The sequence below is a fragment of the Megalops cyprinoides genome, chromosome 8 (assembly GCF_013368585.1).
Source record: "Megalops cyprinoides isolate fMegCyp1 chromosome 8, fMegCyp1.pri, whole genome shotgun sequence".
NCBI lineage: Eukaryota > Metazoa > Chordata > Actinopteri > Elopiformes > Megalopidae > Megalops > Megalops cyprinoides.
Window position 1 is genome coordinate 24,664,947 of NC_050590.1, and position 144,179 is coordinate 24,809,125.

At 38.6% G+C, this 144,179-nt stretch overlaps 5 protein-coding genes across 5 annotated transcripts; 2 read left to right on the forward strand and 3 right to left on the reverse strand.

The window, feature by feature from the left end:
• Positions 1–8,724: 8,724 nt before the first annotated feature.
• LOC118781634 (zinc finger BED domain-containing protein 4-like) lies at positions 8,725–10,158 on the forward strand. Its single transcript, XM_036534645.1, has 3 exons — positions 8,725–8,863; positions 9,038–9,141; positions 9,827–10,158. The coding sequence occupies exons 1-3, from the start codon at positions 8,725–8,727 to the stop codon at positions 10,106–10,108; spliced, it is 525 nt and encodes a 174-aa protein (XP_036390538.1). The 3' UTR covers positions 10,109–10,158.
• A 22,706-nt stretch (positions 10,159–32,864) lies between these two features.
• On the reverse strand, positions 32,865–35,606 carry LOC118781635 (guanylyl cyclase-activating protein 2-like). Its single transcript, XM_036534646.1, has 4 exons — positions 35,394–35,606; positions 34,126–34,275; positions 33,277–33,388; positions 32,865–32,995 (listed from the first exon to the last, which is right to left on the reverse strand). The coding sequence occupies exons 1-4, from the start codon at positions 35,604–35,606 to the stop codon at positions 32,865–32,867; spliced, it is 606 nt and encodes a 201-aa protein (XP_036390539.1).
• Positions 35,607–37,732: 2,126 nt separating this feature from the next.
• LOC118781600 (guanylyl cyclase-activating protein 2-like) lies at positions 37,733–39,856 on the reverse strand. The gene is made up of 4 exons (XM_036534592.1): positions 39,656–39,856; positions 39,330–39,479; positions 38,343–38,451; positions 37,733–37,860 (listed from the first exon to the last, which is right to left on the reverse strand). Exons 1-4 carry the CDS (start codon positions 39,854–39,856, stop codon positions 37,733–37,735), a joined length of 588 nt encoding a protein of 195 aa, XP_036390485.1.
• Positions 39,857–43,590: 3,734 nt separating this feature from the next.
• LOC118781602 (transmembrane protein 263-B-like) lies at positions 43,591–109,003 on the forward strand. Its single transcript, XM_036534596.1, has 3 exons — positions 43,591–43,759; positions 47,302–47,404; positions 108,125–109,003. Exons 1-3 carry the CDS (start codon positions 43,754–43,756, stop codon positions 108,403–108,405), a joined length of 390 nt encoding a protein of 129 aa, XP_036390489.1. The 5' UTR covers positions 43,591–43,753; the 3' UTR covers positions 108,406–109,003.
• Positions 109,004–114,814: 5,811 nt separating this feature from the next.
• LOC118781599 (carbohydrate sulfotransferase 1-like) lies at positions 114,815–118,559 on the reverse strand. Its single transcript, XM_036534591.1, has 2 exons — positions 118,013–118,559; positions 114,815–116,462 (listed from the first exon to the last, which is right to left on the reverse strand). The coding sequence occupies exon 2, from the start codon at positions 116,415–116,417 to the stop codon at positions 115,155–115,157; it is 1,263 nt and encodes a 420-aa protein (XP_036390484.1). The 5' UTR covers positions 116,418–116,462; positions 118,013–118,559; the 3' UTR covers positions 114,815–115,154.
• Between the last annotated feature and the right edge of the window lie 25,620 nt (positions 118,560–144,179).

The window sequence follows — 144,179 nt, forward strand, 5'->3', positions numbered from 1 at the left end:
TGCATTATTCTTAGTTGGGAGAGTTTGCCACCCAGTGGTATGGCTGTTCACTGTAACACAAGTGTGATGTTCATTAAATTCATGTCAGAGAGTCTGTGTACAATAAGAAATATTGTATCACCAGAACAAGTCATCAGTCAGAAGGAGGCTGGAATTATTTTAAAGGAAATTCTGTGTTTTTATCACAACTTAAATACACTGGTGTGTAGTGTAGAAATATATCTATGCACATCCATGAAAATGTCACTAATCGGCTTTTAGTGTCTTTGGATCTGGTGTGAAAACTGTTGACTACACTGCTGGTGTGACATTGATTGTTGTGTTCTCTGTGCAGAGGCTACCTTATGTCATACCATTAACCACCATTAACATGCTGCAATATCTAACAGCACAAAATAATGGCCCTCTCTGGTAAAGTTTCTAATGCTATGAGATTTACTGATAATTATGTTACCTATGGATTCCTGATTGCATGATTGCTGAGTCTCTGAGGTCCTTTTAATAGGATGACCTGCATGAGAACTGCTGGCTAAGAATCTCTGATCTACTGCACTTCTGGCAATTTGCCACACATGCTGGTTTGCCAAGTGCCCTGATGTAATCTCTTGATTCATTGTTGTAACCTTATGTGTCATTACTCACAATTACAACAACAAAAATTCTAAAGCGTGTTTAAAGTAATAAACGCACTGCCCAGTGCACTCACAAAAACAGTATTAATAGGTTAATGAGGTGTTTAGACAGAATGTAAGCCCTTTCTTGACTAATTATCATTTCTTTAGCTTACTGTTCTATTTATACCCCATTACCCCCTCTCACCCCTCTGTTCTCTTTGCCTATTTACAGAACAGCTCCCACACCTACAACCTATTTTAGACCTGACCCCATCTCTTTTCTCCTGCATCTGCCTGTAATATTTAGGAAATACTTTAAATTGCTTTAATGCAGAGATTATATCAGTGTGCTTGCAGGGTTACAATGAATCATGTGTTCAATGTTAAATGTCACTATGGTGACATAGGATATATTTCATGTTTGTTGAAACAATTTCCTTGTGTGGATGACAAAATGATAAACACATTGATATCAGGTGTGAAAATGTGATTATTAGCATTATGTGAACAGTGGTGTGTGATAAATAGCAAAATATTCAAATGTTAATGAAGATGAAAATATAGAATTTTTGTACTTAATTGTACTTTATTGGTTTAATGTACTTTCTTGTACATTCCCTTTCCTCAACATTAACATGACTAACATGACATGTACTAGTGCAATTTACCAGGGTATACTAACACCACTTGCACCAGAAATGTTGTATAGACTGAAACTGGAAAACATCAGGTGAACACAAATGCATACAATACAAAGAAAATAGAAATCACAAGATCACACACTTTCCTGGATTTCAAAGTGGTCAAAAAGTGACAAGAGGATGGCCCTCTCTCTTTTTACTGTTGGTGTTCAGCTGCTGCCTCATCACATCTTGATAAATCTCTTGTTTTAATCTCCCCTTTCATGAGATGGTGGTCAGGAGAGGATGGGGTATTTCAGGAGTGGATTTAGGTGTAAGCCACGTAAGACTGGGGTGAGTAAACATACATGTACATGTACGCTATTGGGGTTAGGGAAAACATTGTTAAGAAGGTATTTGCCTGTAGGTCTGTAACAGCCTGTGTGTTTTGTTTATCTGTGCTATAATAGCACACTGCCACCATTTGAAATGCTCATCTAGGGTACCAAGCTGTCATGTTATTCAATTCCAATGCTAACAATACAGGCCCTTTACTTTCATGCCCTGAATAAATTAACTTAAAAATTATTAGTCGTGCCAACAAATTAGAAACTAAAAGTGGTAATTAACTTTCAATTTGCTTCAATGATAATTGCATTTATCCTTCATTTTACAAGCACAAGCAGCATCTACATTAGATTTATTATATAAGCTTGATAGTGTACAATTCTAGAAATCTGTAGAATTATAATAGTTTTAATACAAACTTACCACCCTGTTATTGGTTGCTCTTGGTTGCAGTAGTTTCCATCTTTGACAAGTGCATTCTAACCATCTGACTTGTGTCAAAATGGCATAGTCTAACCAAAATGGCATAGTGAGTTAAATAATTTAATTATGGTAATAGCTGCTGTAAAGAAATCACACAAACATCCCATAAAAGACAGTTAAAAATCAGACAAATTTCTGGAAAAAAATGTTGATTTTTACAGGTTAAAATGTAGTGTGTGGGGTGGGACAGAAGAGTTTTTCTTCAACTATGTTGTACTGTACGAAAAAGGGTCTTATTTATCTTTATTCTCATGCAGCTAAGTTTCCCTTGAAATTCCTTGAAAGAGAACAAATGGCACAAAATGAGCAAAGCTCCTGCATTTAAAAGTTAACAATGAAGCCATGGACAATGGGGGGTAAGACATTTATTGAATATATAGGTAGATAAGTATATTCTTTATGCTACTCTTTACATTCACATTGCACATCATTTAAAATGAAGACAGAGAAAGTGAGTGGATGGAGAAGTGACTTCCAACTACATCATGGCATTCTTTTCTCTCTGTAGAGAACTACAAGTTTAGTCAATGCAGAACACCTTCCACCAGCTCCACAAGATCTCACCCTTCTTTTGCTACACTGTCTGGTGACAGCTCCAAATAACAACACAGTTATAAAAACACAACAGAAGGAGAAGAAGGAGCAATGGGAAAAACAGAATACAATGAGGGAAGGGCAAACAAGAAATAACAACATAAAAATAAAGAGCATATTTTATGGTTTTGAATCTGGATGTATTTTAAAGATCTGAGCATGAAAAGAATATTTATGTGAATGGTGTGGAAATATATGTGTGAGGTAGGCTGTACATTTTATTTGTAACATTCATATCAATGTGCCAAAACAGGCTGAATTGATGAAAAAGGCTTCCTACTGACTCTCCCACAACTTAACCTCAGTTTTGGTACAATGTTTGACAATTTACACAAGCATGAGGCTGTATGGGCCAGTCTGACTGCACTATGTGTGGCAGATTCTTATAGAGAGTCCAGTGGGCACGGCATGGGGCTGTTAGACGATGCCAAACGCAGCCAGGTCGTTCATGTCTGCGTCTCCAAAGGCTTCCCAGGGACAGACCACATTAGCTGGCAGAGGAGAAGGACGAAGAGAGAGAGCAGGAGAGATTCAGAGCTAACATAAAGCCTCATATTCAAATTGTGGGTAAATGAATTCATACTGTAATTGAGATTAATAGTTTTTAGATATTAATTACAGTGAAGAGTTTTGATGCAAATATCACTAAGTGCTAAGAATAATAGTAGTAAGAAGAACATTTAGATTATTTGAGTATACCAATGATTATACAGCTGATAAAAATGTTAAAAAGTTCAGGAAAATAACAATTACTTCCGCCAAGACCTTCCATTCCAGGCATTCCACCTCTGCAATGAAAAGGAAAAGATTGGAAGACATTAAAAATAAAAATCAGTAGTCATTGTGAGACATTGTGTGTGTGTGTGTGTGTGTGTGTGTGTGTGTGTGTGTGAATGCGTCACAGATATGACAGCATGAGTATTTTTTTCTGGGTATGTGTTCATGCCAGTGAATACTTTGAATTAATGTTCATTATCAGACTTTGGTGTGATGAGACTTTTTGATGTGTTGAGTCATGCTTTAGAAATGTCACTCTCCCTCCCTCTATGTCTCACGTACCCCTTTCCAGCTGTGGGAAGGTTGCTCTTGAAGCTGCGGGTCTCCTTCTGTGCTCCCTTGGCGGGGGCCTTTGCGGATGCTGCACTAGCTCCACCTGCATTCATCTTTGCTAGATATCAGAGGACAGAAAAGGGGGTTCATTTACAATATGCCTACTGACTGAGTGACAAGAAACATTTTATTTCATGATGACATACTTCATTTCCACACCTCTATCATGCTGGAGTGCTGAAATATAATTAGTCTAACAGAACAGTAGCTAATAGTACTGTCATACACATACTGTAAATACCATGTCTGAATAATAATTGTCGTTCAGCAGCTTATTTTAGTTACATCCTATTATCCCCTCTCATCCCCCTCATCTCTCTGCCTTTTATAGAAGAGTGGTCCTTCATATCCTCTTGGCTTAACTGATCTCATCTAATCCCGCCCACCCCCACTTATAATTAAATATCTTAGTTAAGCTTGTTAAGTTCATTGAGAAAATGATAAGCAGGCATAGTAACTTCTTTACATAACATAATGAGGTAGACATGCTTTTAAAATAGCCCTGCTGAAGTAGGACAGGTTTTAGGTCTACATGAACTGCTGCTTCTGTAATGCAAATTAAAATTGCACGCAAATTTAGGATGCATTTTTAAAAATAATTTAATCTTTTAAGCCTTTAATTGTTTGTTTATTATAAGCTTTCCCATATCACAGAAATAGTTATGAGATTTTTTTGTATGTTACCTGCCACAATGAATCCATTAACTGGTTGTAACGGAGCACCATAAAAAGTTATTTTTTGTCACTCTAAATTGACAGTACCCCTAACAAACATTAACAATACAGTAATAAGAAAGAATTAAACTGATTATTGTGAACATGTTGCATAAAATCAATGTAAAATATTCCATAATTATGCACTGTATTTTTTGTATAGATTTATATGTCCTACTCTTTGCTGCATTTAAAAGGTAAACCTGAATACAGAGGTGCAATAATGAAGTCTTTTCTCCTCATTTTTTATGAGTACCATACACCAGATTTTACAATACAAAAGACCACTTAGTACAATCAGTTATTGTAATGATGAATTTACCACAGAACATTTAGTTATAAAGATACCAAGATACCTAGCAAGGAAAGCCACATGGCAGTAAAGCTGGTATTACTTTGAACTCAAACTCAGGCAATGTTTCATTCATTAAAGCCTAACTGAAACAAAAGTTTCAGAAGATCCAGTAAGAAAGCAGCACTGATTATGTACCATAGATTGCTAAAAACACCTCAAATACTGTTATGCACTGCATGTAGCTGTATTATGAAAAAAGATTCATGGGAATTAAATCGTTCTCTTACCCGATTTTCAGTGTACTGCTGATTTCAAAGCAGCAGGGTTTTTCTCCCGTTTGAGAGTCAGCGAAGAAGGAGATGCAAAACAAAGATGAGTGAATACTCTTCTTTCTTTTTGCAGTCTCTCTGTTCTGTGATGCCCCTCTGTTAGTCCTCTCTTTATATACCTGCATGTCTACATTATAATCCTGTTACTGATTGACTAGGGGGAGATTAGTATTTGAGGAGTATACTTGTAAATAATCCTTGTAAGTCTAAGGTGAATAAGCCCACATGTACTGAACCTTGGCAGGGGTGGCTAAAAATATGCATTATACAACATATAAAGCTTTGTTTACTGAACTGTGAGTTATAGTGTTTTGTTTATGCTTGTCCCTGTAAATTCATTTACATATACATGTGCTCTTGCCCCACTATAATACTAACAATCAATGGACTAAAAACCAGCTGTCATATGTATTTCCTTGTGCAGAATAAAATTCATTTTCTAACCCACACACTCAGTAGAAAGGTCCTTTCCATTCGACATGGAAAAACTTTCTCTCCTGGTTATGCTCCTGCATTTCTCCATAACCTTTGACACACTAGATTCCCAGACTCTGTTATCTATCCTTGTTGAGCAATGAAATTCAACCAATATCCTAACTTGGATCTGCTACTGGAGGACCAGTTCTATCAGGTCTCCTACAGAAGCTCAGTCTCTGTCTCCTCTCTTGCCAGATCAGTTAATACTCAGCACTGTTTCCCCCTACCTTAGACTAATTTGGCCAGTCATAGAGACCTTTCACATGACTCTATAAACAAAAATGGCCCTAAAATATTTCCTGTCATCTTCTGATGCATCCCTTTGGTACACTGGATATAGAAAGCCTTCACATCCTTTCAAAATTTCTTGTTTTCATTGCCTTGAGGCCTGAAATGAAAACTTAAATCAGATTTTTTCCACTGTCATTTAGATATGATAACCCACAACATTCAAGTAACATGAAAAGGCAACACATTTCTGAATATTAACTGAAAACAGAAAAAACTAAAACTGTTCAGATGTGTTTACACACCCTTTATAATGGGAGTGGTAATTGTGCTCAGGTCTAACCATTCACCATCCAAATCATGTCCAAAGTTAATTAACTTCACCCAAGTTCAATTTAAGTACACTATATGGACAAAAGTATGTGGCCACACCTGTTTTTCAGGGTTTGGGCTAGGCCCCAGTGTCTCCAGTGAAGGGCAATCTTAATGCTTCAGCATACCAAGACATTTTGGACAATGCTATGCTTCCAACTTTGTGGCAACAGTTTGGGGAAGGCCCTTTTCTATTCCAACATGACTGTGCCCCAGTGCACAAAGCAAGGACTAAAAAGACATGGTTTGATGAGTTCGGTGTGAAAGAACTTGACTGGCCTGCACAGAGCCCTGACCTCAACCCCATCGAGCACCTTTGGGATGAACTGGAACGGAGATTGCGAGCCAGGCCTTCTCATCCAACATCAGTGCCTGACCTCATAAATGCTCCACTGAATGAATGGGCACAAATTCCCACAGAAACACTTCAAAATCTTGTGGAAAGCCTTCCAAGAAGAGTAGAAGCTGTTACAGCTGCAAAAGGGGGACCAACTCCATATTAAAGTATATGTATTTGGATACAATGTCATTACAATGTAATGGTCAGGTGTCCGAATACTTTTGTCCATATAGTGTAATTCAGATTAGTTTAGGATAAAATTAGCTGCTCCTACAGGTTTTCTCAGCAGACGTCCTTGTTTTTTAGGGCATTCTTATGTAAGGAAATAACTGTGGGCAACAAGGAGCTACCAACATATCTCTGGGATTGAAGTGTTGAAAGGTACAGATCAGGAGAGGGTTATAAAAAGATATCAAAGGCCTTAAATACATCGTGAAATACAGCAAAACCTATAATGATGAAAACTGATCAAATATGGTACCACCAGGACCTTTCCTATATCAGGCCATCCCTCCGAGATGGATGAGTGTGCAAAGAGGAAACTCATCAGGAAGGCCACCAAGAGGCCAACAACAACATTAAAAGAGCTGTGTGACTACATGGCAAGGACTAGCCACTACGTGCACATGAATTTCATATGTTCTTGACAATTCTGAGCTGTGAAGTAGGGTGACAAGATGGAAGTCACTTCCCACAAAGAAGAACATGCAGTCTCATCTGAATTATGCTAAAAGACACTTTGGATCTCCTGTTGCCACATGGTAAAAGGTCTTGTAGTTTGATGTGACTAAGGTAGAACTTTAATTCCAAGTAATGTTTGGTGTCAATCCAACACAGCCCATCACCCTAAGAACATAGTACCCACTGTCAAGGGTGGTGGTGTCACGGGGGTTCGATGGTTTAGTTCGTTTGTGTGTGTATGTTTCTGTTCTTCCCCCCTTGCTCCTTGCGTCTGGCGAGCTGCTAATTGTTTCAGGCGTGAGAATGTGCCAAGGTGCCAGCCGATTGGAAGAACGGAACATAAAGCAGCAACCAACAATGTCAGGGCGTGGTGGAGACGTCAGACAGATACGGGTGATGGTGGTAGCTGCCTACTAGGGATGGGCAGATCGATACCAAAATATCGATATTTCGATCCTGATGGTTCAGTTTTAAGGATCGATCCTCATATTAAAAAATCGATAACAGGTAATACTTTAAACGTCTGATTTCATTAATTTAATTTCATAGTATGTTTGCTTATTTTTTGAATGGTTAGTTTGGATAGGAACTACTTTTCCTTCCGCTTTCTCACTCAGCTCCCAACAACATCTGTAATAAGGCACACACAGACACAGACTCAGTCACTCAGCCCCAGTGCTGGTTGTAGAATGGCAGAATGTAAACGGAGCCTCGTGTGGAGTTATTTTGATATGGTAAATAGCAATGATTCGACATGTAGAATATGTGACAAAACGGTCAGATATTGTGGCAATACCACAAATCTCACGAAACATCTAAAAAATTTCCACCCAAAAGAGCATGACCAGTTACAGGAGAAACGACGAGAGGTGGAGAAAATGCAGGCAGATACCCCCACTTCATTGAGGCAAAGTTCTTTAGCAGAGGTGTTTCAGAAAGGCAGGAATTATCCAGGTAACCGGTGATAATAGAATTGTTAACCATGTAAAATGTAAGCAGGATATTGATGTGCAGGATATTTATTGTATGAAACCCTAGTCATGGTATTGGTGTAGATTAGCTTAGGCCTACATATAAGCCCAAGGTTTGCAGTCAGTAGGCTTTAGGCTACTGTTAGATGTAGGCTATGTGAAGCTATAGGCCTATATAGGACACATTTTCAGAAAGAAAAACAAATATGTTTTAAAGCCACGTCTTGCTGATATCTGAAGAGAAAAGGCCATCTACAATGAATATACTCTTTTATAAGTCATCATTAGCACACTTTCATCAATTTTATCTAATGGTAGATATTAAGAGATTTTGGAATGGCTGTAGTTTCATTCAAGATGTGTCATTAAGTAGGCCTATTCTAACTGTCTGTGGCTACTTGGTGAAACTAGGCCTATGCCTATTTAAGCTTTTATGAAAGGTTTAGTGGCACATAAAGATTAAACTACATGTAGTGTAGCTAAAGAATTTTTCATTTTTTATAGATGACTCTCCGAGAGCCATACCTATTACAAGACGCCTTGGAGAGATGATATGCAAGGACCTCCAGCCTATTTCAGTTGTAGAGGACAGGGGTTTCATTGCATTTGTGAAGACTCTCAACCCATGCTATAAAATCCCAAGCCGCAGATGGCTAATGGAAGGGATCACAGACATGTACAAAAACTGTTAAAATGAAGTAAAGGCAGCTTTACAGCATGCAAACAGCGTGGTTCTGACCACAGATATGTGGACATCGAGGTCCACAGAGGCTTATTTGGCTGTAACATGTCATTTTGTTGACAACTGGCAAATGGAAGAATTTCTTTTTGAAACCTGTTGTTTCCATGAACAACACACAGCTGTCAACATTAGTTTAGAGCTAAAAAGAATCACAGATGAATGGGGCATAACTCAGAAGGTGCTAGCAGTTGTCACAGACAATGGTCCCAATGTTGTCTCTGCGGTACACAAGGCTGGGTGGACGCACTACCCCTGTTTCGCCCATACCTTGAAATTGGTAGCCAAAGATGCCATTAAAGCTGTCCCTGCAATTGTTCAGCTCTTGGAAAAATGCAGTAGCATTGTATCGTTTTTTCACCACAGCACGGAAACTACGCAGAAACTCACAGACATACAGAAGCAGCTGAACGTGGCAGAGCATAAACTGGTTCAGTCAGTAGAAACAAGGTGGAATTCTGCATTCTATATGTTGGACAGACTTCAGGAACAGAGGGAACTAGTCGTCACCGCACTTTGTGTACTTGAAAAGAATGCCCACTGCTTAAGCACTGAAGAGCTGGACTTGATCCAGCCAACCACTGAGGCCCTGAGACCGTTCGAAGAGGCAACACGAGAAACTTCTGTAGCAAAATATGTTTCACAGTCTTGCTGCTTGCACATTCCTAGACATCCATTTTAAAAACCTTGTGTTTTGCAGCCAAGACAATGTGGAAAATGTAAAAAGACAAATTCTGATAGAAATGCAAGAAATTCATGAGCCTATGTCGCAAGCACCATGCACTGCCTCCACGTCTGTGCCAAGTTCTGCCTCCCCAGTGTCTTCTGTACTTACACCAAGCTCTGCCACATCCACAGCAAAAAGAGGGTTATGGTCGCATTTTAACACTCAAGCTCTGTCAGCCCAACAGTACCGCTCAGAAGGCACTGATGCGCTCATTGAGATGCGTCGCTACTTAGAGGAAAGGGTAATTCTCCGGGACCAAGACCCGTTACACTGGTGGAAAGAGCATGAACAAACTTTCCCATCCCTAAGTAGATTTGCAGTGAAATACTTGGGCATCGTTGCTTCCTGTGTCCCCGCAGAGAGAGTTTTTTCCAAGACGGGAGAACTGATAAGCCAACGGAGAAGCCGACTGAAGGGGAAAAATGTAAACATGCTGCTGTTTCTAAACAAAAACCTAAAAATGTAGAAAAATGAATCAGAAGACCTGGATGTTTTTCTGATGTAAAGGAAGTCTTTGTTTTATTCTATTTTTTTTTTTTTTTTTGAACCTATGTGACGAATTTCACTGCTTGTGAAAATGGCAATTCTCTCACCTGGTTCTCACTCATTCTTTCCTTCTTTTTTGTCTTTATCTTTTTCTGTCTCTTTTCTCACTTTATCTCACTGTTGGTCTCTCTCTCTCTCTCTCACTCACTCATTAAGGAATAGGTGAGGCCTTAAGAGAAAAAAATGCCAAGTTTGAATAGGGAGGGGAAGAATTAAAGCAAATCTGAATAGCTCTCTATGTATTGTTCCTGTGAGTCACTTGCCCGTCACCAGTTTTCTCTCTCTTTCTCTCTGTGTCTCTGTTGTCTCTCTCTCTGTCTCGGTCTCTCTCTCTCTTGCTGCAAAGAAAGTCTTTGTTTTATTCAAAGTTTTTGTTTGAATGTTGAAGATTAAAATTCTATCACTGTTTTCTTAAATGAAAAACAAACGTGACGACGAAGAGCCGGAGTTTCGAACAACGCACGCTATTTTTAATTCAAGCAATTTTGTGAAACGTGTGCTACATGTGTAGTTAATGTGTGCAATTATTACCTGTACTTTTGTTTCTTTCAATCGTGTCAAGCTGCCCGGTGGCGGAGGTCTCTTGCCCTCCGAACCGACCGACGTTGGGTGTGCAGCAGATGTCATCTTCGCCGTGCTCCCGCCTTACATCTCCTAGAATTTTACGGATTCACAGACGACTGGCCAAGATTACGTCTGTGCCGTGAACTCAGGCGACCACGGGAAAAGTTTCCTTCCACGCTTTGTTCGATTAGGACAGTGGAAGTTTGTTCCATAGTCGCCTTGCATTCGAACACATTCTCCAGAGTCGTGTGCACCGTTGGTTTGGAACCGTGGATGCCAGCTGAAGCTCGGATCCACGAACGGCGGTGAGGTTATCTTGTTTTACTGCTGGCTAAACTTTTACGGGCAGTTCGCACCTGCGTGAAGTTGGCACCCCAAGTATTTAAAAAGTATGGTATTCGAAATGGTATTACTGTTCGTTTGTGCCGTAAAAATTTTCGTTTGTGCTGCTATGGTTTTTTAGATATAAACATTATGTTTTTAGGCGATGAGGTCACCCAGCACCCCAAGCTTCTCCGAATTGCTCCAAAATGGTCTCGTTCGTTTGTGCTACGTTTGTGCCGGTTTGTGCCGTAAAAATTTTCTTTTGTGCTGCTATGGATTTGTAGATATAAACATTGCATCTTTGGTTGATGACGTCACCCAGCACCCCAACCTCCTCCGAATTGCTCCTAAATGGTCACGTTAGTTTCTGCTACGTTTGTGCTGGTTTGTGCCATGATAATTTTCGTGTGTGCGGTCATGCTTTGGATAAACACTGTACTTCATGGCAAAAATTCTGTGACAACTTCCAGAACGCTGCTTTCTCCATAACGAACGTTTTGCTGGTCGGTGCCCTGAAAAAAACTTTGGCATTACATTATTTCCTGATAGGCCTACAAAGAGCGCTTCAATGCCAGGAGCAATAACATTACATGGGATCCCAGTAAACTTACGTTGCAGCGCTATTTGGAAATATCCAACACTTAAAAATGACAAGCACTTGTAGCTATTTTTTAAGCCAGCTAATTACTTACAAGGCCTGAGTTGCATTTGCTAATTAGCTGGTTAACGTTAGTTACATAGTAGCCCTCAAGGTAATTAATGTTGTGTCATTAACGTTAGGTAAAAATAATACATTAACGCTGGCAATAAAACACACAAAAGGGCTAAGTCGATATCATTAAATGTGACATTGCCCCAGCCTTTCCGTTTTAGACGGTGATCGCGGCACTACAGGTCAAGAGGGACCGCACGCAATCCAAACCTCCTATCCCCGAAAGAGAAGTTCCAAGTGCAGATGCAAGCTACATCATTCAACAACGTTAATTACCTTGACGGCTACTATGTAACTAACGTTAACCAGCTAATTGTAAAAAACTAATGGTATGGTCCATAAAAGCTTGTTAGCGATTGAAAAATAAACTATAATAAATAACTATATAATAAATAACTTAGAAACTGAAAAGACTGATTTAAAATGGTTTCTGCAGGTTTCACCAAGTCAAATTTAAGACTTAAGACCTCTTTAAGACTATTATTAATGAAATTTAAGACCTATATCACGACATTTAAAAAAAAAAGCTGAAGAAACCTAAAGAGACTCGCGCCAATAACGAAAGCTGATTATAAGTAGCATGTTGGGCTGGTGATTGTAGACGTAATACAGTGAGTTATAATTGGACTAGCGAAAGAAAGAACTACAACACGGAATCCAAAAAAAAAATTCTTAAGTGCTATGGGAGCATTTCAATGAGCATTTGAGGTAGCATTACATTGACGTAGGAAAATTAAGACCTGTTTAAAATTATTTAAGACCTAGAACACAATATTTCAGAAAATTTAAGACATTTTAAGGCCTAAAATTTGAAAATCAAATCAAAATTTTAGACTTTTTAAGACCCCGTGGAAACCCCTTTAAAAAAAAGAGCTGTTTACGTGGGGGAATCATCAGAGGAAACATGGTGAGTAAACATCTGCACAATATGGTATTCCAACTTACCAACTGTTTCTGGAGGTCAGGGCTGCTTTTCTGTTGTTCCTCCAAGTTGGTAAGAGAGCTCAGATCCTTCAGTGGCAACAAATTTGGATCGAGGCCAATCTCTGGGCTGAGAAGAAAAAAAAACACCTCAATTAGAAATGGAACAAAAACTAATTAAGCCAACTTCAAATGTAATGTTACAACCTGAACTATAATATGTAAGGTATATGTATATGACCATTTGAGGTTCTACTAGTGGTTTGGTACAGCCACAACTAGTGTTTGTTATTACTACAATTTCCATACAACCACCTTCTAAGAGGGTTGCAGGAACAGAAAACCCCAGCAAGTTAGCCAGGTCCATGGATGTTGGAGATGACTGGAGACACAAGTGAAAACTTAGCTCATCTATGGATGAACGAATATTTGTGATGGTGGATACTGGATACCAAAATTAAATTCAAAATTAAATTTATAATTATTACATTAATCATAAGCAAATACTCACAGGTTTCCATACTAGGCTGGTGTAGATCAGGGTGTCTAGGTGTCATCTGCACCTGTTTATGGGTATCGCTGGTGTGCCTCGGTGCACGGGTATTGCTGGTGTGCCTCAGTGCACGGGTATCGCTGGTGTGCCTCGGTGCACGGGTATTGCTGGTGTGCCTCAGTGCACGGGTATCGCTGGTGTGCCTCGGTGCACGGGTATCGCTGGTGTGCCTCGGTGCACAGGTATTGCTGGTGTGCCTCGGTGTACAGATATCGCTGGTGTGCCTCGGTGTACGAGTATCGCTGGTCTGCCTTGGTGTATGGGTATCACTGGTTTGCCATCCTGAAGAAAACTTGCCGGTGTGGATGGAGGTCAGGAGAGCTTTGCCTGTGTGGATGGAGGTCAGGAGAGCTCTGCCCATATGGATGGAGGTCAGGAGAGCTTTGCCCGTGTGGATGGAGGTCAGGAGAGCTGTGCTGGTGTGGGTGGAGGACAGGAGAGCTTTGCCCGCGTGGGTGGAGGTCAGGAGAGCTGTGCCGGCGTGGGTGGAGGTCAGGAGAGCTGTGCCGGCGTGGATGGAGGTCAGGAGAGCTTTGCCCGCGTGGATGGAGTATGGATGGAGGAGTGATCTTTGGTGCAGGAGGCAATGAATCTTGTCTGTCAAATATATACACATAACAAATAAATAATTAATAATTTGCACTGTATTTCTGTATCACTGTATAACATTACTGAAAAGGGTTGAGGCTTCTTACCCATTCCTTGACTTTTTTGAGGATACCTCAACATTCTCTTCACTATCCTCTTCCTCTCCAGGGAGAAGAATACTTCTGCGTCTAACAATATGTATCATAAATACATTTAATATTTTGCCATTTTTGTGCACCACACATGCATGAACCACACATAAGATACACAGCTACATCAAAAATAATAGAACTCACTAAATAATGGAACCAACTTAAAATGCTTACATTCTTTTTCTTTTAAATCTAATTGGGGAGTCCCCTCCATCACTCCCCAGGACTGTATGCAGGACAGTTTCTGGTAGCTTCTGCCGAGCTTCATTGTAGTCATCTAAAATGAAGAAAAAAATATATATGTATACACACAACAGGGAACGGCGCAGTATCATGGAACTGCAGGCTGAAATACCAAAAAAAATCCCAATCATGTTGGCTGAGAAGTAAGTGCATTCCTGTACATGACCATGCATCCCCCTTGTGATGTGTTCACGCCCCAGTCTGAGAACCACTGCTCTATGAGCAATGCAGCTGAGAATGGATCTGAATAATTTTCTATTCTAATACATTACATGTTGTTAGGTTGGATTGGTTAATTTTCGAAGTGGTGATTAACTTACCTGACGTGAAGATAATCCTGGCCTTATGGGGCTTCCATCCCTCACCAGGACATTCTTTTGATTTTACAGTTTTGCTACATCAATTTTACTTGAAGGCCACATGCACTCTCCATTTTTCATCCAAACTGAAGGCACAACTTCAACCTCATTTGTATTCTCAAAAACAACAATATGAAACATCAAACCATGTCAACACGAACATTTTCCTTTCTAAAGATAATTAATCAAAGAACAAAACACTAAAATATCTCATGGTAACTACAAATTTAACAAAACACTTATCCTTAAAAAAAAAATCTATTGTGACAGGGCGAAACAGAGGCGCAGAGACACCAGCTTATTTTCAGGCTTTAGGGCTCCTTCCTGCTGTACTATTTGAGTGTAGAAGGGGAACAAGAACGAATTTGTTTTGGAATGGTAACCTCACATATTTCTGCAGCTTCTGCAGAAACTGAATTGCCCCTGTCATTGTACATCCAAGTTTTTTCCATACCTCAACTCTGTCTTGTCTGTCAACCTGAAACAAAGAATATGAATAAATTAGGCATGTATTAAATATAAAATATAACCATTTAATTGCTCAAAATGATAATAAATGGCAATGACAAGATACCATTTTAGCTATTTGGCTGTTGATGAATCATTTATAATGCTAATAATTTCAGCATAGTGACACTAAATTGACACCGCTGTGACAAATGTTTCCTGTTTGGTTTATAAGTACATAAAAAAGATAACCTAGCAACTTGAAAGGCCGCCCTGGTTGACCTGTGTTAAGCAATGTAGCCTAGTTTGCCCATAGACAGTAGAAGAAGTTCGCCCAGTAGCTTGATGTCGTTGGCTGTAGCCAACATTGCGTGCCAAATTGCTCAGAATGTTGCCCTGTAACGGTCGCCTCTCCCATAAAGGATGCATTGCATTATGCATTTTGCGGGAGACATTACATGACAAATGCCTATATCTTACTTTTATGGTTACAGTAACTGATCCACATGCTGTTTGTCACATTAAGACCAGTGCCACCTCTGCCATATCTGGCCCATGTTAGGCTCACATGTCGTATGCCAGTGCCAAATAAGTGCTGCCTGTGCCAGGTTTGAGCCGGATGTGGGCCAAATGTATCTGCTATGTGGGTTGGGGTGCTGGGTGACGTCATCGCCCAAAAATGCAATGTTTATATCTAAAAAACCATAGCAGCACAAACAAACATTTTTATGGCACAAACCAGCACAAACGTAGCACAAACGAATGAGACCATTTTGGAGCAATTCGGAGAAGGTTGGGGTGCTGGGTGACGTCATCGCCCAAAAATATAATGTTTATATCTACAAATCCATAGCAGCACAAACGAAAATTTTTACGGTACAAACCGGCACAAACGTAGCACAAACGAACAGTAATACCATTTCGAACTTTTTAAATACTTGGGGTGCCAACTTCACGCAGGAGCAGTTTGCTGGTTTTTAATTGTCTCTAGAGAGGGGGGCTGATCGGGACGTTTAGTTGTAAACTCTGCTCCTCAGGATTTAGTGTGTACTGGGATTTCCACTTGCTGTGTAACACTTGCCTTTAGCTAGAAAGCCTTTACCAAAAGATTTTAGGGGAAAACCTGCTGAAAAGGCTGAAGGTGGACACAAATTATACATTCCAGCATGAGTGATTCAAAGCACGCAGCCAAATCCAAACTGGAATGGTTGAAAAAAGATCTATATCCTGGAATGGCACAGACCCCTAACCTAAACCCCACTGAGTGTGGAGACTTTCTAGATCCACTGTATAAAATGTCATGTGATAAATTTCTATTGTCTTGTGGTTAAATACTGTGTGCTTGCTGCCAAAGAAATGTCAGTTTCTGTATGTTACAGTTCTACACAGCCAATGCCAAACGTTTAGAACTGTAGGTCAGTCTAGTATTATGCAGGTATAAATATCCTTGTATGCTAACAAATATTTGAATATCATTATGTAATCAATAGTAACATGCAAGAATTGTAACATTAAAATCTCATCTCAAACAGCAACAAAACATTTCCAGCATCATAGCAGCCACAACAGTACTGTTGAAATAAATGTAAATAATTAGGGGCAATAGATACTTCCTGCTGAGAATTCATTTATCAACTCATGTCCTCTGGAGAGGGTTTGCAGGTGAGTACCTCTGGTATTCTTGGGTTTCAAATTGGTGTCAGTATCCATCTACTGAGCACGAACAGATGAGCATGCTTAGAAGTGAATGTACTGTTCTCTCTACGTGTTTAATTGTCTCTAGTGTTGAATGTAGATTAACAGCAAGCCAAACTGTATTCACAAGTAAGGAAGTGAGCCTCCTTGCTCCTTTAATGAGGTTTCCAAAACACATTGGAAGCAGATTAACAACATGAATAAGAGGGAAAACTATAAGAAAATACCACAATTAGACTTAAAACTAATCTAATCAGGCAAGTATAAATTTACATTTGTTCATTCTCTTAACATCAGTGTTCTAACCTTTTTTGGGATTGTAGAGGCTAAGACATCAGTTAGAATGTATGTGCTGTACTGAAATATTCCACCTAGTGTACTCAAATTGCAAACAGGCAAATTACTACAGTTACTACCCACTCTCAGTTATGGTAATAAGTCTTTGTGCCCCACTGACAGTCCTCATGTGAATACCTTCACTAGCTAAATGGGCCATAACCAATGCTAGCAAGCTAGCCAGCTCTGTAGCTAAATCAGGGTGATCTTGTTAGATTGTTATGGTCTATATTAATCCACATGGCATTTATATGCTTGGAATAAGTATTTCCCCTTTTACGTGAGTCATGCCTGTGCCAGTCCAGTCTCTGCATGGCAATGGGGCTCTTGATGTGCATGTGTTTCCCTCAGGGTGCTGACCCACAGTAAAATATAACAAAGGTTTTTATTCCGATGGATCAATCTGGGGTGAGCTAAGTGCATTTAATGACTGCTGTAAATTTAACTTGCTAGTTCATTAACTAGCTACATTGATGTACTGTATAATTTCTTGGTTGCACAAACAAAATTACGTGCTCATATGAGCGTTTCTTATATGAACTGTAACAGACACATCAATGTTGCTATTTTCAGGTCAAAAACTGACATGAAATGAATTAATTGGCTCCTCTGCTGGTGAGTTATCTGGCAAGTCATCTGACTACTTCATGAGATCAGTTTGTGCTTTTGATAGAGTGAATAGAAGGTGTTTTTTTCCTGTTGTGTCAAAACATGTGTGACCGGCAGAGTTACCCTTTTGCCTCTCAGCCACCGTAGCTCCTTCCCTTCTTGGCCACGCCCCCAAGTAGCACTCGGGTGGCTAACTACTAATTAGCCAAGGTCCCTTTTTGTGTATATATATGGCCGCTTTGTCAGGTATGGCAGTTCGAGTCCCTTGGTTCACTGCTTTCCGGTGCGTAACACTATCGATGCTGAAAGGTATTCGTGGTTCTACAAACGCGCCCTGTGGTGTGTGTGTATGTGCTTCACTGAAGGTCTGTGCTGGAGATGCCGAGTAGGCACCAGTCTCACTCACGTTAACCGGAAGGCACGTAGAGGAAGATTTGCCACTGCTGCTTTGCCTCCTGTAATTTTAGTTTAGTTTTTGCCTTGCGAGGTTTTTAGGTAAGTGGCCTGAGTTGGTGTCTTTGGCCACTTGTTGTGCGTGATTTTTATTGGTAGACGGATTTTAGGCGTACTGGCTGCCCCAGTGTTCTTTATTTTATTGCTTTTTTACTATTTGTGCTCAACATTTTTATATCAACTTTGTATTTACTCCTTAACCAACTGGTTGGGGCTCTAATCGTTCCCCCTTTCCCCTCCCCTATATAGTTATCAGGGAGTGTAGCTGCTGGTCTGCAGGGTGGGTCGCTGGACCTGGGTCCCCTCCTTCATGCACTGCATGCAGTGTTGTAGTGGTAAAGTGCACTTCACTATTTGCTGTGGTCACTATTTGCTGTGCGTGTGTATATGTGCGTGTGTGTGTTAGCAGGCACTAGGAACAAAGGCACGCGTGGTGTGTCGGTCTCTCTCCTTCCCAGAAAAGGTAACCTCCTCGGCGATCAGCCTACTTGTCCCCTCTCATTTTTCAACAGTTTGTCTCTGGTGGCAGCCATTACCCCGTCCTCTGGCAGCATTGTTTGCTCTTATTACCTTCCCACCTGTTTTTAAGAGTTTGTAGCAATAAGGGCAGGTTTATATTTTTTTTACTTAATTTATTTGTTAAATAAACTTTTGCATTCAACTGAAATACTACGTCTCTGTCTTTTCTGCTAGCTTACCTGCATGTGAGAACCCTCTTGTCTCCTTACTATATCTTAGGAATATAAGTCGTAAGCATTTCTTGGGGTGAAAGTCCCCAGGTGGCGTAGTCGAGTACCCTAGAGCCAAGACCTTTGACTGTTAGTTCTACCTGGTCACACATGCATTCTTATTTATTTAGTTTTTTGTGTGTTCAGGCTAGTAATACATTTTCACATAAATTACAATAGAACAGATATGCTCAGTATGCCCTAAATGGATATAAAAAATTGTGATGATGCAATTAAATTCAAAGATTACAAACAAACACTTTGATATCCATTACTTCACTTTGTAATTAGTTTGCTCATTTACAGGTTATTAATTCATGTTGAATTCATTAATTCAAATGTACTGTATTAACTCAAGCAACCACATGTTTAAAATATTAACACCTGTGGATCTTTTTACTCTCAAGCACACTATTGTATAAAACATTACTCAATCAAATGCAGTTATTACCTGAAAGCACTTGTCACTAATTACATGTATTGACTGCTGTCCTCATATTGGGCTTATCTCAGCTTCTACAAATGTATATGATAAAGACTTCAGTATTTCATATTTCATTTCACATGCCCCAGATTTCTTTTGCTAATGAAAGCTGATCACAATCTCTGTTAAGCTCTGTTGTCTCTATTGCAGCCATTACATCAGTACACTAACGAAAAAATGTCTTTTTGTCGTGTCCAGCAGCAAAGTAATCTATAAATCCACCCATAAGTTCAAGCAGTTCTTCCGAACATCATTATATTCTGCTAGGTCAGTCATGTGGCAAGGTGAGGCCAATAGAGGGCATGTCAGGAGGTGGTCCATGGTTTGTTTGTCTGTTCCACATTCATAGCTGGTGTCTCCATTTAAATGACCCCATTTTGCTCTGCTGACTTTACATCTTCCAGTGTGTGACCTCAGGTGATTAGGACACCTCCACTCTCTCCTTGAAGCATTAGCTCCCAGTGTTGGGTTTTCACTGGCTGGTAGCTCCATAGAGACATTGGGGGGCAGGCCCTGGAGTCTCTTCTGCCACATAGTTGTGCGCAAAGTGCTAGCTGGGATGGAATCTGCTGGCAGCACATGGTGGAGGAAGGCCTTCTTTGATGGAAGCCTTTGTTCTGCTGGTTGGTGGCTGAAGAGGGGGTGTCTGTGGTCGCTGGTTTGGCGGGATCTCTCTCTTCTGCTTGCAGTGGCTCTCCTCATACCTGGAGGTGCAATACCTGCTAGGATGCAAAGACTTGGTGGGTCTAAGGCATCCGGTGATCATTCTGCAAGTACTGTTGAGGGCAGAGTCATGCTTGGAGGCATGTGCTGATCTCTCCCATGCTGGACAGGCATACTCTGCAGTAGAGTAGCAAAGGGCTAGTGCAGTAGTCTTCAGTGTCTGAAGATGTAGTAGAAATCAGTTTGCTGATATTTTGAGCACACACTTTAGACTACAGCACTAGCCCTTTGCTACTCTATTGCACAGTATCAAAGGGCTAATGCAGTAGTCTTCGGTGTCTGAGGATGTAGAAGAAGTCAGTTTGCTGATGTTATTTTGAGCGCACACTTAAGACTTGGTTTTCTCAATGTGAATTCTATCCAGGGTGCCATGAGATACACAGGGAACTCACAGGACTCTAAAGGAACTCCATTCCAGCTGACTTGGTCTTGGCGGGGTTAGCATGTAGATGGTTGGCCTCGTAGTATGGGGTCAGCTCATTGAGAGCATTGGTGAGGTGCAGCTCCACCTCTTCAAACTCCTTATTTTGTGCAGCAAATACCTAGGTCATCTGCATAGATGAAACTTGCTGTATCATCATTTCTTGGTTGGTCATTTATGTAGATGTTGAATAAGATGGGTGCTAGGACATTCCCTTGAAGTAGACCGTTCTTGAGTCTTCACCATCTGCTCTTCTTACCACCTAACCCAAAAAAGAACATCCTGTTTTCCAGCACGTTCTCAATCAGTTCTGTTGGGCAGATGTCTCTCATTATGTCCAAGATCTTCTGAAGTAAGCACCTGTGGTTGACTGTATCGTAGGCTGCAGACAGGTAAACAAAGACTGTCACTGTCCCTGTCTTGTAGCCATCTTCAATGTGCTGTGTAAGGCTGAGAATTTGACTGGTGGTTGACTTTCCAGGTTGGAAACCTGCCTATTCAGGGATGAGGTGTACATCAATAGCTGGTGCAAAACGATTCAAGAGGAGGCACTCAAAGAGTTTGCAGTGTGACATAGCGGTGATATGGGTCTGTAGCCCTTGAGGCTAACAGAGTCCTTACCAGGCTTCAGTAAGGCAATCACGTGGGCTTTCTTCCAGATTTTAGGGAAATTCTTTGTTGACAGGCAGTTAGGGTTGGAAACCGAAACTCGGTTCCAAAATTAGAACCGAATCCAAGTACCGGGTAATTGAATTTTGGTTTCGAAATGTCTACATGTCCATTTGTTTAGCCCTTTCACGCGTACAGTCACACCAGTGTGATTAGCCATTTAGCACGTATGCTAAAACTGGTGCGATTAGAACCCTAGATTGGAAAAATTCTAGCTAATTTTAGCTTTGAGGAAACAATGATTTAACGTTAAAAATGTAGCAAATGCTAGCTGAAAACTATGAGAAGCTTAATAATACTGATGAAAACATAACAAACCACGCAACGTAACACACGTGCTACATAAAAATAAGTTACCTGAGAGGGTTAAATATGAGCTAGCATGCATGGCTAACGTCACAACAGTGTGAAAGATGGACCGCAGTAAACGTTCAAAAGTGTGGCTTCACTTTGGCAAACAAAATGACAAGGCAAAGTGCAATGCATGTGGGAAGCTGCAAGTCAGATTTGATGTGCAACCTGACCAAACATTTAAGGCAGCACGCTGTCAATCTGAAAGACTGTGTTTGATGTCTTGCAATAAGCAAGAATAAGCAGAATCGGAATTGGGCTCGATAAAATTCAAACGATACCCAACCCTACAGGCAGTGGTTGAACAGTTTTAGAAGCCATTTCTTTGCCTCTGGGCCAAGATGTTTGATTTTCTCAGTTGCAATCTTATCTAGACCCATGGCTTTCCCTGGTGTTAAGCTTGCTATTCCAGCTTCCAGCTCCTCCATGGCAAAGGGCTTTGTGAAACCAGGGTCATCAGGGCACTTCTTTCTGTCAAGCTTGGTCTTTTCTTTTCTGCCCTTTTTGCTTCTTTCCACACTTGGCATTCTGAAGCAGTTGATTGGCAACTTGGTTGGCCGTCACTTTAGGTTGCTGAGGCACTGCTGCAGGGTCACTATGGAACTTTCTGATTAAGTTCATGCCTTCTTGCTGTTTCTAAACATGTCAGTTGTCTCAACCAGATTAGCCTAGGTCTTCCGCTGCTCTTGGGAGATGTTCTTCATAACATTCTCACCCATTTTGACTGTTTCCTCAGAAAACAGATCAGCTTCAAACATGGCGACATATTTCTCGTAGAGCTCAGTGGTCACATGGGACAAGCCTGGGATGTGCTGAACTCTGCATCCTCTAGGGATGTGACTTCTATCTTCTAATGATATTAATAAATATGTGTAGCAGGTGAAAAAAATGTTAACCAATTTGATGGTCAAGTGTATTCAGGTGAGATTGAATAGAGGCCTTAGATGTTAGAGACATATTTTAGGACAACCAAAGAAGCCTGGGAAATATGCTTAGGGAAAAATAACTTTAATGGAATATATAGATAAATAAATATATGCTACATTTAATGACATTTAATATGGGATAGAGGAACAAGGGAAGAGTTCACTCAAAGAAATGATAATTTACTTTATAGAGTGTTGTTGAGTTGGTCACTTCAAAAAACCATCATTTACAAGATGTTATCCCCTCTTTTGTCGTCATATTCCCCAATGACAACATGAAAAACATATTGGCAGAATAAGTGTAATATTAAAAAACAAAAACAAAACAAAAAAATCAGGGAGAGTGGGGGGAGGGGTTATGGAAGAAAAGTAATTTATGGCATTTTATGTATCGGTATGCATTTAATAATATACATTTGTTATTTTAGAATGATGGAGGTAGTGTGGAAATATGTTGGTGAGGTGTACTAGATTTATTATTCTCAATATTTAAATAAGTAATAATGCCTTTCTCTAATTTGTTTCAATGACAGTGACATTATAATGACTTTCCCACAACTTAACCTCAGTTTTGGTACAATGTTTGACAATTTACACAAGCATGAGGCTGTATGGGCCAGTCTGACTGCACTATGTGTGGCAGATTCTTATAGAGAGTCCAGTGGGCACGGCATGGGGCTGTTAGACGATGCCAAACGCAGCCAGGTCGTTCATGTCTGCGTCTCCAAAGGCTTCCCAGGGACAGACCACATTAGCTGGCAGAGGAGAAGGACGAAGAGAGAGAGCAAGAGAGATTCAGAGCTAACATAAAGCCTCATATTCAAATTGTGGGTAAATGAATTCATACTGTAATTGAGATTAATAGTTTTTAGATATTAATTACAGTGAAGAGTTTTGATGCAAATATCACTAAGTGCTAAGAATAATAGTAGTAAGAAGAACATTTAGATTATTTGAGTATACCAATGATTATACAGCTGATAAAAATGTTAAAAAGTTCAGGAAAATAACAATTACTTCCGCCAAGACCTTCCATTCCAGGCATTCCACCTCTGCAATGAAAAGGAAAAGATTGGAAGACATTAAAAATAAAAATCAGTAGTCATTGTGAGATGTGTGTGTGTGTGTGTGTGTGTGTGTGTGTGTGTGTGTGTGTGTGAATGCGTCACAGATATGACAGCATGAGTATTTTTTTCTGGGTATGTGTTCATGCCAGTGAATACTTTGAATTAATGTTCATTATCAGACTTTGGTGTGATGAGACTTTTTGATGTGTTGAGTCATGCTTTAGAAATGTCACTCTCCCTCCCTCTATGTCTCACGTACCCCTTTCCAGCTGTGGGAAGGTTGCTCTTGAAGCTGCGGGTCTCCTTCTGTGCTCCCTTGGCGGGGGCCTTTGCGGATGCTGCACTAGCTCCACCTGCATTCATCTTTGCTAGATATCAGAGGACAGAAAAGGGGGTTCATTTGCAATATGCCTACTGACTGCATGATTAGGAGCCCTCCCACAGATCATGGATACAGAAAACAAAGTAGGTGACTAAATGTCTCAGTTCATGACCAAATATTTTATTTGCCCTCCAATTTCTAATTCCTTTTATGTCCATCTCCTTCTTGCTCTCTGTCATCAGGTTGGTACAATGAACAAAACATTATTACTGTAAACATGGTAATGGTTAATGTGTTATATAAATACCCTGAGACCTAAAAGAGTAACCGACACTCTTTGCCTCACTTTCTTTGTCTTTTTTCAGAAACCCTCACCACACTATTTTTGTAATGCTCTTTAATCCCTCTTTAAGTCCTAATTAGTAAACTTGTTGATCTTGTTAAGTTAATCCAGAAGTCTTAAATCCATGTGTTGTCTCAGTAAGAAGACAGCCTGGTTTTAAAATAGTTGTGGTGAATTAGGACACACTTGATGTGAGGTGAACTGCTGTTCTCAGTGGGGCTTGCAGCTGTAGGAGATCCCTGGTGTCTTTACTTAGCAACAGAAAACAGCAGGTCCAGTCAAGTTCCCAATGTAAGCAATTGTTTTACTATGCTGAAACAGCGTTACACCACTGATGTGCTGAGCAAGATGTGTGAAAATAACAAAAAAGGTAGTACTTGCATAGTCAAAGCTATGGACATCTGCAAAAGGTGACAGAATTTTTGGAGTGCAACAACCTGAGGACTTAATTTTCCTCAACATCAATTTTCAGGCAGAATTTCATGACATCCACTCAATCTAATTATAAAGCTCAAAAGCCATGAGTTGAAGTTGTAATATCACTGTTAGACAGATCTGAATTTTATTTTTTGTCGTGTTACTTTACCTATGACCTATAGTCAGAACATTTCCTTAAATTTCCCAGTCCAATGTGTTTTCCCAATCTTTGTTTTTATCCAAACAATTTTAGTGGAGGGGAAACAAAAGTAACACATTCATCAATTTTTGTTTACCTTCATTAATGCTTCAACCTCTTCTTTAGTAATTTTAAAGCACTAGAACTAGCATTCCCTAATGATTTATACTGAATGCATATTATTTGGACCCAACAGGTCATGAATAACAGCACTAATCAGCCATGAATGAGCAAAACAAATGTTGTGCCTATTATTTCTCTCAACATAGGTATAACAATAGCTGATACATATCTTTACTAAATGACTAACTTTACATTAAAAATAAATGTGAACAGATCACAAGTATATTAACATAATTGCAGGCTATATTAGTATATTATAATGAAGAAAAACAGGGCATATCATTTTGTACATGAGGTTTTGCCTTTCCCTTTGCCTCCCTTTTGTCATTATTTACCATTATAAGTTCACTAGGCATGTATTATAATGATATAACATACTAAAACACTTTGCCATAGTAATAAGAACAAAACATAAAATAATCACTCATGAACAGTATATTTACTACTTGTTTTAAGTTATTCAATATTACTAATGCCGTAGGTATTTACATGGCTAAACACTGGTTTATTTTTCTTCTCTGTTTGATTAAACAAAACAGAACAAAATTTTTTGCTTACATTTTATGCTGTAAATATATCATGCAACTATTGATAAAAGACTCATGAGTCAAATCATTCTCTTACCTGGATTTCAATGTATTGTTGATTTTCAAGCAACAAGTTTTTTTTTCTCTCAGTTGAGAGTCAGCGAAGAAGGAGATGCAAAACAAAGATGAGTGAATACTCTTCTTTCTTTTTGCAGTCTCTCTGTTCTGTGATCACTCTGACTCAGTCTTCCCCTTATATACCTGTACCTTATAATCCCTCTTGTAATATGAGCGGTCTCAAGAGAGCTTAGTATTTTAGGGAGAGATTTATGAGTAAGCCTCATATGTTTAGAATGTGTAAGCTCACATGTACTTGTTAGAAGCGGTTGAAAACATGTTAAGCTGGGGTTTTGTCTGTTGGTCTGTTAGTGTCTGTTTGTGTTATGTTCATGTGTACTTATATGTGCTACGGTATATGCTATTAAAGATCAGATATTTGTATTAATGAGGCCCTTCAAAATACAACACACAATAGGGTCACCTCACATCATCAGGACAGATATATTTTTGCTTGATATTTTCAGTCTTATTATTTTTTAATGAAAAATATTTTTAATATACATTTAATCCATCATATTGAAGAGAGGGCCTTAAGGCTAAGAAGAATGAGCCCATAAAGAGGAAAAAATTACCAGAATTTTTTTTCAGTGCATCATAGAAGCTAATGCTTCAATTGAAATGATCACAGCCAAACATATGTCTTTATATAGGTAAAATATACCATTAGGAAATCACCACATATTAGTTATATTAATTAATGGCAAGGAGTATTTCACAATGATACTATGAGAGCCAGGATTCATAGGTCTATACAAGGTGTAAAGTTCAGCTAAATAACACATTAATTAATTCATTCAACATAAATAGAACCATGATAATTCTCAGCTTTACAGAAAGGTACATAATCATCAAAAAGTACGTACACTTGCATATCAAAATTCACATTGCACAATAGATACTTTATCTACAAAGATTTATGAAGCCAAATGCAAGTGTACCACCACAGTAAAGACCCGTGACACAATTTTAACACAAGATAAGAAAACATTTTGGGAGCATATTGTAAAAACTGAATAAGGCCAATGTCTCTTGAGCTGACATGAGTAAACTTCATTCTTTTCCCCAATCATGTAAACGTATGTTTGTGTACGTGCCTGAATATTTTGATCCTTTAAATTGGATTGGGCTCTGTGACTGAGTGCAGGGATAATAGGGTTTGTGCATGTATGGCTTGTCTTTTGCCTCTAGCTGCCCTGTTTTTTTGTAACTGTTTAGTAAGTATAGCATGTCTCTGCATGGAACCACAGCTAAAAACTTCAGGGCACAGACAGCTATGCTTGTATATGTGTGTTCATGTGCAATGTGCTGTTCTAATCTTGGCAGATATGTGCTAAAAATTAGAATTTATGGATATGTTGCTTTTGCCTCCTAATTTTATGTTGTTTACTTAGGGGTAAATGAAATTAACGTGGTATTCATTGTTAAGGAAACAAGTACCTGATAAATGGTATAAAATGTGTCCAGCCAAGCCTATGCTGACGTTATAAAACATCTTAAAGTAATAAGAAAAATTTTAATTAAATGCACAAATGTTAAAATACATTTTAGGAAACACAGTGTCCATGAATCTTTATCCAATTGCTTGTAATAATTTTATGTGGTCTATTCAGGCATTCTATTAGCAGAGAGGTCTGTCTGCTGCAAAGATGTTTGACATGTAGTGACTCCTCAGCTGTCATTCGAAATACTCCTTGTACATGCCATGACAGCTTTACAGGTTGTTCACATATTACAGAAATTCAGATGTAGCAAGACCACATATCAGTTTAAAATAACTGAGGTAAGAATAATAAATAAAATTGTAAAAACTCAAAAGATTACAGTTCAGTAACAAAAACTACTTTCACTTTCAAGTTTAATGCTGGTAAAAGCCACAGCATAAAAGATCAATTTGATGTTGCAACTAATATCTAAGTACATACAGTAACCAAATACTTACATGGCTATATGCTTTTGAGGAATTTCCTATTCCTTGTGTTTTGGTGTATTAGATAAGTTTGAGTCTTCAGCAATCTGCCCAATGTTGAGCAAATGTGAGAAGTAACCCAATATAGCTAAAATACCATAGCATGTATGAAATAAGTGTGCTAGAAAGCGTCAGTAGTGTTTCATCCAGGTTTAATGCAAAGGCAATCTCCTGAACTTCCTATCTTTTGTGGTTTTGGCCACCATTAAACTTGTGCATAAATGTAGATTTTCTTCAGAGTTTTTTTTTTTTTTTTTTACCCAGATGGTGATTTGACCTTATACCAAAGTTAATAACCACAGTAATATAAGTTGCAATGAAAGCAGGCCCACAACAAGGTCGAGCTTATTTAGTAAAAGCGAAGGGAACTATTTTTAAGAAATCTGAAACATTTCACTCAAGCCAATCTGCCCAAAGCAAATTGAAATAAAACTTGGTTGAAATAACTGAAATAAATTGAAATAACTACCAAAAAGCCCCAAGTGAGACGGTGATTGGTTGGACTGATAGTGACACACATGCCAGTAGTGATGTGTCGGTCGCGAACGAGTCGGCTCTATAAACCGGCTGCTTTATGTGAACGATGGGATCAGGATCTCGTAATTATGAGAAAAGTTAAGGCAGCCTAGTTATCAATCATCGCTAATCACAGGCATCGTAAATCGTTGGGATTGTTCAGGCGGAAAGCCCAGTCTGAACTGCTGGAAGTCAATGTAACGGGTGTAGACTGCGTTGTGTATTTTAGCTAGATGTTACGTTGGTCAGCGAGCGAGGGAGTTTCTAACCTGGGTTTTCACTGCTCACCGCCAACCCTTTACGGCCAGCGTCGTTTCCAGTTGAGCTAAAGGCAAATTGCCCCAAGCCTATCGGCAACAATGCCAGTTCACCAGGTCTCAGGGAGTGACATAAGCAATGCAACCGCTCGGCTACCTGCTACCCGCTACCCCACACAGGCTTTACGCAGGGCTGACACGAGCAACTCACTTCAGCTCCGCCACACACTCTGACCTTTCCAGTTTCTTCATAATGACGAGATCTTTTCTCATAATTATGAGATAAGGTGTCTATTTTTTTTTAATTTTGTGGATGCAATGCGTTTCCGTACTTCCGTACGTCTGAGCGCCGATATCTTTTCTTTGTTTTTTTGTTAATTAATACAAGACAGAATAATAGGATGATCTTTTCGCCACACTGCTCGGCCACGGGCACTCCATGCACTCACTGTCACTACAATGTTTCACTGTTAAAACGGTTTGATGCTGCTGTTTTGCACATTGTAATATTTTTTTGGTTGCTATATGGCACACCGTGTTCCGTTTTGAGTGTGATTTGTTTGGAATGGTTTGTGTTTTGGATAGTTTATTCACAGATGCAAACTCCTCACCTTTCGGCGAAATTCAAAAAAGCAAAATAGGTTACCTATGAGATTCGTGCATATCCGAGGAGAAATTGTTTGGGGGTGGAGGTGGGGGCGGCGGGGTCGGTCGGGTGACCGTCAACAGCACACGTTCAGAAACACTTGTTTACCTTCTCTGTGGACTGAATTTCTTCCACCCGCATTCTGCAAAGACCCGCCCCTACTCTGCTTCTGACCCTGGTATTCTTATCTTACGCGAATGCAACGAGTACTAGCCAGGCCTGTGCGTTCCGTTCGGAAGGTAGGTGACTTGGTAGTCACTGCCTTCGGCAGCATCTTAATGATGTAGCCTGCTAGTAATGATTCTCCTACCAAAAATTAGTGGGATAATACACCATTGAATAATATATTAATATTATAATAGGCAATTTTTACATTTGAAAAGTAATTTGTTTGGTGCCTGTGAAGTTTAGTGTGAACGCGTAGTTTGCGCTTGTTTGATGAAGACGGTGATGTGGGAGTAAACGCAAGTCTCGTGTGACGCTTGCAAACTTCAAAGGGCATTCCAAAAACAATTTCTACTGTTGCCTTCTGAGATACCTTACAGGTTAATGCTAGCTAGCCGCGGAAGAAACCGCTAACCTTGATGACTACGGAGTCTGTCTTGCCAAACTTTTCTACCTGAGCCGTCCAGCTACGACGAAACGTTTTGCCTTGCAATGTTTAAAGAAATTTGGCAGGATTACTACTTAGCTAGCTAGCTACGCAATAAACAAATCAGACGTGCCACAGAATCACTGTGCATGTGAGCTAGATTTCTATTTGCATCATCTGGTCATTATTTTCAGATTAATTTACTATTTACACGTCGTTAATTTCACGATTACTACTAATAATGTAATTACACTACATTTCCTGTATCCCTCAGTATATGTGCAAACCCGGTATTTTATACGGGTAAACTGTATAGGTTGACACCTATGAGTTAGCTAGCCAATTCGCTTTTATGGCTGGGTTGAAATTGACAACCTAGCTATGTTTATGGCTTATTTGAGGAAAAATATAGCTCGTCATAAAAATATTACCAATTAACAAATGGATAAGACATGTTTGAACTTTTATAAACTAACTCTTCTGCCTCTCCTCTATTTTTTATATTATTATTATTGTATTTTTATTCTTATTATGAATTTTACCAATTACATGTTTGTGGAAGAGTGAATAGAGTGATTAAAGATGCTGATTTCCAACATACGTTTTTTTTTCTTGTTATCTTGCTTCTGTCTTGTTGATGTATTGAGCTCCCACATCTACTGCTTCCTTTTATATGTTTTATGTAGGGTTGTTTTACCCCATAATGGCTGTTAGAATTAATTTTCAGGCAGGAAATGAGCATTTCTCCCCGGGGGGCATGCCCCCGGATCCCTAGTTGTGGTAGGTTTTCTCTATCCATGCAAATCTCTCACCTTTTTTACTTCTTACCTGTTTGCATCCCTGTTTATTGTTTATTATTTTATTTTATTTGATATGGTCATCACATCAGTGTTAGAATTCTATCATACATTTATGCACAAGGACCAGATACACTGTGTTTAGTGTTTGTAGCGAAACATGCTGATTTACAATGTTCAATATAAAATGTTCAATACACATGTGTAATAGTGTTTGATGTTTTTACATTAATGTTTTTATACCAAAAATAATGTAAAATAATGGTATTCTGGAAATTATAAGGTTTAGTGTAGTTACATTTAATAATTTAAGTGATATACATGCACACATACCAATCATATGTCAAAACATTGCTAAATTTGGCTGAATTATAAAAGCCAGAAGTGGTACTAAATGAAGAGCTGTTTGGTAGCCGAAAGAGCCGGCTCTTATTGCTGACCTGTGCCAAATGATCTGGTTCATTAAAAAGAGCCAGAATTCCCATCACTACTTGTCAGCCATTCCTAACCTTGTAGCCTAAGTGTGTGGCTTCTCTTCTTTCTGTTTGATATGATTGTTTTAAGCAGAGAGTACGCATCTCATGTTTTGACGCAAATTCAGAGCAGTGAGTGACACATTATCATCAAGTGAGAGGTTTTATGTGCTCAACATGGCTATTTGCTTGCATGGGAAATTGTACAAATGTGACCTAGCTAGTCTACTGCTGTATTACCTGGGTACATGGGAGAATTCACAGGGAGGGGGTTTAATCGTGGGCTCAGGGGGAAGAGGTGATGGTTTGAGCAGGGCAATCAGGGCCCACTGAATCTGAGGCTGGTGCTGTGGATTACTGTGGGCGTGAAGTGGGATACTGCTGCCCAGTGAGAGGATGGGGAAAACTGGGGGTCAGCATCTTTCCTTTCACTCTGTCCTTTTTGCTATAATTTCTAGCTATTCCTCAGCAGATAATGCTACCAGTTTCTCCCTTATGCTGGAGGGGAAATGAATGAGTTCCGGTACACTCTTTGCCACAGTTTACACTGATGAAAATGGTAACATATTTCTGTTGTTTTATTGTCTAAAATTAGTACATGGATTTTTGCAACAGTAGTGGCAATTTATTGCTTGCCATGGCCAGAGTTGGACAGAGTTGGATATGACAAAACCTTTAACTATTTTTTGTACAGTTTAGATGGACTCTGTGTCACAGAATGCGAGTTTCCAAAATGTAAAGACTAAAAAGTAAAAGCATAGCCCATTCATGATATGGTCTACATATAAATGATAAACTTTACATTGTAAATCTCATTATGAGATTATCTAGGGCCTCAACCTCGTGATTCTGAGGTGAAGAGAAGGGCGTATGTCAGCTTACATAAACATATCCTTAAGGTGATATAAAGCCATACTGTAAAGGGATTAATCAAAGACAAACTCTGCTAATGAAACCACTCACAAGTTCACAAAAAGATTTGTTTTATTCAGGAGAGCCATATTCACCGACACCTTCATGTTTCAACATTCAGATGGCTCCGTGTGTACAGCAAAATATACCAGACAGTGTTTTCAGTGGCATTTGTGACAACAGCAGAAAAGCAATGACCTTTGCCATTTGGCCTTAATACTATAATAGGTGATAGTTAATCTCCTAAACAGAATGCAAAAAGGTGTAAATGAGTAGCAGGGTTTTGGCCCTGTAGGTTTGAAGGGTTGGGAGGTTGCTTATTCTTTTGTGGCAGGAAGCAACTAGATGTGAAAACATACCCCTTTCACCAGGATCTTAGTCCATAGTATGACCATTTTGCTCAACAGTCTCTATCACTATACAATGCTGTCTGCCAGGAAGAGGGACAGTGTTGTCATGTTAAGTCTTTGATGTGATTTCCTGGTGTGGAACTGTCTGAGGTGGTGAGTCACAAAATACAAGAATGCTGACCCAGAATGTGATTAACAGAGCAATACTCAAGCATGAGGGTTTCTGAGACTTTGGGATTAAATGTCCCATGATTATTATGTGATGACTTTGCTATGAGTGGATTTGATACTGTTTCATTTTCATTGAAAAATGAAAAAGGAAGAAGTGGGATTATCTATGCAGTAACATGAAAGGATCAAAAAATGTTTTGAGCAGTGTAACATGAACATTTGTGCACTGCAGTAGGTTAACAATAGTAAAACCACAGACTAGACCACTACAATAGTCATTGTGCAATACTATATTATAAGTGTCCAGAACATGTTTTGGGGCATCTTACTCCTGAAGGCACACAGCTTTAGCTGGTGGTCAAAGGATAAAATTGTAGTCATAGTAGCAACAACCCTAGAACACATTTGGGCCTAATGATTTCAGCAGAGTGCAGAGATGCAGGGGGGTCTCATTTCCATCAATGAGGACAAAGCTCAGTTGCATCAGGTGACTGCAGTATTTTTGTCCAGAATGCTGTGCCTTCCTTTTGACCAGGTAATCTCACAGCTGAATATGCAGTTGTTTTCTGGCAGATATGCTGCTCTCTAGAATTACTCTGCTAAAATCCTCCCAGTTCACTTTAATTCATTCCATTTTTCAGCTTCTGGCGTTCAATCACCCAGTTGCTGGGATTCACCTCCAAAGTGAGAAACTTTCTGACCCATTCATCCCTTTCAGCACCCTCAAGGAATTCCTCCAAAGTGATCTGACCTAAAAATAAAAGGCATAAAATTGTGTCTTTGTTTTTCTCATTCTTATTGTCATTTAAACCATTTCGTGGTCCTGACCATGTAACTGTGATCACCTGCAGACCACATCCAGTACATCCAAACCAGAGAATTTAGGATACCCTAAATTCCACATATTTACAGGTTTTTACTGGCTGGAAGTACAACAGGAAAACATTTATTTAAGAATCAAAGCCAAGTGTCCACTGGGACATTTTAAAAATATATTGTGAAAGGGATTGCATTTTTTTTTTCACAGCTTACCGTCTTTGTTAACATCAATGAGGTCAAAGATTCGATTACACACTTGTTCAGGTGTGAGGGTATTTTTCTCTCTCTCATCAGAGACAGTGCCCTGCTTAATTCTGTGGATGATCTACAAACAAGACATTTTGATTAAAAGCAATAGTATGATACATAAAAAGACAATGCTTAATTTTCATTTTCAATTTTAATTTCTGTTAGGAGTTAGTCAATGTCAGAAGTCATTGTCTAAAGAAGCTGTTCAGTTATTTCCCTTGGTCAATTGTCCTTAACTGTGAGTACATCTTCTGTTATGTACACTTTCTGCCTTCAGCTGCCAAGTTCATTATATTACATAAGAAGCAGAATAGCAACACTGGGCCAATTTGCACAACAAAGGTTTTGACAACTGCAAAGAGAATATATATGTGAGGCCTTTAAGTTAAATACTGTAGCCATCAACCAAAGGAAGGAAAATGACATAGTGCCACAGCTCCCCTGGATCAGGACACACTCAACAGCGTGAGCCCTGATTGAGCCCTAAATCAGGTGATAGCAAGATTAGGCTGGTATGTTAATGGAGAATGACATTTACCTGAGAACTCTTGACAGCCAGAAGCCAAATATTTAAAGATGTCAGAACTGCTTTTGTGTGAAGCAAGAAATACGTATTTCATATATTTAAGTAAATGTTTCTGCACTATGAAAATACCATATTTTAATTGTGTTTATTTTCTGTGGGGACTGGAATATGGCCATTCAACAATCAGTTCAACATAGATAGATTTGCTGTCTGTATAAGAAAACTGTATATTAAAACAATAGAGCTGTTTAGAATGAATACAGCATGGCACAAAAAATATTTCTTACCCTCACTATGCTCCTTACTTCACTTCTGTCAAGGCGACCATTTTCATCCTTGTCAAAAACCTTGAAAGACCATCTGAGCTTATCTTCCAGCTTTCCCCGAAATACCAGGTGCAGCATCGCCACATATTCAACAAAATCTAATGTGTTGTCCTGAGAAGCAGACATGAAGCACGCATCAATATATTGCCTTAGCTCAAACCTCCATTGCCTTAACCAGTTTCAGAAACAGTGTATTAGCACTCAGTTGGTACTTAGTCAATAAAAAAACAAACCAATGAATGCAAGCATAAATGCACAAATAAATGGTCTCACATTCTTCAAATAATTAAAAAACAAGGAACGTTTGTGATACCTGAAATGAATCCAAAATATTTAAATGGCAATGCTATTATGTAGAAGTATATGCATAATGTTATTAGAATTTAGTTCTGTATGCTCATGTCTCTCATGTTTGTCCAGACCAAAAAATTCTGATGATCATGTATTATATGTTCTGTTATCATAGAAATTAGATCTTGCATGGCACATTCATTATTACTGACAAATTTAAGATATGGCCTGAATAGGGGTAACACATTCATACACACATACATCCACACACACACACACACACACACACACACATACGCTTGGCACCCGAAGAAAATACAGAGAGATGAATTGCAATCCACCATAAATACTACGCAGACATTGGGATATAAAGAGACAACTGGGGGTGCACTGAGGTCCATCTGAGCCAGGCCTACATGCAAACACACACACGCACATGCATACACACATACACACACTCCCATAATGGCTACTTGCATTTATTTTTAATGTCTTTTAATCTTCAATCTTTCAATCACACATACATATGTATATACAACATTTTGTGTAATACTATGGGTGTATGTGCTATCTCGCATTCACCCTTTCTTCATATACTTTATCTGGGTAAGACCCTTGTGTGACTCTCCCAATTCTCATATCATTGTCTCCATTTCATTCATCTCCAGTTTTAGTTTAATGGTCAGCTGAACCTTATGGGAAAAGCAAAAAGCTGTTGCAAATATTAAGTATCATTTCTTTGGAAAAAAATATCATCATATATCGTTTGAGGTTATCCAAACTTTGCCAAGGATTTGGTCACTTTTCCCATCTTTTCTGGCCACAGGTTCCTCACCAGTGAAATGACCATCTCATAGACACACTGTATGGTTTTTGTTAATGTCTTCAGCTATGTGTTATTGTTTCTCCTAATGAAAATATCATTAAAAGCTACTTACCTGATTCAAATCAAATGACCTGAATATGTTATCCATGTATAATGATTCAGCAGATGAATCACTGGTAACACCAAAGATTTTCTTGAATTCATGTAGATGCAAAGATCCACTTGGGCACTCTTCTATAAATTTCTTATAGAGATTTTGAATTGCTGATAGTTCCAGCTCTTTTTCGTCATTTTCAGATTGGCCTGTATTTTGGACTTGACCCATGACATCATCTAATCTTAATCCACCAAAGAAAATGTATGTGCATTTTAACAGTTTGTTATTTTAATTTATCAAAGCAAATAAAGTCTGTTCTTGGTTCTTTCCCTGGTGTTTCTGTGCCACTACAGAGTCTGGTGAACACGCTCCGCCTGTGAAAGGATTAACTTCTAATGTAGCATATATTTAGAAGCACACGATCAAGAACTAAATGACTTCATCCAATCACCTAAATCTTTAATAGGCTCCCATCCTTTTATGTCTTTGTTAGACTGCCTTGTCCTTGCATTTGAGATTTTTGAAAGCATTTATTTTAGACCAACTGAAAATGTAGTGTTTGTTGATTCCATCTGATATATTTAGACACTGTGTTGATTTGAAAATGTAAAAATATGGCCATATCAAAACCAAAAATGCACAAATATTTACGCAGAAACATTTTTCCACAAAGTAAAATCTAAGGTATATATGCCCTAGTGCAACATACACAACACATACAACACACATTATTGACAAAAAATATCTTTTGATGCATGGAAGCTTTCAAAATATAAGTCTGAGGAAACCTATTAACTTACATTCAAACAGTGTATTTTTTCAGAGTGGCTGTGGCATTAGGCCCCATGTAATCATGGTATATTCTCAAAACAGAACTGTACCCCTGCACACTGTCAAATCATGGTAAACAGTTATAAAGCAAAGAGGCATTGTAGATGATCAGAGTTAAGCATTGCAAAGTTGGTCTTAAATATATGATCCTCCCCGGTCTTAGTACAACCTGGCATCCATCACCTAACACAACCCTTCTTTACACTCAAACACCAATCAGCACAAGCAGATTAGCTGACGTGTATATCTGAGGACTTCTGTGCTGAAACTAGGCGAGAGCAAGTTATCATGGAATTTGACTCATGTTCAAAATACAGTTCAGTATGTTGCTTCAGTCTGTGTAATTTCACCCTGCTGCCTTGTTTATTATTAACCTGTTTATGAAAACCATGAATAAATATTGACTTAATAAGCTATATATCTGATCCTACACTGCTACATTATGTGTATTAATGAAACGTATGTAAAAGTGATCATTTCAGAATTTATTGTTCAAAATAAGAACAAAGCTTTACGGAACAGATTGGAGCCTCATGGACATCCACCTGATGTCACCAACAGTATAATTCCAAAGTTTTAAACAGATGAGGGCATTTGTAGCAAAAAGTGAATGTGCTTACAAAAATGCACATAGATGAAATCACCTAATTTAGCTAATTATTATAGCATGCAACTTATCCAAATATACCCACATGGCAGCAATTGTGAAGCAATTAGCAAACATTGTAAAAGCAAAGCAGTGCTACCATTACATACATAAATAAACATTGTCTTATTTCTCAGATGTTTTGCTAGCATGTACCTCCATGCTCCTGCTTTGATTTTGTACTGCCACAAACATATCAACACAAGCACATAAAACAAACAAAAAAATGATAGCCTGCCTTAAGTAAATAACATAAGTCATTAACATATAAAAATGTCATATACAGTACCTTATTCACAAAATATTATTATCCAGTATAGTGATTACAATGATATTTTTAGCAAATATTAATACTTAGGCAAGTATTATTTTGATATCATGTCACATGTTATCAGAGATTTTACAACCTGTGACTGATGTCAGAGTTTTGGCTAGGTAAACGCTAGTGTTTATTTCTTTTACCATAAATAGGGTATATATAATATATACATCTATGTACAAAAATTTAGAGCAAATATAACAGCAAATGTTGAAAAAGTAACAAAATATTCATTATCATTCCTTATAATATTATCACAGATAATATTGTACAAGTTACTTTCTTCAATTCCTTATTTTCTGGGATTGGCAAATGTACATCTGCTTTTTAGACTAGTTAAGACAGATTGCAGCAACCTTCGGTAATTCAGACCTTGGATCAGAGTCAGGGTCCGAGGTAAGTTGGCTCCCTATACAGATAATCATTTCAATCAAGCAATCAAGAAATGAGGCAGAACAATGACACACAGGCACTGCTGTCCACTACAACTGAAATTGTCCATACTGGTCTACATCCATTTCTTTGTTTTTCTTCTTTGTGTCAATAAGGATTAACACTTCAAAAATGAGCACTCTTTCTCCTTTGTGCCAAAACCCAAGAGTAAGGGTTCATGTCCAACTGTAGCATTTTCATGACCCATTCATCCTTCTGTGCTCCATCAAGGAACTCCTCCAGAGTAATTTGACCTATGAAACACAAAATATCAGAGTGCATTACTATTCTAATGCAATAATGCTTTTTGGACCTATGTAGGAAGTAAATCACGGCACAGCCTTAAGGTCAATAATGTCATTTTTTTTCCTCTTAATGCTCGCAGTGGTTAGTGAACCCCTAAATCCACCCATATGATACATACATAAATAACACAGTTAATATTGACTCAATAATGACTGGTAGTCCAATACATAATGGTAAAACTGATGGAAAATAGGAGAAACATCCCTGCACATCATTGTTGTTTCCTCTGGGTTAGCAATATGATTATGAAATTGGAGTAAAATAATCCCCTGAATAGAAACAGTCTTTTTTTGGGCAGTCAACCCCTTTACTCCCCTAAGGGCCATATCAACCTCAAACATAAGTTAAAATCTGTTGCAACCAGGTAGAGCAGATTACAGTTTCTTCTGCTAGTGATTTTTAGGCATTAGTCTGCTTTAACTATACTTACCATCCCCATTCAAATCTACTACTTGAAATATTCTTTCACAAATTTCATCTGTTTTGAGCAATTCACAGTCAGAATCTCTTCTGCAGCTCCTTTTTAATCTACAAATAGACTGAAAAAGTAAGTGATGTTAATACACAGAAAATTGACTTGATATTGCACATCTGCTCATAATAAAGTACAAAAAAGTATTGTATATTCACTGTACATACTATATCTTCTTATGATGATAAGAATATTTCCATAAAATGACATCACTGCATAAAGAGTGAAATACCTCACACTGTCTGTCTGTCTATCTATCTATCTATCTATCTATCTGTGTATTTGTGCGCACGTGTATGTAAATATTATTTAAACGCTATGCCTACACCGTTTCATAAAACTGCATCCGATGTTGTTACTTCTTACACAAAACATATTTACATTTTAAAACACGAATGACAAAAGAAAGTGATATTCGTTTTGATTTTATGAAATATTTGATGCATACAGTTTTAGTTATCTGTAATCTGGTATGAAAACAAATAAAAATTAATAGGTAACTGTCCGTGATTATCAATCAACATAATCAACAGATAGGTCAGGATCTGGGATTACATTACTGCTCCACAATAACTGAAAGAGCCCATTGCCTGGGATAATATGGATTACTGAGAGTGGATTAGTCCACCTACGTTTACAGCAGACTACACTTTTAGAACAAGGGAACATGTCATCAATGGTGCAATGCAGCCTATTCTTTAGGATCACAAGTAGTACGAAATAGTAATAATTAAAACACTATTTTTATTCTTACCTTTCAGATGGCTGTTGATTATGCAGTTTAAGTATATACTTCCATAAGTATATACTTCCATAACGATTGTTGGTTTTGATGAGCAGCTGCTCTATTTTTACCACAACCGAAGATTCCTTCACTGCACGTACTGTATTTCAAAACATTTCTAACATTTGCAAACATTTTTCAACGAACCCCAGTATACTTACATCAATAATTTCCCGGAGCTCATTTCTGTCGACGTATCCATTGCCATCCTTATCATACACTTTAAATGACCACCTGAGTTTGTGTTCTAAATTTCCCCTGAAAACAAGATTCAAGGCTGCCACGTATTCCAAAAAATCGATGGTGTCATCCTGTGGGAGAAAATGAACGCTGTTCAAAGACAAATGGCAAAGCAGGTATTCTTTAATTTTACAGGAAATATAAAATGCTCATGGTGTTTGCCATTCATTGTACTATTTCTTGATCAAAAATTGCAATTAGGATAGATTTCGTGCGCTGTAATTTAAACGGATTTTTGCTCTCTTACCCCATTCTTGTCAAATGCTCGAAACATGCTTTCGGCGTACTCAGAGGCTTCCCCGGTTGGATCGATTCCAAAAAACTTTTTGAACTCGTGCAAAAACAAGACACCACTAGGACACTCCATTACAAACTTTTTGTACATTTCCTGAAGAGTTGCAACGTCCATCTCCTCATCATCTTGCCCGTTAGAGTTTGCCTGTCCCATTTGTTTTTTTTGCGAGTGTGCGCTCTCCTGGGTCCTGGACTCGCTGTATGACAGAGACCCGCTGTACACAAATACTTATGCTGTCAAAATCACTTTACGTATACGAGCTGCAAGTGATTAGCCTGCTTCTGAGATGCACCGGTAAGTGCCTTTCGATGCATGAATTACACTACGTGATACCACTTTACCTCACAATTCGCTTACAGACATTTGAAGATATTTTATTAAATATTCGCATTTTTAGTAATCCATGGAAGCAATCAGAAATCACGTTTTAGCAAGTGGGAGATTTTTCAGCTCAGTTTTTAACTAGAGAATGCCTGTAGCTGCCAGATTAAATTATTTTCAATCAGAGGGAAGCTAGAAAAACAGGCTGCTGAATGTTAATATTGAAGACACAAAATTCATTAAAACAAAAGAAGCATAATACACATCCATCTTATGTCTCCTCCAATAAAAACATGAAGAGGGCCTCTTTCTTTCTTTGAGGCACCTTACACATTTTCACACAAATAGTGAGGGTCTCTATGCACAGCAAATCATCCAATTGATCACAAGCCATTTTGTTCTAAAATATTTCAAAACACATGAAATATTATAAAAAATACACTTATGTGGCATCAACCGCTGCTGTAGAAATTGTTCCCACCCTCTTTTCATTTTCTCTTTCTAATAACATGTTTTTACATCATATTTTGTGAAGTTATACCCTGAACATGAATCTGCATTGGCATCTGCAATTTTAATGGCATCCACATATAAGTCCTCTATGTCTTTTTTTCAAATATGATTGTCACATTATAAATGTACAGACACTGGAGTTTCAATGGGGGAGGTCAGACACCTACACACAAAAAGTTTGTGTGCACCATCTGAAAACTGTTAACAAATATTCAAGAAACTGCCCCACATTCACACAATCCACAGAAATACTCTTGCAGGTCAGCTCATTTGAAAGCAGAGGATTGGAACATCTGACATATACAAGGGTGAATAATGATAGGTATCACATTAAGAGCACAATGAGAAGTTTAGATTTTATTGGATAAACGAACAGCAGCATACAAGCTCAGGGGTCAGACTGGGGACAGGGGTCAGGAGGCAGGGGCTATCTTAGATAATAAGGTTTTCAGGGGTCATCATAAACTAGCTAAGTGGGAGCTGGAGATTGGAGGAATGACCATAAGGAGCTCATTTCTTGGGCCATACTATATGACAGAATTACTCTGTGTAGCAACAGTAGTCAGAGTCAATGTGTTTTTTATCATGATTGTTTGCTTGTCAGGCACCTTCCGTTTATGACACATATAAATTTAAAATCTCATTCATTTTGTATACCATATTGGTTTAATATGAGAAACTGAGATTTTTCCAAAGGTAGAGACACAAATGTCATACTTGAGGCTGACACCATTTACCTCTGGTCCAGTATCCACTGCTATAATCCTGTGTTTCTCAATTATAGTGCTCTGTTTTGGTTGAGCTCTGAATCAGCAACTGACTGAGATCGGTCCTAATATCTGATACAAACACACATTCCACAATGTTGACCAATAACTGTATGCTTTCTGTTTTTGGGGACATCTGTCTGTGGAATTCAGTTGAGCTGTTAAAGCAATTATAATTTGTATACAGCATTTCTTCACAGGTTATCTGCTACAGGTCCTGTGTTACATAAATTTGTTGTTGAAAGTGCAATTGTTGTAGTGAATATAAATAAACAGATTTCGTTAACATATTTTAGTGTTCATTTTGTCTTCACTTTAAATAATGAAAAAGAACAGAACGGCCATCTGTCAAGTTCAATGAATTAGCCTAGCTGAAAATGAAAAACAAAATATATTTCTCATTCGTTCAAGAGCCAGTAAGTAAGTTTTCCTATACACAAACATTGTTCAAAATAGGTGTTACTTTTACAAAGTAAGAGGTGAGGCTCCGACTTTGAGATGTTAGAATGTGTTTGACAGGCTCTAGACCTCAGGTGCCATAAGCTTTGCTATTTGAACACAACACAGATGTCAATCTCCAGGTGACTGACTAGAGAGGTTACAAGGTAGACTGTCATATAGACTCTACTCTCAATGATTTCATGGACAGATTGATGAGTTTGGCAGCTATTTCACATTCACGCATGTAAACACAGCAGGTACTTTCACACAACGTCAAAGTGTCTGGTAAATTTTAAAAAACAAACAAACAAACAAACAAAAAAAAAAACAAAACAGAACAGTGGTCTCTCCGTGATAACATGAGCAGCAAACTACCTTGTCATGTACTTTCCAGGCAGGCATGCTATTTAACAAGTTTGTAACAAGTTGCTAAAATTGCATTGCAGGTGATTCTGAATGCTATGCTGACTGCCAGGAGTTTTTAAAGCATATTAATACCACCTTTGACATATTAGAGCCCAGTGCATACCACTGACCACAATGTCAGAACTGAAATATTTAAAATAACTGGTCTCTAGAAGTTATTGTAAGCCTGAGAGTAAAGTAAGTTTACATAAGTGTTCTAGCTAACAGTACAATATGCTGTGTGTTCAAATGATGCAATTGGGTGATCTCTGATATTCTGATAAGGGCAATCCAAATTAAAGTTTTATGAAAACATCATAAAATATAATTGGGAGACAGTTTCACCATAATTAAGATAATTGTTTTCAAATTCATCTGTACTTAATGTATGGTTGAAATGCATTGAAACACATTAGGGAAAAATTGCAGTGATGCTCCACTGCAAAAACTTTGGTTCCTAAAATGTTATTCACTTAAAATAAAAATATTTTGTCTTGGGCTCAGCAGTCTAAGAATTAATCACCAATTTGTATGGCCTAATATGCTGTGATGGTAAATGATTACCTGGAAACATAAATCTGTAGCTCTCAGTTCAATTCTCAGTTTGACAGAGATATCATATCATGTAAAGGTTTACAATGGCCTGTCTAAGTTTCAACCTGATTAGTCCTCAATGGTGAAAAAAAGAGAGGAAAGCATTGATGTTCATAAAGGGGAAGAGACCATTGGTTCACCCCCTACAGCACTGAGAATATTTATTGTTACTAGTCAACTTTATATTTAAGAAATAAAGGTTCCAGTTGAATAACTACAGGCACGATGCTGGATGTCTGGAGAAACAGTCCCAACTTACTGCATGCTTGTTTCAGTATGCAAATATGAAAATTACCTTCCCAGTTATATTTAATATACCTCTTTTAATATATAAGATATATACAACAAAATGAAGGAGTAAAGTATTTTCAGCATATGGATAACATGAAATATAATGTGAATGGACAACCCATTATTTTGATTGATTATCAATGTTATCTTTCTCTCACAACATAACTATAAAACATGGAAAACTATCATACAGTTATTATTTACATTTTATTTATTTACAAAAGTTTGAATTAAATTAATTCTAATACTATTTAACACAACACTAATCAATGGCAATCTCTCAAAGCTATCATTATCGATCATAAAACATTACATGAATGAAGATTGATGAATCTAAATTCATGTGTTGAATTTTTCAAAAACATATTGGAGTTGGCCTATCTCTTGTAAACAAGCCGTTTTAATCAGTTGTAAACGACACTCTCACACTGAAGCAGTGGCAACTTGCCTGTAAAGACAGGTATAGTTCACTGCTTCCCTCTGCCGACTGAAAGAGTGTAATACAGCAACACAAGCAAATATTCGGCATATAGTAAACATTGAAGACGTCACTTCCTGTTAAATTTAAACGTTGAAACATACCTGAGCTGTAAAATTGTGAAATACTATTTTTTATGAACAATTATAATTACCAATAGTAACAACGATCCTTGAAATTTTGATTGAACTATTATTTCAGCAAAACATATACAACAGCGCTGCTGTAATTGAAACAGCGATGAAGGTGAGTGGTGGGTGGATTTGTTTTTTGTTGAAATCGTAGGCTGTTGAATTTATGACAATGTCGTTAGCTATCGTTAGTCATTGATTTGCGTAATTATTTGACATTCAAAATGCACTGGATTTAGAAGCAGAAAGTGGTTTTAACAATGCTGTCCAAGTGAACAGCAAGTTGTGCTGCATTAAATACTGGCATCACTGTCATAAACATCCTCCCCCGCGCGGGACATTGTAGCTATAATGTAAATGCACAATACTAAACTAGCACGTGTAGTCTCGCTACAGATGAGACAATATCCTGCTGGTTGTATGGGCATTAAGAGTGTAAAATGTGCAAATGTTTGTTGAAGAAATTGGGATTCTGTTTATTAAGATTGACAACTTCACCTAAAACTAAACGGGCACGACCTCACACATCCTTTAGTAACTATTTTTGATCAGGAATAGTAAGCTCAGTTTCTGCAGGTCTGTATTTACTGTCAGTGTTATGTATTGGCCAATGCATATTTTGCAGGCAAGCGCTACATCACGTTTCCATTTTGTTAATTAGTTGATGCTCTTATCCAGAGCGACTCCCAAAGTCAGGCACAAATGCATCCAACAAAAGGATACGAAGCGTCACTTAAACAGGACCCCACCATCCACACACGCACAATCGCCAGTGCCAAACACTTGTATTACAACTGACATTAGTAATGACTTGCTTTGGGTTGTATTTCTGTTATTTGAAAAGCTATGTAATGCCCTTTTGGCTGTTTTGTTTTAATGTGATTCTGGATAGGAGAAAAAATACTCCTGGAAGTTGCAAGGTAGACAATTCATTGAAATTACAAATTGTAGAGGATAAAAAAAATAACAAAAACAAATATAAGTAATAGTAAGGCATTGTGGAGATTGTTTATTTTCCAGATAAAAAGAAAAAAAAAACATAGTCACATGAAAAAGTATTCTCTTGATATTCTCTATTATTTGGAGCACTGAATGGTTTCAGATTTTCAAACCTGTAATACTGCACAAAGGGAACCTGAGTAAACACAAAACACAGTATTTTAATGTTTATTTATTATATAGGATTATAATAATAATATTTATAATCTTGACCCACTCTTCTTTGCAGAACTGCTTTAACTCTGACAGATTGGTAGGTCTTCGAGTATGAACTGCTCTTTTCAGGTTCTGCCACATCAGCTCTATTGCATTCAAGTCAGGACTTTGACTAGGCCACTCCAAAACTTTAATTTTGCTTCTTTTTAGCCATTCAGATGTGGACTTGCTTCTGTATTTTGGATCATTGTCCTGCTGCATCATCCAATTATGCTTTAGCTTCAGCTCAGGTGCAGATGGTTGGACATTCTCCTTAAGAATTGTCTGTTACATAGCAAAATTCATGCTTCCTTCCAGTGACAGCAAGTTGTCCAGGTCCCGAGGCAGCAAAACATCCCCATACCATCAGACTGCCACCACCATGTTTCATTGTAGGTGTGATGTTCTTACAGTGGAATGCTGTATTCACTTTACGCCAGACATAGGACGACGTAGGAAGACTTGCTCCACTTTTGATTCATATGTCCATATAATATTATCCCAAAATTCTTGGGGATCATCCGGGTGCTTTTTAGCAAATGTGAGATGAGCTTTGATGTTTTTCTTGGTGAGCAGTGGTTTCTGCCTTGCTACTCTTCCATGAGGCCATTTTTGCACAGTCATTTTCATATTGTTGAGTCATGAACACTGACTATAGCTGATGTTAGAGAGGCCTGCAGTTCTTTGGAAGTTTTTCTGGGATCTTTCGAGATTTCCTGGATGAGGTGCCACTGTTCCCTGTGAGAAATGTTGGAAGGTGAGCCACTCCTGGCAATATTCAGCACTACTCCAAGTCTTCTCCGTTTGGAGATAATGGATTGCACTGTGGTTTGGTGGAGTTCAAGAACCTTAGAAATGGCTTTGTAACCCTTTCCAGAAATATCTCAGCAACTCTTTTCTCAGCTGTTTTGGAATTTCCTTTAATCATGGCATTGTGTGCCTGTAGAAGCTTTGTAGTGACTACTTCTCTTTGATGGTAAGGTTCAATATACACTCAGTGACCACTTTATTAGGCACACCTCTCTAATACTGGGTAGGACCCCCCCCTGAATTCTTCATGGCATGGATTCAGCAAGGTGCTGGAAACATTCCTTAGAGATTCTGCTCCATGCTGACATGATAGCATCATGCAGTTGCTGCACATTCATGCTGCAAATGTCCCGTTCCATCACATCCCAAAGGTGCTGTGTTGGATTGAGATCTGGTGACTGTGCAGACCATTGGAGTACACTGAACTCATTGTCATGTTCCTGGAACCAGTGTGAGATGACATGTGCTTTGTGGCATAGCTCGTTATACTGCTGGAAGTAGCCATTAGAAGATGGGTAGACTGTGGTCATAAAGGGATGCACATAGTCAGCAACAATACTCAGGTAGGCTGTAGCATTTAAACAATGCTCAATTGGTATTAAGGTGCCTAATATGTGCCAAGAAAATGTTCCCCACACCATTGCACCACCACCTCCAGCCTGAACTGTTGACACAAGGCAGGATGGATCTATGGATTCATGTTGTTTACTCCATATTCTGACCTTACCATCTGCATGTCGCAGCAGAAGTCGAGATTCTTCAGACCAAACAATGTTTTTCCCAATCATCTACTGTCCAGCTTTGGTGAGCCTGTGCCCACTGTAGCCTCAGTTTCCTGTTCTTAGCTGACAAGAGTGGGAGGTCTTCTCGGAGGGGTCTTCTGCTGCTGTAGCCCATCCACCTCAATGTTCAACGTGTTGTATGTTCAGAAATGCTTTTCTGCATAGCACTGTTGTAACGTGTGGTTATTTGGGTTACTGTCACCTTCCTGTCAGCTTGGACCAGTCTGGCCATTCTCCTCTGACCTCTGTCATTAACAAGGCATTTTCACCCACAGAACTGCTGCTCGCTGGATGTTTTTTGTTTTTCACACCTTTCTCTATACACTCTAGAGACTGTTGTGTGTGAAAATCCCAGGGGATCAGCAGTTTCTGAGATACTCAAACTGTCCCGCCTGGCACCAACAATCATCCCACAGTCAAAATCATTTAAATCAGATTTCCTACCTGTTCTGATGTTTGGTCTGAACAGCAACTGAACCTCTTGACTGTGTCTTTGTGAATTTCTGCATTGAGTTGCTGCAACGAGCAGGTGTACAGGTGTACCTAATAAAGTGGTCACTGAGTGTATATATGCCATTTAAACTCAACACGGCTATCAACTAAAATTTTATTGATTTCTTTGTTTCAAAACTATGGGCAATATGGGTATTTGGTTACCTTTCCATTAAATGAATGAAATAATGATCTAAAAACTATGTTTTGTGTTTTCTCAGGTTAGGTTCTCTTGTCTAATATGAAACTTTATTTGATGATATGAAACTATTCAGTGAGAGAAACATGCAATAAAAGAGGAAATCAGTCTACACCTGTTTAATTACACACACACACACACACACACATATATTTTTGTTTGTGTTTCTTTTTGTTCAAGGGACCCAGCACAGAAACAGAACAAGTGGAAGTAGCCAGTTTATCACCAGACGACACAAGCCAGGAAGAGATACCACCATACCTGCGAGAGGACCCTCCAGAAGGTAGGGCACAGTGTTTTGGACTGGGTCTGTTTCGCCTGCTTGGAGGAGGAAATGGTGCACTTGGGCAGCTCCTGTCAGGCATGGTCATCAGTGATTAGACTGAGACATTTCCATTAACATGTTCTATAGTCTGTGGTTCCAACCTCTACATTTCATAGAGGTTTACTGGATAAAAAGGAAATTTAGTCATGCATTATCTTTCATCTCTGAGTGACTTCTTTGGTTCTATGAGTAGGCCTAATGTCCTCTGGAAAATCACATGAATTCATCATATGTATTAAAGAGGTCTATTACACTGGTCAGTGCATGTCATTTTTTGGTTCTGAATAGCTCTCACCATTTGCATGGCAAAGTGAGGCAATGGCCTTCTGAAACTGCAGTGCAATGGATGCTTGTTATTTCAAGGAATAGACAAGAGTCTGTGACTTCAATGTGAATCGTGTTGGTGCTCAATCCTTTTTGGAGCACATTCTGTTTCAACGGAGGATAAATACTATCTGAGGATATCTGAAGATGTGACTCACCTGAAGAGGGCACTATTGACTAATTTATGACCAGACTATGCACTCCACATTAAATAAAATCATGTGTTCCTCTGAAATTTCTTGGCCTAGTTTCAACCTAACCACAATATTCTTTGTCCATATCTTTCAATGATGAATTTCAGAGAGTGCTATTAATGCTTACACCATTACATACATAAAACTATACCTTGGGTGGTTTCTGAATTGCACTAAATATATTCTCTTATATTTTAGTCAAACTTTAAATTAAGGACAAGATGCATTGTGGTTACATTATGTGCTGTGTATGGTTCACTAAACTTAAAATTGTCTCTTGATTCATCCCCAAAACAGTTGTTGGCTGGTATTCTAGCAAATGTCTTAGTATCAGATATGCCTACTGATCTCATTCAGCTGCAGGATTCAGAGCTCAAGCAAAACTGAAGTGCAGTGCTGTTGTTTCACTGACTTACAGGTGCCTGTATGTCAAATGCATAATTCTTGGGATTGGGGTTGTGTAACAAATATATTTCCCACCTGTTGTTGACAATTGTTCAAGTGGTTCTTTTTGAGTAGCTGCATACATATGAGCTGAAAATATATTGAAATGACCCAAAACTGAGAGATGACTTTAAGCATGATTAAGACAAGTATTCTCATTATGGCATATGCATGTAGGATAAGAGAGTCCTAGTGAAAAGAGTATTCTCTTCCTTAAATGGTGTCTTTCTTAATGTGATGTGCTACAACGTTCTGCTATCAGGTGGTATTTCCACCACGCACCAGTAGAGGGGGAATAAAGCATTGCCTGGAATGACAGTGCTTTTAAATAGCACAAAAAAATATTTAATGCGGACAAAAAGGATATTTGACATCTCTTTGTCTGTTCTGTCAGTTGACTCTCCATTGACAATCCTGTTTCCTCTTTTGTGTTGGCTAATTTAGCTTTAAATAACATGACTTCAGTGTCTTGAGGGTGTATTCTTGCTGATATCATTGCTATAGTTTTTTTAAGTTAATGCTTATTGATGCTCAATCCATTATAAAATAAAAACGTAAATAATATTCTACACAAAAATTAAAACCAGCATCCATCTTCACATTACCAAAATTCTAAATTCTGTTTTAAGTTTCAATAATACATCTTGCAAAATCCCCATATTTTGTTTGTCAAAACATTAAATAGGTTGTGCAATACCATTAGAACATTCACTTCATTACTGAAACACGAGAATCACTCTTGTGATTCATTTAATTCCCTGAATTACAAGGAACATAAAGAAATGATATAGAAATAAAATATTCTGTGAAGTGTATGCATGAAGCATAATACATAAACCAGATTGTTCATGTGCATCGAGTCTCTTAGTTATACATACATATGTATAGCCACAAGTTTTCATTTATATCACAGCCATTACCCGTCCTCATTTGTGACACACCACATGGAAGAAAATCTCTTTGCATAAAGAAGTCATGCTTACCATCGCTCTAGTAGAAAATGAGTGGATCTTTCCTTTGCTTGAAGAAGGAGGGCAGTGAGGATGCCAGTAGTAAACTTTACACAATGAAATGGCCATGTTCCCATACTCTCCATAGAGGACTTTTTTATATATTATATTTTATATTACCTACAAAGGTCCATCACTGCTTCACTTCAGAATTATTTTGTATACATGTAACCACACAATTTAGTTGATTATGCTTTACAGTTATTTTACTGTTATATCAGTACCATTTGCTGTACTGTAATTTTATTTATTATTTTTACTGTTTACAGATGTAAAACTATGATGTCATGATTTTGTTGTTTTTGTATATAAAATGAGTTGAGTTTTGCAAAGTGAATCATATTAGAAGTCAGTTTTATTTTGTGTTAAGAGTCTAGAAAATAAGATGTTAAAAAGTGTTTAAAATGGTAAAAAAAAACACGTTTGTTATTATTATTACATAATAAATGATCACTAATAATATCACATATTAGAATTAAAATGTTTATCAATTAATTCATTTGTTCAAAGTGACAGGGAAAGGGTTGAAATGTAGTTCAAATGCACTCTTTTCTAAAAATATCCCACTTTTCTGAATGGCCTGAATGCAATAAATTGCATAGCTTCCTAATCTTAATTTTCTTTAAAAAAAAAAGCTCCTCTAGAGGGACTCAGTTATCTCATTATGGGGAAGTGTAAAATTTTGTAGTTGCCAGTCCTTGGTGTAAATGAAACGTGTATCTGTCAACACATTTAGAATACATAAAAAAGAATATGAAAATAAACCCTGCTTTCCTCTTTGCTTTAAAGTCTACAGTTATTTTTGGCTCCTTCTTTTTGATGCCATATTTTGGACACTACAAAGCAACTAGGCTATGCTAATGCAGTAGATGGAAAGAAACATGTTCTCTAATTTGGGCTTTAATCAGCTGTGTTGTATTAAAATGTATCATTTCGCTTTAAATCATTACACTGTCAGAATATATGACCTTTCCTGAATCAGCCTGAATTCTTGAATTCCAGTATTTCAGTGCCTTTAAATCATTACAAAAATGGCATATTTACATATGCATTTTACATAAACACATACCACATAAACACACATGGGCGCACACACACACACACACACACGTGCACATAGTATATAAGTGTTCAGTTGCATTAATTAATCATGGACTGGATGACAGTGACCTCAAATTCCACTTATTAATAGGTTACTAAAACATGTGTGTAGCGTTGAGCATGTAATGGCAACCTGTGAGGCGCTGCAAGGGAGCAGGAGTGACTCTGCAGGCTAGATGGAAAGGAGCGCTTCATTGCTCCTCTGTGGCGCGACCTGGATGCCGGGATCCTCGAGCTGGAAGAAGCCATCACTGGCTCTAATAGGGCTGTCAGTGACTGACAGGAGAGGCTATGTGCCATGCAGCTTCAAAAAAAAAAAACATTCGACCTGTCAGGGGGCATTAGCCAAACTGTTATATTCTTGATTAGGGACCATCTCTACGGCTTCTTTAGAATTTGGATTTATGTAACCCCTTTTGCATTAGCATGAATGGGAGGATATAAGTTGTGGATGAACCAAAGGGGTCATAGGCTGCAATTAACAATATTTGTATAAGCATTTGATGTTAACTTTCAACACGTAAGTCATGCTGTTTTCTCTCACAACATCCATTTTGTGTGTGTGTGTGTCTGTGTGTGTGTCTGTGTGTGTGTGTAGTAGCCAGATGGAAAGCTATAGCTCCAAGCTGCAGTCAGATGAAGCCTGTTAGTGTGTGTGTTTGTAGTTAGTGGAGTGCTCAGTCTTCTGCCTCAGAAGTGTATTATAACTTCTGCTCCCAGAGCAAGCATTACAGCAGCCTGTGCATCTTGGTTGCAAAAATCACGTCTTCATTTTAAATGCCTCTGTCAATCGTTCTGCTCACTACCTTAAAAGTTTGAAGCTTCCCTTCAGTGTAATTACTGCTCAGAATTTTCATTAGAACGCTGTGCTCTAAAAGCGCTCCCAGAGTCTTTGCAACTAAAGGTTATCTCTGTTCCCTGCTTTAACAGAGATAGGGAGTGTAGATTAGTGGAGTTTATTTTCCTCGTCATGGGGATATTCTTTCCCTCAGACCCTGAACTAGATCGATATCAGTCCTTGTCCGCAACCCCTGTGAGTCTGCCAGACCCCACCCCCTCCATGCGCACCCACACACACACACACACACACACACACACACATAGTGATGGGAGGATGCTGCTGTCCTCCTGCATTGCTATGGGTGGTTAATCTTTAGGTTTCTCATAAAGCTGTTCTGCCAGGTGCCTGAGAGTGACACAAGAGGCTACTGCAGGGTCCCACTATTGCTCATGAGAATTGCACACCCTCAGTCTGACCTGGTGGAGGGGTGGGGGAGGGGCAAACACCAGAAAACTGAAGAGGGGTTTTTTAAAAGGAGACAACTTTAAGGACAGGTTGGGGTGGGTGAAAGCTCAGTCTCATGTTCAGTGGAGGCTGTATGGATTGGGGATAGGGGATGAGCCAGATGCATCTGAGAGGAGGCTGGGAGGATTTGGAGTGGTTATATGTGTTGTACCACATCTTCTTACCATTTTTAAAAGCCCCTTCCTGAATGTGAGTGTATTCCCAGCCCAAGCTCAGACCGTTTCAGATCATCATGAATAACTGATAGCTGTGGATGAGTTGCACTCTCCTAAGATGTGAGTAGTGGTTAGGCTATACTGCATGGAATAGACTTGCGGCTTAATCACAGTTTGGCTGAGAGTGATGTTTTACTCTGTATGTTTGGAAGGAGAAAGAGGTGCTGAATAATTGATTGTGATTGATTTCAGTTCTGGACCGCATGTGAATGCAGCAATCAGGAGGGTACATGCATAATATCAGACTTTGCAACAGAAAAATACTCTTCAGTAAAGAAAGCCACTGCGCAAACACACTTCATGCAAGTGTTGTTTTGTATTGATATGTTTTTGTGACTTGTCCCCCAAATAACTACAACGCTTATCTTTCCTGTAACTGTTTTTTTTAAATATTCAATCACAGAATAGCAATCAATAAACAAACATTGGTGTCATAGAATGTCCATACAAGTAATATCTATGGAAGTTTCTATTGATATTTGCTTAGAGGCCTTTCTGTTTGGTGGGTTTTACACCTACAAAGTCGAATGGTTGCTTTCATGTTCCCAGCTATCAATTCTAGGAGGAGCGCAGAGGAAGCCTGACAGCAAAATGTAAGTCTTTGTTGGAAGACTACTGAGTAGAAATGATTTTCTGCTTTAGTTACTCCTCATTTACTAGACTGTAAAGAGGATTAAAGGTATAAGAACCAGTGCAAATCTGCTTTCTCTGGACCCCGGGTTATTAAAATAGAAAACGCTCAGCAGGACATTCAGTTCTGTGCTCAGACATCGCCTCCGCTCATGGGCTCCCAGACTAAACCCTGTTTCTGTTTTTATTTTTCCCGTTCATGCTTCAATTTGAAAAAAAAAAAAAAAAAATACATATGCTGAAGCAATTCACCATGCAATATATCCCCCCAAGACCAAGCTGGGGTTATTTTTCTCATTTATTTCTGTATTTCTGATCATATTTTATTTTGTTGTGCAGTCAGAAGAGAATAGTGATTTTAAAATCCCTGTGTTCATTCTGAATATTAATGCTCTAATATTTTGTACACTAGAGGATCTCTTAAAGAGAAGATCTCTTATTGGATCTGGAAATGGTGTGAAAACCATTGTGATGAAATAAACATCTATGATGGTGAATGATTTTTTTTTGCATGTAGTTTATCTTGGAATGTTTTTTTCCACCTTTCCATTTGAAAAAAAAAAAAATCAGATTAAACTTTAATGGGCTTTAGTTGGCTTTTTCAGCTCAATACCAAGATTAGTTCTACTGAATCTCTGAAATGAAATTCAACACTTAAGCTCTGCCATTACCCTATAGATTTGTGCTGTGATATTGCACCTGAAAATGTTTTAACATGATGCTAAATGTGTTGCAACCTGTTGTCGCACATGTAAAATGAGGCTAATGACATGTCTGACTTCAGCATGTCTGCAGTGTTATAAAGACCAGGGAAATAGCAATACCCAAATTACCTGTAACCAGGTTTCCATAGTTGTTGAGAAGGGAATATTGAAGAGAATGAAAAAGAGTGTGTGGTGATAAGTTATTAATACCAGAAATGAGGTTTTATTGACTTTTCTGACTTGTACTTGCTGGTGACACTGTGCCTGCTCCATCATACTGACAGATCCAGTCCACGTCAGGGGGGAGTTTGAAGTGGTGTGCAGCTGTGATGGATGGACTGTCATCCCCTGACCCTCAGTGGGGATGCTCTGGCAACATGCTGTTCACCTTTGTGCCCACCCTCACCCCTGCTTTTTTCATTTAATCTTGCCTTGCCAAAAATGTAACCGTGGATGCTATCTGTGAGGCCTCCAATGATAGGTCAGGTATAGCCTTATTTTTTATTTTATTTTTATATTTGAGAGCATTATCACAATGGTTATCTGTAGTGTTGTTAGTAACCTTAGTCAAAAATTTCACATGAATAATTGTAAACCCACCATAGTCTGTTTAAATTAACTCAGGTTGTTTTCCATTTGAGGATCCTTACAGATTCTGCATCATTTTAAGAAGTGGACCAATGTCCTTGCCTGGCACAATCATCAGATAAACCCCGTCTACACCTGAGACTCCTTACTCAGTTAGTGAGGCATGCTGGGAAAATGCTCTCCTGAAGAAGCACTTGGTTTAATGGAAGGGTGCACAAAGCCAAGGTGGTCTGCCTGCAGCAGGAATTGGTAAGGCCCCACAGAGCAAGCACTGCAATCACTGCGTCTCCCACAGAGGCTCAACATACGCCTTACAGGAGCTCTTAGTCAGGGCAGCCAGCTGGATGGCAGCTAGAGTCAGAAAGGCCTGGATGGTGTGCTGTGAAGTATAATAGTTTATGGCCTCCCCTTCCTTAAAAAACAGGTTTTGTGTCTGAATATGTCTTGGGTAATAGACTGCTGGGTGCATTTTCTTTTCCATGAAAACTGAGTCTCTGTGTAAATGTGGCACATGCAAATTTGGACCTGCACCTAAAAGCTGAAATCTTTCTGAAAATGGAACAGTTGGGCATGTGTTTCTCTACAAGTCAATAAATTGATCTTAACAATGGTAAGTACAGATTAAATAAACAGGAACTCCTGGAAAGTGTCTTAGGCAACAGCAAAATTTAATTAATTGTTTTGGTTATGGTCAAGTACATAAAAGTAATTTGCTGAATATGTGTCTGCAATTAAGAACAAAAACTTGTGCAAAACCTGCAACACTCCCACACAAATCCACTCTATTATCACACTCTCTGTCCCTAGAAATCTCTTCTGTAATTACTTTCCCTTTCCTCCTTAAGCTAACTGAAAGATTACATTCTCAAACTAAAACACAAAGATATGATATAAATTTAATTAACCTTTAATGATGAGAGGTCAAACATACATCAATAAAAGAAGATCAATGTGTAGTACTTAACAACGACATTCAGTGGTACAAAACTGACATTTTTCTTATGCAATGCCGTATATGCCATGTTGTACAATAAGAATGTATAGGCTTGTACAATAACTTTCATCTGAGTTTTACTTTACGAATACTAGATTCATGATCCCTAGTTTCCTGCTAGATTTTCCAGCATTACCAGAGATATTTAACCTAAGATAGAATCACTAACTGACACATAGGCAATTCACATCTTAGCTGGTTGTCTTTTATTTTACAGTGAAGCCAAGCAGTGCTGCTGGAAAAAAAAAAAATGTTTGTTTGAAATTATTAGGAACACTACATTTTATCATTTTGGAATGTCTTGATATTATATAGGTAGTTTATAATCCCAGTCAACAGGCTGTCATTTTATGTTGGCTTCTTATCAATATATGTGATTGTCACTCCAGCTGTTTTTCCTGTTCATTGTACTGAGGGCTGACTGTCCATCCTGATGTTGGCTTATTTAGTCCTTCCCCCTTGACTTGGGTCAAAACGTGAGCCTTTGGCAGCTGTAAACACAAGTCAATATATATGGCATAATCACTTTAAAGAATTCCTTGTAGGAAAATGGAAGCAGGCTGCAAATCTTTAATATCTTCAGACAATGACTTTTAGGATCCTACATCATGCAGCCTCAAAGTGTCCTACATTTTACATGTCAGGCCAATAACACTTATATCTACAATCACTCTGATGGTGAGTAAATGGAGCGTTTTTCCCCCATAATGCATGGCTTGCATGTCACGTGGATGGCATCAGAGAAGATCATGTTGGCTAGGGTCCCTGACCATGTTATTTCCTTGTAAATGGACTCCATGCAAACGTAATGAGTACATCAATGCATAGGGTGACCATTTAGTGCCCTACTGAAATGAAACACCTGAACATTAGATGACACCCCTGATGTGAATATTTCTACAGTAAAAATCATCTAAAATAAAATCACTACAAGCTCTTTAAAGTGGCTGTGACCTGAGAATGTCCATAAGCACATGTAAATAATATATTTTGGTCATATATTAGCCTTTGATAGTTAATTCAGTATTCACATAGTTCCATACCTGCTGACAGTCACAGTGCAGAGCTGTCTATTGAGGAATGAGGCACATCCTTGATTTTTTATCGAGGGTATTCAGTTTGTTAATCCTTTCCATTATCCAGGACAGTCAGTGCCTTATCTTTTTTGACCAGAGGCATTTGGGATCTGAAAACATTTTCCCCCTAATTGCTTAAACATAAATGGAGTATTCATTGTCAGGGGTTTTCTGGTGAAGTTCACAGTATCGGGAATGTTTCCTATGATGGAAAGCTGAGTCACCCCCCTGGTGCAACCTGTAGGTTGAGGCCACAGACTTAATTACATCTACGTACTAGTTCTACTTAAACTCTTTCCAGCTCTTAAGGTTAGATATGAGTGAGTGCAGCAAAGCTTCAAGGTCCAAACACTCATCTGAATGTGGTGGAGAGTTGGGGTCTTTTGGTTATTGGGTGTTTTTCTCCTAAATAAGAAATGCTTTCCTCCAGTTGATTGATATATGGTCGGCTTTTTAGATGTGTTTTTGGCATTGATTCTGTCTATATGGTTGTATCATTCCAAATCTTTCTCTGCAATGTCAGCCTTGGGTGCCAAGACTGAGAACGTAGGCTGCGGACAGTCATATTTAATGGGGGGAGGTGATCTGTCAACATCCATAAAACGTACTTTGACAAATATGGAAGTATAATGGGACACTCAAGACAGACATAAATATGTAATATTGCCTTTGGCTCCCCAAATTTATGTATCCCTGATCACTGTGTCTGTGGTTCACCTCAACAGCCTTAGTCTTAGCCACATTTTACTACAGCCATGCTCTTGGGATTCATTTTGCTGGCGCACCCCTGCTAGTTATTCCTCGATTCTCAACAGTGTTTCGTCTTTAACTGTGATTACAGTTATGCAATATGACTGTTATCTTTAACTTGCTGGATATTTGCTATCCCATTGCCATATCCAGTGTTTGAATACATAAAATCAAAATATGGTTGTGCTCAGTCACCTATTTCTGGTGATTTGCTTCAGAATTATGATATCTTGTGGTCTTTCTTGGGTACCATTACCTTTGTGGAATTACCACATTTAGATTATAACTCAGCAAGATGAACAAAAATAACAGCATTCATTACGGTGTGATGAAACCCTCAGGTCTCAAAGTTCCCTTCTGGAATAAGATAAAATCATATTTAAGCGGTAAAGTACAGTGCTACATGCATTAGTTGTGCAGCAGAGCTCCAGTATCATAAAACAATGCATCTGGTGTCCATCAGGTGAGACAGTCTAATTATTTAAGTGCATCATACCTACTGGGAACTGTACTACAGTAATTTGACACAAAGTGTACCCGAATTAGAACCATTAACAAGGGGATGGCAGCAGAGTGCATAGTGATGAGAGTGAAAAATCCCTGTCTCTTAACCAGTGTGTGCTGTGTGCTGCACTGTTAGGATGGCCATGAGAAATCCCATGTAGAATCTTAAGTAGGAACTAAATTACAAAGAGGAATAGAGAGGAACAGGGAACGAGAGAAAGGGGGTAGATAGTTTGAGGTGATAGTGAGGGGAAAAAAACAGTAAAGTAAAAGTTGGAACTTGTGAGTAAACAAGAAATTTAAGGTTGAGATGAGGACAGGCATGATTTCATATAGAATCCAATGTAAAGAAAGTAGTGTTAACATAGTGTTGAAATTACTTCTACCAACAGAAGTAAACATTCTGGGCAAAATGCTGCTTGAAATTTTTGTAAATTGTAAATTGCACCTAAGTCATCCTTCTTTACCCTTCTTTTGGGGTGTCTCTGGCCTGTGTAACAAACATGCAGTATATAGATTGTACCAAACAATTTACAGCACAGTCACATCAACTTTCATGTATCAAATTCCAAATGCTTCCAAATGACTAATGCTGCGCTCACACCGGCAGCAACGACGAGCGACAAAGCGGCTGGAAGTCATTCATCTCCAATGGTCGCTGGGTGATGCTGAGCAACATGGCGAATCTCGTTGCCTGGCGATGCGATCGCTGCGACCTGGAGACTAAAAAAAGTTAAGCAAAGTTCAACGGTTTGAAGCAAGATTACACTCTTTATAGGAAAATAAATTCCCTCCAAAACATATTTTTCAGCGGGAATGCACCTGATTTATGGGTTCACGCATATATTGGGCGATATATTAATATACCTGCCTTTACGAAAATACGAACATACAACTCTACGATGAATATAGCAAAGACGATGTAAATATAACATATAAATAAATATAAAATATATTTATATATAATATTTATTAGTATACACAGTTTTTAGAAAATTGATATATCCTGTCAATATATTCGTAGCCCACTTCCTCAAAACTACGTTAGCAACGCCCACAAGCTGGCTGCAGCAAGCGACAGCGAAACAGCCGCTAGTTGCAGCTAGTTACAGCGACAGAGCGACTTGGCGATGTACAGTGATAAAGTCGCTGTTGGTGTGAGCGCAGAATTACACATTAGAAAGATAATCTGTTGCAGGAAAGATCCGTGTCTGACGCTCTTCTAATCTCTCTTTTGGTTAGCTCAATACCTCATACTGTCAAAGAATTAGAATTGCAGCTGTGAACAATTTGGATTTTTTTTAACTGTGTGGTCATTTATGTTTCATCTCTTCATGACATATTTATGCTCAGTCACCCTTTCAATTTAATCGTGGTTACCCAAACATGAAAAAAGGCATGACGAAGACAGTAATGAAACTCTTGTGATCACCAGTCACCTTTATTTTAAAGTTGCAGGTACAAAGTTCTTGCTTACATTGTTTTATGTTTTTGTAGTGGTTAGCCTATAATGGCCACATGGCCCTGTCAATGGCTAATATAACTATTCAATATGATTATCAAAGAGACTCTTGCACTAAAACTCACTCTTTGAGGTTCAGAGAAGACCTAAGGGGGATTTTTTTCAAAATTTACTTCCATTAAGACCCAGTAAGATAAATAAATTTCCTAATTTCTTAAACTTCATTCCATTGATGTCATTTACACATTCAATCAATAGACAGGATCAATTTGACAACTGTGCTTTGTGTGTATACCATAGGGACTGTACGATAGTGAGATGATGTTCTTATAGAAGAAACCAGTTTCCCAAGTCTAAGGAATGGTTTTAAGTTAACTGGTTACATGTAAATCAAAATCATTACCAAACCAATGATGCAGGAGGATATTCAGTTCTATCAAGGTGGACAATTTTTCCACGTCTTGCCACATTCAAGTAAGTGACCATGTGCTAGTTTTTTTTTTTTTTTGCTAGCTACAGTAGGTAGAAATTGCACTTGTTGTTAGTTATTTACTACTGAGGGTATTTACTACTGGCACATTTTTGCCAGGGCCATTGACCCAGGTCAATGGGGCTAATGGAAACGAATCTTAATATTTCAGATGGTGCTGTTTAAATCATGACAGGATAGCAGTCCATCTCTTCCTACAGTGACTCCTATTTGTCTGTTCAATTTATCTTTCATCTTGTAAGTATCTAAACACATTAGGATCCATTCTCTTGGTCAAAGGAGGAATTTCATGACTGGAAAAGTATCAGCTGGTCTAACCTATAAAAAAGGTCTACAGCTTTTGAACCTTAATGACCATATCAAAATTGACCGTGTAACATATCCCACCATTTTCCTTTTTTAGTTCAGTGGAGAAGTATCTTCAATGTATCGTTGCAAATTCTGGCTTATGGGCTCAATGAAAAAGTGCAGAAATTATGAGGCTAACCCACAAGGTAGGGCTTTGTTATATATAATGATCAGAGATTATTTTAATCTGTTTGTGAATTTAAGGTTTGTATAGCAATATGGAACTCTAGTGTTGGAACATTGCATAAAGTAATACTCTCTATCATTAATTTAGCTTGCTTTAGCTTTAGCTGATGTAAGCCATTCCTTTAGTTCTCTTTGTCTATAACACAAGGGATTCAAAGAATGATTTTCAGTGCAAGTGGTGAGGTGGTTTAATCAGTGGTGGGCTTCTTTGATGTAATTGCTTTGTCCATTATATTTACTTCTCTGCTGGCTTTATAATGATATTGTCATTCCAAAGTAAAATCTCTTAGGCCTCTTGTTGACTTTCATGATTATCATTCATTGTCAATGAGGTATTGAACAAACTCTCAACATCCAACATGTTTTTTTTTTTAATGATCAGAAAATAAAATGAGATTATGGATAGATTATGGCCAACTTGTTACCAGAAAATTGCTGGTATTCTGGTGTCTTATTTGGTAGTTTTATAGGTTCATTCTGCTCTTTTCGGTTTTGATCAATAGTGACTGATGAAAGACTGCAGTATAATGATGATATAGCTGTCTGTACTGGAATAGAACCCCCACACACACCCCAATAGAAGGAACTGACTGCCTCTCATAAATTGAAAGGGTTTTTGTTTTATGAAACCCCAGATCACTCTTATAATTACAGCAATGCAGTTCTGGCTGACAAGAGGCAAGAGACTTCTGTGTTGTCCCAAAAAACAAGAGCAAAAAATAAAACAAGAAATTATTGGACAACACTCATCAGTGAAAAGAATGACTATCTAAAAATGCTATTGGTAGAATAGTTATGTGTTCAGAGGTTGACTGAGATCTTTCCATGGCTTGTGTTTTTCAGCAACTCTCCCTCTAAAGACCTATTGTTGCATGTAATGAATACCTCCAAGCCCACAGAGCTGCCATGTTTTGGATGAATTAAATAAGGGCCAGCTTTAATGGTAGGCTGATGAATCACATTAGTAAGAATTGCCACACTTGTGTTGTTTGTACTTACATCAAGGTCCAACTTCATTGCCTACAACATATTGTGTCCAAGGTGCGATAAATGGAGCCACTCAATGAGCATATTGAAATGAGAACATTTGGACGCAAGGTAAGAAGTTATAGATTAATGCTTTGTGGCCCAAAGGTAGGTAATGGCATGCCAGCCTGAACATTGCATTTCTGTGGCTTTTATTAATAGAAATCATCAGAGTTGGGGTCTGTTCCATTTCAACTCAATTCAAGAAATTAACAAATGCAATCCGTAAATTGAAACTTGGTCAACATTGTCTATGAAGATTTTTCAATTAAGTCTCTAGAATTGACTGAATTGAAATGACCCCACGTCTGGAAATCATGTTTTTGGATTCTTGGATTGGATGTTTTTTTTTTTTTAATCCCCAAGCGAATGCAGACTGCCTGTGATGGTATTCTGCCATGTTGTTGCATACCATAGAGCAGGGACCAGAAAATGCTTCATTGGACAATTCACAATGTTGTTGACTGCAAAGAACCAAAGAAGGCAATCAGAAAAGGATCTTATTTCCTATTGCAAAATCACATGACCTAAAATATCTGTTCTTTGCACTTAATAAGCAACGAAATTAATTATATTGATTTGCTAATATCTGTTTCATTACTTATTAAACATCTTTGTATTCAATCACAGCCTGGTGTTAAATAGTCAGTGAAAAGGAAAACAAACATTTGTTTATTACAAAATAAATGCAGATGACCTGCATTTATCTAGTTACAAACACATTTTAGAATTATCTGTCTTTCTGATAGAGAGAAAGCAGCAGCCATGGCTGCATTTTACTGGTGAGAAAACAAATGTCAAAATAATGTAACTATGATAAGATGCTTGCTTTGACTTTAAAATAATATTCTTTACATGATGTTAGCCCACCTGGTAATACTTTTTATTTCTGTATGCTTTTTCTTCTTTCTCACCCTTTTGGATGTGGCAGTTGTTGATTAAGCTTACCTCTCTCATGCAGGAGCATAATGAATGGAATCCTCTGATACTCTCACACACTTCCAAGGGTTTTTTTCTCTCAAGTCCCACAGTGCACCACAGTGAAGCAAATTCTGAAACTAATTGTTTGAGTCAATCCATTGGATATTATGTCAAATTCTTAGGTTCTTTAAAAAGAACCTTTAGATATATGTACATAGGAAATACAGTATATCATATGATGTAGTGAGGGCTAAGATACAGGGCTGTGGGTAATTTCAAAACTTGTTTGGGCATCAGATCCACAGCATGCAGAAAGAAGATTTATCTAATGCAAGGTTATGTTTACAGCTGGTCTTGCACATCATGTTTTCACTATATAGCAAGTTCTATTGACCTTGCAAATTTAGTATTTCATGCTTGCTATCAACAGGCAGGTTATGAGTGGATTTTTCAAAATGTGTATAATGTTTGAGGAACGATTGTGAGGAACCAGAGTAGTATCATTACTTCTTATATGTTAAGCAAAAATATGCATGTAGGTGAAAAAGTCACCCAGGCTAAATGTCATGGCAAGCTATGTGATTATCATTCAGAAATGGCTGCACGGAGTTTTAATTACTACGAGAATCTTTTGGACACGCTTTACAATAAAATTCTACAGAAGGAGCACTATGACTAATTAACTCATCCTCAATAATTACTGTTCCTCATTAATTAAGAGGCAAGCCTTGGTTGTCATTTATAATAGATCTTTCGCAAAAGCAGAGCTAGACCAAGAAGTACATTCTGAACGTGTTTGCAGGAAGGTGCAGCTTCGTTTAACATGTGGTTGGTATGACAGTAATTTGCTTGAACTGATTGCTTTTGCCTGCAGACACTAGTTTGTCAGGTCCGATTTAGGTCCAGATTAGGAGTCCTGATGAAGGGTATTCTAGGACCAGTTTATTAAATATAGATAAGGCTAGGTTTGATGATTTAATGATTAAATTATTAAAATCAATCCCTGGAGAATGCGAATGCACCACCTGCGCCACCTCGGCTTCAGGAGATGCCCCCAACCTCCTTTAAAACTCCGCCTCAGTTGCCACCCAGAGCTGTCACTTTTCCATGTCTGTTAGCCTCATGAATCTCATGTACAGATTTTGCCACTTCACTTCCACCTGAAAATCAGTGGAGATGATTAGCCAAACATAACAGCCCAGTTACTTTCTGATGCTTTATTGAATTGCACATTGAAGAAGAACAGAAGCTAGTTGTCTTGTAAATTTGGGAGACCATTGCATGTTTAGAACAGTGTGAATTAATTAGGCAAATTTAATGACTTTTACAGCTACACAATGTAGTCTGTTATATTATGTATCAATAATATTATGGTCCACATTCAGTCAAGACATTTTTCTGTAGGTAGTGAATGAGTCAAGGTAAGAAGGAAATGCTTTTCACTTTAATTTTACTTAATCAGCCCCATTAGTGCTGGGTGATTTGACATTCATTTCCACAGATATCTGTGGAGATGAAAATGTCAATGCAGAGGAATAGTTTTCCAAATAATTAATTCATCATTTGTACTATTTGCCTATATTTAAAGACTGTACTGGTTAAAAGACAGAAAATACTCTGAATACACTGAATCACCTTTGATGTGATTCAGTGTATACTCTGAATACACTGAATCACCTTTGATGTGATTCAACTGCAAAAATATGTTCATTGTCCATATATTGACATATACCTGGCAAACAGGATTTTTTTATATATACATACCTGTATGAAATCTATTATCAAAAAGTGAATTACCATAGAAGCAAGTAGGCATTTAGTCACACGCAGGCAGAGGAGACCTGAGGAAGTAATGGGAATGTCAGCATCTGCCAGGGAAATGGAGGGAAGGAAGGGTTCTGCGTCTTGAATTAGTTGAGTGAGTAGTTCCGAATAAGAAAATGAAGGTGTTCTGAAGCTAACCTGGCTGTGATTTTCACATCTAATTGTGGTGTCTGCAGAAAATTGCAGAACAACCACATCTTCTATCAAGAAGGATAAATAACGGGCAAAAAAATGACAGGTTGAAAAGACTCCCCTCTCACTGGTGGTGTTTGTGAGGCAGTGACAGTCTATCTCTATTGGTTTTCTGCAAGAACAATGATGGATCAGCAAGGGGGCCTGGCTGCCATCTGGATAAATTGGTAAATTATGACACTTCATTACTCTGTGCTCTGTTGTAGTTTTGCATGGGATTGGGTGGTGGGGAAGGGGCATGCAAGTTGACGGCTAAAAGCAAAATGATCTTGAAAATAAACAAATTGCGGGTGGTGTAGGAGGGGCAGAGATTGTGGCGCATCAGCTGTCGGATGTGGGAAAAAACCAGAAGAGTGAATTAAAAGCCAGAGGTCCCAAGCCGAGCTCCATTACCTGGAGATTAACATCTAGGACAACTCCTGTGGAGAAGGAAGCTTCCGAGACGTGTATTGATTGTCTAACAGAGAGGGAAAGGTTGGTGGATGGAGTAAACAGGAAAAATGCAGGAGATGCAGGTTGCTGGAGGTGCCAGGTGTCTTACGCAGGGCTTAATTGGCGAGTTGCAAGGAAGGTAGGCTCCTTTGGATGGGGGCCTTTTTATTCAAATGCAATTTTTCTTTCCAGTGAATTTTTCTTTCGAGCTAGTAATAGCAGGCCCCATACCTTCAGATGCAGACAGCTATGCATCTGAACATTCAGAACAGACAGTTGCTCACTGAGTGAAGCTGTGAGGATGTGACCTTTCCTTATGGACTTTTTCTGGCCCGTCAAAAAAATGTATATTTTATCAAACTCCGTCATAAGATGCAACTAATAAATGAACTAATCTTTTATAGCTTGGTTGTGCTCAGTGATGTCAATCCAAAATAACCACACTTTGCTGTCTGTCTGGATGTGAGTATGTCAGCACATGCTCTGATAGAGCTGCATACTGTTATTGCACTCCCTTCCCCCTGCTGCACAATGTATGCTGTCATTTGTGCTTCAGGACATTGCTTTTTAATGAACCACAGGGTGTAGCAAACCATCCATCCTGATGACCATAAGGCACTGCACACCTCGGTGAAGTGAGAAGTCTCTACATCGAAAGCCCAGTCAATAGCAAGGCTCTGGTTAATGCAGCATTTAATAAAGCATCATTCACCAGTGACAGAATGGTGCTACCACTCAAATAAAGTAAACATACATCTGCATACAGGCCACATGTTTCGTTTGGATGGTTCCTTGTCCTTGAATAAACCTATTGGCAAGTGAACTTTCTGTATATGGATATGGTATTGTCAGTACTGAACACTGCATACTGCAATTCCCTTCATTGTCCTTGTGAGGGTCTACATCTATAGTATTGGTGTAGAGTCGATAGAACTCATTGAGCTTCAGCAGAGCCCTGTGTTTATGAGAGAAAATGTAAAAACCATCGACAGCTTTTCTTACTGAGTAAGAGTTCTGAATTGAATGGAGCGTTTATTCTTGTGAAGCCATGTTGTGTCGAAAAACACATAAAAGGAGGCAGGCATACCCCGCACTCAAGTAACATTAAGAAGAGCAGTCCTAGAGAAAAAGGCATAGATGCTGACTCTCTCATTCATTCAATTAATCATTACAGGTAGCTTCACGTAATATATAACTTTCCTGAGCGATTAGCAGATGCATCAGTCAGAATCACTTTCTCTAATCTTGTTAACAGGAAAAATGTTTCTATGCAGATTGTTCTCCAACACTGTTGTGCAACCTAAAATATGTTGATGATTAATAAATTGGTCCTTCAGTTAACCATGAGTGATCAATTACAAGGTCTATGCAAAATTCGCAAATTATAAAGACAGTGCTCTGCAGTGGTACAACATCTTTTTGCAGTGCTATGCCTTTATTGTCATGCAATGATTGTGGAATGAGGAAAAATTACTTCAGCTCATCTGAATAACACTGTATATACACCTATATACTGTACGCTGGCATCTCAGCATTTCCTCAACTCACCTTTCCTTGCCTCATACGAAACATCCATGCTTACATCAGCTTTCCTACGTCTCATAAACTACAGTGAAGCTGTTACAGATCCAGGCCCACTCCAACCAAGGTTTGCAGTGCTAAGCTAAGGGGTAATTTGTAACATTGTTAAGTGTTTTGTATGTTTGTATGTATTGGGAGTCCATATTTGTATCCAAATGGCTGGCAGGCACCACAAATGATAAAAAATGCAAAGGTTTCTCATTTGCGTGACCCCTTATGTACTCATTCCTATCATTGAAGTTTGTCTTGCAGATCATAGTGAAAAGTACAGGGTTGTCTGCACAGCACTAAGACATTCCTTATGGTTTCCATGGCAACTAAGCTCCCAAAGCCGTGTTGTCAGAACATCAGGGAAGATGCAGCTCCCAGTTTGGTATCTCCATTCCTGGTTACTGCATCCTGAAATATTTAGCCTCAAAGAGAAGTCAAAGTCAACACCAGCTAACAGTTTTGGTTTCCCTGGGGCTACCATAAAATGGATGAGCCCAAGGCATCTTCTGCTAGAGGTCAAAGCAATTACTGAAATTAACCTTCTGGGGTTTTGTGTGTGTGTGTGTGTTCAGTTTGTGTGAGCATGCTGATATTATGCAATATCACTTCATTAGTTAGTGCTATCAATTTAACTGATAAACCTCTCTTCCAGAATCAGTTTGTATCAGTAAAGGGCTATGCTGTTTCAGAGAGCTCTGTTATAACATCTGTGAAAATTATATTATGTTATTTGAAGAAGGAGGGCAATCAGCTCAACGTGTGTATGAAACTACCCTGACTTCAAATGACAACTACAGATAGGATTACAAAAAGTATAGAGTTGATGTTGAGAGACAGATATGAGTAGATGTTGAAGGATATTATGTTTTCTATTCATGTAGCATGCAATGTACTACAGTATTTCCTGTTTTGTATAATGTGTCCATACAATGTACAGAGGGGATTCACCTCCATTCATCCCCATCACTGCTCTCTGAATGAGAGTGGTGCAGATGACAATTCACTAACATAGCTACAGTTCCTTCTGAAAGTGATATGCTTGTTATGAGGAACTGTTGGAACATCCCAATATAAATGTCCCCTCAGTGACCAGTGAAACACAATATCGTCAGAAAAAGAAGTTGCCATGGAAAGACACCACTGTGTTTTTGTCTACTGTTGTGAAATAGGATAAATCAAGATACATTTTACCAAACATAACATGACCCATATGTGGTGGAAAAAGGAGAAGAATGGAATTGCTGAATCCAGCACAAAATCAGCTAAAAAAGACATCACACTGTATTTTGAATCACATTGAAAGTGGCTGATTTAGTACAGTAAAGGCCTGAAGTACTGTAAACAGTTATGCAGTGTATTTTAGCTCTTCTTGCCCCGTCTGTCACATTGTAGCCTCTTTGCAAGTGAACCCTTACCAGTCAGTAGTTGTTACCAAGCTAGCTCATTAGCTGTTATAGCTACCACCATGCTGTCAAAATAACCTCAGTGGTTAGCAGCAAAGCTTATGAAAAATCTTTGAAATCAATGTCACGACTCTATAGGACAAGGTAGTGTCCAGGCAACTTACATGAATCAGAGGTTTGTTATTTTGTCAAATTTGTCAGAACTCTGTTGACTGGACATGAAAGGAGTTACAACATGTGGTCAAAACCATTAAAAAATTGTGAAAATAGGAACACTGCGAACTGAAATCAACGGATGCAATATGGTAGGAGAGTAGTTGGTATATTATTGTTGGTAGACTTATTACAATGGTTTGAAATGATTTGCTTTTTTGATTCTGAATGTCATGTTTCTTTATGAAGGCTGGAGTGAGCATGATAAGATTGTTTGTATCGTAACAAAAGTTACGATACAACATTATGAAAAACAAAAGATATACTCATGAAAGACACCTGGATCAGGACTGCCATGACATCTATTTTGGCAGAAATTAAAGTAAGGATGTCTGAAGTGAATTTTCAAGCAGGAAAAAACCTTAAAATTAAGCAGGTCAGGCTTCACAAGATCCCTAATTGCACTGCAATCAGCCACTTCACTACTGAGCATTGTGGATATAGGTGTACCTAACTGTAGACAAGGTGCCGAACACTTCTCCCATAAATTAGCCTAAAAGGACAAAAAGTTAAAAGAAACAATCGATTATTTTTAAAACCAAACAACAAAACAAAGAAACCAGCCTATGAAAACCACCTGCAGGGACAAAGTGAGTCTCCCCTCTTGCTCTCCAGCCACACCTGCATTTAATCCACCTTCAATTACTCAGTTGTGACTCGTTAGCCAATAGGCAGGTTCCCTTACAAATCAAAACAGGTGAGCACAATTAACAAATTATTGACGACAATTGACAATTAGAGTCTCTAGGAAGAGGTGGTGAAGGCTCTCCTTCACCCTAACATTACTCATTCCAGCATGGGACGTGAAAGTAATGTTCAGTACAAAGACTCTTGATTGATAGTTAAAACAAAATGTCTTCAGGCTGTTGTATGTTTTAACAACAGTGAAATCATGTCAGTTAGTGTTTTTGCTCATTTCGTGAAAAGGATTTAGCTGTAGTTTGATTTTTATATCAGTTGGAGAACTGCAGAGAATGAGAAGAACTTACAAATTTTGTGCCTGTTCAGAAATTGTAGTCTTGACAGTGGTTACAGTTTGCATGAGCAAGAGTGGTGTAATGGACCGTAGTTGATCCGTGATTCGTACGAACACCCCCCATCCCAACAACAACTGGTTCAGCACGGATGTGAACCATGGATTAATTGCAAAGTTTAACCATAATAGTGTGAAATACAGTTTTGCTGCCACTGTTACTTTTTAAGGTAATACTTCCCCTAAATCTTCCCTAAAGCAGAGTTGCAGTGAGAAGATACAAGTGCCATTTTAAAAACCAGCAACCTTAATTAGCAGAAGCATTGCAAAGACGAAGGCTGCATCTGAAATCACTCACTCGTTCACTCACTCACTGTTCACAGTCATACAATAAATCAATAATTTTCTGGATATAGTTTTTTTGTTTGCAAGTTTATTCAACCATTTGTATGAACATCTTTGTGTCTAACTGTGCCAGCAAGCCAGCTAAGTGACTAGCTAGTTGCAACCGACATTAACATGCTAGCTAGATAAGACGCTACCTATCTAACTATCACTAGCTAATTTAATGAAAGAACTAGCACCCAGCTTCATCTATTCAAATTAGCTGAAACTAACGTTAGCTAGCTAGCTAGCAGTTAAGTCCAACGATCAAGTGTAAAATGTATATATATGCACTATATAGTGAATAGGGAGCAATTTTGGACACAGCTGAAGTACTGCAGAACAAGCCCTCATATTGCACTTTAATTTAACAATTGAGAATTGAATATTTATTTAAACATTGGACATCTTGAATGTTGCTTTCATTTAAAACCATGGGCAAGAGTTCCTTGCTTTAAGTGTTCTTTAAGGTCTTTAAGTAATAAATGGAAAGCAAAGTTATATTTGTCTCCCTTTTTTTTTGCTGATCCGACAAATGATCCGATCCGTGACTCAAAAACCATGATACAATCCGAACTGTGAGTTTCGTGATCCGTTGCACCCCTAATGAGCAAACATAACAAGGGGGCTTAGCTTTAATTTTATGTGCATTGCTTCTGATTTTACAATGCCAAAGAGTTGTCAAAACTGCCTCACAAAATAATTCCAAGTCATTTTTCAGGTCTGTCATGGCATAGATGAGATCATAGGCCTGAGAATTAGATAATACTGCACAGCGCATTTTTATGTCCAATTTTTTATAACCAGCAGAGAAATACTTAATTTTCTAGGCCATTTGTCTGTAAATTAGGCAAATTTATTTGTTCAGACATGCTCTATATCAGCCTCTGGAAAGTTCACTGAAAGATTGGGAAAATATCCATAGTTAGGGATGGTTAAACATTTTGTCCCAAGTTTGTATTACCGATAAAAAATGAGTGATATGAATATTCCAGGTAGCTAATTGGCTTGCTACCAAGCTGCTTTTCGAAGGAGCAGAAAATTAACTGCATCAATGGAAAAGTATGCAGACCTGAACTTAGTTTTGCTTCCCTTGAATAAATTTTCAGATCTCACTTTTTTCAGTTCACTCTATGGTAAAATATGTTTTATTTGTCATGGAAAAACAGCAAATTAGATATGTAATGTTACACAAGGCTACACAAATCAAAAGCCAATTAACCAGCAAAGCAAATCAACAGTAGATCAAGTATACCAAAGTAGAGAAGAAACTAATGGTTGTGATTCCTGAATCATGAGCCATCAAAAGAAAAAAAGGCTGGAGAATTTACACAGCATGTGCAATAAACTGCTACACTTCTTTTTGTTCACGCATTTTTTATTGATTTAGACATTAACAATAGCTACTTACATGGCTAGTCTTCAAAGGGCATTTTTAATGCTTTTTCCTTTCATACAACCCTGTTTTAGGAATCACCTGTTATATTTGGATCATTTCACTGTGAAAACCTCTGCAGTCATGTGGTAGCACTGAAATGACACAAATGCAATCCTCCAATATATGTGCACACAACCACTGACTGTTTTTCACACCACATTTCCACAGTGCACCATATTGAAGAAGGTGGCAAGTGGAGGATAGGGGCTGCTCCGCTGACCTAATCCAAGAAGTTTGAATCACCTTATGAATTGCAGGGTGCATGAGGGCATCAAGATGAGGAAACTCTACCGACATCCTTGTCCCTCACCCTACCCTGATGGAACAAAGTGAATTTGTTCTGCCACTGTGGGCTCCCAGCCATTGTCAGGTAGCGACATGGCTGGAATTGAACCTGAGCTGTTGGGCTCAGTCTGCACTCAAGATGTTGTGGACAGTGTGGTGTAGTGGTATGGAGCAGGGCTCATAACCAAATTGGTGCGGGTTTGATTCTTGGTGTTGTACCCTTGGGTTATTTTTACTGAGGTATTTTTAAATATATAAAATTTAAATATCCCACTGTAATATGGATAATATTATAACCTGCTGTATGTATGTAAGTTGCTCGCATAAATGTGTGTTCATTCCAGGCATCTCATACGAGATCAAGTGTGAAGGTAGCAAAATCAGATCTAGTAGCCCTTTGCCAACAGAAAGGAAAATGTACATTACACTGCTAGGTTAAAACAAATCTGCTCAAAGCCTATTTACTATGATGCTATACATCCTGAAATAAAAAACATGTTTTGACCACCACTTTAATTTCCTCAATCATTCATTAAGCAGGCAGAAATAAGAACAACATGGGAAGAATTTCATTTGAAGCAGCCTATTTTTGGTTGACTGACAGACCTTTCTCTTTTAAATGGGACAGGCAGGCAATCTTTTTCTGAACCAGTGCTAGCTGATTCTGCCTCATAAATGTACTGCAGCAGGAAAAAGCACGTTGATTGTGTGAGTAAGGTCAAATAAATGAGGGCTTGGAAGCCAATTGAGGAATACTATAGCAGAACAAAGTACAGAAGTGACTAATCTTGTGCAGTAGGGAAGACTGAACAAGTGCCTTTTTAAAAAGCTTTTGTCGCTATTGCATCTGGACATGTTATTTGAACTTGACACAGGATTGATACAGCAGCAGCGTTGTTGATCTCAAACTATCCCCGGTCAAAAGAAATCAGCACGTTTTTATGGTGAACAAATGGAACAGGTTACACCCAAACTCAATTCTATCCAAATTTGACTTGCAGAAACAGCATTATGGCAGCCAAGACGATGTCATGAGGGCTTTTTGCAGGATGAGAAAGCACTGAATGTCCTGAGGCATTCCAGTTGTTTCTGAACTTTCTCACATTTATCTTCTCTCTTTTGAGAATCCTGCTTTCACTGCAGGCCTGAGGGGCTGAGTCTTCAACACCCTCTGTAAAAATTCCCCATTTTTCTATAATGAATTAAAAAATATATATTATACATTTCCCCTCATTGAAATTGGTTTCTGCTATGTATACTTCAGCCCAGATTATAGGAAAAAAAATGAAGTATCCAGGCTCCAGCTAGGAGGGAATCATATAGCCATCTCCGTGTTACATACTGTACCTCTACAGTGATGCAGTATTGTGGCTCTGTGTGGCTGGAGAGAAGACAATGAATGTACCCGGATGTGGTGATTTCAAAGATTGTCAAAAGTGGGAGTCAGATCATTGCAGCATCATTGACTTATGACTACTCAGGTCTTCCTGCAAAGAGAGGGGTATATTTCTGAAGACAAGAGGAAAAAAAAGACATGAAATGCATGGCATATGTAATAAGGTTGGTTTAATCATCTACATCTACAGAGTTCCTACACTCTGTAGGAACCATTAGAATATGTCCTGAATGGGTTCATGTGCCACTTTAAAGCTGACTATTACACTCTGTATATGCTGTAATGATTTAGCTGGGTAGGTGGTTACAGAGCTAAGATTTGTAGTTTTATAGTCCTCTCCTTGAGATATTGCTGCAGATGTCCCTGAATTTCCTAGAGCAGGGACCCTGAAGAGAGATTTTGACAGAAGTTAAAAGAGGTCACAGGGGACACATGAAAATGTGGGGCTGACAACATCTTTGTGTTTTGAGGCAATGGAGGGGACACTCCTGCAATCATATTTGGTGGAGGATTGAATGGTAAACGTCTCGATACCAAAGCAACAGATGATGTGAACAGTTATGTGTTTTACACAAAAGATAAATTTGAATCAAGGCCAGCTGTTTTCAGCTCATTTGTCATTTGAGTATCGTTAGGCAGCCAAGGATGAACAGTTTTGTCAACTCTCAATGGCTAAAATAACTAAACTCAAAAAGCAGAAGGTGGAACAGTTACTGCCTTTTATGCACACCTATGTATGCTTTTAATTAGACACCATTCATGCCTGGTTGTTTTATTATTATTAGTCATTATTTTTCATTATTATGCTTATGATTATTAATACTTACTATCTAGTCATCATTTCCCTTTTAATTAATTTAATCTGAAAAAGTATGTCAGAAAAAAAAACATTTAGCTATCATATTAACATATCTTACTATTATATTATCTCATACATGTATATTATCTTATACATCTCATGTACATGGTAACGTTCCAAAACAGAAATGATCACAGTGCTTTCCTTAAAGACAGGAAATAACAAGTAGGAGCATCAATACAGAAACACAGAAATATTGGAATTATCTTGTTCCTTTTGTGGCACTGTTGAAATATCACATGTGTCTGTGTGTCTGAATTTTATAATATGAGTGCAACTATAAGGTATCCCATGTGACCATTTTTGATCCCTCAAAGTTGTGCACCAATAAATGTTATTTCTTGGTTAAATTAGGCATGCTCCTCTGTGTTTTACCTCCATCACAAAAATAGTTTACTGAATGGAACTCTAAAGTAAAAAACAAACTAAATAAATACCCTATGAAGTCCATGGGGCACTCAGTACATAGTGTGTGCATTGCAGCGTTGTTAATATTTTCCTGTTTGTTCTGTGCTTTGGAGTTCAGTGTTGTGAACATTTTTTGCTCCTATGGAATATAGTATTTAGTAAGCATGGTAATGTATCGCTTATCTCCATGTTTTTGTGATAACACTTGAAGCTTTGCCAAATTTCCTGTTGGAGAGTTGATAATAATGTATTTATTTATGTAATTGTCAGGCATTCTTCATCCAGAGTGGGAGTGATAACTGTAGGATTTAATAATAATGCATGCAAAGTCGCTAACCTCCCCCGGGGGGGCTAGAGTGTACATGAACAAATAGCATTCCATTAACCTCCAAAGTATCAGAGAGCTTGGTGACTGTATATGTCCAATCAGGTTCAAAAACTGGCCTTAATCAGAACTGTATCATGTATAATAGTGTAGTGGGGAACAGTATATAAAAAAGCTCATTTAATTCCTGTCTTTTCTGATTTTGAAATGGAATGCAAATGGGGACAAGAAGGTCAAGTACCACTTCCCCATCAGGGTTCTGCCCACAGTAAGCTGCCAGCTAAGACCTGAAGGATTTTCAGAGCACAGCCCTGCAATGGGGAAACAGACGTGGGATGTGAGGACTGATTTGCGGTTGGTGGCCCTTCACTATCCTGCTCAATGACTGGAGGAAAGCTAGACAGTGCAAGGTACACATCCCTCAGGGTCAAATCCTTTTTTAAAGCAGAATCCTACAGCTGAAGAGTACTGGGACACAGAGCCCTGCCATCAGAAGGTCCTTCTGGCCCTGCCCTTCAGACCACTGCAACGAAGCTGATGCTCACTTCAACAAGAAAGGGGAAGCACTGGTGACAGGTGGGTAGGTGTGCACACACAAGGTTGGCCGTTAGTCTCTGTCTTTGTCCTGGCAGCAGGCCAGACTTAGCCAGAGAAATAACAGGAGCAGAGAGTGCAGTCCCTTCTGGAGATCTGAGGAGCGGTGGTGGGGCTTTTACTGGGGATAAAGCATGGTAAATGTCATGTTTGTGATTGGAGATCTGGGAGGACTCTCTGCTGAGTGTCTGCCTCCAGCTCGCTCTCTTGTCAACCTTACCATAACCTTTACCTAATTAGGCATTAAACAGAGAGTGCTTTTGTGACAAATAACTGCACAATTTTCCCAGCAATTACAGGGACATTACAGTACTGTACACAATTTCACAATTCACTGAAATGTCATTTTTTTGTTCTTAACATTTCCCAAAAATAAAAGACGTACAGTAATAGCTAGTAATAGCTTTTAAATGCAGTGCCACCACATACTGTATATTTAAAACCACAGGATTATGGATTATATCATTTCAATTTAATATTTTAAAGCCTGATCTAAAAGCCCACCATATTTAATTTCAAAATCAGGGCAGATTTAAATGAACAAGAAATATGAGCACTTAAATAGGCATTTACATATTAGTCCTGAATCAGGAGACACTTAATATTATTGAATCAGCTATTAATAACAAAATAATACCTTGCTTTGTGACCTTCATTAGAGTGGCTGAGAATTAAAGCATAAAATGGAATTAAAAAGGCAGAGTGACTTATATGAGTCTCCTGGAATTGTTTCACTGTTGGAAGCATGCGTGTTGATTGGATCACAAATAGGTCTTATCACAGTTTTCAATTTTTGTTACAGACAAAAAATGCTCACACTTTTTGCAAGAAATACATGTATATTACCATTTACTTAAAAGAAGAATGGAGGACAGTCCATTAGATCAGCGCTGTGTATGAATGTTGCACTTAAACTTGATGAAGAGGAAATATCTGAAAGCTAAATATTCTAGAAGATGTCATAGAAGGTCATGACATACAATTTGGAATGCATTATCTCTTGGCTATTTTTTCATTGTTTCATAATATCAGCAATACTAAACAGTTATAAATGGTGCTTGCTGAAAATGTGTGGTACACAACTGTCCTCATTGAATAATATTTACTCATTGGCCCCCTTTTCTCAGATGGATGTCATTCTTGTAACTTTTTGGAATAGACAGTATGAGTTATTCAGGCTCCCTTGTACTTCAACTTGATGTCTTGCTTGTTGTGTTTCTCTGTCTTCCTGTCTGTCAGTGTGGGTGTGTCTTTGTTTCTGGTGTGCATGTGCTTTTGTTTTTGTTTACAGCCCCATGTGCTCCGTCGTCCCACCTCCTGTCCTGCCTATGTGCCCTTCTGCCACACCCACCACCTGAAGCCCGTCCTGCTCACCTGTTCCCTGTTAACTCATTATTAGTCTTTATATAAATACCGCTCTGTTTTCTTTGTTCTCTGCCAGTTTGTCTCAGTTTGCTAGCCTGTTTTGGTCCTGTCTGGTGTAGCTATCTGTTCACGCTTGTGTTTGACTTTTGCTTTGCCCCTTGGACAGTCTTCCTACCTGCCGACTTGGATCAATTTTCTGCCTGGTTAGTTTGACTCTGCCTGTTTGGACCCTGATTTTGTCTGTGCCCCTATGTTCCTGCTTACCTCTTTGATCTCCTGTGAATGACCTCCGCTTGTATTTTTGGATTTGTCTTTGCCTCGTGTTTTTGGATATTCTGCCTGTTTTTGTGGATCTTCTGGTTTTGACACGGACTGTTTTTGGCTACTGTTTGCAGCTTTTGCCTACATTTGGCATTCTGGTCTGTGCCTGGGTCCTTCCGTCTGAAAGCCTGACACACACTTGGTACATGCAACAAAACCTTTTCCTAGGGTTAATGTTCAAATGTTTGACTTTTTTCCTAAAAACCCCAGATTATTTTCTTTCTCTGGTCTGAGACACACTAAAAATTACAATTTAAAATGTATCAACTTAAGTTTGGAGAATAGTCCTACGTTCACACTAAATTACAATACCAAATGCAGTGGGTGATTTCTGGGCCATCTACAAGCCATGCTGTGCTCAAGGGAAGAGTGGAATGGTTTAAGGAGGAGCAGGTTGATGTGTGACATTGGTAGAACCAGCCCTTAGTGTGGAGGCTGGCAGTCCTCAGCACCATATACCAGGCACCCCCTGAGGGGACAGCAATGTTCTTATCACCTCTTGAGTATGCTTCATGCTTTCCCATCATGCAGTGTCATTTTTTTCTGTATAATGTACATATGTGTGGATTTGTTTGGACACATGCTGTCAAATGTAGGAACATGTGTATATGCAGATGTGAAATGATGCACTATACAGCAAAACGGAAGTGTGAATGAGAAAACACATGCTCGGTTATGTGCAGTAACAGGTTGCTTAGCAAGGTATATCACTCACAAGCCAGATGGTTCTCAAAATTTTTATCCACACACTCCCTTTCTCATAGTACTTTTCAAAGTGCTCTGGATTCTCTAGAGGTCCAAGCTGTTAATTTGGCATGTAGAGTTTTGTGCGTAAACTCTGGTCATTGGCATCTGTGATAAAAATGGGGGATTATCTTTCATTGAGCACGGCAGACGTTGCTTTATTCAGCCGGCATGCTGGATAAGCGTCATTTCCATTTTAGTGAGCAGCTAATAGCTGAAGCCAATATCTCTGGCTTTAGAGAAAATAAAGATGCTAAATCACTTAAAATGGAGTATTTCCACAATCCTAATGTTTTGGGTTTACAGAATTACATAACAAACATACTGGTAAGATCTCTTGTGGTAAGAAGTGGTTTTAGATAACCCTGTTAGTTAGCACACCCTTTCTTTATTGTCAAAGACCATCTGTATATGAAGTTTAATTGTAAGTAGGCTGTGGCTTGGTTTTACATGGATATTTTTATCTGCTGAATTTATGCCTTATCTGCAGTATCTTTGTCCTAGCTAAATCTAATGGCATTTTAAAATGCATTTATTCAGCCCAATGTGCCTCTCATCACTGAAATGAAGTATGAATATACAAACTTACCCATTAATTTATGTATAAACTGGCACACACTTTCCCATGAACAAAGGGACCTACAGGGTGAAAGAAAAAGGCCCCTTTACAACTTTGCAATGTCAGAATCATATTATTGGCATCCTCATTAAAACAGTAGCCCTCTCAGCTCAGGTCTATAAAAAGGCAAGTGTTCCTCAAAGACAGAGTAAAAGATTGCAGATATAAAGAGATTTGACTAATTGATTGAATCATTTCTTGTTTGAGATTGGTGGACATGTTGTTTACTCTTCTGTCAGTATGTCTTGCATAACAGAATCAGACTACAGAACTGAGAAACTTTGGAATGAAAAAAATACCTACCAACACACACCCTGAAAAGCAGCAGGCTTGATCTTGTTTCTTAAATCCCCTTAGATAAGATGGGGAATAGCATCCCTTGAACATCATCAGCAGCAACCCCTACCCTACTCTGTTTGTCACTCAGTGTCAGGAGGTAGGACCTAGAATTAAGCCAGGCAACAGGAAATCAAACAATGCCAGACTCAACATTACGGTTCTAAACATGGGAGCTAGACATGTGAATTTTAAGAAGTGTCCTTAATCGATTGTTGTTAACCTTATCAAATAATAATCGATTAATTGTCTGGGTTTTTTCTTAGCCCACCCAATACCGTTTAGTAGGCTAGGCGTAAATTCTATGATCGTTTAAGTTTATTGTACTCTAGGCTATTGTTAGTTAGCTATAACTAACTAAAGTGATAGTTACCTTGTATATATACATAACACAAATGCATGTTATATTCCTCAGTTAAATGTTTATTGTAAATCAAAAATATAGGACGTTCATGTATAGCATCAAAAAATGTTGTGTAGTCCTAGGTTTCGTTTTCCTATTAAGGCCAACAGGAAAAAGGTGTAAAAAACTAAAACAACTTCGTTTCATTTGTCTGAAGTGAACCGATAGCCTAACAATATCCCTCTCGAATGATATAGACGACAGTAGCCTAAACTAAGCCTTCTGAACTGAAGGCATACACATTTCAGAGTCTGATCTCCTATGCTCACATAGACCTAAATAACCTAAAACCTAAGCATTTTTATTCAGGAAGATCAGCATATCTATATGGTCAGGGGTGAGTCTTGTGCACAGTCTGTTCACAGTAAGGCCAGCTGCTGAGAATATGTAACTTATTTGTTATGGTATGTAGCGTGCGTGTTACCTTATAAGGTTCGTTATGTTTTCATTTGCGTTAAGTTTCGTTTCGTTCGTTTGCGTCATAGATTTCAGTAAAAAATTAACGTGTTACAGTTTCCAGATTAATTGCGATCTAGCGTGTTAGCACGTTAACGCGTTAACGTTGACAGCCCTAATTACTAGAGAAACTTCTGGAAGTTTAAATCAATTAATTGTTTAATTAAATCTTAATCGATTAAATTATTATTAACAGTTAATTGATAGACGATTAATTGTTAACAGCCCTAATGGGAGGAAAGCTATAGATTTGGATGCAATCATAATGCAGATGTCACAAAAGTGATGTATTGATGAGACTCCCAGCTCTCACTTTATTGATTAATGATTGAAGGAGTTTTTATCCTTCCTGTTCGGAGCCTCTGGTGTGCTGCCTGCCATTGTTACTGCACTATCTTTTATTCTAGTATCTAGAAATATTCTAGTTTCAACACATGTTACTTACCAAGCACAGAGACTAGTGCAAGGCTGAGACCATTTTGTTTAGCACTGTCTGACCCTGGGCCCCCTCTGTCTTCTCACAACTTGCAAAAGGAAACTAAACTAAATTATAAATAAATAAATAAAAAACTTTTATTTAAACAGAATAGCTGTCAAAATGTTAAATATATTAAAAATTCCTCAAAATACTGTGAGTGCCAAAATATATCCCTCGTTATTGTAATTATTGGTCATTGATGTTGAGTTTATTTAATGTCTTTGTGACCCAGTAAAAACAAAAAAACAAAAAAAAAATAACAACTGACTATTCTGGGTCCCAATCCATAGTTTAAAAACCTGCAGTTTAGAGCAAAAATATTATTTTTGAAAGCAGTGCATTGGTTTTCTGCAGTCTATTTAAAAGACAGCAGACTATACTGCTACAGTTTCTTCTGATAGCATCTGTTTATTAGAAGCTGAATTCAAAGAGTCATGGTTTTTTTTTTTCAATGACTTATTTACTTTGCCAATTGAAATTTAACAAAGGAGAGAAATAGAATCTGGAGACAGTACCCCACTGGAAGAGGAAACACATGAAGGACTTGATTTGAAAATTTTATCTCCCAGTAGCTCTTCAGTTGAGCAACAAAGAGTGTTTAATGATGTGACAGCGGCTGGAATGCTGTCTGTCTCAGCCAGAATATAATTGAGGAGAGATTCCCAATACACACGGGGGAGCTATGACAGGCTAAGAAAGGCAGAACTCAGTTCAGCCACACGTGTGGTACTCTGTTGGCAAGCGGGTCAAATGACACCGTCTCATACCTGGAGACATGAGCTGAATGCTTGACCTGGAAAGGGCAGCCAATTATTTACTTGTCCCCAAATGATGATGCCATCAGTGTGCCCTCAGGTTCATTCTGTGGCATTGGATAGATGACAGAAATGGTGTCTGGAAGTTTCTTCATGATGGCTTTGGGATCATGATGCACTGTGGACAGATCGGGACTGATCAGTTCTCTTTAAAACTCAGAAATGTTTGAAGTGTAGTCTAGGGTAGTGCAGAGATTTGAAGTTTATCCAGGGACCCGAGTGTTGCACGCCTTTGTTTCCTCTGCCTTAAATGAGCCCTATTGAGGCATGTAACAGGCACCAAGCATCTTTATTTACTATCATTTGTAATGGAGACCTTTGCAAATGAAATGTCGGAGATCTGAGAAGTGACCCAGACTAATGCCCTGCATTTGGTTAAAACTAAAATTTCCTGTGAATACAATGGGTCTGCTTGAGACAGACAAAAGCTGCCTTGTTACCACTGTGTCCCTGTGGAATGATTGCAACAAAGCCATTATTTTAAACTTGGGTGTCAATAAGCAGTGCTAAGAAATAACAGTTTTTGTATTGGTGACTTATTTAGTGGAACCAGTTAAAGCCAGTGTCATTTCCCTGTCACACTCTAGGGTACCATCATTATATTACCATTTTTCATATATCCGTGGACTATAAGGCATGTTGCATATTTGTTTCTGGATTATTTGTAAAAATCAAGATGAACATGAGGACAGCCATCCTTTTTATCTAAATATATAAATCTAATATACATTTGATGTTGATAAATAAAGAGCACATGTAACCCTCAACTCTGTATCTACAGGACAAACTGAGTCTGGTTTTATCACATGTTGTATGTTGGTTTTCATTGAATCTTTTCTGTGTGGCAGGGTTTGTGTGAAGAAGCTGGCCAATAAAAAGTTTTTGTTTCAGAACACAGCAATCTGCACAATAAGTCAGTCAAAACGGGAACATCCAATAGTAAAAGGGTTAGGACAACAGAGTTAACAACCTTCCTTGGTTTTATTCTTGCTTTCTCACTCTCCTCCTTGTTACAGCCCACTTCCTTTATTACCTGCTCGGTGTGGCTCACAGATTATATAATTTACCAATTACCCAATTCCAAACCTGCAAACATCCAAACATTTAAAAACAAAACATTTACACCATTTAATTATATTCACACTGCCATATATAGTACTCGCATATAGTTTACACTGACATATATAGTATGTCAGTGTAAACAGAAAAAAACAACAAAAACAGAATGGGAGAAGAAAGAAAAGAGCTTTCCTAGAGATTCAGTTATTTAGGCAATAAGGACAAATAATTACCTGCATAATGATATATACGTCTGTTACAGATAGATCAGTTGTTGATACTGCGACACATTGCACACTGAGAAGACGTTAACTACTAACCAAGATTTTGTATCCAAAACAAATTGTGCTGTATAATCGCATTGTTGCCTCTTGCGCTGTAATGCTTTTTTTTGTATTTTACTTAATCCATATTGCAGACAGCAAAAAAGTCAATAACAGTATCTAGGTCTAGCCAAGGACATTGCCAAGGATATTTTTTTCTTCTCTTATGTAAATTGACCTTTGTGACTTACTGTCTGAAAAATGTTGGTCTTTACAAGGGGTGTGATTGTTGGAAGCTATTACCTGCACGATGTCCTGATTAAATATTATTTCAGGAAAGAAATACAAGCTTCTTTGTGTTTAGAAATGTGACACGGTGCTAATTCTATAATTTCATAAGATATTGTTGTAGAAGCTTCCTCAGTACCCTGCTCAATTTAGAAGCAGCTGCTGTTAATACAATAGCATGTAATAGGACACTATTATCTGTAAGGTCAACTGAGCTTGTTTTTTTAGAACAGACACTGAACATCATGAATTAAAGGATTGCCATACACAGTGATAATGGCATGGTTACACTACATGCATTGATGTTTTTACAATGACATTTATAAATGTGGAGTGGGAGGGATCACTTACTGCAATGAGGGTGACTGTGTTGGAAAAACCTTGAATTTAGAGTGTAACTGAAAGTGTAATTCATATGCAAAAGTATTTACTATATATGTTGTACCTCATCAATGCCAGTCTATGAATCTACATCAGCGCCTATTATTATTACTGTTGTTTTTGTTGTTGTTGTGTTATTGATCAATGTAGCAAATTAGTTTGAAATTCTTTCATGGTTTCATATCCTGACTCCAGTTTTACACAAACCCTAGAATGCCTTGTACCATTTCTCTTGATCGAAAGTTGAAGTGATCTTTGCTAATTTAAACTAATATTTTAAGAAATAATAGCTTCCTCAAAAAAACATAAATAGCTTACCTGAGCCAGGTCACAAGCTGAATAGACTTTGAGGGCTGATATTGAGATCTAATTGCATTGTTTTAGTACATCTAATTCCAACTATCCACTCAATTTGTATTCAGTAGATAGGAGAAATGTAACATAGAGCAAGACCTCAGAGCAAGTAAACTCTGAAAAATGATGATTTTTCACACTTCATTTAGACACCAGCAAAATTTTAAGGTAAGGAAAAATTTAGAAATCCATTTTTCATTTTTTGTTGCTTTACATGATCATATTAAATAGGATCTGACAGGTTTGTAAATCAAAAGCTCTGTCCATGACATGAATTGCAAGCCTACTTTAAGAACTGAACTGAAATGAGTCCAAAAACTGAGCAAAGGAAAGGGAAATCTCAACTATTACTCAGGAAACTGTCTCATTAATTATCATGCAGAAAATATTGCGGAGAACTTCTGAAATTCCCATAGCCAAAGATAATTCTGACCAATAATATAGATGAGTGAACACCTGTGCTCCAACTCTTTGGAGGATAACAAGTACTCTTGAAATGGTCACTGATCCATTATTCTCATTACTCTTAATTATAGTTGCAGTTCTCTAATTACAGACTAAAGTGTCTGTTCTGAATCCATCTTCCAAGGTGATGATTTTGCTGGGAGAGTGAATCATGGCATTGTATCCAGCTGCCCCTCAGCCACCTGTGCTCAATGTTGCCATAGCAACAACACCCATCTGTGACACCAATCCACACCTGTCACTCAGGACACAGAAGCACTTACAGTTCATCTGGTGTGGAAATATGGAAAACCATTTAGGATTCTCAATCTTTGATAAAAATCATTCCAACTTATTTTACCTGGTCTTAATCTTGTCATTTTTGGTCAGTGCTAAATATCTCTCACTAAACACTGCATGTAAATTGGAAATGTTTTCATATAATTCTTCAAAAATAATGTCAAGATATTGAAATCAGAATATTCTGAAGAAAAAAAATGTTCTGAAGAACAAATGTGAATAAGTGGTGATGATATTTGTGATCTGAAGATGTTCAGCTTCTCCCAAGATTTTGAAATTCCCCAGATTGTGAAATGTACTGTAACCACAGACTTGTAAATGAGTTTTTGTGGTGGACTCATGTAACCTGCATTTAACCAGAGTTTTCACCTGTTTTATTTTCACTGACCTTGAAGTTAACTTGTTTAGATATTGTCTTTAAGTGATGACAACAAATAAAACCTTGTAACAAATAGAAAACTAGAGCTGAATCCTATCAGCTAACGAGGGTATTTATGGAGGTGATGTCAGATTTAAGTCACTCTTCAGACTGGTTTACAGACTGAAATATGGTGCTTCCAGTGTTCCATATGATATCCTTTCAGTATTCATAGATTATTATTCTCATGCAGTTATGGCAAGTCTGTTAATGATGCCTGTACAGTCATGCTGAAGATACCAAGAGTCTTTGCCTCTGCAGTAGTTAATAGCAGACTGGCTGCCTTCAGAACCACCCCCCATAAAGAAGTCACCTGGGATATATCATATAGATCCATATTGTGAGGTAAGGAACATCTACATTTAGGTCTCTTACAAGTTATATAAGAAATACACAGTAGGATGGAAGTCCCCAACTGTGCAGTGCATTTATAAAATATTTGAACCATGAAGTGGCTTCATAATTCAGCTCTATCCCTTTGCCTCTCTGCAAGTTATTTATTTGCCATGGCTCTTAAAATCTTGCAATGCTTCAAACTGCTCCCGTACATCTCAGGAAATAAAAATAGATGGGAACATCAGCAGGAAACAGGCTGACATAGCTCCTTAGAGAGCAACTATTGCAGAGATGACCAAGAGACAAGGCAGCTTAGAGTATGGCTTCCTCTGAGGTCTCGACTGCTACTAATTCTGCTGTAGAAATTAAAACACTGTATGCCAAGGTCATGTTAGGCTTTTCTTTTGTATCTACACTGTAAACCCAGAGGGTAATGTGGGCCCCATTATTTTAACAATTACTTTTTGTAGACTATAAAGATACATAATTGGATTAAGAGTCAGGGACAGATTCATAAATTAAAATCATGGGACTGATTTATTGAAAAGAAGGCTGTCTCTCTCCACACACAAGCCACATTATTGATCCGTTATGGATGGCTTTCTGGAGCCAGATTCTGTTGCTGGCTGTGGACACCATCCAAGTCTGTCTCTGTCTGTTTTATTTCGCTTGGAGTCAAGTAGGTAAAACAGGTGCTTACTGAAATTAATTGAATATACCAGGTCTACTCCTAGCTATAGTCTGCAGTGCACATGAGAAGCACTGATTTCCAGTGCACCCTGGATTCTTCTTCTGTTCCTCCACGCACTTTGATCTTGGATAAGAGAATTAAGGTGAACCATTTTATCTCATCTGATTGTTTTAGCTGGAGGTTCAGATGATTCTAGGGGCTTCTCTGTCATGTTATACGAGAAGAGCAGAGGTCAGAATGGAGAGTGAGCTCTCTTTTTTGTTCTGTGGATAGCCTAGTCAGAGGTGTGTGCTATAATGGGGCTGTATACTCAGTCAACGAAACATCCATCTTGAGTGTAGGCTGAGCCCTAGGTTGAAAATGGTGTCATCTTCCCACAATGATTATGACAAAGTGTAACAAAATGGCCTTCATCCAACAGGAATGGGGTGTGATAATAACCCTACATGGTAGGAAATACCACTGCCTTCAAACTGTTTAGCTAAACACTTCAGTTCTTCCTTGAGGAGCCAAAATCAGCACACATTGGCACAATGTCATGCAGTACAAACCTGTGGCCATCCTGTAGTCTTACAGTTTCATGGCATGGTTTACTCTGGTAATACCCCAACTCAATAATGAACACACCTAACCATCTCTTCATTAAACCTGGCTCCAGACAGGAAGCTGACACAAGATCACAAGCCTTATAATGTCTCACTATTGATGAGGCAAAAAGGCAGAGGACAACTTGAAGGTGTACTACTTGTATTAATAAATATATTAATAAATAATCCTATTCTGTAATCACTATGACCTGGCACATTCTTGACCTCCTATGACACCTTTTCCAAGCCGCTACATATCCAGCAGTCATTAAACATTTAATGGTTACAGGTTACAATCGTTGCACAGTTAATGGTTACTGCCCTTTTTAGGCATACTGTATTCATTGATTTACTTCAACGGCTCTTAAATCTAGTGCATTGTTCTCTTCCTTCAAGGCTGAAAACATAATATAATCTCCTCTCATCTGTTTTTTTTTTTTTTTTTTCCAAAAAGGAGTGTGCACTGCCAAGGACTAAAGGGACTTCTGAGCAACAGAGCAGTTTTTGATACCCTCGTCATCTGGCTGTACCTCACCCTTTTTGAAGTAGGTTACCCTTTCTTAGAGAATTTATAACATAGTCAATTCTAAATAGCTACATATATATATATATATCACCCATGCCAATTAACATTACTTGTCAATGTAGAATTCCAGCACATCCTTGTTGTCATTAATCATTAATTCCAGACCTCAATCATCATCTTAGAGTGTGAAATGTATGTGTCTTGGCAGGAAGTTATAAGTGCCATCTGAATAATGTGTAATAGGTAAAATATAAATATCAATATGATTTTTCGGGTGCTGAAATGTTTCAGTGTGCAACATGGAGCCGCATGCTGCCTGGATCATTATGACACAATGTTGCCAATGATACTGGTAATAGATTTCAAACCACTGCCATTCAGGGTATTATATTAGCACAGAATAATTTAAAAACACAAAATGGAAAGCATTACAATTTTTGTACATAAGAACATGCTATTTAAAGAGGAAATAGCCTGATCTTTTAAGCATAATGTATCTTGTAGCTGATTCATTCATGTTTTGACTACATTTAACTTTTATAAATCTTCCAAAATTCACAAAGGTTCTGTTTTATTTAAGCACACATTTACCACATTTAAATGAACATTAAACTTCAGATGTCAGCCAGAAAATTCAAGTGTTCTGACTATGACATGAATCTTATACATACCTTATTCTGATAACTGTATCCCAAAGAAGCCAGTTATGAGAAGTACAAATAAAACATGTGGGATATTCCTCTATTAAACAGAATATTGAGTCATGTAAACACTTTATTTTTCCTCACTTATATATATATCCTCACTTTAAGTTTACTTTTGCACATGTGCAGTGCTTTGCAAAGAATCTTGGGTCATAATTCCCCTGCTAGCTAGATACAGCTAACAAAAAGGCTTGCATTCTTGAGCAATGAAAGATTGTCCACACTAAGCTATTGTGTAAGAGTGAAACATAACATAACACAATATAATACAAAAGTGAGTATCTTCAGAGCTGTTCTCCCAAATAAGATAATTTATGGGACAGTTCACACATGTTCTTTACAGGCCTTATTCGGAATCCTCTGACCACCACGTGTATGGGAATATTAATACATGTAAACCACTTATTCAGAATATGACTGTAATCAGGTTAAAAGCCATTATGTGGAATACTGTGTGAAGGTATCATTGATAGTCAAAGTCAGCAAGTACAGTAACAATGTAACCATACAAATATAGACATTTTCAAAGCTTCATCGCAATTACAATTTTTAAGAGATTTCAACAATGATTCAAAATGTATAAAGTTTGCATTTACCTAAGTATGCAAGGAAAAGCTTTATAATTGCAACTACATAGAATTTTATCCAATCCATAAGTAAAGCTTGAGAGTTCATGAAACACCAATCATGTCCACTGAGAGGGGTTGCAAAATTTAAATGCATTTTGTGAGTAGCAATTTGTAATGTCCTCCTTCACAAATAGAAAGGAAAACCAAAGCAATCAAATGCAGCAAAAATGAAATTCACAGGCAGCAGTTAACCATGCTACTAGACAGACTCATTAAATAATTAGCAGAATGACAGATTGTGAGTTCAGGCAATGAAGACAAGATGATGGAATTTTTTCTTCTCTGTAATTTGTTGCAGTTGACATAATTCTCCAGTTGTCTCTTTCTCTTGGTCAGCTGCCTGTCACCTTTGTTTTATGGACATAAACTCCATTACAGCTATGTTGCCTCAAATAACATCATATAGTGCCTACAGCCAAACTCAAAGGATTTTGTTGCCTGCTCTGATTTCAAGCCTGGTGTGTCCTGAGAAAGGGCCCAGAATGTTGACAGGAAGCCAAGGTGGTGGGTGATTAACTGGTGTTTGGGGAAACATTGGAGCCATGTGTCAAGCTGACGAATAAACACAACTGCCTTAAAATAGACTTTAGAGCACCAATGCGTCTGTACCAGGGAGGCAGAAATGAGCATACATTATGTGGCACCCTCCTTTGCATGCTGTCAGCGAGGCCACCATGTACTTGTTGATAGTTAAGATACATCCCTGCTGTCCTTGGATTCACACTGGTGTGTCCTGTAGATCCTCTGTGCCTAACAGTCCCTAAACACATATAAAATCAGGATAATTATATACCTGATAGCAAGGCAAGCTAACGTTGGGGGAGAGGCTGAAGCTGAGGGGGCTGTGAAGTGAAAAATTGAAACGATTTAAAATGCTGTTATAAGTATTTGTTTTAGTGTGTCCCCTCCTGCTTCCTTTGAACAGATTGCATTGTTTTGCTCTGCAGCCATTGGATTAGTTTTAGACTGCCATGTTGCGTAAGTTTCCCACAGGAGAATAAATGTTCCTGGAGAGGGAAAAAAGCAAATATCCCTGGGCAGTTGTTGGGGATAAATGGTCTGCTCTTTAACATTAATGAATGCTGCTATACTTACTTGTGTGGGCTCAACTGTAGTGTGGCTCTTGGTTGACTGCCATGCCCAATTTATTGATTGTGTGCATTGCTATCTACCTCATGCGCAAGGATCCCTTTAAACATTTATTAAGTGGCACACTGCTTCCATTCACAGGCAGACAATGTGACTCATCTGTAAGGTTTTATGTTTTATATATTTTGAGGGTTCTGGAGTGGCTCAGGTGGTGAAGGAGCTTTCTCTGAGCCCAGACTGCGCCCTACAGTTCAGACATCGCTAAGTCAAATCTGGGCTGTGTCATTACCTGACTGTGTGTGAGGTACGGGAGGTGAGGTGAACTTAGCACTCAGTTTTGGATTCCAAAGATTTGGTTCAGAGAGAAAAGGATTACAATTACAACACAGTTCCTACAAATTCTTAGTAATATATATATGTATGTATGTGTGTGTGTGTGTGTAACGGCATTTGATGTGTGGCACAAAAGCAACAGATTAAAGCAGTTCCTTTCCTATGGCCTGTTCATCTGCACCACAATAAGGATGCATACCCATAGAAACTGAAATATCCTACTGGATCTTTCTCTCCTTCACAGAATCTTTCCTGGGGCTATTTTACTATTATTTGAATTCTTCTGAGCAGCCATCTCAGAGGATGTGCACCTCTGAGCATCTTCAGAGGTGCTCCTCTGTGTCCTGCTGCCAGCTGATATTGGCAGAAGCTGTGGTCCACCATTGCATGTGAGCTCAGATTGTAAGTTATAGCAGTCAGCTAAATCCCTCTCATTGATCCTTTGTACTCATGGAAATACAGCCAAGAAAAACAACAGTGAGCTCAGCTGTGTTAATGCTATTGGATGTGTTGTGAAAGGCAGCTGTTGCTCAGTCTTTTTCAGCCTCACAATAAAGCCAAGTTTGTAGGAAACAAAAACAGTTTGCATTTTGAATGATTGAGGGAGTTGTATTGAATATGGTTACTGCTGTGAGGCTGTGTGTGTTCGTCAGAGCGTTGATATTGACAGGGACAGGGACAATGTGGAAGGGCTTTTATGGATACTCATCACCATCATCATTCATTGATCATTTCAAGTATCATAAAAGAAGGCGGTGAAGACTGGATTGCTTGCCCATTACGGGGCAGATTACTGTTTATAGGCTGAAGGCTTAAATCAATGTCTTTTTTGCCAAATCCATTCTGTCTTTTTGATGAGATTTTTATATAGAATAATAAAACACAGAAGAAAAGGGTTCAGTGTTTGAAGAAACAGTAGCTTCATCAACTTTAGATTTCATATTTTCTATAGTTTCCTCTGACAGTTGTTTTAATTAATATGTAAGGGTGCCTTGTTTCTGCAAAAGTAAAAATATAACCATAAAGCTGGACTAGCTGGAATTTTTGTGGCTTAGTAACAGAAGATGAACACACTGCACTTCTGCTGTTAGATAAATACAAACCACTCACAAACTATGAGGTAACCTGTTTCTTTGGACCAAAAAAGTATTTTCTTGTATTCTTTGTAGACATTGATAAGTAGGTATATTTAAAGGAGTAATATGTTGTGTTGCTTGTTCTGAATGTCCCTGTGGATGAGTTGAAACTGTATAGTACAATATAACAGTAAGTGTGCATTTTAAATGCAATCAAAGGCTGAGTATACTTAGAGTGCATGGTACAGTATATACAGCATTTAGCCAGAGTAATTAACTGGCACTCCGTTTAAATGTAGGTTGTTATAATTACAGTAGGAGGAAGCAAAGGCAGCTGCAAGCTGCACATTAAATATGGCTTTCGATGAGCTGAGCGTGGCATACTCTCTGTATATTCTGTTTTTTGTGTATGTGTGTAAGTTTTGCAGTGCATCAAACTATGTGTTGAATGTGTTGAATTTCCTTTCTTACCAAGGCTGCAGAAGATGAAGGATATATCAGACATTTGACTGCAGGAAAAGTATGATAAACTTGCCAGACAGAATCAGTGTCTACCCAAACACAGAAAATAATGTGTTAAGATAGCAAGGATCACATGCAGACTTGAATTGTGAATTCTCATGGTTCTCATGGTTGTTGTTGAAGGTTGGTTTTATTACAGAAGTTTCTTTTTACATAGAGGTATTTATTGTTCAATATGATTTGAAGTTCTTGCTTTCCCTTAAATGCAAGCATTGCCTTTAGCTATTGCAGCATTTGCAATTCCTACAGTTCTGTTTTACCAAATATGAATGCCCAGAGAGAACAATGATTTATTCCCAGTTCCACTCTCTCTCCTTTCTCTTTCTGTTTAAGAATGCATCTGTGCTGATAAAGTCAATGTTAGAGCTGTCATGCCAGGCAGAAATATGATGTATTCCATAAAGGTCTAAAAAACACTTTCAGAAGCAGAGGATGGTGGGGTTTGCAAATAATTTAATCTGTGGGGGTTCCATTCTTATGAGACTACTTGTTTCACCACAGGTGAAACCCTTTGGGACATTTCTGTGTATATATATATATTTGCCTCATTTTGACTGGCCTGACTGTCTGACAAGAACATTCACCTGTTATAATGGGACAATGCAGAGACTTTGGGCAGGATGCCAAGAGAATTGATTTCAAGAATTTTGTTTTTGTGATGAACAAACTACCATATTATTGAAAGCTTTTGGGTTATGCTGTCACCGATGTGAAATGGTTTTTGAAAGTTTTACATATTAGATATCAAAAAGGGTTTTAAATTATTCTGTGTGGTAAAGGTCTGTATGCAGCCTTTTAGATCATCTTACTCAACATCTTACTTTCAGTGCATTCAGCTGATCTTTGTAAACTAATACTTTAGTCTCATTTGTTTTCTCTCAGGAAAGCATTTCTCTGTCAGTTATATGCATATAGTATACACTACAAAATAAGGTCCTAATATAAGATGTGCACTTCTATGGCACATTAATGTTAATTCCCAGTGGGAAATGAAAAAAAAAAACAAATTCAGTCTTAGTTGTCTTGTAGGATGGTCAATGTCAAGGTGCATCTTGGTGCAGCAGAATAAAAACAGATTTTATTTACATTTTCAGAGCTTAAGATCTTGTCAGAATGTAATGTGTTAATATATGCCTTCCAAAAAAGATGCCATTTGTGACTGTGAAACACCAGAAAATTTGATTAAGGGGAACAGCTTACGGTGAGCTTGATGCCAGAGCCTCTCCAATTGGGATATAACCACCATTTCCTTTGAATATTTACATACCTGTTTTTATTAAGTGTTTCATCACTTCTTTACTTACTGTCAAAATGTCTAAATGGTGTAATATAATTATGTTCTTTGTGTACAAAGAGCCCATTGCAAGAATACCATCATCATAGAAATATGAAATATGAAGATCCTAAACATTTAACTTTCCTGTGAAATGCTAAAAAATAATAAATCAAAAGAATATCTTTCAGTTCCACTTGTTAAAACTGATACTTTTTCAGGTGAGAAACTGTTTCATGTGAACTATGGTGGTTAGTGGCTGGCAAGAAGAAGGCTTAAATATGCTTAGCATCCAAATTGTTTAGTAAGGTATGCAGATTTGGGATATTGATTAAATGTAATCAATACCACTGCCAATCATGGAATGGCAGTGTGAACACCCCATAGTCAGCATGATAGAGTTAAAGTGTTTTTCTCTGCCCCGATAAATTTGTAGTAGATTAAACTGTTTTATTTCAGCATCTGCCAAGTGTGTAATTTCAAGCATTTGTAAAACAGTATTTCATAGCAGTTTACAGCAGAACTGTAAAACTGTTACAACTGTATAGTGTCCTTCATCTGCACATTCAAATGGGACCTTGTAAGCAGTTGTTACACCTAGCATATTTATTTCAATTCTTTCTTCTTTAAGCATTTATGCAAACACACTTGAATTGCCATATACAATACCATCCACAATCTCCATCACTTTTCACTGTGCAGATGAATTAAAAAAATTGGAGTTTATTACTCTGTTATAACAAACAGCTTCACCAGCACTGGATCTGTAGAGACCTGCAGTCGTTATGTGATCTCACAAAGCCTTTCTCCCAGTTTGCAGCTCTCTCATCAGCTCATCTCCAGAAGCCACTTTTTGCCAGGAATCTAAGGACATTCTGCTCTGTGTTTCACTCTTCCATTTGTTTTTTATTCACAGAGCATTTGTTTATGTTTTCATCTTCAGTGAATTTCTGATCACTGATCTTTATCCTTTCTTCAGAGGATTGACCTATTTAGTTCTCCCACAGCATTTGTTTTTCACATTAAACCATTAACATGGAAACCCTTTTTATCTTTTAATAATCTGGTACTTTGATGTTCATTTCACATTAATAAATTAATACAGTTGCATTTAGTATTTCTGCCAGTAGGGCTGTGCTGTAGGGGAGGTAAAGCATTTTTTTAGTGACAGAAAACTTTAGTGAATCCCTTTGTTCTGATACCTGCATGCATCAAAAATAAAAGGGATACTTGCTTATGATTGTGGAGTAGGGTTGACTATCAGTGGTTCTTGGTGGATACTACAGAAATGACACATCCTCCATCCACAGAAAGAAAAGAAAACAAGAGGGAGAAGTAAAAATCCCGGTGTGGGTTTCCTCAAAAGATAAAAAGGAGAGATCTGTTAAAGTTCCTAAAAGGATAAATAATTAAAAGGCTCTAAAGCCTCTGACAGGAGTATTTTTTCTGCAAATGGAGGGACACTGTAAATCTGAAGTTGTATTCCTGTATACAGACTCAGACTCTAAAATGTAACCCCTCCAACAGGCCTAGTGCCAGTTAAAAAAAGTTGGAGGGCCCTTAATAAACACGATTGGGCTTAACTGAAAGAGTGCTCATTTATTTAAGGCTAGGTTCCCATTACAGATCGAAGTTGTGTTCGATATTCCCCTCAAACGCGTCTAGACGGGACCTAGTAGCTACATATGATTCTTACTTTGAATAACTGTCTGCCAGTATCTGATATACCCAAAAGAATGCACTAAAGCCCAAAATCCAGAAGGTAAACAGGGAGAGTATCCATGGTGGAAATACACAGAGCTGGAATGCTTACTTTCTCTGATTTAAGCTGTTGTTAGGGCTAAGGAAGATGAGTCTATTGGAAAATGTTGATGCTATGAATAAGCGGTTGTCTGCTTTCTCTCTCTCTCTCTCTCTCTCTCTCTCTCTCTCTCTCTCTCCCCCCCCCCCCACCCCCCCCCCCTCCCTTTCTCTGGCTGCTCCCTCTCACTGTTCTTCTTTCTCCTTTTCTCTCTCTCCCTCCATTTCTTGTATGTTCTTTCTCTTCAAGGCTTTTCTTGGTATGTGATTGCCTTTAATGTTTTATATTGAGTGTTTTTATTTTTTTTTTTTTGCTCTAAGGGTGTACTCACACTAGGCGATCCGTACCGTGCCCAAGCATGTTTGACCCCCAAAGTCCAGTTCGTTTGACTAGTGTGATCGCTCTGTACTAGTGGTGTTCAAAATGATTCTTTTTAGTGATTCAGATCCTTTCATTCAGTTCAATAAAATGATTTGAATCTTTGATTCACGGATTCGTTCATTTCCATATCCGGTCGGGCGGCATACACGGATCTGTAAATAGTTTTATTGCATTTTAAAAATTACTCTACATTGTTCCAAACATCATGTCCATTATTAGCCTGCTCTGCAGCAAAACAGCATGTGTGAAACCAAATGTCAATGAAATTAATAATAATTAAATCGTAATATTCATTACGTGAAACTGCACCATGCTATTCAAACACTCATGCAGCCGCAAAGTATACTTCATTTTTAAGAATGTAATAGAACCCCACATTTTAACGCACATAATAGCCTAAGTACATGTCATTTGCTAAAACTAAAAAAAGCACTGAGGAAAAAAGAGCCACGCTTATATCGGAAGCGAAAAATTTCATTTTACAAGTTCTACAAGTTTTGCATCATCACAGTCAATGGCGGATGTAGCCCAAGCCTGCTATACTGAGAACTAGCGATTCTGGCAACACGTAGTCACCAGATCTTCATAGTCAGTGACTCTTTTGAGGGGAACAGAACCGGTGTACTGGGAACTTGTCAGCATAGTCAGTGAATCTTTGGAGTCTGAAGGACCTGTTGTGCTGAGAAATTGTCAACAGTCATCAGGTCAGTAGGGGGAGTTTAGAGTCTTCGTAGTCACCAGGTCCTTTGAGTCTGAAGGAACTGTTGTACTGAGGAACTTGTCAACAGTTCATCAGGTTAGTAGGGGGAGTTTAGTTTTAATTATCATAAGTAACAAATGGTCTCCAAACTGAAGTTAGCTAGCATGGGGCACCTGGAAGGAAATTTAATGTTATGCCAAGCAGTGCTTCATAATGTTAAACCAGTACAGGATATTTTTCAGAAAAAAATTGGATTAGCTCCCCCTCAAATGAGCTTCATGCTTATGCAGCGTACTCATTGACCAATTTGCTGTTCAATCTACCATTGTAGTAATATAAGGAGGACCAAGGTACCTAAAATGCTGCCGAGCAGTGAGCTTGCCACTTAATTAACACTTGAATACTATATTTTTCCCATCATAATGTCTTGCTTCAGACTGTTGTGATATTATGAAATCATGTACTGCACAGAGTATTCAACAATTTTCAGTATTCAAACTGCCTGGGCAGAGAGGCCTATGTAGGCAGAAATTGCCAGGTCTGTTCAACTTGTAGCATTTGGCGTACCCTGTGCCCAACCATTTTCAGATTTTACCATGGTGAAAGTCAAGTGTTCACTTGTTCACAGTTGAGTCTGAGCTCTGACGCTGTACCTGCCTTTTTCTGCTTGTGAATTTGGTGCAGTATTTAAACTGGCTGCAGGAAGATAGTGGTAGAGGACTAATTGCTGCTGCTCCCATTGTGTTTCAAATACATTAACAAATGCATTACATGCGCCTGCTTCAGATGAGTGATGTTTCTTTTAGAGACTTGCTAAAATGAGCTTAACTATGCAAGTGTAAATATTTTTATTGTTTTTGTTGCTTGCTTCTGTTTGGCCCCAGTTATTTTAAGTTGTTTATGTCACAGTGCTAACTTAACAGATATTTGTCAAAATACATTTCAGTGGGACATTGTACATGGACAGCAATGTAGCATAGTGATTAAGCAGGAGGGCATATGACTGAAAGTTTGCTGGTTCCATTCGCTGTTGTAACCTTCGGCAAGGTACTTATCCCACAATTGTCTCAGTAAATATCCAACTGTACGAATGGATAAAACTCTAAACTAGGTAAGTTGCTCTGGATAAGAGCATCTGCTAAATGACAATTATGTAATGTTAATGTCGTTTATAACAAGCAACTAGAATTTTTTCATACTCTTCTACCCAGCAGCTGCTGAGGTTGCCCCCTCTCTCAGAGTAAAACTCTGCTCTGAGTTAACGAGCCCAGGACACAAGCAGGGCTCAACCCTCAGGGGAACCAAACCAGTGCTGTTCAGGCTTTTAGTCCTGCTAGAAGACTGGCTCAGTGACCAGGAGGCACTAATTATATTAATGATTTTTTTGGTATATTCTTGCTGCGATAAATGAGAAAAAAGAGGAAGAGAGATGAAGTCGCATGAATAGTGCCACTAGAGGTGTGGGGTTCAAATACTGTCAGGATGCTGCAGAAAGGAAAGGTGATGAGATCTGTGAAAATATTCATCAAAAACAGACTTTTGCAGGTGCACAATACACCATAGAACTCTCTCTCCCTCTCTACCTACACACACACATATATATTTATAGTATGGGGCGAGTCTGCAGTCAGCCTGGTGTGCAGTGCTCTGGGTCTCCTCTCACCTGTTAGCAGTGCATGCACGGAGAAGCCTTGTCAGGCCAGCTGTCACTGAGCCCCCAGTCAAGAGCTATTACAGTTGGCTTATGAACCGGGCCTACACCACAAACATTTGTTTGTGCTTCTTGCAATTACACTCTCTCAGGGGGCTGTGAGGAGCCTCTTCTCTCTTCAGCCAACCCCCCTTCAACAGCCACCTCCTCCCCCTCCCAACCCCCAACCCTCTTGCTGAAGAATAACAGAGCCATTGATGAATGTTGCTGCAGCCGGGCAGAAAATAATCTACTTCATGTTTTTATTTTGATATATTGCGAGAAAACTAGACAGTGATAGCCTTGGTAAAATTACACGCACAGTGCTGCAATCTTTTTTTACCTTTCACTGCTCTTTCTTTCTCCCTCTCTTTCTCTCACACTCTTCACAAAGCCTTCAGTTTTGGGAAGGAAGGCAATGGTCAAACATGAATCCTTTAAAAAAAATATATATAGAGGCACCAATAGGAATTTAGGTTACTCCTATAGTATATAGTATAGTATATAGTATATAGTATATATTGCATTGGAATGTGTCAATGTGAGCTTGTGGTGTTGCCGTCACTATAGTAGTTCAACATGGCTTCTCATCAACAGATAATCTATCTGCACCTATAGAACAGAATTCTTTTTTAGATGTTGTCATATTTAAACTTAATATTCCACTAAGACAGAAATAGAAAAAAATGCTTGAAATTGTGACATTTAATATAGAAGCTTATAATAAAATACCCTTGAAATATCATGTGATCCCATCCATATCAGTGTTTGTTGATTAGTATTTAGCACAGTCTTATGAAAACATAGCCTGGGTTAGGAGGAAGACCAAAAAAGAGAAATGGCTCCTTTGGAAACACAAGATACGGCATTGCCTTTGAGATACACTGTTATTATCTGAAAGCACAAGGCTTGTAAAAAAGAGACACCTTTTTGTGTAGCACCCTAGGAGGCTATCTAGTAAAAAATAGGTAATTACCACCTTCCTGGTTGAAATGCTCCCAGCTAGTTTTTAATTGTAGTGTTGAGATTGTGTGCGTTGTGATGCCACTCCGATTGGCAAGAGTCCTCACCTCAGCAGTACCCTCTTTTACTGATGACTTCACTAATTTAGGATGAAGGAGTGAGGCCTGCTTGGGCCTGGACTGCAGAGCGGAACTGCAGTGTAATTAAGAAAAGAGCGATGATGTTGTGTCTGGCTCAAAATTGTGCAGTAGCACCTGCAGGGTAAATAAGCCATGAGGAGTTAGGAGGTGAAGAACATGTTTGGGTGAGGACTTGCATTGCAAACATCAGAAACAGTGTTAAAATGAAGAAAAGAGCAGTCAGGTACTGTTGGAGCTGATTTATGAACCTAACCCTGTTGGGCAGCAAACCTGGAGCAGTTTATGGAGCAAATTTGTTCACTAAAATGAGTGAATTAGGCCTTTTAGTATGAAAAGAACATGCTGAAAACAGTGGCTTTGTGAATTACAACCAGTAGATGAACTGAGACAGAGTTGATGAACCAGCATTATTGTTAATTAGCCTGTTAAGTGAGGGGAAATGGGATCTGCATTGTAAATAACTAGATTGAGTAACTGAAGAGTAATGAAACTGGGGCCCTTGTTTTACTTTGCAGTGTGAATCAACAGGTATATCAAATGAGGATTCATGCACACATACACACACACACAAACACACACACACACACACACAACAGCTCTCAAACAGCTCTCTGTATGGTTTTCTGCTTGTTCATGCACATGTACACACTATAGGACAGTTTGCCTCTCATAGGTCCAAAGAACCAGACTCACTTGCGTTTCACTTTACCACAGTCAAGGCTTGTTTGAACAAGCATTGTGTTTAAGTTGGTGGAGAGCAAATAACCATGACCTGCTCTGTGTCCATGCTGAAGTATGTCCCTCTGATGTGTCCTTCTTTCTATGTTTCCCATCAGGCAGATAGATGAAGCTTGAGCCCAGGTGACAGATGGGGGCACCCATGGGTGTTGTCCAGATGATGCATTGTAAAGACAGATACAGAGGCTCCATATTAAATGCTCACAGAGAGAATGTTTATGAAATGTGCAGGACACTTAGTGGTAAAACAGCAGCTCAGTATAGAGACAGAGGCAGAGACACAGAAAAGCACTAAGAACATGTAAGATATACATTATCTTCCTTTCTTTCTCCTTTTCTCTTCCTCCTCTGATTTATATGCTAAGAAGCCTGTGCTCCACATTGTACCACATCATAGCACATTACACTGTACACCATGTACAATATTCTTACTGAACGTATACATGTAAAAAAGGATTGAACCCGTAAAGGTCGAGTTTTGTCTGAGTAATGTTATGAAAAAAAACCCTAAAACACTGAAGGATGAGCTCCATAATTTAGTCTACAATTTATTCATTTAAGAAATGAATGAACTTTGTGCAGACAAAAATAAGCATGAGCAGTCAGTAGGATGCTGTGCCCATGATCCTAAATATGCTTTCACAAGCATCTCACAGCACTTCCTCTCAGACCCGACCTATTTCCTAATCTACCTGTAATTTCACTGCACTCACTTCCATTACATTGCCTAGGTATGCTTTTTGCCCAGCTCTCATTGTAGTGCAGATCAAATGAGTAAAGCACCTTTCATCCCACAAGATAATGATGAGTATACTTAAAATATATTTCACCTAAAAGCAAAAAAATGTTATATTGCTTCTTACCAATAAGTCTGTGTCCTTTCTAAAATGTTGTGAATCAGTAGTTGCTTTTCTGGACTTGACAATTTAAGTCAAGATTTAAGAGAATTAAAGCAAGCATGTATCTATGTGTAATTTCATTCATCTTATCTTAAGAGCTACATGGAAGGCTCATTTAAATTTTCTCCCACCCTTGACAATATGTTGACAATGTGACAATTTTTTGTGGGTGGGTTTGCATCATCTTTGTAAAAATAACACTTACAGTTCAGTGGTAAAAACAAAATATTATTCAATCTGAAGAAAAAAAATAAAAAACGGGGGTTGCTGATTTATCAGTGCCTGGTCAGGTGCAAACTCATCCTGCTCAAGAGTAATACAGATTAGAACACAGGAAAGTGCCAGCCCTCAGGAAGGCATTCATTTATTGCCTCCACAAGGAAAAAGCATAATTCTGTTTACCTATGTTCAGGTTGACTTTCAGGCTTTTAGTTAAAATGAATTATGCATTCCTCAGATTTTGCAGACTGAGGTAGATTGGTATCAATATTTAATTTGCAAAGCCAAATTAGAAATGTACTCCGTTTCAGATTGAAATCTTTGGTTATCCTATCGCCTTACAGGAGTGTTGGGTTGTTTGTTCAAAAAAAGAAAAAAAAATTCAAGGGTATTAATGGAAAGAATCACTTTGTGAAAGGTGGTGCTCATGGTGCAGGAAGACCAACCTAAAAATCCACAATTAAATCTGTTTAGCCCCAGGCTCATTATCCCAGGATCACGGATAATGGATGAGAAATGATACTGTCTCCCTTTCACCTCATCAGAGCGCATTAAACTCGGTCTCCAAGTGTTTGCCCGAGGCCTACGAGAACCATGCCTCCTTTCTTTATTGCCTATTCTCTAGGAGTCAGCAGCAATGCCATGCTGGGTGGGATATTAGACCTGAGGTATCTCCAGCTTGATTGAAACTATCACCGAGTAATGATGACCCTGGTGGGCATATTTTGTTTTGTGATCTGTAATTAGAACCTATAGCATTCCCCGCAAAGCAATACGATGTACTCTTGAGGAGGGTAACTGACTGAGGCAAAGATAGTGAGATTTAAACAGTCATTATTTCCCCAGCTCTCTTATTTCCCCTTCTCTGATCCCAGGGTATCCATGATTTACTGTATACTGAAATATCTGCATGCAGTCAAACAGCTTCCTAGTATTTTTTGTTTCACATTTGGTGTACTTTTACAACACCACATCTTGATTTGTGGTGCCATAACAATGTGAATTCACAGTTTAAAGTGGGTTTTTTTGTGAGCCCTTGTAGCCCTATCACTGCATGTCTAGGCCACTTTAGTACAATCCTGGGAAAAATAAGAGAAACAGGCTTCCTTTTCAAACTGGTCATCAACTTAAAAATGTATTCTTTTAAAAATCTGGTGTGCCTAAAATGGTGTGCCACAAATGCATCACAAACTGTTTGATCAGCTTTTCAGTTCTTAAATCCTGCTGTTTGTGTGAAATGTTACAAGAGATACAGAATAGGGCTCAGAAGCAACCCCCTGCTGAGAGCCAAGAAGTGATGCAGGTACTGTACTCTATGCAAATGCTTTGTTAGAAAGAACAGCCAATTATGCTAAATTGTTTGTATTGTGATAAAATACTTTGAGGGAAACTGGATAGCCAAGACTGTGAAATGATATAAAAGTGATTCTAATGTAGAAAGTTCCTTTTAAATTGTTTTGTTTTATGAATATTTTGTATTAAAATGTCTGCTAGTGTGCTCCTGAGTGGCTCAGTCGATGTAACACTTGTCTTAAGGGTAGGCTGAGTTCAAACCCATGATCATCTTCTGAGAATGAACAAACTGACTTCCATCAGCTAGGGTCTCACTGCTCACTTCCTTGTCTCATTGCTCACAGGTACCCTGTAATTCGACAGGTGCCTGCAAAATGTAATGACATCAGCTGAGTAGTGCCTATGCTCCAGGTGGTACCCACTTCACTGTGGTGCACTGTGTGACTTGTGGTGTGTAAAGCTGCCATTCACTGTTTTCGCAAATGTATGGGAGGATTGCATTGGTCTTGCTTCAACAGTATAACAAGCCAAATATACAAATTTCAATTCTAAACAGAAAGGAGGGAAAGTATACAAAACATATTCTTGTGTCGATTAGCTACTCCTTCAAAAACGTAATTTAGAAAAAAAATCATCATGTGGGGAAAAGTACTCGTTCATGATGAAATACAAAATAATTTGTGCTCCCCTGTATTAATATTACTTATTTGTCCAGCAAATCAGCCCTTGGACTGTAGTCTGCACCACAAGAATTTCATTTGACAGGCATGCTTACCATTTTAGTGTTACTGTTTATACTGGAATTGTATTTTGGTCTTAATCACATAGCTGATATCTAAAATGTATATTAGACACAAATAATGCAATGCAATTGAGGAAATATTACCATAATATTCCAGCTTTCAGTTTCACACCAAAATGATCAATTTTGACCAATAAATTTCCAAAATGATGAAGAGACTGCAAGGGACAGTGTACGTGACATGTGACATGTGACATGTGTACGTAGAGGAGCTTGACTGCTTACAGAAAATTTCCTTTTGTCAGTGCGCTTACGATTCAGAATGCTGTAATCTCCTCTGTACAACAATGTAAAGACACAACAGCATCTGGAGCATGTGGCAAACCTCCAGAGTCCTGCCTTGATTTTAATCAAGGTGATGCAAATTATTTGTCCACGGGGTGTTCAGAGGAATGGAGACAGTGATGAAGAAATTATGCAAGGTTGTAATGGATTCCACATAATGTAGTATGTAGCTTTTCTACTCTGGTAAACAGAGCAGGGTGACCTATAATTAGTAAGTATCCCCCACTGTCTGTGGTTATGAAGCTATGGCCTGAGAGCACCAGTGATTTTCGTTCACCCTGTTCTCTTGCAGCTAGAAGCAAACAGCAAGCATGCTGAGAAATCTTACTTGGTTTACAGTCACAGATTTCGCCTCCAGGAAGAACACCTGTAAAATGCATCAAACACTCTGGGTGTTGCCTAGGTGTTGTCATTTGTCAGGTTTATCTGAAAAAGCTGCCGCTCTTTTTCTTTGTGTGTATGTGAATAAAACGACTTGAAAACATACATGTGTGTGTGTTTGTGTGCTTGTGTGTATATGTACAGTATATGTAAGTATAGATGCATGCTCATGTGTTGTGCCAATTCTGCAAATTTACTTACAATTTCAGTTTGTTGATAATGCTGATTTTTCATATAGGTCATTTTTGTTCTTTCACATGGAATTAAAGGCTGACATTTTTATTTAAATTTTGAGTATAATCAAGTCAATAGGTTTTCCTCTGTATTTTCTTTTAACCAGGGTGTAGGATCCTATTGAATCACAACTATTCAAGCGTACCACTGACTGGTCGTCAAAGCAACAAAGCCTCAGAAGACCATTTAAGGGCCCTGTACATTTGTGATACCATGACATTTCAGTAGAAAGGGCCTTTCTAGATCACTTCTCCCTCAAAACCGACAAGTCTAATCGAATCACATTGGTGTCATATGCCTCAGGGAGACAGTACTGGAATGGAGACATTGTCAGAGCGCTACCAAACTTTCACTTTTTTCAGGTGGAGTGGATTGCTTTTATCATTGTGAGTAGTATACCTCATCTATCAAAACAGTACAAGAATTAATCAGATTAATCAAGATTAATTGAATGTAAAAACATTTTAAAAATGTATTTCCATGTTTTATTTATTTAATTATTAATGTAGATTTTTTAATGTATCATGCATAAAATCCATTTATCAAAACTCTGTCATGCCTCCCTTATGTAACTAGGTACTACATATGAAAAGACTAAAGGCATGGCATGAAATATTTTATACTCAGTCATTAACTCAGTCTCATTTTTTAGAAGGGCTTTTTATGAAATACTGCTAAAACTATTGCCTTTTTAGATGATTATTCTGGCATAAAAGAGAATCATACATATTAGTTAGAATCGCTTGTGATTCCTTCCCTGCCACTAATCATATAATAAACCACAAAGAGCTATGTTGATTTCTGAAAATAGACCACAATGGATGGTGTGATGCAGCGCAGGTATAAATAAGCCATCTGACAAAAGTGCTTGGGTTCAGTATTCATTTCTGATTAGAGTGTTGATTTCAAGGAACTGTTGTAATGGTGACTATATGCTCTTTCAGTGGTGACTGTATGCTGTTTGTGCTAAAAAAAACTGATTATCTAATAATCAAGAGATAATGTGGAGTAGAGGCTTAGGGTTTTAGTGCCTTGTGAGGTTGTTTATCTTTGTTTACAATTGATATTGAGGGTAGTTTGTTAGCTAGCTAGTCAGATGATAGCTGCGTTTACCAGCTAAGATAATGTTAGTTACAGTAATATTGTGTAAGTCACATTGGTAGAGAGCAAGCAGAGATACATCATTATCAAGCTTTATTTCTTTTTATTATCTACTTTAAACTAAATTACATGTAAACTTGTTGGTTGGCTTCCATTCTACTCACTATGGCAGGATGTGTTGTCATAATGCATTTGTGTTTGGCATGACTTTTATCCCTCCATTTTTGCTTGCCAATTACTCTCACAGTGAAGAACTACATATACTTTTGTATTCAGAGTTATTTGCAGTGTATGTTCACGTGCACTCCAAGATTAATAATGGACAAAGTAATCAAAATACAATGTTTTCATGATTAGTAGACTACTACACCAGACATACCAAATTTCATGATAATTGATAATCATAATGATAATAATAAATCATGATAATTGAGTCAGATGTAAAGGATGACGTCCCACCTGTGTATCTGGAAGCAAGTCTTCCAAAAAGAAAATACAAATGATATTATACAGTAGTGGTTGTCTAGGAATAGAATATTTAAAGACAGGGTATTACACCGAACAGTATATTTGGCTTGCGTGGTTTGTGTAGTTTAAATGTCATTAAGACATTCTCACCCTGTACCAAAGCCTCTGCTCATATTGCTGTTAAGACAATATCAGTAAAAGCTTTAGAGAGATATATGGAGATTGTCTACTGAAAACATTGCTTCTAATATTTGTGTACAATGTTAAAGAAAACATAGAAGACTGGATATGGGTTGACAGTTTTGTTTACTGTAATTGTCTAAATATACTGATGTAAGGAACATTAAAATACAGTATCAATGAATCAACATATTAATTTTTAATTACCTGTCTGCCGTAATATGTTTAAACTGGCTAGTTATATTTGCCTTTTGAAATTTTCATTGTCACATTTTAGTGAGAAATCAGGAACTGTGTGTTGAAGACATGGCTTACAGGATTTAATCAATTACTTAGGAGGTTCTCATTATAATAAAATGCCTGTGTGAAAGGCTTGATGTCCACTGTAATTACGTAACTGAAGAGGCTCATGTACAGACTTAAACATAGCACCTTTGAGGAAACCACTTTATACACTGTTCCATGTGTTGAGGTTTGGCAGTTGGTGTCTGCCACAATAGTAAATTATGGACTCAGCCATGAGGTTTGATTCTAAGGAGGGACCACTGTTACTCTGAAGGGGCTCCTACCCAAAGACATGGGAGCTCCCAGAGTAGTGAAGACAGGAAGTTGGCAGAGTGCCTTTGAAACAACACTTTTCTCAGCTTGCGCTGATATTCTCAAGTACAGTATAACCATATGGTGTCAGCTGAACCACTGATACACTTGGCACAGTACAACATCAGAATAACATTTGGACTGGTTTGATAAGCATACCTGCATTAGAAACCATCTATTAATTATTCACAGGTTTGCTGAAACCCTCAATCTATAATATGTGGAATTAATTCTCATTTGGGTTATGCCTTTTTCTCAGGAGCAGTACATGTAGTTGACAGTGTCTACTTTCTCTACATTTGTCAATATTTCATTAAAACAGAAGTATTCTTGCAGTAAGCAATGCTCATTAAAACACTGCCTCCACAGATTAATCTGAAATCATTCATTAAGAACTATTCATGCAAAATGAAGAATTGCACTTGCTAATGCAATATTTACAGTGCCTTGGCTTGAAGAATATTGCAATATAGGTCTTAAATTATTTTGTTGAAATTACTTTAAAAAATAAAATGAGGAAGAAAACAAGCCTTTGAAATGCTGTGAGATGCCGATGCAAACATTATAAAGTGTTGAAGTATTGCTTTGATTTGAAAATATTGTGCCCAAGTATCATATCATAGTTGAATACTTTATGATGTAGATATTTTGGCTGCACATGTGATGTGTGCTCCATTCTCTTTGACACCAAATAAACACCAAACAAAGGACACTGACACGTCATGGCTTTAAGGCATATTTTTCGATCAAAAAGTAACCTTGAAATAGCAACAAGACTCTAATACTACAGAATGTTTTAAAATATGTCTTGGATCCCACATAGTATTATGCCCTAGATGGTTTATATTGTTACTTATTGTGTCATTATACCTTACATAAACACGATGTGTTCTGAAACACACAGTAGAGCCAGTTAATATGTGATCTTAACTTCCTGGGGTCATTAAAGCTATCCTGTTTGAATAAACTGAAATGAAAGTGGAAGAGACACTCCAATTCACCCCCATCCATTACTGAATTCCCATGTTTATCAAATCAAAGGGACTGGGTGGCAAAACAGGTAGACACACATGCTGTACTGTCACTACAATGTGATTCCAGGCCTGAGGGGAGAGAGCATGTATCATTGTGTCAAATTAGTGGTGCATGGTGGTGATGGGCAGCACTTTATCATCGAGATGGCACAAATATGCGGGGGGGGGGGGGGGGGGGGGGGTGTTACTATGGACTTTTACATCCTGGAATCAATAGGATAGATTCAGAAATGTTTTTACATGTACCATACAATAAATGGACTGAATTTTGGTGAGCCAGAACCAGCATTTTGGACCTGCTTATGGGGCTTTAGTGTATATGAGCTGTCAATGGAAGTTTTCTTTTGGTTGCTGGCCTCTTAAAAAATCTGTGATAAATGTTTCATCTGAATTTGAAGCTACTGAGTTTGGACTTCCATTCCTGCATAGACTGTTGGAAGAAATAATACTGTAGAAAAGCTTTTTCCAGTGGCTGAAAATTGAATCTCGTTCACTTTTTACAGGCAGTGACTCACACAAAATTATTTTTGGTCACTTGTGCAATAGCTTTGAAAGACAGCAGATGTTGACTGTGGCAAGAAATCTCAAGCAAAATCATGAATGTTATTTGTTCACCCTGGTTCCAGTCTGCTCATGCTCTAAAGTATTTCTAATTTAGGAATGTGAAATATTTTCAAATCTCTGTATTTTTACCCAGCTACACACTGGCAATCATCATGTATAATCCTATTACCCACATGTTATTTGATATTCTTTCTTTAAATTCAGCCCAGATATGCTCTGCAACACTTGAAATGCACAAAATTACAAAAGGTTATAGATACAACAAGTGACTCTGTACTGAGCTGTAACATAATAAGCAAGCCATTGAGGACCTGGATAATTTTACACTAGAGACTAGGCTTTGAACACTGAGGTATTTACTTTAATGTGCAGTAGATGCTGATAGGGTAAAGTCAACTTTACCTTAAGACTTTCATTCAAAAAGCATTCAGTACTTACAGGTGTGGAGAGGAGTAAAAATAGAAGTAGATATGTTCATTGAGGTAGTAGCTAATGTATGCAGTTAAGTTACCTCTCAAGACTTAGTTTCTGTTAGATGGTTGGGTGTAAACCTGTAAACCTTCACCCTAAATGTGACACCCATACAATAACACTGTTCAATACGAAAATAAAGGATGTAATTATACAAGTGGGCAGGTTGAATTTGTTCATCACTGTTACGTTGTCCCTGATAATAAAGCCCCCTTCAGACAAGCACTGAAAGCCGGAACGTATCCGGCCCCTACCCGGAGGAGCTGTATGCGAAAACGCAAATGTCCGAATCAGTTGGACCGGACATGAGACGGACTTCTTTCTTCCAGCTCCCTAGTACAAAGTCGTTTCATGTCAGAGTGAGCCCATGTGTGAATAGAGCTGGTAATGTTCCGGAGGATCCACCGCGAGCGAGTGGACGTGACGATGACCTTTCTATCATGCGACTGGCGCGAAACCGGAAGAATACAAACATCTGCCACGTAGTCTTTTCTGTATGCCTGTATATTGCTTTCCACTGTTTCACTGACATACATCCAAATACATGCTATTTTGAGTCCAATAATCGTTAAAGAGATAGTTAGCTATAGTTATACTGCCAAAACTTGTCTCTTACGATGATCAATAACGTTGGTTAGTAGTTTATTATCTGGTTAGTAGGTAGCTATGCTGTAGCTAAGTCATAGTGATAGGTATAGTGAGAGAGGTGAACTGGTGACCTAACATTACATAGCAAACAACAAAAACTTACCTTCCTGTTATAATAAATGTATAATTAATAATAAATTATGTGTACCAGTAGCACCATTTGGATGGCTATGTGTGATTTTTTTATAGGCTACCCAAAAGTACAATAGCTATGTTCATCTTCTCCTCTTCTGTGCCACATTATGTGCTCATACCACGGAAAGGTGAGATATTGAAAAGAAAACACTTCAACTCGCGAATGCTTTTCGTGAACTCGTCAACACTTTTCACTCATGAGAATGCAAGTGGCGTCTAACTGGAAAATACCACAATGAAATCTGGACATTTCTAAACTCGCAATGATTTCAAGCGACAATGTAACATACTACAAATGTAATTATTAATGGTTGCATACTGGGTCCTACACTGAAAAATAGCATGCAGTATACGGTATATACTTGTGTGGTACGCAGTACACGGTATGCAGTAGGCGGTTTCGAATACAGCCACTACGATTTCTGCAGCGTACTTTTTGCGTCATGTCCTGCCTCCTGCACGCTCTACCCACGCGCTGCCCCTCACCTAAACCAAACCGGAGTATTTGCAGTAGGTGTGAACGTGTCTGTCACGGACAATCTCCTATTGTGTGCTACATGTGTGAAAGGGCAATTCCGGCCAAGTTCTGGACCTGATTCTCCGGACCTTGTCCGGTGTTCATATGTGAAAACGACTTAAGATTAAATACAGTAGGTGGAATGTCACAGTCACCAACCTCCTGGCAATAAGTGTCTGCAAAGAGAAAATCAGTCCCATTGGCTATTAAAATCATTCAGTGGATAATTCCAGATTTTAACCATGGATTTAAATAAGGATACAGAGAGAAATCTATGAAAGTCTATGAGCTTTCCCAAGACTTGAGAAAAGGTAAAGGTGGGACAAAAAATGCAGGCTTCTACTTCATCGCCAACAATCATTAAAAAGCTAGCTGGCCAAATTTTAAACCTTATGGAAAGCTTGCTATCTCCTTAGCACACATGAAATCTAGTTAGTTGAATGAAATAACCACTGAAATAACCTTGTAATACTGGCTCTAGTGGACATAAGAAATATATTTAGGAATATATAATAAATATATTTAGGAAATGGTACCTAAAGATAATGATATTTATAGCTAGAGAGATAAACTTGTAATATTGGTGGTATGGAAAGGATGTTGAAACATGCTGCAAAAGCTAGCTAGTCTTCTCATAAAATTGGTATTACTTCTAACTTTTGGAAACAAACACAATTAAGGCTTTATTAAAGGGCAGCACAGTCAGTTAGATGTATAGCTGACCCCAAAGCCCATGGGTATACATTTCAATAGGGTGGCTAGCTTGGTCCAATCTAGGTTACACAAACCATATCACAAACCTGCCCATCTCAAAATGTAGATGGAAAAACATCATGCCACTTGTACACTAGGGACACTATCTCTCATAAACTATACTGAAGTCCCTTGTTAATTAGCTTGTTACCAGAAGGTGCTAGGGGGTGACAAACTTTCCTATCATATTGCAGTTGACTTACTGTACTGATTTTTCTACAAAACATTGTGTGTTTTAGCCTTTAGTCAGAATCTACATGCACCTGTACATGTACACCCTCACTCTGTTTTGTTCTCTCATAGATCTGGAGAAGGACCACCCCAAAGTGGAAGGGGGAGTGATATGGAGGGTGACAGGTGGCCTGTTAAACATGACAAGAGGTGCCATGGGTGCTACTCTGGGGGGCGTGGCCTGGGTGAGCAGTAAGAGCTTCGAGCTGACCAAGACAGCGGTGACGAGCGTACCAGCAGCAGGTGTAGGCCTAGTCAAAGGTAGTGTCTCTGTGGTGACCGGGGGACTTGAAGCAGTGGGATCTGCAGTGGCCAACAAAGTCACACCAAAGAAAAAGGACAAATCCGACTAGGCCCATTGTTGCTTTATGTTTGCTTTTACGTTTCTTTCATCTCAACAAGTTTCTTTACTTACTTGTTGAGATGAAAGAAAGTTACTTCTGCTCTGCAGGAACAATGATTAGCAAACGACTGTCTGGGTGGGTTGGAGAGAGATGGACATCATCCATAGGAAACACTGAAAAGGCATCCAAGATACCTTGAGTAATATCTACTATGGAATCTGATATAAAGTTACATACAATAAATACTATTTTCTCCCAGATAAATGTCATCAGACTGACCTTCGGCACTGTATCAATTTGTAATTCAAAGGCCTTTGGTAAGATCCTGTATGTTCTGTGTTGCTGTGTGAGTGGTTGTGGTATCAGTATGAGTGTTTCACAAACTGTCATCTCCTGACGATCTTGAGGACACATGCGTGTAATATTACCAATTAGTATGGCAAGTACCTACTACAGCTGTATATAATGGAAGGCATAGAGAAGTAAATATATAATATTGGATATCCTCTTTATTTTGAAGTTTTGGTTCAGATCAAAATATTGACTATTGTCATAAATTCTAATAAGATAAAAAACTAAAGTAGTGTCTTGTCTTTCCTTCCACTCCTCAGACACTCCAAAACGTAATACAATTCAATTCAGTGTAATGTGATATTTATAAATGAAACGGATAATACTTTACATGAACTGCACTTTCATGAAGCATGTGTAACATTTATGTATTGCATAGGATATGTATATCAACCATATAAATTATTGGAAGTTTTTCCATGCTTAACAGGTCACATTACTACACATATTGTAAATATTTTTTATCACTAATCATTATTTTTTAATGTTGTGTGGGGAATTACAAATAACAGATACTTTTGGGATGTCATATCACTCATATGCTGTGATTATGAATATGTTAACTATGCATTATGAAGATGCAACTATGTAATGCATTACCAAAAGATCAAAATGATTTGACGAAGCTGGGGACAAAAATGATCTGTGAAAGTATGTATTTAAAGATAAGGAAATTGACTTGAACAAGAAAATGCACAGGGACCGCAGCTGGCTAAATGTATGTTTCTTCTTGTGTAATTATAGGTTTCTGTACTCAACTACTCTTAGACTAATAGATGTCACTCACTTGATGCCTAGGGTTTAATACAGACCCATAATGTTTACTAATGAAACAAATCTCAAATGCTTTTCTCTCCTTTAAAGCATGGTCTACTCCAGTTGAAATCCACAGGACCTTATCTTGAAATTATGACTGACCCTGAATCCAGTAAACTTTTGTCTCAGCATTAAATACATGTTCTTTTTCTACTTTCAAAACAGTAGAGCAAGTTCAGCAGTCAGCAAATTTATGAAACAAGCCATTTTTTGCCAAAAAATAAAGCCTAAGGCATTTCTTTGTAAGTCAAGATAAGGACAAATGTTGATTGAATCCAAGGAACAGTGTATCCCTACAGTATTACCTGAAATATTTCTTGATGTGTGTACAAGTAAGAGTATTATATAATGCAGACTTGAAGTAAGGTAAACTGATGAGGGTGACCCAAACTTACAGGGCAGATGGTAGTTTTGGTTTGAGCCTTTATTTGCATGTTTCACATGAAATTCCAAATGTTTTACCTTGGATAGAGTGAATCAAGTGTAACAGAGCTGTTGTGGTTTGGTTAAGGAACAAGGTATATACCACAAGGTATATATTGTTATATATTATATATACTATAAAACACTGATTTTACAGACTGCCACAGTCTGTAAAATCCAGGCATCACTCCCTGCTGCCAGCCATGCATAAAACATGCACATGAATCCTATGTTCATTTGATTATTAAGTACTAATTACTTCTTTATTATTATCATTATTATTACATTCTTATCTATTGTGCTATATTAATGTATTATTAATATGTTTTCATGTGGTTATATTTGTGTTGGGAGGAAATCTACCTTTGTGCATACATTTTTAGTATTGGGACAATGTGGTGCAGTATTTTCCCTTTGCCTGGAATCACTAGAATGTATCTCCCACGAATGGCAAGAATCTCCTGTAATGTAGACATACTGCTTTTTTTATTTTGTTTCTGAGGACCATGAGCAGTAATGTCCAATCTGAACTTTAAATGAAATGTCTGGTTGGCAAGGTAGTTGTGTATATTAGCATATTGCATGCTTCAGGCAATACTTTCTTGTCCACTATGTGGTGTAGTTCTATTAACATGATTCTACTTTTGATTTGTTTGCATTTTCCTTGTATTTTTTTTATCTTTTTTCCCTGCATATTCATTTCTGGCACATATTTAATGTTTTGGAGACTCTGTTACTGTAAAATGGACTTTGACGACGTGTAGAATTTGTCTATTATTGAACTATTTTTGCACACTTGATGCTGTATTCTATAAATAAAGTAACCCCGTATTTTAATATAGAGTCTTGTACTTTATTATTGCTGTATTCATATTGACAGTTTATTCTAAGGCTGGAGTATTCTATGGATTGGAAATAATCAAGAGAAAAATGTTTGTTTACATTAAGGAAAACAGACCCATGCATTCTGTTTTGCTACTCTTGGCCCAGCTGGACCATTGACTAAGAAATACATGCCTCTCCAAAGCCACCCACTTCCCTCTCACTCACAACGCTCCTGTCCATCTACATTTCTCTTCCTTTATATCTACCTATCAGACTGCTTTATGTCCCTATGGTTTCTTCATTTCGTACCCTGCTCCCAGAGCAGCCCCACCCCCAACTCACTCACATCCATCTTCTTTGTTCCCACAACTCAGATGTATTCATAACCCCTCCTCAAAACATGTGCACACACACAGACACACATGCACACACACACACACACACGCACACACACACACACACGTCTATGTTACTAATAGGGGACTATCACCCTACTCCTGCCAATAGACGACCATGGTTTCTAAACATTTTTATGAAGCAAAAAAGAAACAGAAAATTACATTTAAGTTCACTGTTCACACACACACACACACACACACAATCCATGGCCCTTTTCTGTTTTCCTCTGCTCTGGGATTCCCGTCATGTTCACAGGCTCCCACCCCTTTTTCCATATAGCTTTGCAAAGCAGGCAGTCTGAAGGTCTGCAGCGCCAGGCCTCAGAAGCACTATAGCCATATAGAACACAGGACCTAATTCAGCTTTCATGCATGCATCTGCTGAGGTACAACTCCTGTAATATCCCTGAACAGATTCGAAAAGGCAGAGAACTGAAATTGATGGTGCCAAAAAGCAGATATCCCCCATCAATCAGGTGCTTAACAGGGTTAAAACTGTGCACCACCATTTTTCTGATCTGCTCTGTCCAAGCTTTCCTGGGCAGAATTAGAGAGTAAAGCATCTGAGAAATCACACCCCTTTTACTGCATTTGGCTTGGAACTACAGGGGAGAGCCATGCCTCTCTTTTACAAGTTCCCTCTTGCCAGTGTGAAATGGGCAGCTGGCACCTCCTGGTGACCCCTTGTGTATCTAGCCCACCTGACATTGGAGGAGTCACCTCTAATAGGGAGGCACATTTACATTACACTGAACTCTTACCACCAGGGTATACATCTTCAATGAAGGCGCATTATAATAACATACATTAATGCAACAGTTTTCAGCTGCTCAAATTTTTAGACACTGCAACAGCCACAGGAATCAAATTGGATGCCGGCAGAACACAAAGAAAGGAGAGAAGGCATTGCTCATGCACAGTACACCTTGAGAGACTCCCACACACACACAAGATCTATGGCAGAAACAAGCAGGGCACATGGTGTATTTTTCTTACTCATCACTCATGCTGTCCACAATGATTTAACTTCACTCCCCCAGATGAGGAAAGTATAAGAAAATACCATAGATCTCCAGTACACTTCAAAGTTTAGGAACCTGGTTTGTATTATAAATACAGAAAAAAATTCCAAGATCTGTCCACATTGACAGAGCCTACTGAGTGATAACATGAGCACTTGTAGTATTTTATCATTGAAAAAAATTATCAATGATGTGGCTATAATGTAAAGATGCAATTATAAATAAACACATTTCCACCATTGAAAATAAAATGATTTTCAACCAAATAAATGTGGGTCCAGGCAGAAAACAGCTGAAACCTAAATGTATTTTCAGAGGTCATATGAGTTTGTAGAGGATATCACATTGCTGTCTGCCTCTGGATATCACATGACCCATTCCATCAAAAACAGACAGGCCATGACCAATGTTCAGGATTATAATCTAAATCCGTTTTGCTTAGTAAAACACAGCAGATGAACAAAGACCATCCATTAACTATCATTAATCCTCTAAAGCACTCCTCCTTTAATCAGCAATGGCAATTCAGAAAATGGTTAGCCTTGACTGAATAGAATGGCTGTTCTGGGCATTAGCGATGTGAGATGTACTCTCTCACCTCTGTTTTACTGTTGTGCCCCGACCGAGACTAATGTAAACAGAACCAGAAATGTTGTCCTCAAGCGCTGCGACATCAATGCGTGCTCAGTAAGGAGTTGGCTATCCAAGTTTGCCAACAGCAATGTCCGAGCAGAACACTAAAGAAGGGAGTGTACCACTGCCAACTTGTACTGAGCTGTCATTACTAGCACAGAGAGCTCCTTTCCAATCATGTTACAGCTCCACTTCTCAGTCATAAGGAGCATTTTTTAGTACAAACTGCACAAGATGTGCTTTGGATGGACGATACACAGAAAACGGGGAATGTTTCTAAAAACAACAAGGAGCTCTGGTTTGATTCACCACATGCTTTTTCAGTCTTTCAGCTTTTACTTATTAATGTCGAGTAGATAAGCGTGTGCAATGAATGGATTTCTGCATTATTCCGTCTGACTGAAGGGGATGCGTTGCATTTCCAGCACTGACAGTGCAATGAGTCGACAGTATTCCCTTGTGTGCTCAAGCATTCATGCTTGGTACAGAGGTATGTAGGCATGAGCCTTTCACTGTGGCTCACCTGCCTGTCTCATGGCCATTGCTGCAGCAGAACTGATCTTTATGGCTGCACAGGTAGACTCTCCGGGCAAAAGCGCAGGGGAAGGGCAAAGGACTCCAGTGCATTTCACAGGGCAATCTGCCACATTATGCCATGGGCGAAATGCCAGGAGTGCTATGGAAATGAGACTCACACACCCAGGGTGAGGGGGTCCCACCTATTGAAAGCACACTTGACCTCCTTTTACCCCTGTGAAATGTAGGCCATAGTGGCCACTCCATAGGTGTCTTCAGCAACAACAATAGCGACACAGCTCTAATATTCTGAATGGGAATTGGATAAACAGACCAAGACTCCAATGAAAGCATGATTTTTTTTTTTTTTTTTGCGCAAGCCACATGTTATGCCCCTGGGAAGCAATAAACATCACAGGCTGCTAAATATGCGCAGTGCACAACACACATGGAGAAACCTAAAATGACCCTCCCATTGAGGTCTACACCATAAATAAAACCACTTTTACAGAGAGGAAATGACAACAGAGAACAAAGATAACATTTCCCACAACTGACTTATGGAGGTTTGCAATGTTGGATGTTTGTTCTAGCTCCAAGGTCTCCTCTGAAAAATAGTGTTTTTGAGTGTGTTTAAGGTATATGAATTTAGAAAGTGGCCACAATTATCTAGTATTTTGAACATGCTGTGCACACACACTACAGTGACTCAAAAAGGTGAAAAGATTCAGTTTTACAGGCTGAAGAGGTCAGGGGTTAAACTCAGGTTGCCATGCAACAGCTTCAGTGTCTAAAATGCCTGATGTTAACTTGCAGATAAAGAAAAAGCAGCTTGACTCTTATCTTCAGCTCAGCAGTGAATACATTAAGTTCATGACTCAATCTATGCTGCCAATAGCCACACACACACACACAATCATCCCTGGCCCAAATAAGAAACCAAACAGCCCTATATACAATGAAAGCACAAAAGCTCAACTTGTGTGACTATCAAAGAACTAATGTGTTATTATTATACTGCCTTATTACAATATACAAATGCTGTGGTAGAAATGTAAATACAATGGTGTTACCTTGCATTGAGTGTTATATTGATTTTTTCATTCTCTCAGCTGGAGAATGAAAGCCTTCCTGAAACATGTTGAGAAACCCTTGGAAACCATCTTTGAAAATTTTTGCTACTGATGCTGACTGCTTCACATTCTGTACCCCAACATATATTCAGGGCAGCAAACAGATGCCCTTAAACTCTAAGTGCACATTTTCTGTAACTGTATCAGACCTAAATGTATATCACTGTTAGTGTACAGTAATTACACTTCAGTAGATTAATATTTCTCAACTACAACACAAGTGCAATAGTGTTACAGACTGAATGCAATATTCATATTTTATTGCACAGTTGTTCTCATACAGTCCAATATGTCAGCCACAGGTATTAAGTACATATCCTAACAATATTGTAGGTCCACTTGCTTCAAATGGACAAACAGCAACATTCACTATTGTCAATGCAGCAGCCAGCATACAATGACCATAAGAAGGATGGTGCTTTAAGTTTGCTCATACTTCTGAAGCAAACATTATGGCCTCGATGAACTTATGAAACCCAAAATTTGAGGGCAGCATTATGTGTTCAGATGTGTTGTGCTGCTTTTTTAGCAATAAGGGTGCTGCCGAGATGCTGTCAGGGTTTTGAAAGTTTAGTGCAAATTTGAAACATTAAGGCAACATTTATAAATATATCAAAAATAGTCCTCCACAACCTCCTTTGTTACAAAAATGGTACAAAAGTTCTGTCTTGAACGAGCGTGAGCGACATGTTTTTAAGTTCTTCTGGGGACTTGACCATCTTATAGCCCAGCTGGTGGAGGATCTGTTTACAGACATTTTGAGTGTAGTCGACCATGTCGTAAGACAGTTTCAGCCTCCAGCTCTCGGCATTGGCTGCTGAGTCCCTCACAGTGCCGTACTTATGCTTGGCTGACAGTTCGTTACTTCCTCGAGTGTTGGTCTGTATCCACTTGACTACATTCTTGTCGAGTGACATGCCCAAGTACTGGTAAATCTCCTTGGTTTTTTGGAGCGGGTTCCTTGCCAGGTCCTCATACCTCACCAGCATGTACTTCCCCTTCAGCCAGTGGGGCCGGCTCAGACCTGTGTTGACTGAGTTGAGGAAATCCTCACACACTACAGTCAACTGGGTCAGGTCCAGGTTGTATGGTCTACGGCCTGTTGCCCTCCAGATCCTCCACAGGCGGTAGGTGTCCCGGAAGGTCTCAATCCTGGAGGACAGTATGCCACGTGGGTCCCGCACCAGCTGGATGATCTTTAGATTCAACCGGGGATCCTCCACAAGGGCCCTGAGGTCACTGATCTCTGGCACCCGCACAATCTTGATAGCCACGTAGCGACGCTCCTTGCAGGAATCGACAGCCAGGGTTATGTTAAGGGAGGTGCACTTCTTGACGCAGTCGCCCTCCTCTATGTTGACCTCACTGGGGCCAAATGCATCACACACTGGTGGTGAGCACAGGGCCTTGCTGGCCCCGCGGCGGAAGAGTTTGTCTGTGGTGTGGTTAACAGGCTGGGGCTTGATGTAACTCTCCAGGAAGTAGAGGTCACAGTCATACAAACTCCTCAGGAGGTCCCGGCTAGCCCCCAGCATCACCCTCCGGTCAGCTGTGTTTTTGCTGTGAGAAAGTCGAGGAATCAAGGTGGTCTGCACGTGGTAGAGGGGCTCAAACAGGTAGAACACATCTGAGTGCTGGTTAAACAGCTGACCCACAAAGGAGGAGCCACTCCTCGTGGTGGCCAGGATAAGAATGTGGGTCTTCCTGGAGGCGTTGTAGGCAATGTAAGGGTACTCATCGCATATCCGATCAAAGGGCTCTGTCTCCTGACCTAGGCCACAGTTCAGAGGGTTTGGCACAGGGCAGATCTGAAAGGGCTTTGCTGTGAAAGTTCTAATTGCTGTGTACTGGATTGCTATTGATGCCAAGGCTAGCAGAATCACAGCCTTCCAGGAACATTGCATGGCTGAACAACTTCATTTAGATGCCGCAGTCTGTTTTTATCCTATCTGTGAATCAAAGAAAAAAAGTATTACAATACTTCAAGTGAATATCTAAACACAGCACTGAATGTCTATTTATGCTTTACAGTACACAGAGGCTGAGGAAGGCAAATAAACTTGCTGTCTGCCTCAGGGTCTCAAACTAATACACAGCAGCTGTACTGTGCTTCCAGGATTAAAATCATTATTTGTTCCAGGAAGCCAAAGTTATAAAACTTAAAACCTGATTAGACCTGATATTAGGCCCAGCGCTATGGGGGTGCTTAGGGGTGCATTGAACCCCCAGACAGACCTCAGTGCACCCCCAGTTGTCTACATAGTACTTGTGACTTTTTGTGCACACCCTTGGATTCCAATTGCATCCCTCTGTATTTCTCCTGGCACCAAGCCTGCCTGATATCAAAATACATTTTAGAGTATAAATACAGATGTACAAACACATGTTGCAATGTGCAATAAAGCTTTAAGTTAAATGCTATATGTTTTACGAGAAGTTAAAGAAAAAAAAAACATTCATAGTATCTGTGGTAATTACAAATTATACACTTATATGGTTCATTTAAGGTCAGTTTTAATGTATCAGCATGTGTGTTTTACCATGAGTTAGGTAGACATACAATGATTATATTAAAAAGATTGAACCTAGCAAAGAAGAAATCTGTCCAACAAAGTATTCTTAATTTCTGTACCATTGCATGAATTAAAATGTATACATTTATTTATTTATTTATTTTAAGTATTGGAATAGGCTATACTAGTCAAGGTCTCAGCATCATTGTATCAGATGGAATCTGCCATGCATGATCACCAAAGTCCCAGCAAAACCATATGCATATCCTTATTGTAGCTTCCACTATCGCTTGATAAATATTTGAATTTAAAAATTTTAAACTGTTAATATTAAATGGGGGGACGAAAAGTATGGAGGGGGGGGGGGGGGGGGGGGTACCCATATCTACATTAAATTTCATTTTGACGCTTGTGGTACCGCTGGCCTTTTTGAATGCGTGACTTGCTTGCTATTTAAGTTAAATTGAACTTAATGACAGCAGGCCAAATTTGTATGGCATTTCAATATATACTGGCAGACTGTTAAACTTACCTGGTTAGCTTTCCGAAATGTAGTTTCAAAAAGAAAATAAATTCCGAAGAGAATTGACATGGATGCTCCTGTATGAATTCCCCAGTTTAATTGTAAAAGAACTTTAGCTAACAATCCCCCTTGTGTATGCACATGCATCGAAGTTAGAACGGGATCACGCACCTGTAGTGAAGTGCAGTTATCTCACAAATTGCAAACGGAAATACGGTAACAACCAATTAACGGTGATACCGAAATCTGATTTGCCATTGTGCAACAGAATTCCGTTTCACTCTGGAATATTAAAAAAGGCTAAGGAATGACACGGTAGAAAAACGGCGTATGCGTACCGGCATATTCTTTACGATGGAGGATATTCTGTACTTGATCCGCATTCAAAGATGGCTTTTCAAAAAAAATAACATAAAATAAAAAAGACTACCACCAATGACTAAAATTTAACAAACATGCCTACCTTTTGACCTATGTAGAAAGGATGGTCGAGCATCGTGTAAAATGACAGCAGATGGGTAGTTTAGTACAGTAGTTCCATTCACAAAGGTTGGGTCCCATTTCCTCTAAAAGGAATATCCACGGGAGGCATCTGCCCTGAATTCCCTCCTCTGCCATCTGAATAACGGAGAAAGGGACGAGAAAAAAGCCCCTTTCAGACGACTCGTGCGATGCTAGAGCGTTGTCATGTTTGTGGAAGTTGGAGAAAATAACTGAGGCAAATACGAATTTGGAAGAGGCCGGTAAATCGGTCGACCCAGAATCGTAGCGCCCGCCGAACACTCCAGATTTTCTTAACTAATGCGCGTAGGTGGTGTTTTGTGATGTATGCAGGAGCCAGCCAGTTTGTTCAGTGTAGACCACCCCAGCTGACTATTCCACATCTCTCTCTCCTGTCTCTTCCTCCTCCTCTCTGTCTCTCCTCCATCAAGCCTGCGTCGTGTGTGCAGTGTTGATGTAGCATCAACAACCAAAGTGTTCTGTAACACTGACGTTGCAGCCTAATTCCTTACCCCAAGCTATTCATCTAAACATGACACAAATAAATTTGCTAAAGCGCCTATGTAGGCTCTTCTTGTTATTTTCGACCAATTACCGAAGACGGAAAATGCAGATGTACCATTTTAAAACAATGGGGTTGGTGCTTTCCGTTATCTGTGCCGTTTAATCCAAAATCCGTATTAAAAAATGAGGATCAAAGGATATTATGCTTTAGAGACAGTGTAAGGATTTTGTGAGAAGACGACCTTTATGGCTGCAACAAATGGCTAGAAACATATTCAAGGACTGCATGAAATGGATTAACAATCCTAAACTTTTAAACTAAACGCATCAATTACTGTATATGTAGCCTACAGTACTCTGGCTATGCGTGTAGTTTGGGGACTGCTTGTTACGCTCCTCACCACGGTATAGCCTACAATCCGGGATGCATGTGTTGCCCTGAAATGCACGAAAATGGATGCAGCGTCTAGAATGAATAACACAACCTTAACCTTGACTTGATTTTTATTGATACCCGTTCTTTTTGACCTCGTTTGGCTTGTTTTAACCTTCTTTTCCATCACAGAATAACGCACTCCTTGGAAAAAAAGTTGTCACTTATGTCTTTAAAACAAATGTGGGAGATATCTGAATCATTTGTGTCAACGAACAGAAATCGGTGAGCTTACAAGTAGGCCTATTATTTAGCTTTGAAGAGCACATCTTGGAAACTCAGAATTACATAAATGCTTTGGTATAAGAGAAGAAAGCGCAAAAAATAAATGCATTCGAATCATTTAAACTTTACAGGATAAATGAATACCTTGCAAAATAAGGCACATGTTTGGTCTTCATATTTTAGACTTTCTTTGAGAATGAGTATATTTGCATGAGGGAAAACGCATTATTGTTTAAATAAGTGATTTAAAAACTAAAAAGTTCAACAAATGTAAGGATGTCCAATGAAGTCAAACTAAGTTAAAATCTCACGGTTGTGGCTCACGAACATCCTCTACCTTACATACGGTGTTAAGAAATTGCAGCAAAAGCTGCGTTTCATGAGCGAGCCTTAGAGAATAAATAACCTATTTGTTTATTTGACTGTACCGTATAGATGGCTTGCCAATGAACACTGAATGACACTGCAGTTAATTACAGGCCATACGGAGGAGAGAGGCTGGGAACGTTACTAACCCGTTTGCTTTGAATGATGAAAGAATAGTGAAGTCGCAAAGGCCGCATACGCGGGCGAGCACCTGATACTTAAGCCAGCAAGTGAGCTAGGTAAGTAAAAAATTGAAACAAAATAAACCCACTTATAATGATAAATGATGGCGGCTAAAATCAAAAGATACAGACCATTTTATGTTGTATGACTTATGGTCTCTTTTTTCTCTTCTTTTGTGACATTCAAACGGGAAACCACCAGGGTGGCTAGTTTAAACAAGGGACTTTCTAAATGTTATTTGTTCAGTTTTTTTCAACCGCTCTTTTTATTTGTATTGGGCCGGGTAATTTTCGTTAAAATACGAATGTCTAAAGAGTGTCACTTGGAAAGGAACAACAACACCACTCGAAAGGGTGGATGGGACTTACATGTATATTCCCATATTCATGTAAAACCACTCCAGGGAATAGTGTGACGTTTTCGCTTTTGTCTCCGGCCGCACTTGAAAGTCCTTTTATATTTTTGCATAATTATGTAATGATTGCTTTCAGATAAGACACCGGGGTTATAGTTGTATGGTTGTAATCCAAAATGAATCCTTTGAATGTTCGCGCTGAAAGCAGGATTTTGTCTAATTTGCAAGTGCAGTGCAAGTGCGTACAGTACCATGGTCAGCCAGGCTAATGTTTTCTCTACGAATGGATCTTATGAAGGGCTTCTCTTCCAGCTATTTTTAGAACACACCCACACTGCTAACAGGGAAATGAAAAGAGTAAAAAATTCAAGCACCTCTTCTTAGGTTCTTGAATGAAATACTGTCAAGGAAAATAACAATTTACAAATTTGAAGCGAAACAAATATAAAAGGCAAAGCTATCATTTGCCTTTGCAATATGATATAACTATATGATTTTTTAAAACTTCTGTTAATATATTTCACTATGTGTACTTCTATTCAAATTCTATGTCAGAATTCAAGATTTGGCGCTTCAGTACTTTGACAACGATTATTACATGTTCTTTTGTGCTTACCCTTTACTCTCATGCTTCCAATATCCACTGTCATTTAACAGACTCATGCTTATTGTAGCCTTAGCATCAAATGATAAAGAATCACTGAAAGTATATGTAAATGTTATGCATGAATGATATATGACAATAAGAACCCACAGTATGGATGATACTCATCACATCATACACATCACATTTAATGCCATATAAGGAAGTCTTGTTTTTATTATTTTTCTTTGTTTTGTTCCTGGATTAATGTGCTTTATCCTTTTAATAAAAGGCACTTGGACCTGTTAATTGTATGAATTGATGTTAGTGTCTGCTGTGTTTGGGAGCCACTTCCAATTTCAGTCACCTCTGTGAGTCTCTGTCAATTAGAACTGCTGTAAAAACAGCTTATTGTAAGACCTGTGAGTGTCTGCTTACTGGTGTTTGAATTCTACTGCCGACTGATTACCTTTCATTTTTATTGTAGGGCATCCGTGCAAGAGATAGGCTTTCACACATAAAACAGGCCGGGCCTATTAGCATGGAGCACACTGCTAATTCTCTCTGTCCTGAACACATGGCAACAATTCAGAGATTTCTATGCCTAATTCACTTTGTATACAATGCAAATATTTAAATTTGTTGAATAGGAATCCCAAGTTTTTACACAAGAAAGGGAAGAAAGAGAATGTATTACTTGGACTTTCACAAAAATGAATGTGATTGAAGAGGCACAGTGCACAGAATAACCAACAAACTCCCTTCATTTAAAGCAAGCACATTTTTTAACATTTCTTGACCTCTCTTTTTCAGGCTTGAATCCAGTCATGTGTTTTTGTCATATTTACGAGCTTGAATAATTAGAAAATTAGTATACATTAATTCAAATGTGACAGATAACTTATGTACGTATACACACAGGCACATAAACACATATATAGTGGTAAACGAAATGTATTACTAAATCTGATTTCATATGGTATATACACCCTCCGATTGGTTTAGAATTTTATTTCCTGTAAACTTTATTCTTATTAATTACAGTACAAAAGACCTTTGGTATAGTAGCACTTTGCCATGTGTTAATATTCCAGTTTGCAATCATAAAAATACCTTTTCACCATCCAGCAGTGTTTGAAGTTTTATACATTCATTGTCAGTTCCACACTGAGAAACATCAGCTGTGCCCTCACTCCTTGCGGTCTTTCTGTATACTTTATATATTCTAGACTAACAGCTTGGGAACCTGAATTAAGTTACAGACCAATTAAATTCATTCAAACAAAAAAAAAAAAATCAAAGAATTCTGCATTTGATGACCTTACTCTTTTGTTCTAGAGATTGGTATCCAAAGAGTGTCGTATCTGTTGCAGTGGATGTCTAACCCTTTGGCAGTCATTGGACAAGATGAATTAAGTGACATATGAGGTCTGTTGCTGCAGAGTCCTCAGTGTGACATTGTTCTATGATGTGTTTGCTCACATGCCACAGCACCTGAGTTGCGCATGGAGAATAGTCCTACCTGTCTGTGAAAAGCCTTATTCCTTATGTAAAGCTTGCATGACCCTCTGAGGGATGCAAGTGCATTGACAATGGCAGAGACTTCATTTGTGTCAGTCACAGCTGGTTACATGGCATGCTCTGGAGGCCTGATTGCAGATAGATGAAACATTTGGGTAATTCAGAGCAATTTTTTTCTCATCTGGTGGCTGAATAGCCTCAAACCTTGCAGGAGGTCAATAGTGGACCATCCCATTTAATTGTATATGAATCAGATATGGCTTGTTCACATTGTCTGGTGAATATATTACTTATGGAGGTATACTTCAAGGTGTTCTGAATGTCTCTTTTACTTTAGATTACATGATTTATACACAACACCACAGTGAGATGTATACATATGTATTTGCACATGCCTTGGTAGTTTTGCTGCAAAAAGAATTTCTTCTACCATAAGCGTTGGCATATAAACCTACAAGGCTGCTGGCCATTTTTATTTTGAATCATGGCCTTTCAGCCCATATAGAAAAACTGAGAAATGCATTTACTACAAGCTTTACTGGTACAGTCAGGGCATTGCAGTCATTTGAGTGGTCACCTCTGCTGGAATGTTTCTTTTACAATAAGCATATGCTTGTTTTATGATTTTTTAAATAAAAAAACTGTAGATGATAATTTTGGCTACATTCCAATTGGGTTAGATTTTTACTACACATTTTAGATTAATGTGCCATTCTGTGAAATTCAGAAAGTCTTGCATGTGTTTCCACTACTGCGTGGTCCTGCTGAGCAGGAACCAGTTATCACATTTCTGGCCCCATAACTTATTTGGTGCTTCTTCATTAGATGCAGTGGGTCATCCAGCTTTCCATGTTTGCATTCACTTGAAAGCTCAGCTTTGATGCCAAAAGAATGGTTATATACCAGTGTGCGAAATACCTGGTGGCAATTGGTGGGTTCCCCCTACCCATACCTGCCACAATTAGTTTTCAAAATATGGGAGGTTTTTTCAGTGGGTGAGGGGGGGTGGATAGTAAATAAATAAGTAAATAAATAATTGTATGTAGTGTGGGATGTAATGTCAGCCCTATGTTGGAGACAATGCAGAAATTTGCTGTGATTTCAATGCCGGATTACTCGGATTACAACGCAACTAGTGTCATTGGAAAGGGTAAGTTCTGATGTTTATTTTGATATGCAGTACGTTGTGAAGCAATAGAGACTTTGTGACTTATTCAGCCGAGAAGCAGGAGTGTGAAAATGGGTGAAGAAATTAGTAAAGATATTACTTTGCAGAAGTTTTATCTGTCTTCATAACGTGATTACTTCGGTCTGTACAAATATGTGACTAGCATCATTACAAAGCTCCGGTTCCGTCCTTTCTTGTGATAGCCTATGTGTTCCATATCTATGCAATGACAAGCTCATGAGTAATTCAAACAAGAGTAATGGGTGTGGAGATGGACGCAGAGCTGTATGCAGATTGTAATTATGATTAAAAAACTATGATAAATTCTGGCCAACACTTCATCACATAGATAAGCAGCTACCATTGTTAGCGATGAATACTTCGTGAGCAACTCAGACGAAGGGATGTGAATTTGGACGCAGGCTGCATCTGTTGGGCTTTAAGGGTTTAAAGACATTTTTAGTGATAATTGCAAGTGACAAATAATTTTTAAAATATTTTTCCAGAGACCCCCCAAAATTTTGCTGTTGAGGGGTCAAGGCGATCAAGGGGTCTTGGACCCCGCGATACCCCCCGTATTTCGCACTCTGGTTATAACAAGCATGAGTGTCACAATGCATGCATGCAACTCCAACTTTGACCTCACTCTTTTCAGTATGTTACCGGTTTTCTGGTGACTCACTCATGTTAGGCAGGCATTTCTGTTTCATTTCATTTGCTTATGTAGTAACTCTTCCCATGACCTCAAAGCTATACAGGAGACAAATATACTGTATACAAAGAAGCTGTCCCCAGTTTTTGATCACCTTGAATTCAACACAACATTCTAGTGCAAAGGAAATATGGATGTCAATCATGCAACTAATGGTGCTGTGTAAATAATAAGTAGGTTATACTTGTTTAAATGTAAATAAAAGCTGCAACTGAGAATACTCCTGTCCTGAAGACTAGAGAGGAACACCTCTTAGTCTGTAATCCCTGACTATAAGGGAGGGTGTATTGTCCTCTCTCTTCTCACAGTTTTCAGGCATTCAGTTACTCTACTAGGGAAATAGTTGTGACCAAAATAAGAAATAAACCCAATAAATAAAATTTCCTTTCTTTGACAAGATGTCTAGAGCAGAACATAGAGAGTATGAATGGAGACAGTGTGCAAGGTTTAAAGCAGTTGTATTAACACAGCATTTCTTCCCCCTTCATTTCTGTATCCCCTTGTCTACTAGAAATTCCAAGTAGGCTCTTGTCCTTTGGGAACAGCTATTTTAAGCTACAGAACAGTGCCAGTCATCCACTGCTACACTGGAGCTGTCTGGCCCATACATCAGCCACCTTGGGCTAATTGAATATGCAGTGAATGCCCCCTCCTCAATACATACGTACATACATACATACATACACACATACGTACATGCATGTATAGTAGATGCCAATTGGAGGTAATAAATGATTCTGAGATTCTGTCAAAAGTAATTTTGCTTGTACTTTTCACCACGTGTTTTTATGCATACTTCTCATATGTTGCTCATTAATGCAGCACTTATTAGCTTAGCCCAGGGCATCCATTTCTGCAAGCTAACGCCACAGATTTGTTCTAATCTGTCAAATGAGAGAGACAAATTTGAGATTTGGTAAAAGGGTTATCTAAAAAGCACTGTAGTTCTGCATACCTCACCCATGCTTGGAGAATAGCGTACTTGCTCTCCAGACATTTCTGCTTCAGAGGTTCAGTGACATGAAAAAGCTAATTTTCAGAGCTACCCAGAGCCCACTTCTCACCCACAAGCAATTAAACATGCACTCTGAGAATTTGTCAGCCGTGACCCAAGAGTAGGTTCACTTAGCACTCTCAGTTGCTTAAGGTCTAGGACATCTCAATTACCCAGGTGGTGAGTCATATTAGTGTAAATACAGTGCATGTCATTCAGCTCCATGCGCAGAGCAAATTCAGTCTGAAAAGGAAGGAAAAACCTTTCACTTCACACAAAGCACTGTGAGACAGCATATTCAGAATGTCTGAAACATCCAGGATGTTCCAGAATCTGTTGCAGTAGTTGTCAACTCGAGGTAATGGCTTTAATGTAATTTTAACACAGAACTGTGGCTTTTAGTTGTGATGGCCTTTAGTCTATGCCCTTATTGTGATTATCTGCAGTTCTTTGCTTAAAGAACAATATATGAAGACCATCTGAGGAACATGGTTACATTCCAGAGGATGGATTCTTTGTATGGTGGTCTCACAGTCATTTTTGATGTTTGGAAACAGAGTTCATACATTAGGTCAGAGTCTGCATTCATAAAGAGAGAATCGTCTTACACCACACCAAAAAAAAAGTCAGAAGAAAGTCATGAGAAAGAGTCTCAGTCTAATTATAGTATTTTTGTCAATCATGAAGAAAGAACCCCTCTCAAGTTACAGCACTGCAGTTACTGTATACTGAGCTACATGTTTGTACATTCGTTTTGAAGTACAAGCTGTTACTTATAAATGAATAGTCATAGTTTGTTAAGATGGAAAATATTTACTTAAAACATGAGTTGATTTGCAAGGTTAGGCACAACTGTGGTGTACACACAGTTATCCTGACTATTTTTGTCATTTGAGTGCTGCTATAATTGCTACAGAATTTTAACATTTATTTGTCCATGTTAATGCAGGCAAGTTGACCCCTAATAACCCCTAATATTATAATGAAGCTTGGGCATTTATAAGAAATAATTATAATTTGAGGTATGTATGAGATGTGGTGATCATCTTAGATTCCATGGAGTGTCACAGAGATGCATTCATTCTAGGAAAGAAAATGTCATGTTACCATGGTTTTGTAGCAAAATTTCAATATAACTTTTTGATTAAACTTACCAAGCTCTCTTTCAATTTGAGGTACTATATGTGTACTGATTCTAAATAATGTTTCAGTAGATTTAATTTGTCATTAGATTTCCTGTGGAAGAAGAAAATCTTACCCCTAAAATTAAAAGCTACAATAAAAAGAAGTATGACTGGAACTGTATTAACTGGAAACACAAACAAGACATGCAGTATATTCCCACTGTAAAGTCTTTTAATGGTGACTCAAAAGATGGAGCGGGCATTTATCAGAGCACCTGCTCTGAAGCACTCTTTAATATAGTACATTTTCAATTTCCACTGTCCTTCCAATGTTATCATTTTTGATGACGTGACAAGATTAAAGAGATGGAAACTCATTTCCTTTGGGAAAATTGTTCTCCTGGAAATGAATATGTATTTCAGTCTGAAACCCACATCGTACAAAAATCTGATTACAGAACTCATTTGGGAAAACTCTTTTGTGTCAGTTTTACTATCCTGCTGAAATGTCAAAGGGAAGACCTTTGATGGCTCTGCAAATAAAATGCCAGGTTGTGCATTTACAATGGGCTGTGCAAAAAGAATGCACTGGGTTATTCATTGGCAAGCCCAAAGAGCTGGGCTCATATTCCTTGCAAAGTGCATTGTGCACACTACACTGTGAGGCCTGGTTTTATAATAGGTGACAGTCAATCTCTGGGCCCTGGGATGAGGAACAAACACAGATGGCACTCACTTGATATAAAAGAAGGTGCCAAAAAGAGTTAAATAGTAAATAAATTAAAACAAGGGTGGAGAGTGCAACTGTTGGAAATATAGGAGTTAGGTGTATTGGATTTATGGGTCACATAACACTGCCTATACTGATGAGCAGCTCAGTTAAGTTTGCAATCACAACATTGTGGAATTAGTGGAATGGATATAGACTTCAAAAAATTCTACCTGGATTTACTCTGATGTGACTAAATTAAACTCTACAGAATTGTGTGGAATGTTTTCATGACTGATATTTCACACTTGAGAATTGAAATTGATACTGAATGCAGTCCACACAATTCTGTAGAGTTTAAGCTATACAGGAGACAAATATACTGTTATACTCAATACTAAATATTAAGTACAAACCTGTTGATGCTCAGTGCATTCATTGTCATTTTCACATCACGAGTGTGGAATAACATGTCCTCCTTGCAAGACACACTGCTCCAATTTAGACTTCAGACCTCAGCGTTTCCTGTTTAATCCAGTGGTGGTGTTCCCGCATTCCCTGTAGATCCTGACCAGTGTAACTCCTTCTCACAATATGGTGGACTGTAGTGGTAATACCTACCTACACCTACCTATATCTACCTTAATCCTATACGTAAGAGGGGGTGTAAAAACCAATAAATGATATTGAAATGATTCTTTATTAGACTACTATGCAGTACAGTGAGTTTATATTATGAAAACTTCACAACAACTCATGAACTTGAGGTGGTTTTATGTATTTATTTATTGTGCAAAGTTTGTCCCCCCCCCACGTGCAGAATTCCACTGAGTCCTGCAGTGAGGTCAAAAGCTGCAGCAAATCAAGTGACAGCTTTGAACACTGCCAGGGTCATCTTTTCTGCCAAGTACTGTTCGGAAGCATTATTAGATGTATTACCTTAATGCACCAAGCCAACAGTGTCTAAATTCAAACTGTTTGTAAAAGTAAATGGCACAGCTATTTATACAAATACAGTACACACACACACACACACATACATATATATATATATGGCAACACCTTTATTTCATTTCAAATGTTTCTGGCATCAGACAATAGACTTTAATGAGGGGCGCAATTTAGTGAGTTAAGATTAATGAGTACACATGGATATAAAGTCAGTGTTATTAGGCATATTTATGCTGATGTGGCCTTGGGCTGAGAGTAGATGGTTACAGATCCAATATTTAGACTGTTAGCAATTGCCAGACTATACCACCGAAGGACGTGCACCTTAAGAATCTGATACAACCAAACCAATAACAGGCTTAAAGAGGCTCCCAGGTATTCAGGTAAGTTTTGTAATAAACGGATTGCCAATTTTATTGATAAATATTGAATTAAAAGCCTAGAAGGTGGATGATGCATTAAAAATGTTCGCTTTATTTAAATAAGCAATCATTAAAAGTTCCAATACAAGACAGGCCTAAAACAAGGGTACTGGCTGACAACAAGGGAATAAAAAATGTAGATGGAATATGCCAATCATATAGAGTGGTTACCTGGAAAGGGGGGAGGAAGGGCTGACTCACCCACTTCACGAGTGCCTGTGCTGTAAGTGCCTAGAATCACACACAACCCCACACACAGAAAATAGTGATAAAGGTGAAAGTGCACGTTATACCTATTACATGTGTTATCCACCTCATGCAGTATATGAAGGAAGGGGAACCACCATCCAGTAACCAACCCACAGGTGCAGCTGCACTAGCTCCTGCTGGCAAGAGAAACAAGAAATGGTTAATATTTCCAATGAGCAATTTGTTAAAGAGACAAGCCAGTACCCGTAGAAGCAGTAGATCTGAAAAGGGAAGAACTTAATCCAGACGTTCAGCTGTATACCTAAAAATGCGAATTGAGAGTGTCCAACCAAGTACAACCAAATGGAGTTGGCTATGATGCATTCCAACACAAAAGAATAAAGCAATGATGAAACTCAAAATCAAAATCCAAACTAATGCCAAAGAAGAAGTACAAAAGTTGAATCTAAGCAACACAAAACTAAATTCACAAAGTAAATGAACGCAAGTCAAATCTAAAACAAAAAAAACATAAAGCAAAATAAATCAAAAAGCAAAATGACAAGGCAAAACAACAGCAAAACAAACTAAACAAAACAGGTTGCACAAGGCAACACAGCAGTGGCAAACTCCTGTGATACAAACACAATCACGTTTACAACCAACACAGTTACAATGAGTTCTTACCACACCTTCTCTAACTTTGTGGGCTGTAAACTACATGGAGTGTAATTCAAAGTATAGGGCATTGTGCTCACTACCTACAAGCTGCAGCAATTGCATACACACACTGTAGGTCTGTTGCACTCTGTACCAGCGTCAGTCTATAAAACAGTAAAATGCATTGAACAAACAGCCCAAACCATATTCGCCAGACAACGTAAGAAATGGAGACACAATCATATCTACTGTCTATCCTAGGTAGTGACTCATATCGGGTCAGGTGCAGAACAAGGAAAAAGGAGAGGCTGTGACTGTTCAACAAAACAGGGCTGTTATAAGCATGACCAAATCAAGCATGATTAGACACAAACCTTTCCGCAGCAAGGCAGTCTCCAGCAAGGACCAAGTGAACCAACCAGGAAAGTACATGCTGCCTAAGGATGCAACCTTGTTTGTTTAATATGTTGCTGTTTAATCAGCTAATTGCGTGTCAGCTAGGAAGTAAATATGGTGGCTGAGAAGACACAAGTAACCCAGACAGAAGGTCAGTTAAAAATTCTGGCCAGTTACACTGAGATGCAGTTGGAAATGGAATACATGGTGTTTGAAATGAATGTTGTCCGGAATGTAGATTACATGATTTGACTCCAGCAGATGTGTGTTTGGACTGGAGGTGTCCGGTGTAGCCCAGGTGGTGGTCAGATGTTTCACTGTTATAAAAGCAGTTTGCATTCTGTCTCAGAGATGTGGCCATCATACTTATTGGCCTGGTGGCTCTAAACCCTCCATGGTGCTCTGTCCATGTGAAACCATGTCGATGGAGCCTTTCATTATTCTGATATAACAGCTGTTAATAACCACGAGGGTAGAGACATTACCTGTTGACTCAGCCCATTAGTGAATGGGCTTTGCAAACAGAGTTTGCCCAACTTCAGTACATTGGTAAGGTATTATAGGCTTCAATTACTGGAAGCCTTTCAAATCCCTAGAATGGATATTGAACTTTATTTTAATTAATTCTTGAATGATGGACTGTTTTTGCATCTTGGTCCTTCTGAAGCAGGCCTATCATGCAGGGGATCTGTCACTTTAGATATCTTATTTATCAATGTGTGAGTAAAAGTGAATGGGACCTCAATCTCTCAAGTTTCATGGCAGACTTTGCGTCCTAATTAGATTATGGTTTGAATTCAATGCAGCTATCATTATTAGTGGAGTCCAGCAAGGTGCTATAAATGCCAATTAAGAAATGAGAATTAAAGAGATTGTGCAAAACAAATGCAAGACAATAAGGTAGGTCTCTCTGTGTCTGGAATACTATAAAGCGTGTATGAAATGTAATGAATAGACACTTTTTCGATCATTACATCTCAAGACAACTTTGAGGAAAATGTAACAATCCATCTGAGAGGCCGCTAATATCTCCCTTTTATATACCAATGTGCTATACCTTTACACACAGGACTGATGTGACTCACTTTTTAGGATAGTGAGTGTGCATAAACATTCAGTGAACAAGAAAGCACCACATAAATGAGGAACAAAACAGAAATCATCTCATCTGTCAAATTATGTTAGCAACACTATGGATGTTCAGGATGCAATGAGTCTACCTCAAGACATTTGATTTAAGGGGCTTTTCAGTAGCATCCATTGTTGTAATGTTTTGATGAAAAGTGGTAAATAAATGCTGGCATGACCTGAAAACTCTTTGCAAGTCACCCACAAGGAGACCACATGAGATCATGTTCCAGCTGTCCTCAAAGAAGTTGCAAGAGACTTGGACAAACCATAAACTAATTACAGTGGTCCCCCTTGTCAGCGGTTTCACTTTCCGCGGTTTCAGTTACCCACGGTCAACTGCAGTCTGAAAATATTAAATGGAAAATTCCAGAAATAAACAATTCATAAGTTTTAAATTGCACACTATTCTGAGTAGCGTGATGAAATCTCGCACCGTCCCGCCCAGGACGTGAGTCATCCTTTTGTCCAGTGTATCCACACTGTAGCCTATACGCTACCCGTGAGTTAGTCACTTAGTAGCCATCTCGGTTATCAGATCGACTGCCGTGGTATTGCAGTGCTTGTGTTCAAGTAACCCTATATTGTTATAATTGTTCTATTTTATTATTAGTTATTGTTGTTAATCTCTTATTGTGCCTAATTTATCAATTAAACTTCATCATAGGTATGTATGTATAGGAAAAACATAGTATATATAGGGTTCGCTACTATCCGCGGTTTCAGGCATCCGCTGGGGGTCTTGGAACATATCCCCCCGCGGATAAGGGGGGACTACTGTAGTTTTACTTTAAAACCTACACCCATCTTCTGTCTCAAAGGGGACTGTTAATGTCTAAATTTGTAAATTTGAAAGTTTTATCTATCTAATTCAAATGTAACATGAGGATACAAGAAAGTAGATAGCATTTTAATTTTAAAACACAAGCTCCCCTACCCTGGTTATTTTGTCATCTTATGAAATTTTGTAATGTCTACTGTACAGTGTGTTGCTATTCTAAACACAAAAATACAAAGTCTGAATGATATACAAATGGAAACTACATTATCCAACACTCTTTGTTCTGAAAATAGGCTGCCTCAACATGATGCTTATCTAGCATTTTGAGAGAGGGTTCTAAACATAACCACATCAGAATCACTGTGCCTGCATCTGGGAGTGGCTGTGGGCTAGGGTGGTTCACCATGTCCAACAGATAAAGAGAGAATGTGGGAGATTGAAATTTGGGGGAATAACATGGCATCTCCCTTATTTGACATTGAGTTATTTCTTTTCATAGTCTGCAGCTTTTCAGCTCTTCATTATTAGCCAGGAGATAATACAATATACAGTACATGCCCCGTATTTGGTGGTTTCCAGGCCCCACACCACCCCCAACCCCATGCAACCACTCATACCCCTTTTTCATTTGTGTTTGAATAAGACCAGTCTCCAATATTCAGACTCATTTTTCCCTCCAGCTGTTGTTCTCCTCCTGGTAATTTCACTGCCACCGGAGTGCTGCCAAAGTCAGATTATGGCTGGCTTTAGCTCAGTCACTTTTATCTTTGTGTGTTCAATCTAACTTCACTTTCAATCAGTGTGTTTATTCAAGCATTGGGAAATGTCTCCCTCTATATTCACATGTAAGTTGGGAAATGCGGGTGAGTGAAGATGGACCCACTGTCTGTAATCAAGCTTGATGTGCATGGTAATAACCTCTCCATATGTAGCAAGCCATTCAGGCTTGTAGGATTAGTCATGCTACTGGGCTGCATGACCCATGGTGGGGAGAGAGGACACTGAAAAAAGGTGTATTTACATAAACGTCTGACCCACAATCCACTGAAGTCTGCAAAGGGCTTGACATATAAACTTATGGTATAAAAGACAACAAAAAAGCTGGTGACAGGATGTTTTAAGGCACATATTCATTGTTGTACAGATAAAGGAGGGCCAGTTTGGAACAAGGGGGTGATCAATGTTATAATACCATGGCTCTGCCACCACATATTTTGTTTATGCAACATCTAATCATATGCAATCTGCAAATATTATGATAAAGTAACAGACTAATTAAAAGCGAGATGCCACTGACCCAGTGCTAGCAATACAAAAAAGAAAAACAAACCTTTGCGTTCATAACTTTTAGACTCATTTGTGTGTTAGTGCAAAGCAGGCCAGTAGTGGTAGTTTTTTTTGACTGGAATGTTGGGTGTGAGAGCTGGTTCTGAGATTTTGCAGGCAGGGAATGAAAAGAAAGCAAAGAGGATGAGCAAGGGTCAGGCTCTGCACTCCATTTCCGAGACTCTGGTTACGATTAACAAACTGTTAATCGTTTGGCCAATTTCAAACTTTCCACATTTCTTACAAAAGAATGCAAGCTGCTGCAATATGGTTTACAGCAGCAGGTCAGCTGGACAGAGTTATCTTCCTGAGGACAGCCAGGCCTCTGGGTGGTTCTTGCAGGTCAGGGTTTTACTTGATTTTATTTTATATTCAATAGATATAAATTTCCATACAATCAGTGCGTGAAGGTTGTGTGTGGGGCGGCTATAGTGGTACTTTTTTTTGGATTGGCTTGGTACAATGAAGGGATGGCACCTGGCTAGGGGCTTAGGTTGTTGATGCCCCATGTAGATATAATATGCTTGGTAAAGAAAAGGGGGGGATGGGGTGGAGGAGGGATGTCGTGAACAGCTGACGGAGAGAGGGGGTGGTGAGAGATTCTTTGTACTCATAGAGAGGACCAGATTGTCTACGTTTGGTGAATTTCATAGGGATTGTCTGAAAATTCTTCTTCCAGAGCTTCAATAATCGTTTGAATTACAGAGAAGAGAAATTCTTGCAAAACAGTCTGCTGTCAACTGTAGGTTTCATTAGGACACAAATAGTGCTATGAAGAAGCAGGCTTCTTCCATGCCTCTGTGTAGCTCTGCAGGAGAGGCCAGAAAAGCCCCTATCAGATATCGTTCAAGAACAAGGAGAGTGCTGCACCAGCCATCTAATGTCTAAGAATAAATAAATAAAGACTCAACATGTAAATTTAGCATTGTAGTGGACACTGTTTTCTCCAAAATGCTTTTTGTTCTCAAATTTATATGCTATACACTTGTCTTTGTCAAGAATTTGAAATGTACCATCTTATTTCTTCTGATAACAATATGCATGACCATGCAACAGAGCATGCATAGGCCTACTTCCCAACCAGAGCAACGCTTTCAAAATAAGTGACTGATTTGTGCTGGGGAAGCCCTACCTACGGTGGCCCTGAAGTGCAAAACACAACAGCAAATCAAAAATCACGACAGCAAAATAAAAATCACAACAGCAAAATAACAAAACACAACAGCAAATCAAAAATCACAACAGCAAATCATTAAACACAATGACATTCATTTCTACCGGAAGTCTTCTGTCTCAATGTTTTCTTAGCGGGAAGCAAGGTTAGTTCCATTTCTTATCGTCTTAGGACAGGGTTCGGCAACCTTTACTATCTATAGAGCCATTTTTGGCCAGAAAGGAAAAAAAATCTGTTTGGAGCCGCAAAAAATAGCCGATTTGAGCCCTTTAAATGCAGGTAGCCTACCACAGCCTATCAGTCTAAATTAGCCTATCAACATTGCTAATAGGTCTAAATGAGCATTCATTCATACAGTATGTTTTACCACAAGGTGGCTGGGGTAGGCTATTTATGCATTTATTTATTACATGATCGATCAGATGTATATTAAATAATATCTGTCTACAGTAACGATTCTGTGCGAATCGAAAAGGTAACGTGTCCGATTCGGGGAAGACCGTATGATTGTATGGGGAATCTGCAGGATAGTCATGTTACCTAGAGTTAGCAGCTAGGTAGCAGTTTAGCCACATATCAACGGATCCCCAGTAGCCTACTAGTAATAGCGAAGAGTTGTGCTGTCAATAGGGTTGCCAACCGTCCCGTAAAATACGGAATCGTCCCGTAATTGGAAACTAAAAGCGGTGTTCCGTATTGAACTGACACGGGACGCGTTTTATTCCCTAATTTTGAGAATCACTTCAGTGCAAATCCATGGGAGAGAAATATTACAGGTTAGACTATTAAGGCGATTAGGTGAATTTTCTCTCCCGCTGTATTCCTCCAATCAGTGACGTTCTTGGGAGGAGACAGATGCCATTTCCGATGTTGTTAATTTCGTTGTGTTTAATGATTTGCTGTTGTGATTTTTGATTTTCTGTTGTGATTTTTATTTTGCTGTTGTGTTTTTTATTTGCAGTTGTGATTTTTGATTTGCTGTTGTGTTTCGTTATTTTGCTGTTGTGATTTTTGATTTGCTGTTGTGTTTTGCACTTCAGGGCCACCGTACCTACCAATACTTTCACAGTGCTGGTATAACACATTTAACTGTGAGAGATTTTTCTCCAAACATGTGGGATGCAGTCTAGCAATGCAGTGAATCCAGGATTCATTTTTTCGTGAACATCTGAGTTACCTCAGCTTTTGTCAGCCTGAAATGAATCTTATCCCTCGGTCTTAGCCCTCAGTTTGCAATAGGCAATGAAAGAACCTTTAATGGTTATTTTCTGTTTGCCATCTGTAAATGCTGTTATTGTACGACAAGAAAAATAAAGGCTGTGGAGACAAGGTGAGATTTGTTAGTACTCTGGAAAGACTACACACAAGGGACAGTCTCACTTGCCCTAAGAGTAAAACATATGGATGACAGTAGGGATACTGCAGAAAGTATTATGAAATTGCATATTTGTGTGTGCCCTAAATGTTGTTGTTTTTTTTGTTTTTTTTTATCCGGCAGAAGCCTCTTTAATCTTTTTGATCAGCATTCCATGCTCTTGACTGTCCTGGTACCAGGGTGATAACCTTGCCTTTTGAAACTTCATGCACAGATGTAGAGGGAAAATTGTGGCCAACATCCACTAAATTGTTTTCTTCTGTCCAGCACCTGACTATAGGGGATATTTTCTTTGTATTATATAAAAACACCACATGCCTTCACCTGCGTATCAGCTTTTTTTGGCATCCCTCCCCCTCCCCAACACTATCATACTTCTACCTCCTGTTCAGGCATTTATTCATTAAGGAAGCCAGCTATTGACTAAGAAGCTGCACCTGTCTAAACAGCAATATTTAAATGCAGGAGTGTGAAGAGCCCATTATGTTATGTGTGCTCCTGTCAGAGCTCCCTTGTCTGATCTGTACTTGGGATGTTTTTTTTTGGACTGCGTTAGATAGCAGCATAATTTATGACCACAGGTATGGCACAATTAATGTGCTCAATTTGATGACTGGTGAAGTCTATCTTTATTTCAAGGCTTACTATACTTATGAAGAGTGCACCGTTACAATATATTAAAAGAAAGTATTGTCAGAAGTCATTTTCAAATGAGAGTTATTCAAAAAATTAAGGCAGCTGGTCTTTAATATCCATACGACTGTGCAATGCATTCGTATGCGTGGCAATTGCTGAAGAGCAGTCTGAGGCTTTTGACTGCAAGCATACAGCCGGACACATCACAGATTAATTTCTGAAAATGTACTCTGGGTTTTGCAGGATTTATCTATTTTGTATTTGGCCTGTGCTGAATTTGGATTATTCAGATGAAACCTAAAAATATGGATTCAGATGCAAAATTCAGATATGGATGCATACCTAATGATATTCTGTCAGAGTCTTCAAGAGCTGCTGCTTCCCATTGTTAATGGAGCACCGTGTGCTGGTCTGCAGCTTCAGTGAGCTGCCTCTTGCTGCAGCATTTTCCTTTCAGAGAGTTGTGGAGTCTTGTGTTTTGATGGACAGTATGCAGGGACTGGAGTAGTGTGGCGGTGATCCAGGTGGCACTGCTGTTGTTGCAAGCTGAACTGCTTGAGGGCAGAAAGATTTTTACTTTTCCTGTGGTTCATAGAGAGTATAGATGGTCAGTACATGGAGGGATGTACATGTGTTAAGTATGATCATGACTCCCTCACTTTTACGTTTTAAATACAAGCAAACTTTCTAAATGTTTTATACAAATGTTTTATATGCATATATACACTGTATATTGCAAATTCAGCAATATTTGCCTTGATTTTTATATCAAGGGGTTCGTTTTTATTTGCCAATATAAAATTGTGTTTTACAATTTGAAGGTCAGGGGCCAAACAGCTAATGAGAATGCTGCGTCTCTATTCTGACCTGTGTGATATTTTATTAATGTGACCATATAAAAAGTACATTTATTAGTGTTGTCAAAACAAAGAGGTGAACCCTGATATCCTGATTGCTGACATAGAACATTGGATATATGAAGTAAATATTAAGATCAAGACTACATTGTAAAATGTGAATCCAACACATGCCAAGCAGTGCATTTCACAGTAGTGTTTGAGTTACTCAGCTGAGGGCACAAACTCAGCAGGTAGTCCTCACGCAGTTTTGCATCCCTGCCAGTCTCTTCTGATAAATCACCATGATTTTAAAAAAATCCATAGACTCCAAATGTGTTTTGTCCATTTCTAACCATTTTACAAAACTTTTTGTGTATTGATTTTTAGGTTATCTCAACTTAATACTTTGTGTCCCAAATATGGGAGTTGCACTGCTCTGAACCCATAAATAGACCCATTCATAGACTGTGTGCAAGCCTCATTAATCACATTTTTTAATTTAGATGGTGAGTAGCAGTCAGACTCTTCATATGTTGCTGAGGAAAATGGCCAGGCTACTGACTTTTTTGCATAACAGATTGGGTCCAAAGAGCATCTGTCCAGAGGTATGGAGAGGTGACGGAGAGTGGAGTGCATAATCAGCAAATTATAAGCTTTGCTAGGCTAAGCTTTAAGTAATGACCCATCACCTGGACAAAGTTCTCAGTGAAGTATGCAGTAATATGCTAGGAGACCAGAAAGTTAGGTGTGGGGGAAAGAGTTGAGTGTGACTGACATGGTGCTAGGAGAAACCACAAGCAGAGGTGACAGAACCAAGTGATTTGGTGAAAACTGAGAACAGAAGGGGGCCTAGGAATGAGCTTTGGTGGACTCCTGTAGAGAGACTGAAGATGAGATCAAACTTCTTAAGGCAGCCTGGAAGAAGCTGTTTTAGAGGTAATGTAAGGGGTACACCTGATAGTCAGCTGGAAAAAAATGTTGCAAAGAGATCCAAATGAATCATAGCTGAGGAGAGAGGAGTAACTCTGAGTGAAGGGCCGAAATGATTAAAGGAATAGGGTATTTATTTACATGAATGAGATTCAAGTATTGTGTAGAGGAGATGCACGGTGATAGTTTTGGACAACTAAGGGGCATTTACATTTTATTGAATGGGAAATGCTCTGGGTTCTGAATTTATCAGAATTAATGTTATGTTCATTCTACATGAGGTTGAACTGGCATTTCTGAGAAACCCCCTTGCACATTGTCATCAGCATCGATCAGATCACTTTTACTCACATCTGGGGGACGGGAATTCACAGGCAGCCCAATTCCCACACAAGATCATACACTTTACAGATTGCTAAAATGAACATTGGACAGAACAGATTATTTCATGTGCTTTGTGTTATTTGTAATGTGTGCAGGTGGTTATTTAATACACCAGAAGGTTTATGCATGGAGCAATAGGCTATTAGAAGGTTTTATTGACATTTGAGCATTGTGGAGAGGTTTAATTAAGCAACTCAAGGGAATTAAATCAAAGATTCATTCCTGTTGCTAATTAACCCTACAGACACAGCAAGCCATTCTGTTCTCACATAAATTACATGAGGAAATATTATTTCTGTCTAAATGTGAGCATAATAGTGATGTGTTTGACTTTTATGGCCACTAATGATGATGTATGCTGAGCAAATCTTTTTCTAGTGTGAACAAATGCCTTTTTGCCCCTGTGCTGTTGTGGTTTCTGTAATTGAAACACTATCAGTGAGAATGGAATATCATTCTTAATTACTCCAAACTGACCTAAATATGCTGTGTGGAAGCACTACAGAACTAAATAGGCATTGCTCTAATCTTTATTGCACCTCTGTGAGCATTAAATTCTTAATTTTACATGTAGCATTCCATTGTAAGAACTAAAAGTGTTGTAACAGTATCATCTACAGGATAGCAACATTAGAACAGCTGTCCAGGCAGTGTAGTGATTCAATGGGAGAACTGAGCCAGCTCAGTTAAGATGCACAACCCAGTTTGTGCTCTTTCAAATATCTGCTTATCTGTAGCTTAAGACACATTGCTGCTCAATGCTTAGAATGGAGTGCTTTGATGAGAGCAGGGGGGTGGAAAGCAGGGTTTTATTTCAGTTCACACTGGTCAGGGTTCAGTGGAGTGTTTGGTGTCTAATAGCCACTTCCCATTGTTGTATTCCCTTGACCGTTATCGCCCCTTTGTGTATACAGGGAGGGGCTCAGAGCATCGTGTACCTTTTGTCACTCAAACCTCTCTCTTTCTGAGAAGTATGCTTAATATAATCCTCCCCCCAAAATGCTATCTTTTCTGCATGCCAGGTAAATACAGAAGTTCAGTCCAGGATAACTGCTGTTCCTGGGGTATCATTTACATGAGTGGGAAGCCCTGTCCATCCCCATGGAATCTAGATCAATGGGCTACACTGTTCTGGTTAATAATTGACAGAGGGGCTTCACAATGATGAACTGGTAAGAGTAAGTCCTGTTCACATTTCTCATTTCCATACAAATGGATAGTGGGTCTTATGTAGGGCATGTCTGTGAATTGGCCAAAGCATGACATCAACATTACAGCATGGGAAACCCAGCCTCATGGCCTATTTGTGGATCACACATGTTGAGTTACATGGGATGATGGAAGTTGGGGGGGGGGGGGGGGGGGGGGTGCAGGTCACCAAGCTATGTATGTAGATTCTTCATCCACTTTGACATCTACTTTACTCAAAATCCACATGACAAAACTACCAAACAACATGGGGGTTCTGTTCTACACTAGATCCTGTGCCTACTCTCCTCTGCCTCAGACTATGATCACTGATAATACTGTGAATTTGTGTGCATCTGTTGCAGCTTACTTTCATCTCAAGCTCAATTCTGTTATCCACCCAAAATGGAGTAAGTCCATGAAATGCTGTGTTGACTGACTTTGTGGATTCCACTTGGGTTATTGTGGATATAAACATCCAAACATACAAATACATACAAACACCTACCTTTATTGCACACAGTTATGTTTGGAACACACTCATGCTTAATTACAAATAATCACAGCTTGTTATCACAGCAATATTGACCAATCCCCTCACCTAATGTCCTATTTATAATCTCAGACAAAATAGCTGTTGAAGCTATCCAATGGCAAGTGTCTCTTTTCTCCTCTTCTGGCTGTGTGAAGTGATTATTCGTTGGCTAAGGAAAAATTTTTACACCATTTTCCTCACCAATATTTTAGTTTATTTCCTCCAAAGTGTAAATATTAATATCTTACTGTAGGTATATGTAAATGTAAGGCGTTCCATTAGGACATCTCTGTACCTGAAATGAAGCATACTTTACATTAAATCTTGTGTGTCACTGGAGCTGAATTTGCTCTCCTCTGCTACAGCTTCATTGCTCTCCATTTGGGTTCTATCGATGCCTTGAGTTCATTCTGTAAAATGTACTTTGTAACAGTTCCTCTTGTGCTACAGTCTATCAGATAAAATCTGATTGATTGATTGCATGTCAGTGGGAATTCATCCAGTCTAGACTGGCTCAATGAACTGTATGAGAAAAAATAGCATATAATTTACATCCTATCAAGAGTGCTAAATAGTGACTGTCTTGTCTATTGCAATGTGCAAACAGACCCTTGGGATTTATGAACTAAAATGGTATGGGTTTCACTGAATAGTTTCAACTCATTTCACACTTCGTAAAATTACATCTTGGAAGAGAAGGTACAGCAGCAGCCAGTCTTTATTAAAATGTCTATCTTTAGAATATTTTATTTGGAAGGCAAAGCCAAGGGAAAACCAAAAAGAAATAAGAACTCTTTTCCTTCTTACCATTTAATAAACAGTGAGCAGAGTAGAAATAAAAAGCAGCAAAATAATGACAAAGCTGTCAACAACTGAGTCTACCAATGTCATCTGAAGTTGACAGTTCTATGCCCTTTGTGAATAATAGGCTTTATGAAAACCATAAGCCCCATTGAAAGCAGCATCACAGGCCCGCTGGGTACTTTCAAATGCTCATTCATGGTCTTATGTTGCATAAAACAGGACATTTATTAAGAACTTTGACTTCTCTCATAAAGTTAGTTGCTATGGAAACACATATTACAGAAGTGTTTTATATGCTTTGAGCCATATACAGTAAAATAGGTGACTCACTGTATATATTGCACTTTGTGTTTAATATACTTACAAAATCTTTGGAAATATTTATCAACAGTAAAATCGCATTGGAGACCATAGAAGCACACATGTTCACAATTGTTTTGTTGTGGTCAGTTAAAAAAAGGGTTGAGGCTAAGCCTGGACCCCACATAATAGACAAAGCAACAATGTGAGGAGCTGTAGATGCAACAAAGGTTTGAAAAACTGGCTGCATGCTGTAAAGAATTGGGAAAGGACATCAGAATTGTGCTTACAAAATATAAAAAGGAACATTCTCTTTTTGAAAATAAGCACATTCAATAAACTTAGCTGAGTATGATTCCAGCGATGCAATTTGCACAATATCAGAACAGGACAACTTTAACCACAACAACCACAAGAGGATTGTTTGATGATCCTATTCTCTGTTCTCGATTGCAAGAGTATTTTGAAACTTCTAGTTGGCTGGTTTAGTTAAATTCATTGTAAATATGTAAGTATTTTTTCATAACAGTTACACACATAGGTTGAACTGGTGCCTGATTGCCTCTCATTTTGGGGAAGCAGTACCCTGAATTAGGTGTTGAGAAGATGCAGACAAGCACCTGAATGTCGTAGGAAAGATGTGGCATCAAGAGACCTGCTCTTTCCCATCTCCACTCCTGCTACTTGCCAGCTTCCTCCCTGGCCTACAAGCTAAATGTTTTCTTTGTCTCTTGTTTAGTTTGCTGGTGTTAAGTGTTCAGGTTTCCTTTAGTTTATGTTTTATCTTTGGTTAGACAGTTGGGGGAACTCTGGGTCTGGCTTGCCATTATGGGGAGACCAGGGGCCTCATTTATAAAACGTTCTTACACACAGATTTGGTCTTAGAATGTGCGTATGCTCAAATCCACGCCAAAGTTCAGATTTACAAAAAAATGGTCTTTGATGTGGAAAAGTAGTTAGTAGTAGTAGTCAGGGTGCGAAATATGGGGGTCTTGGGTGGTCCGAGACCCCTTGATTGACACTTGAGACCCCCTGAAAGCCTCAACAGCAAATGTTTAGGGGGTCTCTGGAAAAATCTTTAAAAAAATTATTCGTCACTTGCAATTGTCACTAAAAATGTCTTTTAACCCTTAAAGCCCGATAGACACGGCCTGCGTCCAAATTCACATCCCTTCTTCTCGGCTGAACTGCTCACAAAGTATTCATCGCTAACAATGCTAGCTGCCTGTCTATGCAACGAAGTGTTGGTGAGAAAAATATTTTTGAATTTACATCAAATTTAATCATAGTTACAATCTGCATACAGCTCTGCATCCATCTCCACACCCATTACTCTTGTTTGAATTACTCATGAGCTTGTCATCGCATAGATATGGAACACATATCACAAGAAAGAGCGGAACCGGAGCTTTTGTAATGATGCTAGTCACATATTTTGTTGCGTCACGTGTTGCTAGTCACATATTTTGTTGCGTCACATACTAGTTGCGTTGTAATCCGAGTAATCTGGCATTGAAATCACAGCAAATTTCTGCATTGTCTCCAATATAGGGCTGACATTACATCCCCCTTTGCATGAAAAATAAACACAAAATGATGTATTTGCTTTTCATTGCAATGATTCAAAAGTTGTGGTCAAAAGACATGTGCAAGTTTTCATAAAATAAAGCACATTCTTCATCCAATGATTCAGTGACAAGACTTCAGGGAATAAAACAATGACATTTATTTCTGTTAGGCACTAAGTACATATTTGCTTACTTATTTATTTACTATCCAGATCACATACATTGCTGCCCCCCACCCCCACCTTGTTCACAGCCTGGGCTACAGACTGCCAGACCACATACTTGGAAAGGCTCCCAAACAGCATCCCTGCACGCATCTGCACCTCCACCAACAGGACCTCAGTTTCAGCCTCACTAAAAGATTTTTCCTTGCAGCTCGCCATTATCAAGTAGAGGATTTGGGTTTTGATTTGAGCTCCTTTATTTGCTTATGAAATGAATTAGGGGGCGTTTACAAGGTGTTGGTCTAAAACCATTCAGTTACGCACAATTTCAAGATCATTTGTGATTTATAGATTTCACATCTGGGAGAGGGGCGTACGCATGTTTTTTGTTCGTACGTTCATTTTCTCTGAATCTCATGTACGCGCATTTAAGAAATGACCTTAGATCAAATATAGGATGGTTTCTACACAACTTTTTTATAAATGAGGCTCCCTGTTTCCCCCTGTTTAATTTTCATTTGTGTTGCTATCCAGCCTGGAGTTTTTATTCCAGTACATTCAAAACACTTACCAGGGTACCCTTACTGTGGCCTCATTTATAGTATTTCCCCAGTGTTGTCATTGGGTTTTTGTGGCACATCCAGTTCCTGTTTAGGTTATTGCAATGTAAAGGAATTTGGACTTTAAAACAAGAACTTTACAAGGACTTTACACTATTTTTTGCTCAATTTAAGGAGGAATATCTGGGCTTAGTGGATCTTAACTGCCTTTTGTTTGACATACATCCTGCAAACTAAAATGTTATGGGATGACAGTTGCATGCCCATTTAAAGTGTGACAAAAGACAATAGATGTTTGAAACTGCCACTGTTTCTTTACATGAAATAAATTATAAATTTTATTCAATTAAAATTTGAGGGAACAGTTACTTTTTTACAACATATGGAATTTGAAAAGCTATCAAGCAGAGTTGGACTTTGTTATTCAGCAACATTTTTATATGATTAGAATGCTAATTACTGCAAGTTTAAATAAAATTTGTAGTGAAATTATGATGCTAACACAGCATAATGCATACTGCATAGCACATAGTGGTGAGTCCAGCATATGGGGTAGACAACTGGAAGATTGCTACTGCGCGGTAAGCAGGGCCAGTGACACTCAAACATTTACCATTTGTATTTACGCTGAGCTGCAGATTAATGAACAGAGGACCTATAGCAGTTTGGTCCATGGGCATTTGTCACGATGGACAGTATCTGTCACTTGCAGCTTGCATATTTACTTGACACTGTAGGCCTATGAAGACTCATTCACTCCAATGACAGGAATTATGCTCAGAGGGTAACAGCTGTGCATAAAAGACTGAGTCACTTTCCTTCTGGTTTCAAACACTCATTTACACCCGTTTCACTGCTCCTTCACAGCAATGCCTTCATTCCCTTTGCAAGGTGATAATGCACCCACAGTTTTCATCCCTGTTTATTGTATGGAGTGTAGCC

Bases quoted from the DNA above. Each gene is read 5' to 3' on its own strand.
- LOC118781634 (XM_036534645.1), top strand. From the start codon at position 8,725: ATGATATGCAAGGACCTCCAGCCTATTTCAGTTGTAGAGGACAGGGGT. The intron at 8,864-9,037 runs GTTAAAATGAAG...AACAACACACAG, and splicing joins CACAGACATGTACAAAAACT to CTGTCAACATTAGTTTAGAG. The intron at 9,142-9,826 runs GTACACAAGGCT...TCAGCCCAACAG, and splicing joins GTCCCAATGTTGTCTCTGCG to TACCGCTCAGAAGGCACTGA.
- LOC118781635 (XM_036534646.1), bottom strand. From the start codon at position 35,606: ATGGGTCAAGTCCAAAATACAGGCCAATCTGAAAATGACGAAAAAGAG. The intron at 33,389-34,125 runs GTAAGAAATATT...TCTTGTTTGTAG, and splicing joins AAGTAAGGAGCATAGTGAGG to ATCATCCACAGAATTAAGCA. The intron at 32,996-33,276 runs GTAAGCTGTGAA...TTTTATTTTTAG, and splicing joins CATTGATGTTAACAAAGACG to GTCAGATCACTTTGGAGGAA.
- LOC118781600 (XM_036534592.1), bottom strand. From the start codon at position 39,856: ATGGGACAGGCAAACTCTAACGGGCAAGATGATGAGGAGATGGACGTT. The intron at 39,480-39,655 runs GTAAGAGAGCAA...TTTCTCCCACAG, and splicing joins GAGCATTTGACAAGAATGGG to GATGACACCATCGATTTTTT. The intron at 38,452-39,329 runs GTAAGTATACTG...TTACTTTTTCAG, and splicing joins AGCTCCGGGAAATTATTGAT to TCTATTTGTAGATTAAAAAG.
- LOC118781602 (XM_036534596.1), top strand. The intron at 47,405-108,124 runs GTAGGGCACAGT...GTTCTCTCATAG, and splicing joins GCGAGAGGACCCTCCAGAAG to ATCTGGAGAAGGACCACCCC.
- LOC118781599 (XM_036534591.1), bottom strand. From the start codon at position 116,417: ATGCAATGTTCCTGGAAGGCTGTGATTCTGCTAGCCTTGGCATCAATA.